The sequence below is a fragment of the Sorex araneus genome, chromosome 2, assembly GCF_027595985.1.
Source record: "Sorex araneus isolate mSorAra2 chromosome 2, mSorAra2.pri, whole genome shotgun sequence".
Taxonomy (NCBI): domain Eukaryota; kingdom Metazoa; phylum Chordata; class Mammalia; order Eulipotyphla; family Soricidae; genus Sorex; species Sorex araneus.
In genome coordinates, this window is record NC_073303.1 from 250385666 (window position 1) to 250526862 (window position 141197).

General features: G+C 49.0%; 5 protein-coding genes across 8 annotated transcripts in view; 3 read left to right on the top strand and 2 right to left on the bottom strand.

Moving 5' to 3' along the window:
- Nucleotides 1-5542: 5542 nt before the first annotated feature.
- SOX30 (SRY-box transcription factor 30) lies at nucleotides 5543-36923 on the bottom strand. The gene is made up of 5 exons (XM_004611542.2): nucleotides 35972-36923; nucleotides 33738-33977; nucleotides 31757-31936; nucleotides 24852-25344; nucleotides 5543-6572 (listed from the first exon to the last, which is right to left on the bottom strand). The coding sequence occupies exons 1-5, from the start codon at nucleotides 36921-36923 to the stop codon at nucleotides 6188-6190; spliced, it is 2250 nt and encodes a 749-aa protein (XP_004611599.2). The 3' UTR covers nucleotides 5543-6187.
- Nucleotides 36924-40224: 3301 nt separating this feature from the next.
- LOC129402068 (uncharacterized) lies at nucleotides 40225-44884 on the top strand. Its single transcript, XM_055126743.1, has 3 exons — nucleotides 40225-40683; nucleotides 41379-41479; nucleotides 44636-44884. Exons 1-3 carry the CDS (start codon nucleotides 40255-40257, stop codon nucleotides 44739-44741), a joined length of 636 nt encoding a protein of 211 aa, XP_054982718.1. The 5' UTR covers nucleotides 40225-40254; the 3' UTR covers nucleotides 44742-44884.
- Nucleotides 44885-48470: 3586 nt separating this feature from the next.
- On the top strand, nucleotides 48471-57016 carry THG1L (tRNA-histidine guanylyltransferase 1 like). The gene is made up of 6 exons (XM_004611447.2): nucleotides 48471-48693; nucleotides 49441-49617; nucleotides 50514-50683; nucleotides 52648-52736; nucleotides 53988-54095; nucleotides 56570-57016. The coding sequence occupies exons 1-6, from the start codon at nucleotides 48503-48505 to the stop codon at nucleotides 56729-56731; spliced, it is 897 nt and encodes a 298-aa protein (XP_004611504.1). The 5' UTR covers nucleotides 48471-48502; the 3' UTR covers nucleotides 56732-57016.
- Nucleotides 57017-62331: 5315 nt separating this feature from the next.
- On the top strand, nucleotides 62332-76440 carry LSM11 (LSM11, U7 small nuclear RNA associated). The gene is made up of 4 exons (XM_055126742.1): nucleotides 62332-62797; nucleotides 67122-67261; nucleotides 69252-69335; nucleotides 70599-76440. The coding sequence occupies exons 1-4, from the start codon at nucleotides 62338-62340 to the stop codon at nucleotides 71007-71009; spliced, it is 1095 nt and encodes a 364-aa protein (XP_054982717.1). The 5' UTR covers nucleotides 62332-62337; the 3' UTR covers nucleotides 71010-76440.
- A 33693-nt stretch (nucleotides 76441-110133) lies between these two features.
- CLINT1 (clathrin interactor 1) overlaps nucleotides 110134-141197 on the bottom strand; it is a 57642-nt gene continuing 26578 nt past the window's right edge. The window contains exons 2-12 of one of the 4 annotated variants that reach the window (XM_055126642.1): nucleotides 137313-137417; nucleotides 136508-136604; nucleotides 134434-134542; nucleotides 133362-133526; nucleotides 130522-130699; nucleotides 126736-126976; nucleotides 124649-124718; nucleotides 119009-119083; nucleotides 114640-114935; nucleotides 112827-112920; nucleotides 110134-111912 (exon numbers count right to left, since the gene is read on the bottom strand). In XM_055126642.1, coding sequence (XP_054982617.1) covers nucleotides 111566-111912; nucleotides 112827-112920; nucleotides 114640-114935; nucleotides 119009-119083; nucleotides 124649-124718; nucleotides 126736-126976; nucleotides 130522-130699; nucleotides 133362-133526; nucleotides 134434-134542; nucleotides 136508-136604; nucleotides 137313-137417 — 1777 coding nt within the window. In that variant the 3' untranslated portion in view covers nucleotides 110134-111565. Of the gene's footprint in view, nucleotides 111913-112772; nucleotides 112975-114639; nucleotides 114936-119008; nucleotides 119084-124648; nucleotides 124719-126735; nucleotides 126977-130521; nucleotides 130700-133361; nucleotides 133527-134433; nucleotides 134543-136507; nucleotides 136605-137312; nucleotides 137418-141197 lie in introns of all 4 variants that reach the window. The other 3 variants (XM_055126639.1, XM_055126641.1, XM_055126638.1) reach the window with 3 other exon arrangements.

Here is a 141197-nt window from a genome sequence, read left to right on the forward strand (position 1 = left end):
GGGCATGGAAGCAGAGATGGACACTTTCCCGAGGGCTGTCCACCTTCCCCATCGGTGTCACCGCAGAGGCGCACTCAGAAGCTCCCTAGCGTGAGATCGGCCTTTGAAAACTGACTTCTGGGCTGGAGCGATAGTACAGCAGGGAGGACGTTTGCTTTGCACGCGGCCGACCTGGGTTCGATTCCCAGCATCCCATATGGTCCCCTGAGCACCGCCAGGAGTGATTCCTAAGTGCAGAGCAGGAGTAACCTCTGTGCATCTCCAGGTGTGACCCAAAAAGCAAAAAAAGAGAAAAAAAAAAAGAAAACTGACTTCAGGGCAATGGTCACACGCTATCATTAGGGGGAAAAAAAATTTTTTTTTTCATTTGTAAAAACACGTTGAGAAGGAGCCAGAGATGTTAAAGGTAAAGCAAATAGCCCCCATCTTCCTCAGCCGGCTGCAAAGCACCTCCCCTGATGGAGCCGAGTGATAGCACAGCGGGGAGGGCGTTTGCCTTGCATGCGGCCAACCTGGGTTCGATTCCCTGGCACCCCATAGCGTCCCCCGAGCAGTGCCAGGAGTGACTCCAGACCACAGAACCAAGAGAAACCCTTGAGTATCGTCAGATGTGATCTAAAACAAATAAAAATAATTAAAAAAAAAACATCCCTGCCCTGGTAAAAATGTTCACGAAGATTCACGTGTCAGTCAGCCCAAGGGAGGGGGGTGGGGAGGGGGGGAAGCAGGGCCAGGCAGTTAGAATGCAGATGGCAGAGATAAAGGGTAATTCAGATTAGAGGACATGGGATTTGTCACGAGGTAGAATTCGGTAGAAGGCATCTCCCTCCTACACGTGGTGGGTGAGGCCTTTTGGAATTTTCGGCTCCTCAAGCCCTGAAACGTTTATTTGATGCGGAAAGCTAAAAGAGGAGTTGCCTTAGCAGATTCCCTTCCCACCAGGATGGCAGATTCTGCAGAATTACACAAGCAAAGGAAGCAACTTGCAAATATCACGAGGTTCACAGCCGTCTCAGAATTTCAGGTGAAAATCAGTCCCAACGGCCTCTTTGCAGAATAGACTTTGGCCTTCCACTTTACTTTTAGACTGAAATAATATAATAATAATAATAATAATAATAATAATAATAATAATAATAATAATAATAATTCAGGAATGATCCTCCTGACAACCGGGTTTTACCCTATGAAAAATACTTGTTAGGACACCTCTCACAATGGAATTGTTATTTTATTTTAGGTCTTTGGGCCTCACCTGGGCAGTGCGCAGGGCTTATTCCTGGTGAACCTGGGGGCCCAGGTGGAGTGCTGAGGACCGAATCTGTGTCGCCATGTGCCAGCTAGCACCCTACCCGCTGTATTATCTCTCCAGTCGCATACTGGACTTCTTGAGTACGAGATCAACTTCCATTTAAAAATAGTTTAAGGGGCCAGAGAGGTAGTACAGGAGACAACATGCTTCCCTTCTCAAGGATCCCAGTTCAAATAAATCCCTGGCACCACCTTTGGCCCCAACTCCTGAACACAGAGTCAGGAGTAACCCCGGAACATTGCTGGGTATGACCCAAAAAAAAAGACCCAATAAATAAATAAATAAATAAGGCAATCAATACAGAAAATTGTATTCAGCTGACAAATGAAAACAGCACCTGCCAGATATAACTGGGTCAGCATTTTCCAAAATGTTTTCTCTGAGAGGTTCGTAGATATTAGGTTAAAAATTAAAAGCGGTAGCACAGCAGGTAGGGCGTTTGCTTTGCGTGCAGCCGACCCGGGTTCGATCCCCAGCATCCTATAGGGTCCCCCCGAGCACAGCCAGGAGTGATTCCTGAGTGCAGAGCCAGGAGTAACCTCTGTGCATCAACTGTGTGACCCAAAAAGAATAGAAAAAAGAAAAAAAATTAAAGTGGGGTCTAAATGAGTTTGGGTGGTCCTGAGACAAACATGGCTCTTCCTTGCTTAGCAGGACACAGAGGAGGGCCGGGGTACAACATGTGCTCCCCAAACTTGTCTGACCAAATATCATCAGAGCATCTAAAACACATACACAGCTGTGGGTCCCATACACAGCTGTGCGACACATCCTAATTTCTCGATCCTAAAATTCCCGGCAGAGCACACCAGATGGGAAAGTAACAGAGACACCAACCAAACTCAACAAAAACAGTACCACAGAAGATGCAACTAGGAACAGCTTAGTAGATTCTTAGACAAGGACACAACCACCCTGTGGTCAGATATAACAATTTTCACACAGAAAAAGATTTTATTTCTTCTACTTGACTTTAATGTTGTTAGAGCTTCTCAAGCTAATCAATTTCAACTCAAGAATTGTATCAAAGCTGTGACTTTTGTCCACATTAAAATTTCTAAAAGGGGGGCTGGAGCAATAGCAGGTAGAGCGTTTGCCTTGCACCGGCCGACCCGGGTTCGAGTCCCAGCATCCTATAGGGTCCCCTGAGCACTGCCAGGGGTAATTCCTGAGTGCAGAGCCAGGAGTAACCCCGGTGCATCACCGGGTGTGATACAAAAAGAAAAAAAAATTCTAAAAGGGACTGAAGCGGTAGTCTTGCGGGGAGGGCATTTGCCTTGCACGTGGCTGACTTGGGTTCGATCCCCGGCACCCCATAGGGTCCCCCTGAGCCCCACCGGGAGTCACTCCTGAGTGCACAGTAACTCCTGAGCATCACAGAGTGTGACTCCAAAATGGTAAAAAAAAAAAATTTAAAGTGTTAAAAAAAAAAAAGTCTGGGTACCAACAGACACACTTAAGAAAAATACACTTAGGAACTAAATGTATTTTCTATTTGCAGGGATGGCATTTTCTGTTTGCAAATAACCAGAACTGCTTTTCCCACCGTGCAGAACAGCCCGAGTGACATTCTCAATATGCTGACATTTCAACGCGCTCCAGAACGAGGCCACGCTTTGGGCAAATATCAAACCCTCGCCTCCCACTGCCCCCCCCTCTCCATTTTATAACAAGGGCAATCAAGGCAACAAGAACAGCTAGAAAGCGCTTGTGGTTTCGGGGTTAAGAATTTCACCGTGAGGACTTGGGAGAGGCAGGTGAGGCTGTGCCAAAGGGGCAGGACTTGTCTTCTTCCCTCCCGCCCGGGTCAGAGCGGGCAGAGATTCTAAGGTGGCACGTCGGCAGGTGCACGCGAAGCTGGGCGCGCCAGGCATGCCTCTCTGTGGCTCGCCCCTTGGCCATGCTTAGGGAGGGCTGCCCCGATGGTACTGAGGATGCACCAGGGATCTGGAGAGGAGAGGGGAGGGGACACCATCCATGGTGCAGGGGCCATCGAAGAGATGGTCAAGGGGAAAAACCAGTGTGCGCTGCAGGGCTGAGCTGAAGACCAGACGTGAGGACACACTTGGTGAGACACCGTCCCCCCACGTCCTGACCCAAGGCTTCCCCCAAACAGCATGCCTAGGAGACTGAGGCCTGTGACCCCCATCAGGCTGTGTCGAGGGGGCAGGGAGACGAGGGTAACGTGTACACACACATGCCCTTCGTGGTACACAAACACCAATCGTGCTAATAGACGGTCAAATGCTGCTCTAGTTCCCAGGGGAAGCAACCTGCTCGCATTCTGTCCGTTGAGAAATTCGGATCTTTGGGGCTAGAGCAATAGCACAGCAGGTAGGGCATTTGCCTTGCACGCAGCTGGACCCGGGTTCAAGCCCCAGCATCCCATATGGTCCTCCAAGCACCGCCAGGAGTAATTCCTGAGTGCAAAACCAGGAATAACCCCTGAGCACTGCCGGGTGTGACCCAAAAAGAAGAAAAAAAAGAAAAGAAAAGAAATCCAGATCTTTGGTGCTGGAGCAATAGCACAGCAGGTGGGGCGTTTGCCTTGCACGCGGCCGACCCGGGTTCGATTCCCAGCATCCCATAGGGTTCCCTGAACACCGCCAGGAGTCATTCCTGAGTGCAGAGCCAGGAGTAGCCCCTGTGCATCGCCAGGTGTGACCCAAAAAGCAAAAAAAAAAAAAAAAAAAAATTCGAGGGGCTGGAGCAATAGCACAGCGGGTAGGGCGTTTGCCTTGCACGTGGCCAACCCGGGTTCGATTCCCAGCATCCCATATGGTCCCCTGAGTACCACCAGGAGTGATTCCTGAGTGCAGAGCCAGGAGTAACCCCTGTGCAGAGCCAGGTGTGACCTAAAAAGCAAAAAAAAAAAAAATCGATTTTTTTTTCCCTTTAACCAATGCCCAGGGTCCTAAAGGATAGAAAATAGAAAAAACTTAAGATATTTATCATTGAGTATAGGTTTGATGACATGTTCCATTAAACACCTTGGCTTAAGGAACCAAGAGGACTATGTGGTAAAGGAAGAAGGTAGCAGCTCAGAAGGTTTCCACGCAGTTTGCAAGCAATGTTAAGTTGCAAGAGCTCAAGTGGCAGAAGGATACACATCACTGAGGGGAACGTGGATTTGTTGGTGATTTTGTCTGATCGTGGGCTCTCTCTGAGCCTGGTGGAGATACCGTGGCAACTTCAGCGGACTCAATCCTGATCTAAAAGGGGTTCTCAGGGCCAGAGCGATAGTCTGGCAGGTAGGGCATTTGCCTTGCACACAGATGACCCAGGTTCAATCCCCAGCATCCCATAGGGTCCCCCGAGCACCACCAGGAGTAATTCCTGAGTGCAGAATCAGAAGTAACCCCTGAGCATTGCCGGGTGTGACCCTGAAAGCCAAAAAAAAAAGGGGGGGGAGTTCTCTCCAGTCCTGAGTGGGTACTTACCAAAAGGTCACAAAGTCACAAGCAGATTTTCAGGGCTCATTCTGATTGAAACGTCATGTACCAGGGGCCAGAGAATGCTGCTAGAGTGGGTGGAGCACTTGACTGGCAAGCGGCTGGCCAGGGTTCAATCCCCAACATCCCGCAGGGTCCCACAAGCCCGCCAGAAGTGATTCCTGACCCCTCAGCCCAGAGCCAGGAGCAAGCCCTGAGCACCCCAGGTGTAGCCCCAAGCCATGTTATTTATATATCTAAAACCCATGTGCTCCTAAATGAACTTTTATTGGCTTGAAACACATCTGCTTCCTCAAACAAATCTGGAAAAAAATCTTCTTCCGTTTTGGGAGCGGGCCTAAGCCACATGTATGTGGTTTGGAAATAGCATCCAAACATGCACACAGCCTCTCTCTGCTGATAGTTTTGTTTGTCTTTGGGCCACACCTGGCAGTGCTCAGGGTTTATTCCTCCTGACTCTGCACTCAGGAATCACTCCTGGCTGGTCTTGGGCAACCGGGTGTGTGTGGGGGGGGTGCCGGCTCAATTGTGGGGAAGGCGGGCGCCCTCAACACCGTCCTATGGCTCTGACCCCTCTCTGCGGATTTCTAAATCTTGTGTAAGCGCAGTTCTGAAGCAGAAATCAACGTCTGTGTGTGGTAGAAAATCATGCTCCCTCGAGCAACACCTGTCTGTTGCCTCCTTCTATCCCCAAAGAGAAAACACCCAACAAGAGCACTTTTATCTATGTTTATTTAATTATAACAAAAGTAGAACAAGGCATGCCAAATGGAAAAAGTTACGCAAAAAAAAAAGGTGATTAAAAATATTTAGGAACAGAATAATTGAGCTGAGGGAATCAGCCACCAGGTGCCATGAAAACATATTTGCAAGAGAATTGGTTATTCATGTAAATGAAATTTAGTCACTGAGTCCCAATCTCACTACTAAAAATTTATCAAAATATTTTCAAAATGTTACAGAGGAACTGACAATATCCATAGTATTACATAAACACACCAGAAAAAAAAATGTATCCTGGGATAAAATACAAATCAGACTTGTCATGCCAGAGACATATCCCCGCCCCGGCCCCACGCGTGCAGCTGTGAGGATTCAGGACTTTTGCACGTTCCAAGATAAGTAAGGTGGATGCAAATTTCAGCCAGAAGAATAAACCATTTCATATCTTACATACTCCTACGATGACACATCAGGACTCCAGTTTCACTAATCAAAACTTTATGAAGACACAAATTGGGTTTGGCTTTTTTGGCTCTGGACTCCTCAAACTGGGGCTGAAAACTCCCAGAAAAAAGCATTCAGAGCTTTTTTGTTTTGTTTTGTTTTGTTTTGTTTTTTCTCCTTTCTCTCTCACACCAACTGACCCAGCAGATATTTTAAGAAATGTTTATTTTCTGTGCATATTTTGTTTTTTTTTAAATTATAAATTCCTGAGCACTTTTTCTTCATCCTCCTCATCACTGTCGGTCACGTTGACTTTCTGGATGCTGGAAGGAGCCGCCGCCGCCGGGGCCGTGAAGACGTGCTCCAGGGCGCCCATGTCCAGCTGTGGCATGGGGCCCAGGTACTCTTCCCCACCGTGGCTGTTACTGTTGTAGTAAGGGGTCCCGTCCAGGCTCTCACAACTCCGAGAGTCCTCGCTGTGCGTGCGTTCCTCTGGGTAGTCTCTAAAGGGATAGTCTCTGTTTAAGGCGGAAAACATGGCCTCGTGCTTTTGGTATCTGTCTTCGTAATAACCGAGGCATTCTGGCATGGAGCTTGGGAAATTCCCGTAGCCAAAGGGAGGGCGACTATAAGGGCAGGTGCTGCAGAGGAAAGACAAGACAGGCGTTAGAGCGGCCACCCCCTGCCCCCCCACGTTGGCCTGGCACACAGCCCGCCGAGCGCCGTGCACTGCGTCCTAGCTGGGGCCCCGGCGAGCCCCCGGGATCCTCTCCAGGCCGCCTTCTGTGCTCCTCTCCTCTCCCCTCCCCGCCCCGGGCCGACTCCCAGCCGTGGCCCGGCTGAGCCTGCCCCAGCGATACCCCAGCGGCACTGTGAACTATTTAATCAGCCTCGGGCCTCTTACCTCTTGGCAGCCTTTGGGAAGGGGGGGTCAGAAAATAGCTTATCTGAGCCTTGCTCTCGAGATGTCCTACATCCAGCCTGTAAGGTTCTGGAAATGCAAGGCATGAGCCTGGATGCTAAAAATGGGCACTTAGTAATCGGTTAGCAATTGCTCCTCCTGGGGTTTCGAAATGGGGCTGGAGGCTATGCTAATTTAGGCTTGAGATCAAGAGCTGACGGAAATCGGAAGGGGCACTGGAAGAGGGGGCTTAAAAAGGTTTTTTTTTTTATATATTATTTTGTTTTGTTGCAAGTGATAGCACAGCAGGGTAGGGCGTTTGCCTTGCATGCGGCTGACCCGGGTTCGATTCCCAGCATCCCATATGATTCCCCGAGCACCGCCAGGAGTAATTCCTGAGTGCATGAGCCAGGAGTGACCCCTGTGCATTGCCGGGAGTGACCCAAAAATAGGTTAAAAAAAAAAAAAAGAGGAGCAACTTCCTTTATTCACCTGAAAAACAAGTGTGAGTAGGGGCCGGAGAGATAGGATAGTGGGGAGGGCGCTTGCTTGCACACAGCTGACCCAGGTTCGATTCCCAGCACCCCCTAAGGAACCTGGAGCCCTTCAGGAGAGATGCCTGAGCACAGAGTCAGGAGTCTGCCCTGAGCACTCCTCCTCACGGCTCATACCCAGGACACACAGGAGCCTTCCTGCTCCTCCACCTTCTCGTCTCTCCACCCTCTGAGACCAGGTATACTTCACGGGGTGCGCCACGCTGCCCCAAGACATCCCTGCAGCTGTAAATAAGCCACCCATAACCCTTTACTGGATCCCACATGGGAGGGAAACTAAGGCGGGCTAGAGAATTTTTTTTTGTTTTTTTGCTTTTTGGGTCACACCCAGCGATGCACAGGGGTTACTCCTGGCTCTGCACTCATGAATTACTCCTGGCAGTGCTCAGGGGACCCTATGGGATGCTGGGAATTGAACCCAGGTCGGCTGCATGCAAGGCAAATGCCCTCCCTGCTGTGCTATTGCTCCAGCCCAGGGCTAGATAATTTCTTTAAAAAATCTAAACTTGGAGCTGGAGCAATAGCACAGCGGGTAGGGCATTTGCCTTGTACGCGGCCAACCTGGGTTCGATTCCCAGCATCCCATATGGTCCCCTGAGCACCGCCAGGGGTAATTCCTGAGTGCAGAGCCAGGAGTGACCTCTAAGCATCACTGGGTGTGACCCAAAAAGAAAAAAAAAAGATCTAAACTTGGCATGTTCTGGACATGCCCTGATGGCCAGCAGTGTGGAACATCTCCCCTCAAGCTTACCGTTTCTAAGCGTCACTTCTTTAGAGAAATGGTCATTCAGAATTTCTGTCCCTAACTGGGGACACTGGTGGAGGGAAGGTCACACGGATGGTTGTTGGAACACTGAATGCTTGAAACAACTGTATAATGAACAACGTCGTAAAACACGGTGTTTTGAATAAAAACTAATTTAAAATAAATTTCTGTCTCTATTTTAATTGGGGCAAGCACCAAGAGCATCCTGCCCGCATGGCAGAGTCTGGCAATCTCCCTGTGGCACATTCGATATGCCAAAAACAGTAACAATGATGGTCTCATTCCCCTGACCCTGAAAGATCCTCCAATACGGCACCCTTGGGAAAGATGAGTAAGGAGAGGCTGCTAAAATCTCAGGGCTAGGAAGAATGGAGACGTTACTGGAACTCACTCGAGCAAATAGATGAACAATGGGATGACAGAGACAGTGACAGTGATTTTAAAAACAGTAACAAGTCTCACAATGGAGACGTTACTGGTGCCCACTCGAGCAAATCGATTAACAACGGGAGGACAGTGCTACGGTGCTACTTGTCTTTACACGGTTGAGTTGCTTATACATTCTGCATATAAGGCCCCTTACCAGATACAGGATCGCAAATATTTTTTTCCTACTCAATGGGTTACTTTGCATTTCCTTGACTATGTCCCTTCGCACACACAAAGACTTAATTTTGATGGAAAATTTTTCATTTTAATTAAGTTTTTCTTTGTGTTCCTTTTTACCTACACTGTAACATCGAAGAAACCATCGTCCAATGCTGGGCTAGCGGGACCTTTCTCCTAGGCTTCGAAGAGCTTAAGTAGTGAGCGGACCTTTGGCTCCGTCTCGAGTCCCTCCACAGCGCAAGGCGAGAGTCCAGCTTCGCCTCAACACACAAACGTGCGGCTGTCTCAGCACTCTTTGCCGCGGAGGCTGACCTGTCCTCCACGGAGCGGTCTTGCCGTCTTGTTAAGACCCAATCACATGCGATCATTATTTCTCTGACTTTAAACTTTCTGTAGGAGTTGGAATATGTGTGTGATTACATACCCATGTCCTTAGAGATCCTTATGCCAGGGCGACATTAAAAAAATTATATATATATATATATATATATATATATATATATATAGGGGCCAGAGCAATAGCACAGCGGGTAGGGCATTTGCCTTGCATGTGGCTGACCCGGGTTCGATCCCTGGCATCCCATATAGTCCCCCAAGCATTGCCAGGAGCAATTCCTGAGTGCAAAGCCAGGAGTAATCCCTGAGCATCGCTGGGTGTGACCCAAAAAGCAAAATATATATATATATATATATATATACACACACACATATATATATATATATCACTGCATGAGAACTGGGTTCTGAGAGGAGGGAAAGTGACGTGGATGACCCCTTCTCCATAACAATATCATAAACCCCAGGGCCTACGAGGTGGGGGAGGGGAGAAGAAAAAAATGTCGCCAGAGGGGCTGGGGTGGTAGCACAGCGGGTAGGGCGTTTGCTGGGGTTTGATCCCCAGCATCCCATATGGTCCCCCGAGCACTGTCAGGAGTAATTCCTGAGTGCAGAGCCAGGAGGAAACCCTGAGCATCGCTGGATGTGACCCCAAAAATGCAAAAAAAAAATGTAGCCAGAGAGGCAGGGGTGGGGCGGGGGAGACTGGGCAGAGGTGGAGGGCAGTGAGCACTCTGAAGGGACGGGTGCTAGCACACTGGACCTCTAGCACTCCGTCATGGATAAATTTGTAAGTCTGTAAGGCATGGTGGTTCAATAAACAACTTTTTTTTCTTTTTGGGTCACACCCGGCGTTGCACCAGGGGTTACTCCTGGCTCATGCACTCAGGAATTACTCCTGGCGGTGCTCGGGGGGACCCTATGGGATGCTGGGAATCGAACCTGGGTTGGCCGCGTGCAAGGCAAACGCCCTCCCCGTTGTGCTATCGCTCCGGCCCCACAATAAGCAATTTTTAAAAACCGGAGTTACTGTGTTTTAGAGAAGTTTTCGGTTGCTGGCAGCCCACACTCTCCTTCCACAGCACGGCCTCTCTTACCATCGGCCTATCGGCGCCATGGTGTGGACTTCCGGTTTGATCCCTAAACAGGTGCTGGCACTCTGCAATCCCACGAACCCCACTGCCTACGTTGTTTAGGGTGTTGGTGCTGTGGTACATTCTGTGGGTTCTGGTAGAATATAATGACTCAGCCACCGTTCAACCCGCCGTGATCACAGAGAATTTATTCCACTCCCCCGAGAGGCCCTCTGCCACTGTCCTTCCTCTGCCCACAGCTGCGGCAGCCACTGACCTGTTCACAGGACCTGTTCACAGCTTCCGAAGCTTTGCCTGTTGCAGAAGTCACAGCCACAACCAACTGTTGAGAGTTAAGACTTTCCAGATCGGCTTCTTTCAGTAACACAACCAGGGTTGGTTCCATGGTGCGATAAGTCACTTTTTCCTTTCTTTCTCTCTCTCTTTCTCTCTCCCGTTTTCTTTTCTTTCTTTCTTTCTTTCTTTCTTTCTTTCTTTCTTTCTTTCTTTCTTTCTTTCTTTCTTTCTTTCTTTCTTTCTTTCTTTCTTTCTTTCTTTCTTTCTTTCTTTCTTTCTTTCTTTCTTTCTTTCTTTCTTTCTTTCTTTCTTTCTTTCTTTCTCTCTTCTTTCTTTCTTTCCTTTCTTTTTCCTTCCCTACCTTCCTCTTTCTTTCTTTCTTTCTTTCTTTTCTTTCTTTCTTTCTTTCTTTCTTTCTTTCTTTCTTTCTTTCTTTCTTCTTTCTTTCTTTCTTTCTTTCTTTCTTTCTTTCTTTCTTTCTTTCTTTCTTTCTTTCTTTCTTTTTCTTTCCTTTCTTTTTCTTTCTTTCTTTCTTTCTTTCTTTCTTTCTTTCTTTCTTTCTTCTTTTCTTTCTCTCTTCTTTCTTTCTTTCTTTCTCTCTTTCTTTCTTTCTTCTTTTCTTTCTCTCTTCTTTCTTTCTTTCTTTCTCTCTTCTTTCTTTCTTTCTTCTTTTCTTTCTCTTTCTTTCTCTCTTCTTTCTTTCTTTCTTTCTTTCTCTCTTCTTTCTTTCTTTCTTTTTCTTTTCTTTCTTTCTTTCTTTCTTTCTTTCTTTCTTTCTTTCTTTCTTTCTTTCTTTCTTTCTTTTTCTTTCTTTCTTTCTTTCTCTTTCCTTTCTTTCTCCTTTCTTTCTTTCTTTCTTTCTTTCTTTCTTTCTTTCTTTCTTTCTTTCTTTCTTTCTTTCTTTCTTTCTTTCTTTCTTTCTCTTTCTCCTTCCTTCCTTCCTTCCTTCCTTCCTTCCTTCCTTCCTTCCTTCCTTTCTTTCTTTCTTTTTCTTTCTTTCTTTCTTTTTCTTTCTTTCTCCTCCCTCCCTCCCTCCCTCCCTCCCTCCCTCCCTCCCTCCCTCCCTCCCTCCCTCCCTCCCTCCCTCCCTCCCTCCCTCCCTTCCTTCCTTTCACATTTTTGTTGTTTGGGTCCCACCAGGTGATTCTCAGGGCTTACTCCTAGCTCCGCACTCAGGAGGCAGACTTGGGGGAACCATATGGGGTGCCGGGGATTGAAACCAGTTTGGCCAGGCCCCAAGAGGTCTCTTCTTTCTAATGCTGAGGGATTTGCCACTATCCAAAGGTACCACAATATATCGTCGCCCCCATGAAGAGTCATCCCGATCGTGAGATCTCGGAAACTGTGATCAATCCAGGTATGTGCAGGTTTCTGCACAAACACCAGCTTCTCGTTTTCTTGGGCAAACGCCAAGGAGAAAGGGTGCTGCCCACAGAGCAAGGGTATCTTCAGCCTTCTGAGGAAGCATCAGGCTGTGTCCAAAACGGTCACTACCCTTGTGTCCATACTCCCAGCAGTGAGCTTCTTTGGAGAGTTCTCAGGCCTTTAGTCCCTTGTGACTCAGATCGTTAATTTCCTTCTGGTTGAGTTTTAACAGGTAACAGTCCTTTTGCAAATATTCTCTCATGATCGTGCCTTTTTGTTCTCTCACTATCACATGGATATTATAGCCACGTAGAAAGTTTGAAATCTTGGTGTGTGACTCCTCCAACGTTATTCTCCTTTTTTCCAAGATTGCTTTAGTTATTCCAGTAACTAGTCCCACCGGAATTTTAGGATTAGTGATTCCATTTTTTGTAAGAAGGACACAGGGATTCGAGAGGGGCTTAATTCACCCTCTAATTACTCAGGGAAGTATCACTGTGTTAACACAGTCTTCAAATGTGCAAACACAGATACCTTTCTATTTATTGGGGACTTTAAAAAATTTCTCAGGAAAAAGTTTATAGTCTTCCATTTACAAGTATCTCCTTAGTTGATGTCTGAATATTTCACTCCTTTTGTTCCTATTGAAAATGAATATTTTTCACAATTCCCTCTTTGCATTTCTCACTGTTAGTGGATAGACATATGAGTTCTATTTGTGTGTTGATCTTACAGTCTGCAACTGTGTTGAATTTATTCATTACTTTGAATTATTTTTGTACATTCCTTAGATTTTTCTCTAATATTTTCTCGATGTAGGAGCTTCCCTTTACAGGATCGGGGGCAAATAGAGGTAGTTTTCTTTCTTTTTCCTTGCCTAGATGCTCCAACTATGAGTAGGGCTAAAGGCAGCCATTCTTGTTCCCAATTTTAAGAAAAGTTTTAAGAAACTTCAATGAGTTAATGGTGGATTTTTGACATATGTCCTTCATGAATCTAAGGAAATTCCCTTCTATTCCTATATTTCTGAGTTTAGAAATAATAAGTTTTATTCTTATCATGAAAAAGGATTTAATTTTAGGGGCTGGTGAGATAGTACAGCAGGTAGGGTTCTCGCCTTGCATGCTCGTCCAACCTGGGTTCAATTCCTAGTACCCTAGGGGCTGGAGCAACAGCACAGCAGGGAGGGCGTTTGCCTTGCACGAGGCCAACCCGGGTTCGATTCCCAGCATCCCATATGGTCCCCGCCAGGGGTAACTTCTGAGTGCAGAGCCAGGAGTAACCTTGTGTATCGCCGGGTGTGACCCAAAAAGCAAAAAAATAAATAAAATAAAATCCTAGTACCCCAAAGAATCCCCCTTCCCCAGCCCTTCCAGGAATGATCCCTGAGCACAGAGCCAGGAGTAATCCCCAAGTGAGCCCTGCTGGGTAAGGCCCCAAAACCAAATAAAGAAAACTAAAAGTACTGGATTACTACACATTTTCATGGGGCTTGAATTGAAATGATCATGGGGCTTTGTTCCTTTGCCTTTTTAATGAGATGTGTTATACCAACTGGTTTTCAATATTTCCATAAGGTGAAAAGGGAGGGGCCAATTTGAGATGTTTTCTTCTTAGGTCACTACCGTTAACAAATAGCCAAGTCAGGGCTGCTTTTTTGATCAATTCCTGGAGTTTGGGTCTGCTGTGGCTGCATTCATTCATCTCAAGATAGTTTGTGATTTCCTTTGGTATGTCTTATTGACCCATTGTTTAAAAGTGTGATGTTTACTTTTCATATTATTTGGAAATTAATTTTTTAATATTCAAGTTTTCTTTGCTATTAATAACTGATTTTCAATAACACTATGGGGAAGAAATGTTATTAATTTCAAACTTCTTTTTTTCTTTTTGAGTCACACCGGGCGATGCACAGGGGTTCCTCCTGGCTTTGCACTCAGGAATTACCCCTGGTGGTGCTCAGGGGACCATATGGGATGCTGAGAATCAAACCCAGGTCGGCCGCGTGCAAGGCAAACGCCCTACCCGCTGTGCTATTGCTCTAGCCCCCTTAATTTCAAACTTTAAAAAAAAACCCTGAGGCCTATCTTGTAATCTAACATATGGTTTATTCTATAGAATGTAATGTGTGCACTTGAAAAAAAATCTATATTCTGTTGTTGGGAGGAGTACTGTGTGGTTGCATGTGCGCACGTGTCTGAGTGTGTATGCACGCAAGCACACGCACGCATGTTTATTACATGAGTAGTATACAATGTATGTATTAAACCTAACTTATTCTAACAGTCTTCTTCAAATATTCATTACTGGATTTTTTTGAATGATCCATCAGTTATTTAAAGTCAAATACTCATAGTAATGAACTTAATTGGGTACATATATATATATATACACACATATATTTTTAAAATTTTCTTTTGGGGGGTGGTTTGGGCCACACTGAATTGTATTCAGAAGCTACTCCTGGCGGGATGCTCAGAGATGACCCCTGGTGGTGCGTGGGGGAAACTGTGTGGGGATTGGGGACAGTCGCGACCTGCAGAGCCAGCGCTTTTCCGCCTGTACTATCATCTCAGGCCTTGCACATGCTGATTTTCAATAATACACAACTGAAAACTACATGAGACAGTGTTACTTACAATTAAAAATAAAGTACTCACAGATAGCATGAGATTAAAAGTTAAAATGTTTTTATCTCATGATAAAAAACTAAAATTTTTACTTCTAAAATTGTGAAAAAAGACAGATGCCAACAGAAGCAACTCTTGCCTCTTTTATCGAATATATTACTGATTATCCTATCCAGAGGAACCAGGCGAAAAAAGAAAAAGACATTTCTGGGGGCTGGAGAGATAGCATAGCGGGTAGGGCGTTTGCCTTGCACGCGGCCGACCCGGGTTCGAATCCCAGCATCCCATATGGTCCCCTGAGCGCGGCCAGGGGAAATTCCTGAGTGCAAAACCAGGAGTAACCCCTGTGCATCGCCAGGTGTGACCCAAAAAGCAAAAAAAAAAAAAAAAAAAAAGAAAAAGACATTTAAAGTGGAAAGGGAGAAGAAGGGAGAAGCGGTGAAATTGTCTCTATAAATATTTGAAATGATCACATATACACCGATGTATATGTGATGTAAACATAAACCCCTAAACACTCCATCAAAAATGACCAGAACTTATAAATCCATAAAGCTGCAATCAATAGATAAAAGTTAATACACAAAAATAAGTTTTAGCACAGCAGGTAGGGCGTTTGCCTTGCACACAGCCAACCCGGGTTCGATTCCTCCGTCCCTCTTGGAGAGCCCGGCAAGCTACTGAGAGTATCCTGCCCACATGGCAGAGCCTGGCAAGCTACCCATGGCATATTCAATATGCCAGAAACAGTAACAACAAGTCTCACAATGGAGACGTTACTGGTGCCCGCTCAAGCAAATTGATGAACAACGGGACGACAGTGTTACAGTGCTAAGTTTTACTTTTACTTTTTTTGTTTTGTTTTGTTTGGGGGCCACGCCTGGAAATGCTCAGGAGTTACTCCTGGCTTTGAACTCAGATGTACTCCTGGTGGTGCTCAAGGAACCAAATGGGATGCTGGGGATTGAAACCCAGGTCGGCTGCATGCAAGGAAAACATCCTACCTGTTGTACGATCACTCCAGCTCCAAGTTTCATTACTACACTAACAAACTATAGAAAGGAGAGCAACTGCGCAAACAGAAAACGCTTAGAAATAAAATAAACCATGGAGATGAAAGACCTTTACACTTAACACTGAGATGAAGGGCCTGAGAGAACAGGTAAGGCACTGGTGTGGTCCCCAAACAAACACACACTGTGATAAAAGAAAGTTGGAGAGAAGCAAATAAAAATATTGGGTTCACGCATCTTATTACAATGTCCCTACGACCCCAGCAATCGACAGATTCAATGAAATCCTTATCAAGATTCCAATGCCTTTTTATTCTCCCCCCCCACCTCCCCTGCCCACAGGAATAGGATACACAATCCCCAAGTTTGTACGAAATCACAAGGAATCTAAATGGGAAAAACTAACAACAAACCAAAATGACTCTAGAGAGAACAAAGTCGGAGGCCTTATGCTCTCAGCTTTCAAACTATATTCCAAAGTGACAATAATCAGAACAGTAGCTGTTCTGCACAAAAACAGAAGCAATGATCGATGGAAGAAAGAGAGCCCATAAATAAACCCATACCTGTATGGTTAACTACTGAACCACAAATGATATACAATTGGGGAAGGAAAAGGATTCCGTCAATGCTGTTGGGAAAATTGGACAGGCACATGCAAAAGACTAAAACCACCTTTTCCTTATGCCATGCAGAAATCCATTCAAAATGGGTTAAAGACAAATGCACAGTTTTGGCGATTATAATTTGGAGCTGGGAATAAAAAACAGAGGTAGAAAGTGCAACAGAAGCAAAATCAACCAAACTAGAAAACCAAAATAATCTGGGAACATCAAAACTCAAACGCCTTATACGGTAAAGGAATTCATCCACAAAATACAAAGTGTGGGGGAGAATACCTGCAAGTGGTTGATGTTCAAAACATATACAGAACCATTACAACAATCCCCAGTAATAACAACTCCCCCCTACACACACACAAAAAACCCTCTCAAACCTAATTAGAAAGTGGCAAAGCATACGAATAGACATCTTCCCAAAGACAACATAAATATACTAAACATTGGGGACTGGAGCACAACAGGTAGGGCATTTGCCTTGCACGCGGCCGACCCAGGTTCAATTCCCAGCATCCCACAGGGTCTCCCAAGGACTGCCAAGAGTAATTCCTGAGTGCAGAGCCGGGAGTAACCCCTGAGCATCACCGGGTGTGACCCAAAAAGCAAAAAAAAAACCTCAAAAACTAAACATGTACATAAAAAGGGGTTCAGCAGCACTGGGAAGGGGAAATCTAAACCACACTAAATGTCCCCATGATGCATGTTAAAATGGCTACTACCAAGAAGGCAAGGCAGAGCAAGTGTTGGTGAGGATAGGGAGCCATGTGTGTGCTGTTCATGGACACGGACACTGGGGTAGCCACAATGAAGAACAGTAGGGGAGAGTCCTCCAAAACTCAGACTAGAGTGTGTGGTACAGTAGGGGCGTTTCTGGGTGTTTAACTGAAGGAAGGAAAACAGTTAACTCAGAACTGTTCCTGCAACCCATGTTCCCTACAGCTTTATGAACAATGACCAAGATTTGATAGCCACACACACACACACACACACACACACACACACACACACACACACACACACACACACACACACACACACACACACACACACACCCCAGAGATGGCTCTGAGGGTTCTGATGCTAAGTGAGATTAGTCAGACAGAAGACAAAAAATCTTTGATTTATACATGGAATCTAAAACTCATATGCCCCAAACACACACATCTTAAATTAAAAACTCATAAATTTTGTTCTTCTCACAAGAAAGAGTACTGTTTACTCCTGAAATGAATATGGCTTATCTATCATATTCAAAAGCATAAATGATAAAATATTTTAAAGCTTCAACTATTATTCTAGAACTGTCAATGCTCCCCTTTGATTCTTTGAGTCTTGCCCAATATATTTTTGGACCCTGTGTTTGCATCTATGTAGATAATGTATACACAGGTATGTGTCTAGTTACTGTATCTTTTTATTGTATCATCTCTTATTAGTATGCAATACCCTTCCTCTGTGTCTGGAGACAAGCTTTCACATCAAGTCCTTTTCTAACAGGATTGTGGTGAACTCAAGTCTCTGTGACTATTTGCATGGAATATCTTTCTAGTTTTCCTTTCTGTTTTGGCAAGAAGGCTTCACGGGTGGTGGCTCTCAGCCAACTGGGCCCAGGGTTTGAGGACGCGCTGATATCCAGGCCCTGTGGTGCCACCAGGAGATCGGGACCAGTGTGGCAGAGCGGTGGCCCCCAAGGGGTCAAATGGTGCCAGGATCCAACCTGAGTCAGGGACATCCTGGCTGTGACTCTCCCTCGGCCTCTGGGCATCTCTGTCCCTTAAAGTAAGTTCCTTGGAGGCAGGAAACGCTTTGATGTTCCTCCTGTGTTTTTCCCAGTGCTGCCTTGTAACTGCAGATTTCTGTGCATTTCCTCGTAAAGTCAGCCTGGAAGAAGGACTCACTCAGGCCGGCTCCGGTCTGTCCTCCACTTGCAGCACCTCCAACCCTCTGCAGCGCCTCCAACCCTCTGGGAACTTCCTTTCTGTGGGTTTCCCATTTTTCCAGTAACACTGTAGCACTGTCATCCTGTTGTTCATCGATTTGCTCGAGCAGGCACCAGTAATGTCTCCCTTGTGAGACTTGTTGTTACTGTTTTTGGCATATCGAATATGCCACAGGGCGCTTGCCAGGCTCTGCCGTGCGGGCGGGATACTCTCGGTAGCTTGCCGGGCTCTCCGAGAGGGACGGAGGAATCGAACCCGGGTTGGCCGCGTGCAAGGCAAACGTCCTACCTGCTGTGTTATTACTCCTCCAGTATAGCTTTTTAAAATTTTTCTTCTTAACTCCCTCACATTCCTTTCGGATACTTTTAAGTTTTCTTAAATGATTATACCATTAAATTACAATTAACAGCCTCAGTTGATAACAATCTGGTTTGTCCTGATACCAGTTTGCCTTCACTTACGTAAAAGTACATTATTTTACTTTCACAAGTATAAAAACTCTACTTTAGTGCTGTCCTCTTCTCTTTGTCATAGAATACAAAGAGAAACAGATGAACATTTATACATTTTGAATATTGTAAGAGATTTCTAATGCATTTCCCTTTAACTCATATAAAAAATAAGATAAGTTGCTATCCTAAGATACAATAAAATTGGCTTTCACATCTACCTATGTAGCAGCCTTTACTAGTATGATTTCTTTGTGTAGCCTTTTTTTATTATTATTTTTGATCTTTGGGTCACACCCAGCGATGCTCAGGGCTTACTCTTGGCTCTGCACTCAGGAATGAGTCCTGGAGATGCTCAGGGGACCCTATGGGATGCTGGGAATCGAACCCAGGTTGGCCATGTGCAAGGCAAATGCCCTCCCCGCTGTGCTATCACTCCAGCCCCTCGTGCAACTTTGAGTTACTGTCTACCCCCCTTTTATTTCGTTACCAGGACTTCCTTTAGCATGTGGGATAAGATTATGTGTCATGAACATTCTCAATTCTTTTTTTGATGGGGGCTGCACACCAGGCAGTGTTCAGAGAGGGCTCCTGGCTCTGTGCTCAGGAGTCACCCCTGGAAGTACATGGGGGACCCGATGTGGTGGCAACAATTCGAGTCAGGGTCAGTCACCTGCAAGGCCAGCAACTTACTCCGGGACTATTCTCTGTGGCCCAATGCTTAAATCTAGGAATCGCAAAGACAGTCTATAACTCACAAGTATACCATATCACATGATGCATGTGAAACACATTTATATCATACACATGATGCATGGTGTGTGTGTGTCTGTGTGTGTGTGTACTTGACCTTACATGCCCCTGAATCATATCCCTGGCACTGCTATTTACTTGAGCTGGAGCTCTTTGCTCTTTGCTTCTGAGTTTGGATTCCCAATACCATTAGCCTAAAAACATCCTCTATTATTTCTCACAATGCCAATGTGCTAACAAGCTCAGTGTGGGATCAGCTGAGAATCTACTTTTTTTCCAAAATAGGTTCACTAGATATACGATTCTTATTTGGCAGGCTTTTTTCATGTTATCTTCAATGCAAACCAGTTCATTTTAGTGAGGTTCCTTTGCATATTATGATGCCTTTTCATTTGTTATTTTGACCACACCTGGCTCTGCTCAGGGCTTACTCCTGGTTCTGTGCTCAAGGATTACTCCTGGTGGGGCTCAAGAGAACACAGGAGGGGCCGGGATCGAACCCGGGTCAGCTGCACATAAGTCAAGTACCCTACCCACTTTACTATCTCTCTGGCCGCCTGATTAGTCTTCAAAAAATTTATTTATTACCGTGAGGATTTTCTCTCTAGCTTACCCTTTCAGTGTTTACTACAGTGTATTTGGTTCTGGATCTCTTTCTGCTTTTCCTACTCAAAATCAATTTGATTTCTTAGGCAAGCAATGTTTTTCACAACATTCGTGAAACTTTCTGCTGTTTCTTCGAATATTATCTTCTGCTCCTTTCCACCTCCTCTCTCCTGAGGTCCTACTATGTGCACACCTTTAATGGGGCTCTGTCTTGATTTCTGCTCATTTTTCTACATTCTTTTTTTTAGTTCCTGTTATTTGGTTTATAAACATTAATAAGGGCTAAGGATACCTGACTTCAACCCTTGATCTGTTTCTCTAAATGTTTACAAGGAAGATGTTAGATGCTCCTCCTCTGGATACAAGGATTCTGTGAACTTACTTTCCCCACTCACCTATGTCACTGTCATCCCGTTGCTCATCGATTTGTTCGAGTGGGCACCAGTAATGTCTCTCATTGAGAGACTTATTGTTACTGTTTTTGGCATATTCAATACGCACGGGTAGCTTGCCAGGCTCTGCCACTCGGGCTCGATACTCTCGCTCGGTAGCTTGCCGGGCTCTCCGAGAGGGGCGGAGAAATCGAACTCGGGTCGGCCGCATGAAAGAGCATGGTCTCAAGATAGCCCAACCGCTGTGCTATCGCTCCAACCCTATAATATGCTGACTGCATATTCCTATGTATTTCAACCTACTAAACCCATTTGTCTTTCATATCCTTTCTATATTCCTCATTAAAATAACTTTTAAACCATCTTTATTTAATCCATCATCAACAGAATGCAATTCCTTGCATGTGAAAATATACTACTACAAGGGGCCGGAGCGATAGCACAGAGGGTAGGGTGTTTGCCTTGCACGCGGCCGACCTGGGTTCGATCCCCGGCATCCCATATGGTCCCCCAAGCACTGCCAGGAGTAATTCCTGAGTGCAAAGCCAGGAGTAACCCCTGAGCATCGCTGGGTGTGACCCAAAAAGCAAAAAAAAAAAAAAAATACTACTACAAGAAGGAGAAGAAGAAAGGGTATAGAAAAGAGAAGAAATCTGAGAAATTCATCTAGAATAGAAAGAGCGTGGTCTTTCAACAGCATGGTCTCAAGATAGCGAAGAACTGAAAGCAGGAAGATACTAGCATGAGGAGCTAAAGACCAGCACTTCTGAATGTCCGTTTATAGAAAATGACTCTAAAAAACAAACCACTTAGCCTGTGATGTTTACTTGAGACACACAAGACAAATCTGTTTGGCACACATGTATATGTATGTTTAACCTCACATTTTAAAAATAATATTAACATGAATACATTTGAGAATATATAGTCACTATAATTATTGTATTAAGCTGAATTTTTAAATAATTCCATCCATGTAATTATCAATTAGGTAAGAAATATTCATTATAGAAGAGTCTACCATGATTCAGGAGAATATAGTAGAAATATTGAAAGGAAAAATATTTTGTCATTAGTCACGCTGGATTTTACTGCAATAGTATACTAAGATGATATATTTCCTTAGGAAATCATTCTAATAGGAAGAAGTCAGAAAAGCAATTGGATAATACGATAAATAATAAGTTTGGTCTGTTTCACAAACTATATATAGGCAACTTAATGTTTACAGGTGACATGCTACTTGATTTTCTTAAGTTTATTTATTTCTTTGGCATCACACCCAGCGATGCACAGGGGCTACTTCTGGTTTTTGCACTCAGGAATTACTCCTGGCAGTGCTCAGAGGACCATATGGGATGCTGGGAACTGAACCCAGGTTGGCCTCATGCAAGGAAAACGCCCTACCCGCTGTGCTATTGTTCCAATCCCCGATTTTCTTAAGTCTCAATATTTCTATATAATACTATAAATTCACTTTATACCTCAAATAACATTCCTTTTATGTTATTAAAGAAATAGGTATAAATTCCATTTTTTAAGGACTTACTTTCCAGAGTTTTCTTTTAAAATGTTTTTTAAAGGGGCTGGAGGAATAGCACAGCGGGTAGGGCGTTTGCCTTCCACGCAGCCGACCCGGGTTCGAATCCCAGCATCCCATATGGTCCCCTGAGCACCGCCAGGGGTAATTCCTGAGTGCAGAGCCAGGAGTAACCCCTGTGCATCGCCGGGTGTGACCCAAAAAGCAAAAAAAAAAAAAAAAAAAGATGTAAAATGTTTTTTAAAGGAGCAGATAATTTGTATATTAGCAATCCTATAAGCTGCCGTGTATTGACAAAGTACAAATGTATGGATGTATTTCAGAAGGAAACATCACCCATTCAAAGAGTCCACTTAACTACCCAAGTTTTCATTCAAATGTTTTCCATATGAGTCTCTGTTAACTAATATTTGTCAGTCAGCAGAAGTCATAATACAGGGGAGACTTCTATAATGGGGAAAAAAAAACAGACATCAAAATTGGAGAGGAACACCTGTATTTACTACCCTAAAACCACTGACGCCAACATTTCCTGGTTGCGATGCCGTAACAAATCTGACCCGTGCCTTCCTCTGAAAAAGCAGCCGAGTTTTATACCCAGCACAGTAATCCTGAGATTTTGCATGTGATAATGCCCCGCTCTCAAAATGCTAAAGAGAAAAATAGAACAAAAAGCAGCTAAGAGCTAGGAGGGGGCTGGAACAATAGCACAGCGGGAAGGGCGTTTGCCTTGCACACGGCCAACCTGGGTTCGATTCCCAGCATCCCATATGGTCCCCCAAGCACCACCAGGAATAATTCCTGAGTGAAGAGCCAGGAGTAAACCCTGTGCATCGCCGGGTGTGACCCAAAAGGCAAAAAAAAAAAAAAGAGAGAGAGAGAGAGAGAAGAGCTAGAGTGAGACAGTGGTGCATAGCCTACATGCCTCTCTCTCCTTGCCTACGAGTAAACACAGCCAGAGCCTTCCCCAGGCTACAGAATGCATATGTAGTACGTGTCAAAGCTATAATTCCAGGGGCCGGAGCGATAGCACAGCAGGTAGAGTGTTTGCCTTGCACGTGGCCGACCCGGGTTCGATCCCCGGCATCCCATATGGTCCCCCAAGCACTGCCAGGAGCAATTCCTGAGTGCAAAGCCAGGAGTAACCCCTGAGCATCGCTGGGTGTGACCCAAAAAGCAAAAAAAAAAAAAAAATTAAAAAAAAAAAAAGCTATAATTCCAGCGGACAGACCTCAACGTTGCAAATAATGCTGATTTTCTCAAATCTACCAGTATTTATTAAATCACAACGACGTCCTTAGCTTAGAGCTTGGAGAAACAGTCTAAAACGCTCCACCATCCCCATAAAAACCGAGATCCCATATGACTGCGACGAGAAGAGATTATCCGTTCTACTTTACACTGAGACAGGGAAAGCGCCCTCTTTTCCCGATCTGACTCTCTTCCCGTCCTGAACTGAAGCGCCGGGAGACTTTGTTTCTCTGAGGGGCTGGTGGGCCCACATAGGGGCACATTCACTAAGGAACACCAGGAGCTATTGACAGTCGCTCTCCAGACTCCACTCGACTCTACCGTAACCGCATAACGCGCATGGCAAATCTGTCTCCCACGGAGACTTCCCCGTGAAAACCAACCCCTCAGTGTTCATTTCTTCAGGAAAGCGCTCCCTTGGTTAAGTGGAGCACGGAGAGGGAGCAGAAGAGAAAAATAGAACAAAAAGCAGCTAAGAAGCTAGAGTGAGGGGGCTGGAGCAATTGCACAGCGGGTAGGGTGTTTGCCTTGCACACGGCCAACCCGGGTTCGATTCCCAGCATCCCATATGGTCCCCCAAGCTCCGCCAGAAATAATACCTGAGTGAAGAGCCAGGAGTAACCCCTGGGCATCGCCGGGTGTGACCCAAAAAGCAAAAAAAAAAAAAAAAAGGACAGGGTTGGTCCTTCTGACCAACGCTGTCCTCCTCACGGGCTCTTCAAACTTGGGGCCTCTCAGAATGGCCTTGACCCTCCCCGGCGGCCGGCGGCCAAAAATTGCCCCCAATCAAAGCAGCAACAGGGGCGCCTACTGAGCCCGCCCGCCTCATCGTCCATAAATAAAACACTCTCCACATGGGTTTGGGTTTTAGTCTCAGCCCCCCCCCTACAAAACATGTCGCGTACTTTCCCGGGGGGCCCACGGGTCTGAGAAGGTCGAAGGACACGGCTCAGGACTCGTGCTATTCAGAACTGCCCTTGCTTGGATGTCGGCAGAGCATGGGGGCTACGACGCCCCCCACAGCTACTGGTGCAGAATCCGCCCTTGGGCGCAAGACCACTCAAGATGCACGCGCGTCCCAGCGCCTGAATGGCCCGATCCTTGGCCAGAAGGGGGCTGACGTGAAGTGACCTGCAGCTCGGTCCCCTCCGACCTCTCTCGTGAGAAATCAGGTCTGCCCACCCTGGCATCAGTACTCTCAGATGGGGCACACGGGCTCAGGGCACCCTGCGGGCGTGCAGGCTGACCACGGGGGCCCTGGTCAGCCGCCAATCGAAGTTAGATGCCAGTCGGAATGAAGGAAGTTCCTTTGCAGCTCAAAACAAGACAAGGGGCCGGAGCGAGAGTCCAGCGGGGAGGGCGTTTGCCTTGCACGTGGCCAACCTGGGTTCGATTCCCAGCATCCCATTGGGTCCCCAAGCACCGCCAGGAGTGATTCCTGAGTGCAGAGCCTGGAGTAACCTCTGAGTATCACTGGGTGTGATGCAAAAGCAAACAAACAACAAGATGACACCCCTCCCACCCCACCACACACACACACACATACACACACACACACACACACACACACCACCACCACCACCACCACCACCAACTTTTCCAAGCCAGGAGTAACCCCTGATTATCGCTGGGTGTGATGCAAAAACAAACAGCAAGACGACCACCTCCCCACCCCGCCACACGTACACAACACACACACACACACACACACACACACACACACACACACACACACACACACACACACACACACACACACATGCACCCCACCAACTGTCCCAAGCTCTGCGTGTCTAAGGGCAAAGGAGAAAACTTGTCCTCTTACCTTGACGGGAAGTAGTGAGGTCCAGGGAGGAAGTAGGGGTGATGGAAAGAGAACCGCGGCGGTGTCCCAAACAGCGTGGCCGGGTGGCCCAGGGGAGGGGGCTGGTAGACGTGCGAGTGCGGCAGGGGCGGAGCCGGGGGCACGGGCGCGCTCCGGGGACACGTGGAGACGCTGGGGTACTCCTTCGGGGGCGTGACGGTGGAGGCGGCGAATCTGGCGTGGCCGGTGCTGGCGCTGGCCGGGATCCTGCTGCCGCTGTCCAGGGAGACGGGGGTGGGTCGCTTCACCGGGCGGCTGGCCCCGGAGTGCGGCCGGGGAGGGTCCGTCGGGGAGGGCCCCGCGAAGCGCTGGGGCGGGGGCGCCGGGCGCAGGGGCAGGCTGGGAGGCGGGACGGCCACCGGGGCAGCACTGGAGACGCTGGGCTGGAAGAGCGTGATGGGGCGGGGCCGCTGGACCGCGGGTGTGGGCAGCTGGATGGCCGGGGGCGCGTCACCTTCGGAGAGAGAAGGGCACAGGTCAGGCGCTGGGGCGCTCCCTGGGCAGCGTGTCCAGAGGGCACGGCCGGAGGCCTCTGCTCGCCACCCCCTACCCCCCCTAGCAGCCGCCCCCCCCCCCTGCAGATTTCTAGACACTCAAGTCACTCCCTCGTTCCACACGACTCCAGCACTTTCCCACCTGGATGCAAGTGCCCTTTCCATCTGGTTCACTGCAGGACACAGAACTCTGCCTGGCACACAACAGACGCTCACCACCGGAGAGACAGTGAGAGTGCACCAGAAATCACCCCTGAAGACTTGGGCCACACCCGGTGATGTTCAGGGTTTACTCCTGGCTCGACACTTAAGAATCACGCCTGGCTGGGGCTGGAGCAATAGCACAGCGGGGAGGGCGTTTGCTCTGTATGCGGCTGGTCTGGGTTCGATTCCCAGCATCCCATAGGGTCCCCCGAGCATCAGCCAGGAATAACTCCTGAATGCAGAGCCAGGAGTAAGTAATCCCTGAGCATCGCTGGGTGTGACTCAAAAAGAAAAAAAAAAAAAGAATCACACCTGATAGTGCTCAGTCAACCCAACCCTATAGGACGCTGGGATCAAACCCAGTGAGCCGTATGCAAAGCAAGTGCCCTACCCTTTGCACTAGTGCTCTGACCCCTCAATAAATATTTTTTGATGAATAAATGAACTAAATTTAAAAGCTATTGGGGCAGGCTGGAGCGATAGTACAGCAGGCATGGTGCTTGCCTTTCAATTGGCTGACCTGGGTTCGATGCCTGCAATCCCCTAGGGTCCCCGGAGCACCACCAGGAGTAATCCGAGTGCAGAGCCAGGAGGAAGCCCTGAGCATCACCACATGTGGCCCCAAAACCAAAAGTTAAAGAGTCAGAGTGATTCTATGGCTGTACCATCCTGAATGCACCGGCATTCACCTGGTCTTGTAAATGTATGAATTCAGAAGTCCAAGACGGCTACAGAGTGAAGATATGCAACAAGAAAAACGAATGTCAAGTTTGAGGAATAAACTGGAAAGAAAATAAAATCTTACCAGGAAATTCATTTCCATAAAGGGACACTGAAAAACCAGCTAAGGGGCCGGAGCGATAGTACAGTGGTAGGGCGTTTGCCTTGCACGCGTCCGACCCGGGTTCGATCCCCGGCATCCCATAGGGTTCCCTGAACACAGCCAGGAGTCATTCCTGAGTGCAGAGCCAGGAGTAGCCCCTGAGCATGGCTGGGTGTGACCCAAAAAGGAAAAGGAAAAAAAAAAAGAATGAAAAGCCAGCTAAGGCGTGGGGGAGCTTGCTCAAAAGGCTAATGCGTGCTCAGCTGGGTCCCAGGCACTGCACAGCCCCCTCCACCCTGTGCTGCAGGGAGAGCCTCTGAGCACCAAGCCAGGAACAGACCCCCAGCATAGGGTGTGGCTCCCCAGACCAAACATTTGTAAAAGCCAGGTCAAATGAAAACTGACCTGGAGATTCTGCTACCCAGGCAGTCTGCCCAAACTAGAGCGGGGGCAGAGAAGTGACCTGGAGAAGGGTCACAGCATCCAGGTGCCCCAAACAGGAATGCTGACTCTCAGGTGAAACGTGACACCACAAAATAGATCACCGGCACGGTGACACACGTTCAAGTAAATAAAAGTCAGGCTAAAATAAAGATGGCTTCTACCGGAATTCCAGAACTTAAATGAGAGAGAGAGTATATATAGCGGGTAGGGTGTGGGCCTTGCACGCAAACCACCAGGGTTCGATTCCCGGAACCCCAAATGCTCCCCAGCACCCCAAATGCTCCCTGGAGACCTGCCAGGAGTGATCCCTGAATGCAGAGTCAGGAGGAAGCCCTGAACACAGCCCAGTGTGGCCCCAACACAAAATTAACAAAAAGTAAACAAAAAAACCCACATCTGAAACTAACTCTGAAACAAAAATGCAGGCAGAACTGGCATCAGAAACAGTGTGTATATCTGGGATGTGTGTGTGTGTGTTATTTATAGAGAAATCGAGGCTGTCAGCCATCAGCACATTCAGAAAACAAGAGGAGCAGAACTCAGGAGCTGACAGGCAAGGGTCAGACAAGAAAGGATTACTGAGTCTATCAAGGAAGACGGATGATCAACGGTACCAGCATCAATCCTTTCTACAAAGACCTTAGGAACTCTGACAACAGCGTGAAAATACAGATATTAGCCAGGGAAGCGGGGGGAAGGCTGGTAGTTGTCATTAAAATTTTGTGAAAAAGTAGATTTTTTTTAACATGATAAAACAAAACCCCTGGAAAAATATACCTTAAAAAGTAGAGAGTTGGAGCCAGAGAGACAGCACAGCAGGTGGGGCATTTGCTCTGCACGTGGCTGACCCGTGATCGATCCCTGGCATCCCCTGAGCACCACCGGGAGCAGAGTGGTGCTGAGTGCAGAGCCAGGAGTAACCCTGAACCCTGGTTAAATAAAATAAAAACCAAAAACCATCTTGGTGATGGAATATGTGCACTGGTGAAGGGATGGGTGTTTGAGCATTATATAACTGAGACTTAAACCTGAAAGCTTTGTAATTTTCCACATGGTGATTCAATAAAAGAATTAAAAAAAAAAAGAAAAAACCAAAAACCAAAACAATAGTCAGAAAGTTGAGTCTGGGGAGATGGGTCAGAGGTGCGGGGGTGCATGTCTGCATGCACGGGCCCCGGTTTCCTTGACAACACTTGGTCCCCTGGGCACCACTTTGCCAGGGGCTTGTGACTCGCCATCCCCGGCAAGCACCAGGGTCAGGTGTGACCCCATTATCCCCACCCAGCCCCTCGCCTCCCCGAAGCAGCAGGTGCTACAGTTACCGAGCCAAGGGAGAGACCCACCAGGAGGACGCCAGACGGGAGAGGCGGGTTCTGGCATGAGAAGCTCGAGTCCCCAAGAAGTGGACTCCATGGCTAGGGGTGAGGCCACGCGGGTGATTCCTGGGGGACGCCGACAGACATGAAGGGTAGCTCCAGGGCTCCAGTGCCTCAGTGGACCCCGTGAGCCCCAGCAAAGAGCTGCGTCTGTGTGTGCGCCGCAGGTATAGCTGTGTGAGGTTTGCAGGCAGGAATGTGACCCAGTGAGGGCGCTAGTGAGCACTGCAGTGGCCCCTGGCCAGCACGACAAAAGCACAACAAGAGTGCGTGTATGTGTGTGTGGGGTGTTCGTGTGTGTGTGTGTGCATGCACACGCGCAACTCACCATCCCCGACAAGCACCAGGTGAAACAACAGAGGGAAGAGAGGGGGAAATTCCAAAGAGAAGCCCCCATGTGAGCACCCAGATGCAAATGAAAGGGTAGACAACCCAGGAAACTCGGATGGGAAGAATCCCGTCCCCGTCACCTCAAGACTCAACACCCTTTTGAAATACTTTCACAGAAGGATGAGAAACAGTGGCACAAACAATCAAAGACGCCAGGAGAAGGGAGGACAAGGACTTAGCAACTCTGCCCTCCGCCCCCCTCACGAACCCTCAGCTCTAGGCTGGCCCGTTAAATCAACGGGACCACAGAGATCACCTGGGGTACAGTGGCGCTCAGGGCTGCTTTCATCCACATTTACAAGCTATAAATCTGGGTCTGAGGGTGCATTCACCTGAGAACCGCATTAAGAACAAAATAAATCCAAATACAGACCTCAGGGGGCATCCACCTTAGGGCTGCAGAGAAACTCTGAATTAGAGCAAAGAAAATGCCCCCAAAGGTGGAAACAGACGTTTTCTTTGCCCTAATGGCGTTGGCCAGCCAACAGGAACTTGCAGCTCCCGGGAGGGGAGACCTCGGGAAGGCAACAAGGTGAGTCCATTTTCCGTCCTGTGAGGCTGGGGGTGTCTGTGCTTCGTGCGGCACACAAAGCTGGTGAGAAACCAGAGAGCAGATGGCTTCCCCGAGAGATAATAAAGCAAAAACCCCTAGCCTGGCATTCTCGCCTTGGGGGAAAGGCACAGCAGTCTGAAGAACAAATTTCTAGAACATAAGATGTTTTAAAAGGGAAGATAGAGAAATTCACCGCTGCAGCTACGTAAGAGAGTTAAGGAGCAGTTTCCTAGGGATGTCGGCTAGAACTGCTTCTTAGCAGTTTTCTATACGACGGAGAATATGAAATCGTGAAGAGGTCTGTAAGTAACATGGTGCCACTCTGGCAAGCACAAATGCAAAGAAAGTACTGGGGGGCTAGAGAGACAGCTCAGTGGGCCGAGCTCAGTCTTTGCACTTAGAAACTCTGGGTTTGATCCCCGGTACCAGACAGACTCCCGGGAACCCTGAGATCAGCCCCAAGCACAACATCTAGAGTAAGCCCAAGGCTAAGTGTGGACCAAAAACCAAAAAGAAGGGAAGGGAGGGAGGGAGGGAGAGAAAGAGAGAAGGGAGGGAAACAGGGAGGGAGGGAGGGAGGGAGGGAGGGACGGAGGGCAGGAAGGAAGGAAGGGAGGGAGGGAGGGAGGAAATGCAGGAAGGCAGGAAGGAAGGAAGGGAGGGAGGGAGGAAGGGAGGGAAGGAAGGAAGGAAGGAAGGAAGGAAGGAAGGAAGGAAGGAAGGAAGGAAGGAAGGAAGGAAGGGAGGGAGGGAAGGAAGGAAGGAAGGAAGGAAGGAAGGAAGGAAGGAAGGAAGGAAGGAAAGAAGGAAGGAAGGGAGGGAGGAAGGAAGGAAAGAAGGGAGGGAGGGAGGGAGGAAGGAAGGAAGGGAGGGAGGAAGGAAGGAAAGAAGGAAGGAAGGGAGGGAGGGAGGAAGGAAGGGAGGGAGGAATAAGTAGGGAAGGAAGAAGGGAGGGAAGGAAGGAGGGAAGAAGGAAGAGAGGAAGGAGGAAGGAAGGAAGGAAGGAAGGAAGGAAGGAAGGAAAGAAGGAAGGGAGAGAGAAAGGGAGGAAGGAAAGAAGGAAGGGAAGAGAGTTTCAAAGCTGTAGGACCAGACAGTATAACAGCAGATTAATCATCTCATCATTAACAAGATATATCTAGAAAAACAATTCCTAAGCAATGTAAGATAAGGATCTCTGTGATCTTAGATCCAAGAGAAGAATTTTTAATGGCACAAAATGAGATACTTTTCTTTTCTTTCTTTGAAAAGCAAACAACCCCCCCCCCACTATCCTGCTTTCAATTTATTTCCAGTTGTATATGGCTCTGACATGGTTCCTGTCATCCTGACAGGCCTGGAGATCATATCTTGCCCCCATGGAGGCAGAAACTCGAACATTATTAAGAGGAAAATATTTCACTTTCTACTTCTCCCATAAATGCGCTCAGAATTTCATACAATGCGTGGTACAAAATGCCAGTGGACTCAAAGAAGAACACGGATAGCTCGGGTCCTCAAGAGCAGAAACATGCACCATCCCCCAGTGGGGAGAGGCAGGAGGAGGAGAGACTGGGATCAGGGTAATTAGAAGCAGCAGACTCTGAAAGCAGAACCCTCGAGTAACACACAGCAGACAAAACATGCAGGGTAACAGCAGCTGCATTAAGCCAGGGGTGGAGGCCCAGAGCAGAGGGGACACGGGCAGACAGCCAAGGGCAGAGCCGGCTGAGCTGGGAGAGGAGCGTCTGCAGCTCTGTCCTGGGCCCAAACGACTCGGCCGGGGGTGTGGAGTGGGTGCGGGAAGGTGGGGGTTGTGAGCGGGAGAGGATGCAGCAGAGGCTTTAAAAAAAAAAAGGAGTCATTTGGGGTCTTGTGACAGCTAGACAGCTAATGGCAAATGAATAAACTACTCCTGAGAGATGATTAAGCGAAAGGGGAAAAAAAAACCCATAAAATGTGTTCTGGGAGAATTAGCCAGTGACAGTCCTGAAATAAGTTCGGAGGCTAGGAGATTCTCAGTTTGGGGTTCTTGAAGGCAACGGACACACTTACGAATAACCATAATGAAGGGAAAAAGTTGGGGCTCTCTGATCCAATCAACCAGGATTTGGCAGAAAAGAGCCCATAGCACCCTCCTCCCAGATCAGACAGAGATTGGTCTTCCTTCACGCATCAGCCTTCCTCGCTACATTCCAGGACACAGTGCCATCCCCCCATTAGCAAGACATTATTTTCTGCTGACAGTCAGAAAGCAGCACTCTGGTTTCCTATTGAATTATCGCAGCCATTTCCTGCGTTCGCCCCCTCCTGTCACGGGCTCATCCTGACCTGCCGCAAGGAGCTGGGGTGTGATGCATGGAAGACTGACTTGCTGCTCGGGCAAATCAAGTGCTCGGACATGCTCCCATCCAATTTCCATCTGCAGGGCAATGTCTTGCCGTTACTCTTCTTGAATTATCCTTAGTGTTATGATTATGAAAACTCCGTAAGCTAACACACACAATCAACTTAAGAGAGGTGCAAATTTTCAAACACATCATCATCGTCATCATCATCCATCCAAAAAGAAAACCAAGTCATCTACGATCCAATGAACTCACCAACAGGATGAGTGATGGTGTTCTGTAGGCTGGGAATTACCACAGAGTAGGTGGGTGAGCGGTAAGGGTAGACTGTTGTAGGATTTGTAGAGATGATATTCTGTGTGGTACCAGAAAACACATTGGAAACACTTAGAGGGAAGCGTTTTCGCTTCCCTGGGCGAGGCTGGTAAACCCATCCTATAGAAGAAGATACGCTATTTTAAATTGGCACGTACAGACCCCTAGGTAAGCTTTAGCTCTTATTGCCTTAAAATCCTGCGTGATTGTAAGTTAAACAAAACAAAACAAGTGCGGTCTAGAGAAAGTACAGTAAATAGGGCACTTGCCTTGGGCATGGCCAAGCTAGGCTTGATGCCCCAGAACCCTATTCTGTTCCCTTGAACCCTGCTCAGAGTTATCCTTGAGTGCAGAAGCAGGAGAGCATAGTCGGGGGTGGCCCCTCTGCCCCCAGCAAAAAAAAAAAAAAAAAAAAAAAAAAAAGATGGTTTAAAGCAGTGTATCTCAATCTGGGGCCAAATGGTTTTCTGTACACCCCAAAAGATTGTGGGGTGGGGAGTGGTGCAGGCGGAAAGGGAAGGTGCAAATCCTTAAATGGGGGTGGGGGGCTGGAGTGATAGCACAGCGGGTAGGGCGTTTGCCTTGCATGCGGCCGACCTGGGTTCAAATCCCAGCATCCCATAGGGTCCCCTGAGCACCGCCAGGGGTGGTTCCTGAGTGCAGAGCCAGGAGTAACCCCTGTGTATCGCCCGGGTGTGACCCAAAAAGCAAAAAAAAAAAAATGGGGGTGGGGCCACTGCACAGACTAAGGGGGCAAATAGGTAGGACAAGGGAGGGTCACAGGAAGGAAACAAGATCAGAAGAGTGTTAAAAAAGGGAGGAAAGCTGAAGTTTCTCAACTCTCTACCAGTTTCTATATGTTAGCTATATATCCACAGCGTTCCCTAGCTCCTGCCCGGGTTGTAATCCATGATTCAGAGGATGCACAGGTGAGGTGTCTTACATCCAGAGAGAACCATGGAATCTGCCAGAGAATCAACCTTAGGGGTCTTCCATTGGAAATTCCCAACTTTTCCTTTGGCTACAAATCGATGACCCAACAATCAACGATCTGTCTCTCTCCCTCTTACAACACTTATTTCACAGTGGAATGGTCAAGGATGACCAGACACTATTTTAATGTCTAAATCAGGATTACAGACTCCATGTCCACCATCCAATCCCATTTCCGCCCAAACCCGGGAGAGTGGAGTGACGGCAGGTGTCCAGAATACTTGGAAGAGTGGCTCCCTCTACTCTCTGCCTTTGACCACCCCAGTCCCCAGTACCTTCCCACTCACACAGCAGAGAAGAATGGGGGGGGGGAGGAAACATCTCTTCCCATTCTGCATAGTCAAGTTGGCCATTGGCTGCACATTTATCCAAAATTCATCTCAATGTCTCATTTCTGGGGATTCTCCCCAACTAGATCATGAGAACTGACCGGCCAGCTGCAGGACTGTGTCCTGACATCCACAAGCAAATAAGAAGGGAGACTGGTGCTAATTCCAGAACTCTCACTGTCCTGAAATGTGCAAGTATATACTTTTTTTTTGGGGGGGGGTGTTTTCTTCTTGTTTTTTGGCTGCTGTTATGATTTTAAACACTTCAGTGGTGAGCTTATTGGCAAAATTATAGCCTACAAGTCTGGATTTTTACTTTTTTTAGCTACACATTTAATCACAACCACATTCAGAATTCTCGGGTCCCTAATCTCAGTTAGTTGGTCTGAGGCCAGAGAGCCCTCTGCTTGGTTCTACTCAAGGGAACGAATGTCCAGTATCAAACCATTCCTCTAATATTAGCCATTATTCTCTCTGTTGTTCACATCGGATGGGGTGGGGGAAATCAGCAATTTTCTGACTCTCAATCTCAACCTAACTTAATCTTTATCTTAGAAAACTTAAATTAGGAAGAGGCTTTGTCCGTTTCATTTGATTACCAGGAAACTCCTCTCTGTGTTTTTCTTTAATCTTTTGTGCTTCATCATAATAGGGTTTCTTTTGCTCTTCACTAAGTTTGTTCCACTCTAGCCCGAGCTGGACACTGATTTCTGCATTGTTGGCGGCTGGGTTAGCTTTGGCTAGTGCTGGCCGGTGGATCCTTGCCCAAACCATAAACGCGTTCATGGGTCGCTTCACATGACCATTTCTGTCCTTACTGAAGGGAGTGTCTGGTATTCCTATGTAACAAAAACGAAGAAACTAAATTAACATGCCACATACACAACCACACACACACAGAGGCATGTACACATGAAATACCTTGATAATGAAATGCATCTCCATGTCTATTTATTTTTAAAATATCTGGAGAAAATACACACCTCAAAGAACTGCCAGTATCCCAGAATTCCTTATAAACCTTGATCTTGATATTTTAACCTTAATTTAGAACGACCCTTCTTACCCCCAAAAAATAAAACTGCGTGGGGCTGGAGCGATAGTACAGCGGGTAGGGCGTTTGCCTTGCATGTGGCCGACCAGGGTTCGATTCCCAGCATCCCACATGGTCCCCTGAACACCACCAGGAGTTAATTCCTGAGTGCATGAGCCAGGACTAACTTCTGTGCATTGCTGGGTGTGACCCAAAGAGCCAAAAAATATTGCAGAAATACTAAATTGGATATAATGTTGAAATCCAGCAAACTGCTGGCTTACTGCAGCTTTGAGCATTTGGTAATATTTTAATGGTTTCTTTTTCATTAAACTTATTTCATTACTAGGGGACAGAAATGAAAACTTAATGCTCAGATCCTGATGTCGTGCAGGTGTTTCATAATGTTTAAAGGAACTCATTTACAAACCTGTCATTTCTATTCAAGTACAGATATCCATATTTTAATACGCCTTCAGCCCTGTATCATTATGAAAGCAGACAGAACTGCAAACTATAGGTCATCAACACAGAGTCCCAGATCCTGGGGTCACTGTCACTGTCATCCAGTTGCTCACTGATTTGTTCGAGCGGGCACCAGTAACGTCTCCATTGTGAGACTTGTTGTTACTGTTTTTGGCATATCAGATATGCCATGGGTAGCTTGCCAGGCTCTGCCGTGTGGGCAAGATACTCTTGGTAGCTTGCCGGGCTCTCCAAGAGGGACAGAGAAATAGAACCTGGGTCAGGCGCATACAAGGCAAACGCCCGACCCGCTGTGCTAACGCTCCAGTATGGAAATGGGCTAAGGTCCCATAATTCATCAAAGACAATGCTCTTATATTGTCTGATACCATGTCTTATTTTAGGGTTACTAGATCTAAAAAAAATTTTTTTTTTTACATGAAAGGATGAAGTCGGTTGAATAAAGCTTTCCTTCCTAAAAAAAAAAAGGGTGTGTGGGGGAAAAAAGCAAGCCTCAGAGTTACAAAAAGCACAAGTAAATGATGAGGTAGAGACACATAATTGGTAAATGAAAGAAAATATAAAAAAGTATAAACTGTAGATTGATTTAAAAATGTATAAACGGTTGCTTGATTATTTCTACACAGCATTCATTTGTGTAGGGTGCTATCTGAATTAAATCTTAAATCTCTGGGGCTGGAGCGATAGAGCTGGTAGGGCATCTGCCTTGGACGTGGTCGATCCCCAGCATCGCATAAGGTCCCCTTGAGCAATTCCTGATTGCAGGGCCAGGAGTAACCCCTGTGCGCCGTCGGGTGTGACTCAAAAAGCAAAAAATAAAATAAAATAAATCTTAAATCTCGGGGCTAGAGCAATAGCACAGCGGGTAGGGCGTTTGCCTTGCACAGGGCCGACAGGGTTCGATTCCCAGCATCCCATATGGTCCCCTGAGCACCGCCAGGGGATGATCAGCATCACTCATTCCCGAGTGCAGAGCCAGGACTAACCCCTGTGCATCGCCGGGTGTGACCCAAAAAGGAAAAAAAAAACATATCTTAAATCTCTTTTGGTGGTGGTGGGGGTGGTGGAAATAAAAGATAAAATGTTTGTGGTTACTTTTGCTGTAAACGAAGCGTTATTTGGAAACGACTGTTCTCGCTTGCAGTATCCCTGCAAGTTCTCTACGGGTGGAAAGGTGTCAAGACTCAGGGGCCCGGCGCGATGGCCCAGCGGGGAGGTGTCTGCGGGGCCCCCACCCCAGAGCTGGCCGGGGGCGTGCGGCGGGCTCCGGGGGCCGCGGGCTGGTCCCCCGCCGTTCGTGCCGTGCCGGGATACCTGCGTCTGAGGGCAGCACGGTGAGCGGCACGTCTTTGGTCTCGATCTTGACCGACGGCTCCAGCAAGGACTGCATCTTGATGGGCACCGGGGCCAGGGGGACCTTGGTCAGCCGGATCAGCTCGGGGGGCGGCGGCCCCTGGAACTGGATGCGGGCCCCGGGCGGGACTGGATGGAGCGTGAGTGGGAGGCGCAGGTCCGGCGGCGGCGGCGGCGGGGGCGGCGGGGGCGGCGGCCCGAAGGCGCCGGGCGGCGGGGCCAGCAGCAGCTCCTTGGCGCCGGGCGCCAGCCCATTGGCCGCGGGGGGCTCGGCGGGGCCCGGGCGCCCGTCCTCGCGGCCCCGCTCGGGCTCCTCCGTCTTGATGCCGCCGCCGCCGCCGCCTTCCGCCGCGTCGCTCGGGCCGTCGGCCGCCTCCCAGCGACCCGGCTTCTCGTCCCCGCCGCGGCGGCCGTCGGGGGCCCCCCTGCAGGCCCGCGCCGCCCCCGCCGGCTGCGGCCCGGGCCCCGGCTCGGGCTGCTCGGCCTTGACGGGCGGCGCCCGGGCCGCGGGCGGGTGGGCGTCGGGCCTGCAGGGGGCGCCGTCGGGGGGCGCCGGCGGCGGCGGCGGCGGCAGCAGCAGCAGCTCGGGCCTCAGCGGCAGCAGCCGCGCCTGCGCGGGGGCCCCGGCGGGCCCGTCGTCCCGGGCCGACGGCGGCGGCAGCAGCAGCACCTGCTCCGTCTTCACCTGCAGCAGGCGCCGAGCCGCGGGCTGCACGCCCGGCGCCGCGGCGTCCCCGCACGGCGAGGCCACGGCCGCAAGGGCGGCGGCGCACGGCGCGGGCGGCGACCGGGGGGGCTCGGCCGCGGCCCCCCGAAAGGCGGCGCCGTCGAGCGGCGGCGGAGCGGGGCGCAGCGGGCGCGGAGGGGCTGCCCGCGGCAGTTGGCGCGGCGGCTCCGGCCGGGCTCTCTCCATCGGGGGGCGTGGGGGGAGGGGGCGCCGCGGCCCGGTCGAGGCCCGGATTGTGAGCTCAGCCGTTTGTTGGCCACCGTCTCCCCCTCCCCCCTTTCGGTTAAGCCCCCTTCCCCCACTGGGCTGCGCTTCCCAGAACCCTACGCGGGCCCAAGAGTGGCGCTCACGGCGCGGCCCCGTCCAATCACCGGCGTCGCGGCCTCGCCGGCCCGCCAATCACAGGCGCGTCCGCCTGCCCCGCCCGCCCTCCACTCCCGGCTCGAGCCCGCGCCCTCGAATCGCCGGCGACGGCGGGGCGGCGGCCCGTGTAGCCCATGTTCCCCCGCACGCACTCTGCCCTCTCTTCCGGAATTCTCTTCCAGCCGTTGCCCCAGCACCCGACAATGGCATCGCCTAGGAGACGCCGTGGTTCCACGCCCTCCGCCCTCCTGGAGATGGAGCCGTAGGTAGCCTCGTCCCGGCCAGGGGCCCCCAGAAGTCAATGACGTGCGATTTGCCGCACCCGCGGGCAAGCTAGGCCGGGAGCGTTGAAGGGGGCGGAGGGTGGGGGAGGCTCTGGATCCGAGACAAGGGGAAAAGGAGGGAAATCTGCCATTTTATAATCCCCCTAAAATGGATCTGGTTGGAAGTGGTTCCACTTTTTGCTATTGCCGGGGAAATTGACATTTTGATCAAACACCGATCCTGTTGCCCCCGCCCCAACACACACCTTTTACAAAACAGCTCGAATCCTTTTCTGGTTCCCCCACGTTCCTAGTGTCCATCTTTCACTGGGATCCTACCATCACTAATAAGTCTCTTGGCTTTGGTTTGTTTCGGGGTCACACCAGCGGTGCTCAGGCCTTACTCCTGGCTCTATGCTCAGGGATCAGCCCTGGAGGTGCTCAGAGGACCCTATGGGGATGCCAGGGTTTGAACCCAGATTGACCGCATGCAAGGCAAACCCCGTAAGACTTGTACTATAGCTCCGGCTCTTAGAACATTTAAAGCGAGGACTCAAATATTTGCTTGGTAGTCACTGAAGTTATAGTCCCCTGATGTAATGTGGAAGGAAGGATCTATAAACTCAGGGATGTAGTAATGTTAAAAAGAATCTTATTATATTTGCATCTAATTGTCTCTTTTCTCTTTTTAGGGATTCTATGGAATATTTTCTTTTTTTTCCTTTTTGGGTCACACCTGGCGATGCACAGGGGTTACTCCTGGCTTATGCATTCAGGATTTACCCCATGGTGTTGCTTGGGGGACCATATGGGATGCTGGGAATCGAACCCGGGTCGGCTGCGTGCAAGGCAAACGCCCTACCCACTGTGCTATTGCTCCAGCCCCCTATGGAACATTTTTAAAGACATTGATAAATGCCTGAATGAGGCAGCAGGTGCATACTTCACAAGCTTTCTGATAACTGTCTCTTCTAGGTCTGAGATGCCGGTGGAAGGGGACACACTTAAATTAGATTCCCTTGACTTCACCCCAGAATAGTAATCCAAGGGTTGGGAATAATATCGGGAGATAAGGCAAAAATCATAGTATTGGGCAGCAAGAAATGACAGTATTGGGCCAGTAGGATTGTTACTATGTTTAATAGTCATGCCTTTAGAAGTAAAAACTGATGGGAAGTTTATTATTGTACTGGGCTAACCCAAAGTCAAAAAGAAAACTCTTGTCCTGGTAAGCAGAACTCTGCCTTCAAATCTACTTGGAAAGTCACACTCTCATGCCCAATTCTTACATCTATGTCAGTCTGTGGTCTGAAGCCCCAGACCTCTTGACTACAGGCAGTGTCCCCTTCCAGCATGACCACAGAGAAGTACAATGCCAGAAGGACAGTGAAGAAAGCCCCGTGCCCATTTACTTGCATGAATGGATTCTTGACGTGAAGTCAGGTGATGAATGGAACTTTGGTCTGAGTCTCTCACCTGGAGTCCAGGGATCAGAAAACCAAGTCTATGAGTACTTTTCTCAGCTCTTGAACACTTAGGCCGAAACAGACGTACTCAGGGCCGGGCAGAACTGCCTACTGACAACTTGACACATGAGGTGCAGCAAAGACCTTATGGGACCTCTAAGAACCTCTAACGTGCTCCCCCAAATCATCAACCTGAGCGGCATCACCCCCCCCTTAAAGACTAGAGCCTCCACTGAAGACTTGAACTATTACCACAGTAACTACTAAATCGACTCCGTTGCACGCACCTTTTAGCAAGAAACTGGCTGGATCTCAAGAGAATAATGGAATGATTCAGCTATCAAGTGATGACTCCAAATGCAGCCATTATAGGGGATGTGGCCAGGGTACGGATCTAGAGTAAGTCAGAGTAGCAGCTGGCATCTTTTACACTCTTTCTGATCTCACCCATCTTTGTCCCCATTCGCCATCAGCAGTGATCATCAAAAGCTGTTTGCTTTTGTCTGGGAGGGAAAGGAAAACTTCTTCAGTTTTCCTTCGGGGTTCCACTACTCCCCTGTTCTCTGTCATAATACAGCCTGCAAAGAACTTTTGCCATGTGGACATTCCACCTAATAAAATGCCAGTTCATGACCCTGACCAGACCTGGTCGAAGAGGAAGCAGCAAGTGCCCTAATGCTGTAATAAAATGCATGTGTGTGGGGGAGAGGAGTGGGCACCCGCAGAAATGAACCCACGAAATGTTCATAACCCCTGAGGATTCATCAACTCAGGGGAACAGGGCATCTCCCCACCCTATGGCATAAACCATCCAACGGTCCACTGGAAGAACACTGTCAGGAAGTGCCCAGGCAGGCTGCCCAGGGAATGGTCCAGCCCCGCTCCCCAAAACTAGCCGTCACTCTGCACCTCTTCAAGGGATTCCCCACACTCCAGAAGCTCTGCAGGTTGCCCAGGGGTGGTCTGGGCTGCCAACGCCCGTTAAGAGGGGAGTGGAGGGCTAGTTCTGGGAGGTCCACAGCCTGGAGCCGGGCCAGAGTCGGAGAGATCTGCACAGAGGCGTTCTCTGTGCAGACGAGGCCCCCCCTACCCCCCGGCCCTAGCCCACCGAGCGACGGGGGTCCCCTGAAGACGGCGCTGCAAGGGGCTCACCTGCTCACTGAGGTCCCGGCTGCCAAGGTCTCCTCCACGCAGCCCCACGGGGATGAACCTCGAGGGCCTCACAGCCCAGAGGCGATACCAGCGGCCCCGCAGGCTCCATGCAATGGAAGTTCCAGGCTCCTGAAAGCTGAAAATCGCAGCCTCCCCTCAAAGTTGAGCATCCCCGGGTCTCTGAGAGCCGGAAGTCCCAGGCCGCCGGAAGTCCCAAGTCCCCGAGGCCGGACCGTGGCGCATGCGCACACCGGCATAGTCCTGACGCCAGCAATGTCGGGTGAGGGGGACCCCAGGGGTTCGCAGTCCATCTTGTGGCCTCGGGGTCAGACACCTGTTAAAGCGAGGCCTCCTAACCTCCGCAGAGGCCAGTATCATGCCCCAGGCGGCCCGGGAGGAACCTCACGGCTCTCTCCTGGCCGTCCTGGGCGCGATGCCCTGGTCCAGAGACAACGAGGCCGGCAGCCCAGGGCGCTGCAGAGGCCCCCGGGCCCCACCGAGTCCAGTAAGAAGGGCATCGGCCCGCTGGTGCCACCTAGTGAGAGGGTCCTGCTGGAGATGCACGCTCACATGCCAGAGTCGGCCGATGGCGTTGGATGGCGTCGACGGATGGACACTCGGGCCTGGCTTCGGGCCCTGGCTGCAGCCCAGCAGGGAGGATTCACTGCGCATGCGCAGGATCTCAGCCCAGCGCCACTGAGGGTGAGACGTGCCACCGACTGGCCAGGTGCCCCGGGGAGACCCCTGGAAACACCCACTGATCCCAAGACAGAGGTCCAGGCTGGCCAGCTGCCCCCAGGAGGCCTCCGGGCACCTGGCCAGCCAGAGAAGCCCCATCCCGAAAGCCAACAGGGATGGGGTGTCATGTGCCCTTCTAGTTGCCACGAAGGTGACCAGTGTGGCAGGGAACACGGGCTGGGGTGCTGCGGGGGGGGGGGGGGGCGGTGGAGATGCAATACCAGCTGCTCGTCAGGTCCAAAAGCAAAAAAAACTTTGTCTTGGGATGTTCGAATGGATTCTTTGCCATTTTTTCCATTGCACATGCCCTGCTAGCTTTTTGTATATTGCTTATAGTTTTGAAGTGTTTAAAAAATTTTTATTTGGTTTTGGGTCTACACCAGGTAATGTACAGGGGTTACTCTTGGCTCTGCGCTAAGAAATTACTCCCAGTGGTGTGTGGCAGACCATATGGGATGCTGAGAGTTGAACCCAGATTGGCAGCATGCAAGGCAAGCACCTTACCCATTGCAGTATCACTCTGGTTAGCACTTCAAGAGTCCAGATACCAGTGTGTGTGTGTGTGTGTGTGTGTGTGTGTGTGTGTGTGTGTGTGGTGTTTTTCCCATACACATATTGACTTGATGAGTATTCAAACTTTCCAAAACCTTGTTTTGTAGGACCAGGTCCAGAGTGCTTACTGCTCATTGGAGGGGGTGGTCAGGAGACCATATGAGGTGCAGGCCCTCCAGAGCCAGAAGTCCCAGGGACCCTCAAAACTGTAAGTTCCAGTCCTCCCCAAAAATGGAAGGCTCAGGGCCCCCATGGAGCCAGACAACATGGGAATGTTTCTAGATCATCTCCTTGTCAGGTCTGGAAGCAAATACACTTTGTCTCAGGTGTCTAAATTTAGACAATTAGGTGTCCTTTTTTTTTTTTTTCTCAGCACACGCCCTTCTAGCTTTTGTGTATAGTGGTGCTTAGTTCTAAATCTTTTTTTTTTTTTTTTGCAGGGGGGAAGGGCACACCACACGATGCTCAGGGGTTTTTCCTAGCTCTGGGCTCCTGGTGGTTCTCAGGTGACCATATGGGATGCCAGTGACTGATTCAAGGTTAGCAGCTTGCAAGGCAAGCACGTTACCCACGATACCATCACTTTGCCACCGTGTTTTAGCATCTCAAGCATCCAGACACCAGTTTGTATTTTTTTTTAATTCCCATATTAACTTCATGAGACTCAGACTTGGTGGGGTTTCAGTCCTGGCAGTGATCAGGAAACCAAATGAGGTGCAGTGATTTGAACGGGAATCAGCCACATGCAATGCAAGGTCCCCTAAGCCCTGTACTATCTCTGTGTCCCTTCAAAATAACCTTTTTTTGTTTGTTTTGGGAGCCACATCTCAAAGTGCTCAGAGCTCTGCGCCTAGGAGTCACTACTGGCAGTGTTCAACGGTGTTCAACATGGGGTGCCTGGGTAGTACTATTGCTCCAGCCCCTCAAAATTACCTTCTTTAGTCCTGAAACTAAGTGGAGTCTTTCTCCTCCCTGCCCCCACTCCTGCCTCTTTCTCTTCCTTTGTTTTGGGACCACGTGCATCAGAGCTTGGGACCATGTGGTGCCACCAAAGCTCATGGAGTTCCTTTGACCTTTACTGTCTTTCTCCTCTTTGCTGCCTCTTCCCTTTCCTCTCTCCCCTCTCTTCGCCTTCCGCCCTTCATAGCCTCACCTCTCTCCCTCCCCCTCTCTCTTCCTCTCTGCGCTGTGTGCCCTGCCCCCTCCTCTCTCTCCCTGCTGTGTGACTATGGGGCTACACAGAGCCTGGGAAAGGCTCTAATCCCTCAGTGCATCTGTGGGCAGGAGATGCGGCCCATTGCTAAAGTGCAGGCCTTGCACGCAAGACATCCGCGTTCTAGCTCCTGATGCTAAAACCCAAGCAAAAGCACCTTTGATGGACACAAGAACGTTGCATTGATGGGCAAGGGAAGGGCAATTTAAGGGCGGCCGAGCAGTTCTGTATGGATTTAGTCTCTAACTGGTCATGTGACCTTGGGCAAGATAATCTCTGCTACTTGGTTTCTTTACCTGTCCAATGATGGTGGTGATATGTATTTCTCAGATTCTGAGAATATAATGAAAATGAAATGAAACTATTTTTTATTGATTTTGGGTTGGGGGGGCCGTGCCTGGTGGTGCTCAGGGCCTGCTTCTGGCTGTGCGCTCAGGGATCCCTCCCGATGAAGCTGCGGGGATGGTATGGGATGCTGGGGATCGAATCCTGCTTGGTCCACTTGCAAGGCAAGCGCCTTGCCCTCTGTACTATCCCACCCATGACATGCAGCCTCTGCATATAGCAGTATAAACCTCTACTCTGTTCCACGGATCGCCTTTCTACTTTTGTCTTTCAGATGGCCTTATCTGTGACACTTGGTCCCTTGCCTGTCTCTGTCACTCTGATGGTCTGGGGCCATGTACTTTCCCTGGAGCATAGATGAGTCAGGGTCATCGCCACCCAAACCTTGTGATCTGGATGTGGGGAAAGGAGGTGGGACAGGCAAAAGGCGCCACCTGTCTGCTTGAACACCTGGAAAGGCGAGGCCGCAATGAGAGAGAGAGAGAGAGAAAGAGAGAGAGAGAGAGAGAGAGAGAGAGAGAGAGCAAGAGAGAGAGAGAGAGAGAGAGAGCTCTACACTTGGCAGCGAAGCATGGGGATTGGCCCAAAGAGACAGTGCCTGGAAGAGTTTCAAGTTTGATCCCTGGAACTGCACTGAGGCCCCTCCGAACCCTACCTGGGTACAGGGCCAGGAGTCCGTCCTGCGCACTGCTGAGTGTGGGCCCAAAGTGAAAAGCGTGGGGGTTAATCTTATACCCGATGGTGCAGGCAACAAGCTTTGAACCAGTGTTCATTCAGACTGAAAGTCAGTGATTCCAGGGGGCTGGAGCGATAGCACAGCGGGTAGGGCGTTTGCCTTGCACGCGGCCGACCCGGGTTCGAATCCCAGCGTCCCATATGGTCCCCTGAGCACCGCCAGGAGTAATTCCTGAGTGTAGAACCAGGAGTAACCCCTGTGCATCGCCGGGTGTGACCCAAAAAGCAAAAAAAAAAAAAAAAAAAAAGAAAGTCAGTGATTCCAGACCTGCGGCAGCAAAGCCGTCTTCTTCTGATCTTTTCTTTTTCTTTTCTTTATTTTTTTTTTGCTTTTTGGGTCACACCCGGCGATGCTCAGGGGTTACTCCTGGTTCTACACTCAGGAATTACTCCTGGTGGTGCTCAGGGGACCCTATGGGATGCTGGGATTCAAACCCAGGTCGGCCGCGTGCATGGTAAACGCCCTCCCTACTGTGCTATCGCTCCAGCCCCTCTTCTGATCTTTTCATCCAGGCTGGAGTTTAAACACTGCTTCCCAGGGGGACAACTAGAGGAACCATCCCTAATGCATCCCCAATCAGGACAGGTCTTCCCAGCTGCTTTCCAACACGTGCTGAGGCACAACTGTGGGCCAACATGTACTTATAATATGTCCTCCTTCACTTGACTGCAGGCATCCAGATGGCTTTTGGCCACTGGGTCTTACCCTGCAGGATGCTCAGAGCAGATGAAGAAATATGTGTTCCGTGAAAGAGCCCATCATGGGCTCCCGAGCTACAGGGGCTTAGGAAACATGTAGCTCATTTCCCCTTTCTGTTCTCCTGAAGTCTTGTCCATGACCTTTAGTGACCACATCCTTCTGCCTTCCTTCCGGAACCTCTGCTAAGTCCAGACTGAATCACAAGCTGGCCCTTGTTTCGAGACACACAGTGATCATTTAGAAATAAAATCTGTTCACTGTGACCTACGCATGCATCATCTCAAGGCTGCAGAATAAATACATTTAGAAATTCCAAGGCCCCTTAAACCATTGATTGAGTCTAGATTAATAGCCTTCCATTTTCTACACAGACACATCCTGGACTTTCTGAAGGCTTCTGTGCCTCGGAGCCACGAGAGAACCAGACAGCTCTTTCCTGGAAGCATACCCATCCTTGCCAGCCAGAAATTTGATTAGAGAGGCTCCCTGGGAGACTTGAGAGACAAATTATTCCTCCTCCTTACCCGCCTCATCCGGAATTTCATCTCCATAATGCAGCTCTGAGTGCACATGTGAGTCAGCATCAGGGAAGCCAGACAGGAACCAGACCCCAAGGCCGTTTGACTTCCCGTCAGCCCCACTAGGTAAGGGAGCTTCTAGTAGAAGCTTATCTTAAGAGACAGGAAAAAAATAAAATGAGGTCACTGTTCAGTCAGGTCACAAATCGTGTGCCACATTTGTAATTTTTTTTATCTATGGCAGAATTCACAAGAAATAAAAGTTTTTCATTTGGCCCATTTTTGAGTGTGTGGAGTAGTGAGTCCCTTCGTGTTGCCGTGCAACCAATCTTCAGAAGACTTTTCATCTTGCAGAAAATTCATCTCAAATGGAATTTTTTCCAAAAAATTGACAATCTGGGCCGGAGAGATAGTACAGCGGGTAAGGTGTTTGCCTTGCACATGGGCAACCTGGGTTCAATCCCCAGAATCCCATATGATCCCCCAAGCACCGCCAGGAATAATTCCTGAGTGCAGAGCCAGGAGTAACACCTGAGTATTGCTGGGTATGACCCAAAAAGAAAAAAGAAATTTGAAAATCAGAGGAACTTGATGAAGGGTCTGGTGTTGGAACATATGCATGAAACCCATGTCATGGACAGTTTCGTAGATCATGGTGCCTAAAATAAAAAATATATATAAAATTTAAAAATGCCCTGAAAATCATGTAAAACCTCTGAAGCAATACCCAAGTCCCTAGTGACATTCATTATACCCTCTGTCTCTTTGAATAGGATTGCTCCAGCCTTATTTGTTGAGTTTCCAGAATCATGTAGTGTTTGTCTCTCCCGACATGAACGTGCTACCATCCCTGTCCAATCCCTTCTTAGACTGTTCTATAAGTCATGGGGCACAGAGGCTGGTTCTTCACCTTCATGCTGTGCTCACCCAGTAACCTGAAATGGACATGGGAACTTGCTACTGAGAGATGCATCATTTTACTTTCAGAGCAAAAGCCGAATACATCCCCTCCTTGCACATAAACTGTCCTCTCCTTTCCCTTATAGCTAACCCTAGTTCTGTCCCAACTTACTTTGTAATTTTCAGCCATGTGAATTCTGCAGATGCATGTTATTAAGTGCTGTTTTTTTTCCTCCTCCTATTTTGACTGATGTTCACTTTTATTTGTCCAGACTCAGAAAAGTTCAAATTTCCCCCTGTATCCAAATAATGTTTATAATGGGGGCAGAGTTTTCTGCCCCCGTGCCTGGCTGTCTTCACCGGGGCCCCTCGGAGGGGGTGTGGGTTGAGTTTCCCTCCCCACCCCAAGCAGAGCTGCAGCAGCCGAAGACCTTCAGAAGCCAGCCACAGCCATGGTCAAGGCCACTTTCCATATGCTCAAATGATCCTCACACATAAAGGAACTGGCAGAGGAACCCAGGTGTGCAGGACTCGGGGCTGAGATCTCCAAGCCTGCTCAGATCGGGACTGGGCCTCCTCCACCCAGATCCTCCTTCTCCCAGTAGCTTGGCAGTCAAACCCACAAACTGCCCCTAGCACCGTGTAATCCCATCAATGGCCAAGATTCAGAGACCATAAAACAAAGCTCCTGGAAGCGCGCAGCCACATTTGCAGCTGTAGAAGAAGTCTAGACCTCTTATCGTCTAGTTCTCCTTCTCGGAGAACCCAGCAAGCTACTGAGAGTATCCTGCCCGCATGGCAGAGCCTGGCAAGCTCCCTGTGATATATTTGATATGCCAAAAACAATAACAACGGTGGGTCTCATTCCCCTGACCCTGAAAGAGCCTCCAATGCGACACTGATGGGAAGGACGAGTAGAGAGAGGCTGCTAAAATCTCAGGGCTAGGACTAATGGAGATGTTACTGGGCCCGCTCAAGCAAATCGATGAATAACTGGATGAAAGTGATATAGTGATCCAAATAATGGACACAAAGTGGTAATAGTGATTATATGAAGTACACTGGAGTCAGCCAGAGATGTAATTTTCACTCTATATTGTTATACTATTTAATTTCTCACTATCACTGTCATCCCGTTGCTCATCGATTTGTTCAAGTGGGCACCAGTAATGTCTCTCATTGTGAGACTTATTGTTACTGCTTTTGGCACATCCAATACGCCATGGGTAGCTTGCCAGGCTCTGCCGTGCGGGCGCGATACTCTTGGTAGCTTGCCTGGCTCTCCAAGAGGGGCAGAGGAATCAAACCTGGGTCGGCCACGTGCAAGGCAAACGCCCTACTGCTGTGCTATCACTCCAGCCCCTAATTTTCTCAAGGAAAAAAATATGTTAGTATGTAATAAAGTCAAGAGTGTTTTAAATCTTGAAGTAACACATAAACATTAAGGTTTTGTTGTTATTACTATCTACTAGCAATGAGAAATAAAAGGTTTTATTGTTTGGTGGTGAAAAAGTTGAACATAGTCATTTTGTGTGATAATATGTGGAAGTAAAATGACGCATTTAAAAAAATGTTCTGTATAATGATTTTGGAAAATACTCCATGTTGAGTGGGAAAAAAATAAAAATTGTAGAGGTATAATTCCAGTTTTGTGTGTTCCTGATATAAACATCACTGTATCACTGTCATCCCGTAGCTCATTGTTGCTTGAGCGGGCACCAGTAATGTCTCCATTGTGGGACTTGTTACTGGTTTTGGCATATCAGACACACCACGGGTAGCTTGCCAGGCTTTGCCGTGTGGGCGGGATACTGTCCGTAGTTTGCTAGGCTCTCCAAGAGAGATATAAACATAGGAGACAAAAAAATAGAAGATACTGGAAGGAACCATCTATGATGATTTGTTGAAGGAATGATAATGTTAAATTGTCTTTTTGTTTTGTTTTGTTTTGCCTTTTCTTGTCTACACCCAAAGGAGGTCAGGGGTTACTCCTGGCTCTGTGCTTAGGAACTGTTCTTGGCGGTGCTTGGGGAACCCTATGGGATGCCGAGAATGGAACCCAGATGGGCCATATGCAAGGTAAATGCTTTATCCATGGTAGCCTAGTTAACTCTAGCCCCCAAAGTTAGTTTTTTTTTAAAAAAAAATTCTCCCCAATAGTTTCTGCACATTTAACTTTTTCTTTCTTTTCTTTCCTTGGGCCACACCGGGTGGTGCTCAGGGATTACTCCTAGAGGATTAGGAAACCCTATGGGATGCCGAGAATCGCTCCTTGCAAGCGCCCAGGCCGCCGTCCTATCTCACTCAAACCTCCATCCTTAGTATTTCTATAACCAACCCATAGATGTTATTTGGAAAGGGGCAAAACACCACCAGTCAACTTTTTACAAAAAATTTTGTTTTTCCTTTTTGGGTCACACCCGGCGATGTAGAGGAGTTCCTCCTGGCTCATGTACTCAGGAATTACTCCTGGCGATGCTCGTGGGACCCTATGGGATGCTGGGAATCAAACCCGGGTCAGCCACGTGCAAGGCAAACGCCCTACCCGCTGTGCTATCGCTCCAGCTCCGCAGTCAACTTTCAACTTTGGCCGGAAAAGGATCTGTGAAGAGCCGTGGGAACGGTCTGCAGCAAGAAAGAAGCAGCTGCAAAGGAAACATCCCCACCTCCTCCCAGGTCAGGACGTGGACCCGAGGGCAGCCGGGGTAGGCGACCGAGACGTCGGCCTCCACGGCGGCTAGAGAGGCCGGCCGCGACAGGAGACAGGAACTTCCGGGGCGGCGCTCCTCCCATCTTTTCCCTTCCGCGGGGAGGGAGGGGATGTGGATCGCTGGCAACGTGAGGATTCGCGATTGCCTGGCGGCCACTTCCCCTGCCCTGCGCCGGTGCCTGAAGCTAGGGGCGACCATGGCCAAGAGTAAGTTCGAGTATGTGCGGGACTTCGAGGCCGACGACACCTGCTTGGCCCACTGCTGGGTGGTAGTGCGGCTGGACGGCAGGAACTTCCATAGGTGAGATCGGTGCGCGCGCTTCCGGGGTAGCACCCCCCCCCCGCATCGTCCGGTTACCGGGGCAACACGGTAGCCAATGAGAGCGCCGCTCTGCGCATCCCTTCACTTGCTGGATGCGCTGGGCACGGAGTCAATGGGCGGCTGATGAGCTAACCGCGGGAGCCTATAGACACACACTTATTGGCACGGACCTGATGGGAAAAACGTTGCACCCCCTCCATCAGGTCCCAATTGCTCGGCTAGTTTGTTAGCTATCCTCCAGGGCTCTTCAGTGGCCCTCTCACAGCTTGGGGTGAGCAGCCTTTAGTAATTACGTTCTTCTGTTTATCAGTATCAAGACAGGTGGATTGGGGTACAGGAGAGAAAGAGGGAAGGGAGAGTGTTACAGAAAGTCGAGAATTTACAAAAAGTGGGGATCCTAATGATTATTGTAACTTAATATTCCTTTGCAAGGAGCCAGGCAGAGTGGATTCCTTATATTCTAATTTTCCAGTCCTCTGAAGTAAATCACTTGCTCTCACAGAGAAGGGAAAGGGGACAACGTGAGTTGGCACTCTTCTTCGATTGACTCCAGGCAAGAAAATGATTAGAGTTCCTGAAGAAACTAGGTGTGGCGGGTGGAGGAGTTTTGGGTTCTTGGCTCTGTACCAGAGTCTTCCTCTGTGAACATCCCCCGCCAATCAGGGTTTTGATGATGAATGCACGTGGACATCTCAGTTCTTTTCCATCTTGGCTTCCCCACTGAAGGTTTGCGGAGAAGCACAATTTTGCGAAACCTAATGACAGCCGTGCTCTCTACCTGATGACCAAGTGTGCTCAGACTGTCATGGAAGAACTGGAGGATATTGTGATTGCGTACGGACAGAGCGACGAGTACAGCTTTGTGTTCAAGCGCAAGAGCAATTGGTTTAAAAGAAGAGCGAGGTAATTCCCCGGCCTTGTTCCCTGAGGATATTTCCAACCGCCCCTGGATTCTACTTTTCTTAATGGCAGACTTTGCAGTTGATGGTGTTCTGTATGGAATTTGTGATGGCGAGTTTCCGTTCAGATTGTTTGACTGCCATTTGGATCCTGAGCATTTTGTGAGCTGCTTATTCCCCTCCAGTCTCCTTCACCTGGCATTGAACTAGAAACAGAAATCTAAGAATATGGGCCAGAGAGATAGTACAGCAGGTCGAGTGCTTGCCTTGCACATAGCTGACTCAGGTTCAATCCCCAGCACCCCATAGGATCCCCGAAGCTCCCCAAGAATGATCCCTAAGTGCAGAGCCAGGATTAAGCTCTGAGCGTTGCTAGGTGTGATCCAAAGATAAAATAGAAAAAATAAATCTAGGAATATGACTCATGGGTTGGCTTTGGCCACTGACAGTCTATATATTGCAACATTGCTAAACTTTTTAATTAAGGGGAAATCTCATTCTGAACAGACACATTTGATTTGGCAGTATTTTGAAACGCCTACGAAACAGATCTCTTATTGGGCTGGCATGTTTTAAAAATAATCATTCCCTTCCCAAGATTTAAAACGAAAAGCAAAAATAAATAAGTTAATGAATAAATGAATAAATAAATAAATAAATAAAAGCCCTCTCTTGAACCATAGATTTACATCATATCCTAGAGTGTAAAATTCGGTGCTAGTGAGTTGCTGGTCGGAAGGAGAGGCAGGCTGTATAATCTATCACATCCAAACACACATTCTCTCTTGGCTTCCTGGGTGATTTGTGTAATCTCTTTGTTGCACCTATAGTCATGGTCCTGAACTAATGTCATGTGTTTTCTTTTCTCTTGCTCCACCCACTGTACCTTATCTTTGCTAGTAAGTTCATGACTCACGTGGCCTCCCAGTTTGCCTCCAGCTATGTGTTTTATTGGCGGGATTTCTTTGAGGACCAGCCTCTTCTGTATCCCCCAGGCTTTGATGGAAGAGTCGTGGTGTATCCTAGCAACCAGACTTTAAAGGACTACCTCAGCTGGCGGCAAGCAGATTGTAAGTAAAACCAAATAAATCACCGATTTTGTTCTTAAAGGTCTTTGCCTTATGTGTATTTTGTTTGGAATGCAATATCCCAGAGGTGGATTTCATTTATTTATTTATTTTTATTGTTTTGGTTTGTTTTGGAGTCATCCAGTCCTGCTCAGGGCTTACTTCTGGCTCTGCACTCAGGAATATCACCTTCCTGTGCTTAGGGGACCATATCAGGTGCCAGGAATAGAACCCCTGAGCAAGGCAAGTGCTTTTCTCACTGTATTATGGCTCTGACCCTTCTGAGATTTTTTTTTTTTCTTTTTTGGGCCATATCCAGCTGTGCTTAGGGGTAACTTCTAGCTCTGCACTCAGGAATCACTCCTAGCAGCACTTGGGGGACCATATGGGATGCCGGAGATTGAACCCGGGTCGGCCGCATGAAAGGCAAATGCCCTACCCTCTGTATTATTGCTCCGGCCCAGGATTTTTTATTAGTTGGGAGAAAGGTCATTGAATATTAGAATACCATCTGTAAATACTCTCTGATTCTAGCTCTAAAAAGCCCAGAAATTTCGTCTACGTTTGTGCTGAGTGTTGGACGGAGTCTGTGTAACTGGTGCTACCTTTATCTCACATGTGTGTGCACATATGCTCTTGCATGCAAAGACACTTGTGCAAATGCAAACATATATGCTCCTGCTTGCACATACGTATACACAAGTACACATGCTTCCGATGCACTTACATAGATGCAAAATACATAGACGCAAAACATCACATACATAGAAATAATATGCTCCTACATGCACATACACAAGCATACAAATACACGTGCTCCTGTATGCATGTACATTGACATATGAATACACATGTTCTTTCATGCATTTATACAGAAAAATACAAATAGGCTTTTGCATCATGTACATAAACATATACAAATACACATGCTGCTGCATGCATGTACATAGGCACACACAAATACATGTGATCCTTTCATGCATTTTCACAGGAGTATACAAATACATGTGTTCCTGCATCACATATATAGACACATACGGATACATATGCTTCTGCATGCCCGTACACACACGCAAATACATATGCTCCGGCATGCATGTACTCAGACACGCAATTCTACATATTCCTGCGTCATGTACATACAGACACATAAAAATACACATGCTCCTGTTCACATACATAGACACACAAATACACATGCTCCTGCATGCATGAACATTGACATGCACGTATACACACACATAAATATGCACGTTCCTGCATGCATAGACGCAGTCTCCTGCTTGCTCACAGGAGCCCGCACACACTTATGCACCCCTCTTCTCCCCTGGGAACAGCCCCTCTGTGTCTGTGGTTTCTGTTCGTGTTGGCCTCGGTGGATATTGGAGTTGTGCCTCCTGACTCACAGGACTGTGAAATAAACAGGACACACTCTGATGTGCTGCTTCTTGATTTTGCAGGAAGAATTTGAGGAAAGGGCTGGCCTGCTATAAAGCAAGTTACTTTGAAAGTACCCCTAAGCTTAATGGGTACACACGAACAGGTGTGGGAAACGTGTGGCGAATCAGCAGGGAAAGCACTCGGGAAGTGGCTTGTTTCTTCTGCCTGTCCTCCTGCCCGTGTGTCCCCTGCGGGGGCCGGGGCCAGTCACCCCAGGCCTCGCTGAGGAAGAGAGCAGTGTGACTCCTGTGTTCTCGGCAGCACCCGTGTCGGGGGAAGGCTGGGACTCAACAGCTCTGTTGAGCGTATGCCGGAGCCATAGCACAGTGGAGAGAGCATTTACCTGGCACGTGACTGACCCAGGTCCGATCCCCTGCACCCCCATAGGGTCTCATGAGCACCGCCAGGAGTAATTCTGAGTAATTCCTGAGTGCAGAGGCAGGAGTAGCCCCGAGCATCGCTGGGTATGACTCAAAAAGGAAAAACAAACCAAAACAAAAACCAGTGCTGCTCTGCTGTCCCCACAGGCCACATCAATAACCTCTACAACACGGTGTTCTGGGCGCTCGTGCAGCAGTCTGGACTCACCCCCGTGCAAGCCCAAGGAAGACTGCAGGTACAGAGCTCTGCCTGGGACGTCTGTCTGTCTGTCTGCTCCCCCCGGGGTGCTGCCCTGCTTGCTTCTGAAATAGTGACAGAAATCCCACTCATAGCAGCCCTGCTGCCTGTTTCCTCCCCCTCTGTCTCACCGGCTCTGCATTCCCACATGTGGTCGCTGGGCCGGAGTACAGTCCCCTTGGCCCTTTAGTGACAGGGCACGAGCTCTTTCATTCGGTCAGGCCCGGCTGGCCCGGCCTCCCCAGGCTTCCGCTGCCCTGGCCTCATCCCGCGTTGCCTGTAGTTCACTTGGGGCTCCTCCAGCTTCTTGAATTTATGGCCTTGGTGTGGTTGAGTCAAGACACACATCAGGCTCAAGTGTTCACAGCTTGGTCATGCTTCTGTCTAATGCTGTCTTTCCTACCTTAGGTCCCTGTAGGTAAAGTGGGGGATTCTTAGCTCCTCATAGGTTTATGGTGAGAATTAAATGGCATGTTAGATAGGAAGCGTGGTCTAGGGGGAAAAAAAAAAAAGAACACGTTGTAAGTACTTGGTGAACACTTGCTTTTATTATTAGAGCGACAGGCCTGTCTGGGATGCCACGTGTGGCCGACAGCTCTTCATGTACCGCCGGAGACATGCAGTAGCGCTCACCAGGAGACGGGGCACTTTATCCAGAATTTGGAAGATCAGAATTGAGGCTTTCGTTTTAGTTTTTGTTTGGCTTTGGGCCACAGCCCGTGCTGATCAGGGCTTACTCGTGTGCTCAGGGATCACTCCTGATGGGATCCTGGGGGACCCTATAGGCTGTGGGGATCCAACCTGCATTGGCTGTGTGCCAGGCAAGCACCCTACCGCTGTCAGCTATTATTGCACCAGCCCTTGGGCAATTCATGTCATCTTCCTAAGCACCAGAGTTCTCCTTCCTGGTGTAGAAACGGGTATGAGGGAGAAGACCCACCCATAGTGTGTGGAGGTTACTAAGCCCTCCACTTTTTTTTGCTTTTTGGGTCACACCTGGCAATGCACAGGGGTTACTCCTGGCTCTGCACTCAGGAATTACTCCTGGCGGTGCTCAGGGGACCATATGGGATGCTGGGAATCGAACCCGGGTCGGCCACGTGCAAGGCAAACGCCCTACCCGCTGTGCTATTGCTCCAGCCCCTGCTTCTTGATTTGTTGGGTGTTTGGGTAGAGGAGGGAACAGAGAGAGCCGGGGCAGGGGGCAGACGACCTTCTCAACCACTGACGCCCGCTTTCGCTTTCTTAGGGGACTCTGGCTGCAGACAAGAATGAGATTTTGTTTTCTGAATTTAACATCAACTATAACAACGAGCCGCTGATGTACAGGAAAGGGACGGTGTTGATATGGCAGAAGGTAATGGATGCTCGCGCCCCCCAAAGGGCCTGCACCCCACCCGGTGCACCCCTGGCTGCAGCTGCCAGCTTACAGGAGAGCCTTGGACAGGGAGATACTGCCTGTCTTTTTTTTTAAATTTTAATTTTGGGTCATACCCGGCGATGCACAGGGGTTACTCCTGGCTCTGTACTCAGGAATTACTCCTCGGTGCTCTGGGGACCCTATGGGATGCTGGGAATTGAACCCGGGTCGGCTACGTGCAAGGCAAACGCCCTGCCCACTGTGCTACTGCTCCAGCCCCCTGCCTGTCATTTTGGCTGCTCCTGTCACCTCTTTGTCAGTGACCATTATGATCGGAACTCTTCCCACTTCCGTAATAAGAATCACAGAAGGTGCAATAGTACAGTACAGCCAGTAGGGCACTCACCTTGCACGTGACTGATCCGGGTTCGAGCCCTGGAACCCCAAAAGGTCTCCCAGAAGTGAGTACTGAGTGCAGAGCCAGGAGTAAGCCCCAAGCACTGCTGAATGTGGCACAAAACTAGGGGGGAGATATAGTGGCAAATGTTAGAAGCAGCACACATGACTTTCCTCTCCCTGGCTCAGAACCAAACCACTTTAAGCTGCTAGAGAGAGTCCTGCGGGCTGACCTGGATTCAGTCCCCGGTATTGCATCTGGTCCCTGACCACAGCCCTGAGTAAGCCCCGAGCTCCGCCAGGTGTAACCCAAAAACCAAATAAACAAATGGTCTCTGAATGCAGAAATCCTCCTGTGTACGCTGTCCCCTTTTCAAAGTTTTCTTTTAGTTTTTTGGCTTAGGGGTTACACCCAGCTATGCACAGGGCTTACCCCTGGCTCTGTGCTCGGGGGATCATTCCTGGCAGGGCTCCAGGGAACTCAGGTCAGCCAAGTGCCAAATGCCAAATGCAAGCCAAGTGCCGTCTCTCCATCTCCTTAAATAGACCATTTAAGAGACACTTTTGTCCCCATCGCATCACTGTTGAATGTGGAGACACATGTGCTTATGCGCACAGATATGCACAGACTCACACAGACACACAGATACACACACAGACAGACAGACAGACACCACACAGACACACACAGACACACATACAGAAACAGACACACACACACACACACACACACACACACACACACACACACACACACACACACACACACACACACACACACACACACACACACACACATAGACACAGACACACACCCCGTCTTAGCAGTGCTAGCTGCTGGAAATGAGGGTTCCATCATTCAGGACGTTGGGGAAATTCTCCAGCCGTCCATGCTGATGACTGAAGTGTGTGCTGTGATGAGTCTCTGCACTTCCCTGCATCCTTCATCCTACCGATGTTTCCTCGGCATCAGCTCCTGGGCATAACATTCTTCCTGCATTCATTTCCTCCGTGTGAAGTTTCTTCCTGTTGTTAAGTATTAAAGTGGTACTTGGAGACCTATTTGTTCTTCGAGCCACTTCAGCTCTTGGATGGGGATTTTTTTTTTTTTTAATGGGGAAGGTTTGGGCTATGTCCTGTGGGGCTCAGGGCTTATTCCTGGCTCTGAGTGACCCCCTGGTGGGGCTCAGGGGACCATAGGCACTGCCAAGCGATTCCATTTGGGGTTTGCCGTGTGCTAGGCAAGCGCTTTACCTTCGTTATTATCTCTCCATTTCCTTTTATGGAGATTTTTTAAGGCATCTATTGCCTCAGCTACTCCCTACTGTGTGCACTGCGTGGGTGGAAGGGCAGAAGTGCTCTTCATTCTGTAGTTATTGCTAATATGGAGCAATTGCTCCTTTGCTCCTAAGCTTCCCTGTCGGAGATTTGCACCATGGAGTGTTTTTTTTTTTAGTTTGTTTCTTAGTTTTTTTTTTTTTTCTTTTTGTAGTTAGAAAGAAATTCATGCAGGTGGCTGGAGAGATAGTGCAGTGGGTAAGGCCTTACGTGCGGCAGACCCAGCTTTGATCTCTGCCATCCCATATGGCCCCCTGAGCACCACCAGGAGTAATTCCTGAGTGCAGGCCCAGGAATAAGCCCTCAGCATTGCTGGTTGTGACCCAAAAACCAAAAAATAAAAAATTTTTAAAAAATAGGAAAGAGGGACTGAAGCAATAGTACAGCGGGTAGGGCATTTGCCTTGCATGCCGCCGACCTGGGTTCTATCCCCAGCATCCCATCTGGTCCCCCTGTGCACCACCAGGAGTAACTCCTGAGTGCATGAGCTAGGAGTAATCGCTGGGCGTGTGCATTGCTGGTGTAACTCAAAAAAGCAAAAAAAAAAAAAAAATAGCAAAAAAAGAAATTCATGCATATATATCAGGCAGTAGGGAATTAAAAAGTATATTTTTCATTCATCTCCATCTCCTCTTCCTCCTCCTCCTCCTCCTCGTCCTCCTCTTCCTCTTCCCTTCGCCCTTCTCCCCCCAACCCCCTCCCCTTCCTAGTTGACGCTGTCAATATTTGGCCCTTAGGTGGATGAAGTCACGACGAAAGAAATCAAGCTGCCGGCGGAAATGGAAGGCACCAAGATGGCAGTCACCCGGACCCGGTCGAAGCCGGTGGCCTTGCACTGTGACATCATTGGGGATGCTTTCTGGAAAGAACACCCAGAGATTCTGGATGACGACAGCTGACCCTGTGCCCGCTCACCCTGGCGTGTGAAACATGCCAGCACCGCCCCCCCCACCCCAGCCCCCCAGCCCCGGGCAGGTCTCCTGGGCCTCTGCCAGCCAGGACTGTGATTGGCAGCGGCACGGCTGTCGGGGGAGGAGACGGCGAGGACGGGGCCTGGTTCGGGCAAGTGTGTCTGGCCACGTGGCATGGAGGCCGCCATTCCTGCCCTGTTAGAACATGGGCCCCGCCGTGGAAGTGCATTTTAAAGAATCCGTGCTATTCTTTTTATAAAGCAAGAAACTATATTATGCCTTGAGAAATGAGTCATTTTTAGATTGTGGCAGAAAATCTTATTTAAAAAAGATTTTTTTTTTTTAAAGTGCCAAGTTCTTTTTCACTTGGAATAGAAGATGAGTCAAGACCTGTGTAGTCCCCTTTGGGGGTTTTGGTTTTGGGGGCCACACCCGGTAGTGCTCAGGGCTTACTCCTGGCTCTGCGCTCAGGGGTCACCCTAGGGGGCACGGGGATCCAGTAGGGTCCAGGGATTGAAACCGGGATAGCTGCTTAAAAGCCACGTGTCCTACCCGCTGTTTTATCACTCTGGTCCCCGTGCCCAGGTCTTTTTCTTGAAATTTTTTATTAAATCACCGCGACATAAACGGTTACAAAGTCACCCATGATTGCGTTTCAGTCATACAGTGTTCCAACACCTGTCCATTCACCGGTGTACATTTCCCACCACCAATGTCCCCAATTGCCCTCCTTCCATCCCCCCCACCCCCGGTCTGCCTCTTCAGCAGACACTTTCCTTCTCTGTCTCTTTTCTTTTGGTCATGACTGTTTGCAATACACCTTCTAGTTCTTAACTAAAGAATCCCGTGACCTTGGGAATGGCCTTGCCTGCCCCTCATGCACTCTTGTCTTTGGCAGGCCTGGAGGTAAATGGCAAAGCGCCTGCTCAGTGCCTCTGAATTCAGGCTCTGCAGGGAGCTCTCGGGGCCTCGTGCCAGTCTCCACTGTGCCATCTCACGTGAAAAGCGGGTCATCGTTTGGATGCTCACGTGTAAACATTCCACTGGTAGGTTTTGTGATTTGTCAGCATCAGTACCATCATCATCATCATCTCACCGGGGGTACCGTTTCCAGGCTCACTTACCTCCTCGTAAGGAGGAAGAGAATTTGATATTCAAATAAGGGAAATAAAACATGGCCGGGTGAATGGGGAGGGAGAGGCATTTACTCCGTGGTACCCCTGATACCCATTTTCAAGCCCCCTTTCTTATCAGGACATCCTGAGGAAGCTAAAACTGCTCTCCCAAACAGAATGAGGACACTTGCATAGGAGAGCAGAGGGGTCGCGGGTGACAGTTGTTTTATTTTTTGTTTGTTTGTTTGCTTTTTGGGTCACACCCGGTGATGCACAGGGGTCACTCCTGGCAGTGCTCAGGGGACCCTATGGGATGCTGGGATTCGAACCTGGGTCGGCCGCGTGCAAGGCAAACACCCTACCTGCTGTGCTATTGCTCCAGCCCCATCGGGTGACAGTTGTTAAAGGAGTCCTGTCCCTCTGCTGCTGTTGGGCTAGTGGGTTGGGTGAGTGGCCCCAAAGCTGGTCTCGGGGAGAGCGAGAGCAGAGAGGGAGCAGGAATTAAAGGTCGCTGCCAAGAGCTCACAACACCAGGCCGGAGTGATAGTACAGCGAGTAGGGCGTTTGCTTTGCACATGGCCGACCTGGGTTCAATCCCCAGCATCCCATAGGGTCCCCTGAGCACTGCCAGGAGTAATTCCTGAGTGCAGAGCCAGGAGTAACCCCTGTGCATCGCTGGGTGTGACCCAAAAAAAGCAAAAAAAAAAAAAAAAAAGAAAGAAACAACAATGCTTTTCATCCTTATTTCATGTTTCAGTGGGAAAAAAAGAGAACAGTTTGGCTCTATTAAGAATTAATTAGGAGGGGCTGGAGCGATAACACAGCAGGTAGGGTGTTTGCCTTGCACGTGGCCAACAAGGGTTCGAATCCCAGCATCCCATATGGTCCCCCGAGCACCGCCAGTAGTAATTCCTGAGTGAAGAGCCAGGAGTAACCTCTGTGCATTGTCTGGTGTGACCCAAAAAGCAAAAAAAAAAAAAAAAAAGAATTAATTAGGAGGGGCTGGAGCGATAACACAGCAGGTAGGGCGTTTGCCTTGCACGCGGCCCACCCAGATTCGATTCCCAGCACTGCCAGGAGTAATTCCTGAGTGTATGAGACAGGAGTAACCCCTGTGCATCGCTGGGTGTAACCCAAAAAGCAAAAAAATAAAAATAAAATAAAGAATTAATTAAGAGACAGCCCACATTCCAGTGCCCAGCCTCGCACTGCAGAATTCACAGCCAAGGAGAAAATGTATTTTTGAAAGGGTGACGGCTGGTCTCCTCCCTCACTAGCTGACATCCCATCTGTTGCTGCCTGTCCCCGCCTTCCTGTCCATGGGAAGAGGAAATAGGATTCAGGTTCCGTAATTGATAAAAAACAAACAAACAAAAGAACAACTCTTTGAGAAATAAAAAGGGCCCCGCTCGCTTGGCCTGCCTTTTCTGTGGGTTATCACGGAATTCAGTGGAGACCAGCTCCGTGCCCACGAGAGTGAGACACATGGCAGCAATAGTGCTTAGGCTTGAAGTGCCAACAGGTGCTGGGGCGCTTGTTTCAGGTGCTGACCTCATGTTCTCTCCCACGCCTGTGAAGATGCGGAGCACACGGATGCGATTTTTAGCCTCCTGAAAGTGAAGTCTTCGGTAATAGCTGCACTCAGGGGGATCCTCAACCATGATAGACCGGGAGAGGCAGTAAGATGTCACTCTTGTTGGCGAATTAACTCGCCAGGTAAATGTACTGCATCAAAATGGAGCTAAGTAGGTGTGATTCTAATAGTTGGACCATAGCTGGTGGTGCCCAGGAGCTGTTTCTAGCTGGACCTCTCGCACATGTAAGTAGAGCTATAGCTCTAGATTTTCTTTTTTTTCTAAGTATGATTTTGGGGACTGGAGGGATAGCACAGGTAAGGTGCTTGCTTTGCACACGGTCAATCCCCAGCATTCCATATGGTCCCCTGAGCACCACCAGGAGTAATTCTTGAGTGCAGAGCCAGGAGTAACCCCTGAGCATTGTCGGTGTGCTCCCCTCCCCCAAAACTTACAAAGCACACTTGGGGGTGGCACTTCCAAGGGTGCTCTGGACCCGGGGCCCCCTTCTGGTAGGTCTTGCCCATTGGGCTCGTGATTCAGTGTGAGCAGTCTGCTGTGTTGGGGGTCATCCTGGCAGCGTTCGGGGGCCTCCAGGACTATTTAGCAATGCTGACTGGGAAGTGAATAAAATAATGCAAATTGTAAAGATAAAACTACCCACGGGTATTTTGTGCCTTCCGGGGGTGTTGTGTGATGTACTGAAAACGCTACTCTCAGGGGCTGGATAGTACAGTGGGGAGGGCTCTTGCCCAGGATGGACCCATTTAAGTGTGTAGTTCACAGCTGTATAGTGATGTTCATCCCTTTCTCCACCGTAGAGAAAGGTATTCTCAGGCCTTTCCAAATAATGTTTTTGAGAGGGTGTGGGACATTACACTCTGCAGTATTCTGGGGCTGTCTCCAGCTCAGTGCTTGAGGATGGGTTGCTCCAGAAGGTGCTGGAGGGGGGGTGTAGGGAGGAGGGAAGGCCATGCAGTGTCTGGGATCAAACCCAGAACTCTTGCCTCCAAAGCATATGCTCAGGCCTGTTTAGTGATGTCCTTGGGCCCCCTTCCAAATTTTGCAAAGCTTTAAGAACCTTCATAAAAACAGCACATACAGTAGCCAACACTGTGGGACAGGGGGGCAGTTAGGAATGAGGTTTGTGTGGCCTTGTGGGGGATAGGAAATGTATTAGTTCTTGTAATGACTGGGCCTTCGTTGAAGCAGAGACTGATTTGAAGGTAGAAAGTGGTCTGCTGGGGCTGGAGCGATAGCACCGCGGGTAGGGCATTTGCCTTGCATGCGGCTGACCCAGGTTCGATTCCCAGCATCCCATAGGGTCCCCCAAGCGCCGCCAGGAGTAATTCTTGAGCAGAGCCAGGAGTACCCTGAGCATTAGCGGGTGTGACCCCAAAAGCAAAAAAAATTTAAAAAAGAAAAAGAACGAGGGGCCGGAGCGATAGCACAGCGGGTAGGGCGTTTGCCTTGCACGAGGCCGACCCGGGTTCGATCCCCGGCATCCCATATGGTCCCCCAAGCACTGCCAGGAGTAATTCCTGAGTGCAAAGCCAGGAGTAACCCCTGAGCATAGCTGGGTGTGACCCAAAAAGCAAAAAAGAAAAAAGAAAAAGAAAAAGAACGTGATCTGTCTACCTGATAATTCAGGCTTTCTTGGGTAAACCCTCTTTTCCCCTGTCCTTGGAAAGCCGGCTCTTCCTCTGGTTGCTCAGTAATGCAGTGAACTGATAGGATGCATTTTCATTACAGCCACTGGCAAAGACTGCATATTGCAGCACGTAAAGGAAGGAACTTCATCCTTCATAGCTTCATTGCACACAACGATCTAACGTTCAAAAAGCATTAGTCAGGTGCTCAATAAGTATGTTCTAGCTGCATTCTCAGTTGTGGTAAGGCACTATTTCAGAGGAGCCTGCAAATGACTAGAGCTAAACCATTGAGCTTAGGTCCGAGGGCAAACACCCACAGACTGTCTTAGACCCGACTGACCAACCCGGAGAAGGAGGGTGGTCTGGGAGATCAGAGTGGCCACCCAGGGTTACACCTCCAGTTACCTTTTTTGTGTGTTTTTGGGCCACACCTGGCAATGCTCTGCACTCAGGAATCACTGCAGGCGGTGTTTGGGGATCCTATGGAATGCTGGGGATCGAACCCAGACGGACCGGGTACAAGACAAGCGCCTTCCGCGCAGTATTATGAGAAAAGGTAGCGTTCACCCCACCCCTCCCTGCCCCCCTCCCGTGTTCCATGCCCAGTAGTGTCAGACAACCACCTTGCAGCTAGCCGTGCATCTTGAACCTAAGCACCTAGCAGTGAGCTCTGGTCCCCCATCCCCTAGAGCAGAGGTCAACCCCCCCAACCCCCGCGAGTACCAGGCACCTCGCCAGAGAGCAGATACCACTCTGCAAGGGGTCACGCCCCTGGGAGCAGAAACCACGCCTCCGAGAAGGAAAGGCCTTGTCCTCGGCCGGCAGAGACCACGCCCCGTAGAGCAGCGGCCACGCCTCTGAGAAACTTAGGCCACGCCCTCGAAAAAACAGGCCATGACCCTAAGAAGCAAAGACCGCGCTCCTGAGAAACAGAAACCACGCCCCTGAGAAACAGAGGCCACGCCCCCGAGAAGCAGATGCCACGCCTCAGAGAAGCAGAGGCCGCGCCCCTGAGAACCAGGCCACGCCTCCGAGAAGCACAGGCCGCGCCCCCGAGAGCAGAGGCCACGCCCCCTAGAGCAGAGGCCACGCCTCCCGAGAATCAGAGCCCACTCCCCAGCGAGCAGAGACCGCGCCCCGGCGAGCAGAGGCCACGCCCCCGGCGGCGCGGCGCACGGGCCGCTGCTGCCCCCCGGCGGCCGCGCCTGCGCGGTGCCGCGTTCCCATCGGCCTCGGCTGCGGGCCTTTCAAACATGGAGGAGCGCGAGCGGGGGGCGAGGCCGGCGCGCGCCGGGAGCCCCGCGCGCCCGCCCAGCCCGCGGCTGGACGTGAGCTCCGACAGCTTCGACCCGCTGCTGGCGCTGTACGCGCCGCGCCTGCCGCCCATCCCGTACCCCAACGCGCCGTGCTTCAACAACCTGGCGGAGTACGAGAACTTCCTCAAGACCGGGGTGCGCGGCGGCGGGCGCGGCCGGGCGCGGGGCGCGGGCTCCCGGGGCGCCGCCGCCGCCGGCCCCGCCGGCTCCGGCCCCGCCGGCCCCTCGGCCCGGCCCCGGCGCCGCCACGACGCGCCCGCGCCGGACCCCGAGCGCATCCAGCGCCTCCGCCGCCTCATGGTGACCAAGGAGGAAGGGGACGGCGGGGACGGCGCGCGGCGCGGGGCACCGGCCCGGACCAAGAAGGCGCCGCGCAACGTGCTCACGAGGATGCCCCGTGAGTGCCCGGCCGGGGGTCGCGGGTCGCGGGGCTGGGAGGGGCGGGGGGCAGTGCAGGGCGGGTCTGTCTGCAGAGGGTCCGGCGGAGCGGGCCGCAGGGGCGTGGTGGGGAGGAGCGCCGGGGTGCCCCGGGGAGCAGGTGGGCGCGGAACCTCCGGGTGGCCAGAGGCGGGGGCTTCCGAGCCCGAGCCCGGGGATTGGGGGTTGCTCAGAAGCCCCCGCGTGTTGCAGTGGCGGCACAGCCGCAGGGAGCCTGCGGCACCCGAGTTCCCACCTGCAGCAGCACAAACGCCCCTGGACCCTACCCACCCCCCAAAAAGGGCCGTTTTGCAGCCCCCTCCGGCACCCAGGGGTGGGGGCGCGCGGTCCCGGTGTGCGCAGGCGGGTGTCATCCCTGGAGGTGTCCCGAGGAGCTCCCCCCCACTCCTCTAGATGCTTCCAGCAGTCGTGCTGTCCAAAGGCAGAGGGGAGGTTGCCCTGGGGGTGATCGAAGGCTTCGGGGACAAACGCAGCCCCCCAACCCCGGGGCCGAGAATTGGCACATGTGTCCCCGCCAACAGTGACCTACTTTGCATCTTGGGCCAAATGGTGACATGCGTCTGTCGCTGCCTTCGGCGTGTAGGGTGGTGCTTGGGACTATTGGGGTGGTTTTGGGGGCTCCCTCCTAGAACCAGCGTGCGCTGGAAGGGACCTTCCCGAAGAAAGCCGGGTGTCAGGCTCGCTTGTGTAAGAGAGAATCTCCCCGCAGATGTCGCTCAGAAATAAACCGTGTTTCTAAAATGAGAGCAGTCTGGGGCCCGCATGTGCCCCAGTCCCCCTCTCTGATGGTGTCTCACGGTTGTCGGTTGGAGCTTGTGGCTCTTATCACTTTCACACTCATTAACAGCCTTAGGTCAGGGCATGCATAACTTCCCTCTCTTTGCCCAGAGCCCAGCAGTTTACTAAATATAGCAAGTTTTTATTTAATTTTTTTTTTGTATTAAGTGGAGCACATTAAGTAAAAACCCGCCCGAGCCCCAGTTTCTACAAAATTGGGGGGTGAAACAGGCGCCAGAGAGATAGTACAGCGGGTAGGGACGCTTTTGCCCTGCATGTGGCAAACCCAGGTTCCATCCCTGGCATCCCATGTGGTCCCCCAAGCCCTCCAGGTGTAAGCCCTGAGCACAGCCTTGTGCTGTCTAAAAACAAACCAAAGAGGATGAAACAGTTAAGCCCACCGGCTGCAGCTGCGTGAGGATTAAATAAGCACCAGGTGCTCTGGGCTGACTCTGGCCCCGGAGGGCGAGAATTGGTGCTGCTGATGGGAGGGGCAGGAGTCTGAGGAGGCTCCTGATTGGCTGGTGGTTGTGGGAAAGGTGGGTCTTAGTCCCTGAGCATCTGATGTTTGTGCTCAGTGGCGTCCCCAGGGCAGGGTCCCAGCCAGGGCGCCAGAGGGCCCCGACTTTGGGCAGTTGAGGCGCCTAGAACTGGGTTGAAGGAGAATGGGGTGTGGAAGATTAGCTTTCTTCAAAGACAAGGTCAATTTCTTGTGTCAGACCAAGCCTTTGGACACCTGGATTGTGCCCTTTTTTGTTTGCTTGTTTGTTTCGGGGCCACACCTGGTGGTGCTGGGAGATTACTCCTGGCTCTGCACTCAGCTTGGCCTGCTCTGAAGTGCTAATGTTGTGTTTTTGGATGAATCCAGGAAAGGAGTACCTTCTGGAATTATACCTTAGTAAGTCTTTGGGAGGAAAACGGCCAAAATCTTGGGAGAGGATCAGATGGGAGAGTGGACCTGGATTTCTTCTTTGATGTTAAGAATACATGCTTTTGATTGGATTTGTGGGTGAGGAGCAGTGTCCCCAGTAAAAAGAAAAATCTAAGAAAAATCGGTTTTTCTATGTGTGTGTGTTGAGAGTGAGTGAAGGTTATGCAAAGAGAGTAACCCAGGCTTTGACGCGTAGAGACTTATTCCGAAATGAACCTGGACGTTAACCACTTCGAACTTAATTTTACTTTAAAAGCTCGGGCTCGTAGGAAAATGAATTCACCATGGCCACGCCAGCAGTTCAGATGGCCTGACCGTTGTTCCCAGTGTGGATTTAACCTGCACCCAGTACACACAGCTCTCGTGTATCAGATCAGAGGCTCAGGCCCATCCGGCTTGAAGCTGTAAAACCGTTGCCGGAGGGAGGCTAGATGGTGGTGAGACTGAGGCTCCCCCCCTCCCCACCAAGGCCGCTGTTCCTGTCTGCCTCTGCCTCCCACTGTGTCGTGTGCTTCACTTTCATTCTGCGAGAACGCCTCTTCATCTGCACGGTGCATGCTTCCGAGAGGATTCTTAAGATTTATCACTGTCAGCAGTTATAAGCCAACACATGAATGAGGTGTAACGAGGTCAAGCGTAGCCAACTTAGTTACCCAGACTTACAGGAACAAAGTGGGGGAGAGGGAAGGAGAGTTCGCTTAAAACAGCGTCCTACATTTACTTGGCGTCTTGCTTCCCCCTTAGGGAAAAACATTTCTGCCCCCCCCCCCCCCCCCCCCCGCATTCTCAGAAGGCCAGGCTAACCTGAAATAGCGAAAGGGGCCAGAGCGATAGTCCAGCGGGGAGGGCGTTTGCCTCGCATGTGGCAGACTGGGTTCCATCCCCGGCCCCCTGTAGGGTCTCCTGAAACCCACCCGAAGCGATTTCCTGAGCGCAGGAAAGAGTTCAGGAAGATTTCCTGAACTTCGCTGGGTGTGGCCCCCAAACAAAGCAGCAACCCCAAACTGCCCCCTCCCGAGCTTTGAAAATGGTCCAGTTAGGCTAACAGGAGAGATGTTCAGTCGCATCATCCTTCCAGGAAGTGCCGTATAAATAGTCCCCAGAAACTGCCGTGCGCTGTCTGTGGGGGTGTGCGTGGGGGGGCTCCCACCTGGCTAGGCTCACTCGTGTTGGCACGGCTTGGTCTTCTGATCATCCCGTATGGTCTTCTGAGCACTGCCAAGACTGATTCCTGAGCAGAGCCAGGAGTCAGCCCTGAGCATCACTGGGTGTGGCTCCAAAACATACCCGGCGGCGGGGTGGCGTGGGGGAGACTGTTTGTGGTCTGCCTGCAAGACCAGTACTGTCTCTCCCGCCTTCATATTGCCCTTTACCTGACCTTTACCAGCGGGTGTCACTGGGGCCTGTGGCACAGCATCCCTTTCCACCTTCTTTTTATTTATTTATTTTTTATTTATTTGTATTTTTTTTTTGCTTTTGGGGTCACACCCGGCGATGCATAGGGGTCACTCCTGGCTCATGCACTCAGGAATCACCCCTGGCGGTGCTCAGGGGACCATATGGGATGCTGGGATTTGAACCCGGGTCGGCCGCGTGCAAGGCAAACGCCCTACCCGCTGTGCTATCGCTCCAGCCCCCCTTTCCACCTTCTGAGGTGGCCAGGTCCCTTCCTCCTCCCCAGAGTGCTGGTGTGTGTGCGTGTGGGCTAGCTCAGCACAGGGCCACACTACCTTCCCGGTGCGCGCGCGCGCGTGCGTGTGCGTGTGTGTGTGTGCGCGCGCGCGCGCGCGCCAGGGTGTGTGTGTGCGCGCGCGCCAGGATCTGTTTCCTTTAGACACGGGAACAGTCTTTGGTTCCTTGGAAGGCTCAGGCTATATATATGGTTTGTGAGAATTACCATGAAAAAAAAAACACGTTGTAAGGCACAGAGCTCAGAATCCTGCTGCTAACGTGGACATTTCTTGAAAATTTTTGTTTTTGGGTGGCGAGGAGGGGGTGGCTCCAGAGTTTTTAAATGAGGCTGGTTGCAAGTCAGCGCCAGGGCTGAGAGATGGTCCAGCGGGGAGCACACTTGCCTGGCGCCTGGCTCAGCCCGGGCTCGCTCCCTGGCATCCCCCATGGACTCCTGAGCCCTGCCAGGAGTGATCCCTGAGCACAGAGCCAGGGGTCAGCCCTGAGCATCGCCGGGTGTGGCCCCAAAACATACCCCCCCAAAAAGCATTTAGAGGCTGGAGCAGTAGTCCAGCAGGGAGGGCATTTGTCTTGCATGCGTCCACCCCGGGTTCGATCCTCGTCATCCCATAGGGTCCCCTGAGCACCGCCAGGGAGTTAATTCCTAAGCACAGAGCCAGGAGGCATGGCTGAGCAGCTCCTGGTGTGGCCCAGAAACCAAAAAAAGCAAAAAAGAAAGTCGGCGCCACCCCAGAACATCGGCCGCTGTGGAGAGAGTGTGTGTCCGGTGTGTCCACGGCCTGGTGGGCGCCAGCCGGGGTCCCGCCCGCCTTCCCGGCCCCGCCCTGTTTCTCTCTGCTGCCAGCAGAAGCTGATGCTCTGCCCTGCGTCTTCTCTCTTGCAGTGCATGAGGGCAGCCCCCTGGGGGAGCTGCACCGCTGCATCCGGGAGGGCGTCAAGGTGAACGTCCACATCCGCACCTTCAAGGGGCTGCGCGGAGTCTGCACCGGCTTCCTCGTCGCTTTCGACAAGTTCTGGAACATGGTAATCGATGACACCTGGGGGGAGGGGCATGGTGGGGAGGGGGGGTGCACAGGGACCCTCTCTGTGTGAAAAGCCCAAATAACCGTATTCAGCAGAGCCTTGCAGAGAAACTGCCCACAGTCTCCCTATTCTTTTGGCCAAAGGAAAAAAAAAATCTCTTTATTGCTTTCTTTTCCTTCAGGCCAGTGGCTTTCTGCCAGAGTGATTCTGGCCCCTCCCAGGGGCAGCTGGTAATTTCTGCTGTTCTGTTCCCCCCCCCCCCCTGATTGTCACGACTTTGGGATAAGCACCACTGGCACTCAGTGGGCGGGGGACAGAAATGCTTCTGCTTGTCCCTCAACACCCAGGACAGTTGCCCAGCAAGGAATTATCCCTTCAGAAGTCACATCAGCCGGGCTGGAGTGATAGCACAGTGGGGAGGGCGTTTGCCTTGCACTCGGCCGACCCAGGTTCGATTCCCAGCATCCCGTATGGTCCCCTGAGCACTGCCAGGAGTAACTCCTGAGTGCAGAGCCAGGAGTAACCACTGTGCATCGCCGGGTGAGACCCAAAAAGCAAAAAAAAAAAAAAAAAAAAAGTCACATTAGCCTTGCAGGAGGGCAACCCAGGTTCCATCCCTGGCACTCCATATGATCCCCAAAGCACCTCCAGGGGTGATTCCTGACCACAGAACCAGGAGTCAGCCCTGAGCATCACTGGGTGTGGACAAAGCAACAACGAAACACATCTGTTCCAAAGTTGAGAAAACCAGCCTTCAAGAATAATTAGTTCATCTGTTTCACTGTGTCACTGTCATCCCATTGCTCATGGATTTGCCCAAGTGGGCAACAGTAACATCTCCATTGTGAGACTTTTTTGTTACTGTTTTTGGCATATCAAACATGCCTGTTTAAAAAAGATTAATTAAAATTTTATCCATATGAGGTGATAAATGATATCTGAACTTAGCAGGGTCATCATTTCACAATCTGTGTCAGTCAAACCTTCAGTCTATAGTCTTTTTTTTTTTCTTTTTGGGTCACACCCGGCGATGCACAGGGGTTCTTCCAAGCTCATGCACTCAGGAATTACTCTGGCGGTGCTCGGGGAACCCTATGGGATGCTGGGAATTGAACCCAGGTTGGCCATGTGCAAGGCAAAGCCCTACCCACTGTGCTGTCAATTCAGCCCTAGTCTGTATAGTCTTAATGTTCTTTTTCTTTTTTTCTTTGATGGCTATGTGGGCAGTCATATCCCAATAAAACTATTGGAAAGAATATTTATTGCCTTGCCCCTTAAACCAGACATAGTGCTCAGTCCAGAAATTTCAGAACGGAACTTAAGCTTTATCGTGTCTGGGAAGACAGCTGAGGAGAGAAGGCGATCAGCTGACACTTGACATGGTGTCTTCCTGGAAGGCACTTGTCACACGCCCCAGCCTTTGAGAGGGTGTTGGCTAGACGTCCAGGGGAGAGAAGGGCCGAGGCCCCGTCTCACACGTGATCCCTGATCCTAGTGGCTGCCTTGTCCGGTGCACCTCCCATGACAAGGGTCCGCTCACAAGCCTGTGTCCCACCCTGGCTGATGAATGTTCATTACGGCCCGTGGGCACCAAACAGGAAGGAAAAACGGAAGTAGAGAGTGGTGGCGCTTCTCAAAGCGGGGCCCGGGTCGACCTGTTTCCTCGCCGCATCGTCAGGATTTCTGCTCCGCAGAGAAGGTTCTGGGGCTTTATCCCAGGCCCACCGAGTTAGCCCCCCCCCCCCCGGGGAAGGGGCTCTCAGAGCCCCACTTCCTTACCTTCCCTGGTGGCCGTGGCCGCCACTGCTAGGGCAGCCCCCCTGCTGTTTGCTCGCCCGAGAGCTGCGTCTGCAAGGGGGTGTTGGGCGTCGCTCCACTCCCGTGAGATGTTCCTCTGCCTTTAAAGTCTTCTCCTTGAAACGGCAAAGGAAAAATCAGTTTTACATTCTTCTTTATTTCCCCCTCCGCCTCCCCCCGCCCCCGTCTCTAGGCGCTGACCGATGTCGACGAGACCTACCGGAAGCCAGTTCTGGGCAAAGCGTACGAACGGGATTCTTCCTTGACGCTCACTCGGGTAGGTGGGACCCCCCCCCGCCCCCACCCTGCCCAGGGCTCCCCTGCCCGGCCTCTTTCAGGCCTGGACGTCACTGAGCCCCGTGACCTGCGTCTCCTGGGGGTGTCTGTGGTGGGGGGCGGGGGAGGAGCCCTGCCTGTTCCCGTCCCTCGGGGCCCAGACAGAGGTCTTCCTCAGTGTCACTGCGCTCAGGCATGCAGACAAGTCTCATGGGGGCTCGTGCTTCTGGCCTGTGTAACCAGGGATCTCGTGCAGGGGTTCACGTTTTACACCTTAGGCATGAACAGGAGCCATGGGCTCGAGGTGTAGCACAACAGGAAGGGCGTTTGCCTCCCATGTGGCCCATCCGGGTTTGATCCCCGGCATGCCATAGGGTCCCCCGAGCGCCACCAGGAGTAAGCCCCGAGCGTTGCCGTCTGTGACCCCAAAATCAAAAAATCAAATATAAATGCAGGTTCCTCTTGTTCTACCATACTTTTTGATTTATCTGAGTAATGACTAAAACTGGAAAGTCTTTTACTTTTCATGTAAAAATCACAGAGACGGTAATGTAGAAATATGGTGGTTTTGGGGTTTTTTTGTTTGTTTGTTTTTTGGTTTTTGGGTCACACCTGGTGATGCACAGGGGTTACTCCTGGCTCATGCACTCAGGAATTGAACCTGGCGGTGGCTTGGGGGGACCATATGGGATGCTGGGAATCGAATCCGGATCGGCCGAGGGTGCTATTGCCCTACCTGCTGTGCTATTGCTCCAGCCCTGAAATATATATATATATATATATATATATATATATATATATATATTTTTTTTTAAATTTAACGTTTTTGTTGTTTTTCATTTTTGGGCCACACCCAGCGATGCTCAGGGGTTACTCCAGGCTCTGCACTCAGGAATTACTCCTCGCATTGCTCAGGGGACCATGTGGGATGCTGGAGATCGAACCTGGGTCAGCTGCATGCAGGGCAAGCACGCTACCCACTGTACTATCATTCTGGCCCCACAATTTTAAAAAAATGTTTGGTTTTGGGGTCCCACCCAGCGGTGCTCAGGGCCTACTCCTGGCTCTGCCCTTAGGGATCACTCCTGGTGGTGCTCAGGAGGCCCCTATGGGATGCCAGGGATCGAACGCGGGTCACCCACACGCCAGGCCAGTGCCCTCAGCGCTGTCCTGTCGCTGCTCCCGCCCCTGGGAGGCCGGCGCTTGCTTTCTGGCCGTGGCAGGCTGCCGTGAGGGCTGACGGCCGCCGCGCTCTCGCTCACAGCTGTTCGACCGCCTGCGGCTCCAGGACTCGGCCAAGAAGGAGGCCGACTCGAAGTCGGCCGTGGAAGACTCCACGCTGTCCAGATACTCGCAGACGTCCACGTGGAAGGTGGCATCCGTGTGGGGCCACGGAGACACGGGCCGGGGCTCCCGCCGGCGCTCGCGCTCCGTCCCCTCTTCCCTGCAGGCGTCTGCGAGGGAGGAGTCCAGGTCAGAGCTGTCGGGGAGAACTGCCCAGACCGAGGGCTCGAGCGCTGGGGGCACCCTGTCCGGGGCCACCACGCTTTCTCGGGGCCAGCCCCGCAAGAAAAAGCGCAAGGCCAAAGTGGACTACCAGCAGGTGTTCACGCGCCACATCAACCAGATTTTCATCCGGGGCGAGAACGTCCTGCTCGTCCACCTGGCGCAGTGACCGGCCCGAGCCGCGGGGTGTAGAAATAAGAGTGCATGCCTCCTCCTCGCCCCCACGAGAGCCCGAGTTGCGGGGGCGGGGGGTCATTCTCCTTTTTTCTCCCCTCTCCCTCCCCACCCCTGCTTTCCTTCACACCCAGAGTAACAGCCAGGCCCCGACGTCCCCTGGAGACGGGCGTCCCCCAAGGGTGGGCGGCGGGGGGCGGGGCAGGTGCGTCCTGGTCTCCGTGCGCGCGCGCGCGCTGGAGTCTGCCAGGGTCGCACCAACCCAGTGCAAAACCGTCTTCCGTTTGCATTACGCTCACGGTTCTTCGGAATCGAATCCGCTCGGTCCAGAGTGAGGCGGGCCAGGCAGGCCGCACCTCGGAGCGCGTGGGACCGGCGGGGGCGAAGGGGAGGGGGGTGCACCTCCCGGCTCAGAGCCGGCCTCTGAGTCTCGCCCTCCGCGGCTTCTTTCCCCCTTCGGCACCCAGGAAGTGGGGGTCGCTTGTGGGGGGGGGCGGGGTGGAGAGCTCCCCGCTGAGTGAAAGGGCAGCATGGGGGGGGGTACCTGGGTCTGCCCCGCGCCGCGCACGCATGGGGGCACTGCTTATGCCCCGTGGTGGTCCCTCCGCCTGCTTCGGGGCTCTGTCCCCCCAGCGAAATCGTGCCTGTGACAGGAAGGGCAAAGGCAGCGGGGCTCGCGGGCTCCAGCAGGCGGGGGAGGGTGTGTGCGTGTGCTGTGGCTTCTCCCCCTTCCCTCCCGCGCTCCCCGTGGCATGGCTTGCTGTCTCCGTGGCATGACACTAATGCATGTGACCCCGTGCCCTGCTCCCCTGTCCAGAGTGTGGCCTGTCCCGTGAGCCCTGGCAGGAGACAGACCCCCCGCCTCGTGTGTGGCTGCCGTGGCTTTCTGCACGAATTTGGTGCCATGCGTCCATCCCTGCCCCCCCCAGTTGGGAATCCCGCCCCCCCCTTACCCCATCCGGGCAGCTGACCTCATAGCCCATCTCTCGGGGTGGGGAGGGGGTTTGCCAGGGCCACTGATCTCATCCTCTGTGTCACACTGGCACCTGGGGGTTCCCCCTGGGGTGTGTGTGGGGGGGGCTCCCCATTCCTGGTACCCCCTTTCTTACCCTTGGCACTCAGCCGCGCTACACAGCTCCCCCCCCCCCCCCCCGCCGCTGCAGGCTCGGCTGCAAACCTCGACACAGACTGTTAGGGGAATATTTAGGCGGTTTCGGTTTTGTCAGTTTATATTTGGAATTTTATTTTAGATAGCTGTGTTCAAAGCGAAGACACGTAAGAAATGGCCGGCTAGATGCATAAAGAGAACTAACCCCCCCCCCCACTCCCCGTCCCCGTTCCCGTAGTCATTGGGTGAATTAGACAAGCCGGCTGAGGATCGGGGGCAGATCTAGTTCAGGGTGCCCAGGCCCTCTGCCACCCCCCCTGTAACCAAGCGGAGCAGCCTTCACCCTCCGTGCCTCAGTTTCCCCAGCGGACACCTACCTCAGAGGCACCGAGACCAACAGTTCTCTCAGAAGGCCTTCCCGTGTCGCCAGTGCCATAAGCAGTGCTTGGGATTGATTCGGACCTGGTAAGACCGTCCATTTTACGGGCAAGGCAGGTGCTGAGTAGAGGGACCGAGAGATCTCTGGGGAAGCCGCAGAGACGATCTCTTGGGGCCCGCAGGGCGCAGTGAGTGGCTTCCAGCACTGCTTCCGTAGCCCGTTCCTTCTCTGAGAGATGGTGGAAGTTCTCAGAAGACTCTTCTGAAGAGAAAAATCACTTTTTTTTTTTTTTTGCTGCTCTCCCCAATACCCCACCCCCCACGTTTTCTGATTATTATCAGGGAAAATAAAAAATCCCCTGACGTTTTCAAGGGGTGTGTATATGATGCTACCAAAAGGAAAACGCACATTCGAAAAAAATGATAACATTTCCCCCAAGGGGAGTAATTTTTCTATTTTATTTGGTCTTTTTTTTTTTTTTAATGTTTTCTGTAGAGTCAGATCACATGCACTAAACTCTGTCGAGAAATTCCAGGTCACACACCTGGATTTAGAAATCTTGGGGGTGTGGAAGAGGATTTAAAAATCTAATTTAGAAGAAAATTTTAAGTTTTCTTCTAAATATCGTTCCTGCGTGAACTCCGGTTTCCCAGGGCGTAAGCTCTGGGTGTCTCCTTGTTCCCATGGCTCCTGGCCTCTTCCCTCCTCACCCCTCTCTCCTGCCTGGCTGTCCCCGTCTGTCCCTGTGTCCTGCAGCTAGTAGCTGTAAAGGAGACTAGGTCGCTCCGATAAAGCAGAATTTTGGAATCCAGAGGGATAGGATACATCTCCATCCGTCTCTAGTGCCGATTAAACGTGTAACCTGATTGACTTTAAGCGCGTGTTGATTTTCATGTTTGCCTCTCATTTTCTTCTTTCCATACGACGATGGATTTGCTACTTTCCTGCCCAGCTGAACTGTTTCCTGGCTCTGAAAATTATTCTAAAGCCTTGTGTCACCTCCCTTATGTATCCCCACACACCCTATTTATTTGTTTGGAAAGTGATTCTGGAATGAGTACCTGTAGGCTAGTAAATGTGGTGTTTTTGCGTTAAGCGTTTTCGTTATGTTTCAGATAAGTCAATTCATTTTTAATTGGTGGCGGGGTGTGTGGGGTGGGGATTTGTGTGTGTGTGTGTGTGTGTGTGTGTGTGTGTGTGTGTTACTGGTTTTTTTCTTAGACAAAATTTGTGAAAGGAGGGGCTGGAGCAATAGCACAGTGGGTAGGGCGTTTGCCTTGCACGCGGCCGACCCGGGTTCGATTCCCAGCATCCCATATGGTCCCCCGAGCACCACCAGGAGTCATTCCTGTGTGCATGAGCCAGGAGTAACCCCTGTGCATTGCCGGGTGTGACCCAAAAAGCAAAAAAAAAAAAAAAAAAAAAAAAAAATTTGCAAAAGGAAGTAAAAAAGCAATCCACATAATTTATATGCTGCTCAAAAAATATCACTGAGGACACTGAGGACTGGGGGCAGCTCCCACAGGCGCCCCTGCAGACCTCCCCCCAGAGCAGGGGAGAGGAAGAGGCCTGGAAGGACAGATTCCTGCGGTCCCGAGAGGGAGCCAGGGCGGCAGAGGTGTGCAGAGACCGGCCCCCGGCACCCTCCCGCCGGGCCTTGGGGCTTTAGAGACTCCGGAGGCAGCTTCCTCTTTCCGAACCTCTGGCTTTGCCTGGTGTCAAGGGACGGGGAGGTGGCCGGTGTGGCTTTCCAGGGAGAGGGATTTCCTTGTCGGCCCTTTGCAGCCTCGAGGCTGCTGCCAGACCCGTTAGTGGAACTCCCTCCAGAAGGCGGTTCCCCGCCGTGGGGGGCGTGGTGGGGGCAGGGGAGGGCTGTGCTCCCCACGGACAGGGGTGGCCCTGTTCCCCTGTTGGTGAGATGGCCCAGGCGACCCCCTTCCAGACCAGTCCGTGCCTTACTCTTGGCGCGAAACCATCAGCCCCGCCTTGGCACGCCCACGGGCTCCTTCCTGGAAACTGCGGGTGCTCAGCCCCCCCCCACCCCCCACCTCATCTTTGTGCACTAGGCCAGGAGCATCCAGCCATGAGCTGTGAGTTGCCCTTAGGGCTCAGCCTTCCAGAAGTCCAGGCCTACTGTTCTACCCCCCCACCCCCCCAGAGAAAGAGAAACACCCAATTGGGTGGCTAGGTTTTTATTTTTTTTGGGGGGGGGCTTTTGGGGTCCACCCCTCTATGCTCAGGGGTTACTCCTGGCTCAGGCACTCAGGAATGACTCCTGGCAGGACTTGGGGAACCCTATGGGATGCTGGGAATCGAACCCAGCTCAGCCGCCTGCAAGGCAAACGCCCTCCCCACGGTGCTATCCTATCGCTCCAGCCCGGCTTTCTCTATTTCTTTGGGCGCTGTTGTCCTAGCGACCAACATGGTGAAAATCCCCAGTAAGGGGTAAGTTCTGTAAATCCTGTAGGTTTTCCCAAAGATTTTATTACATGGACCAAAAAAAAAAAAAAAAAAAAACAACTGGTGCTGTCCTCAGCTTTCCAGTCCTTGTTGTATTTTTTTTTTTAAAGACTGAGGTGGTTGCCACGGGCAGGTCAGGGTGCACGAAAGAGGACCCTGGCCCCCAAATAATAACTTTGCAGCTCTTGTGTGACTTTCGGAGTCAGATTGAGTCTGCGGCCGGTCCAGTGTTTGGGTCGCTGGTGTTCATCAGCCCGTTTTCCCCCCACCTGCTGACTCCCGGGAGGCGTCTCGTAGCGATTGTCACGCAGGAGTGTCTTCCCTGGGGGTGGGCTTGTCATTACTTTCTGGAGTCCACGGACGACGCCGGCGAGTGTCAGAGACGCCACGGGGCTCCTGTCTTAGTTTTCCTGAGCTCTGAGCAAGGGCCCCTTTGGCTTCCTGTGTTGGGAGGCATTTTTCAAACGCCTGTTGCGTTCTCCGCACTTCTGTAATAAAAATGAGAGCTCCCCACCAAGAGGGGGTTTGGGACGGTTCAGAGATGCAGGGGGGGCGGTGGTGGGGTGGGGGGAGGCGAAGGAGGACGCCTGAGACTTGCCAGGCAGCCTTTTATTTATTTAGAACAAAAAGACATTTGATAAGCGACCAGAGTTAGTGCTGCTTTCAAAACATCCCCTCTCTGAGAAGACAGGAGCCGTCCCTCAGGAATGCTGCGAAAGTGATTCCCCACGCTCCGCCATCGCTTTTGATCTCTTCCTCCTTAAAAAAAAAAAAGAGCAAAAAAGAACCCCCTCCCCCCCCCGAAAATGTCTGATGTTGTGTCTGAGTGATGGTTCTAGAAAGTCGAAAAAAATGTTCAGGGCTGTTGTTCAGCTGTTGCCTGCGCTGTGTGTGCGCCAAGCGGTTCTCTGCCTGTCACTCCGATGCTCAGGTGGGTTGTAAGCAGTAACTCGGAGTCTCAAAAAGCAGTGGGCTTGCTGTGTGCTGTGTCCGTGGCCAGGAACCTTCCGGAATCTCCGGAATTCGTAGACAAGGCTCCTGAATCGATAGACGAAACTCTGAACGTTTCCAGTTTCACTGCGGGCGGGGGGGGGGGGTGTGGTGTGTGTGTGTCTGTGTCTGTCTGTCTGTCTGTCTGTCTCCGGAATTTGTAGACAAGACTCCTGAATCTATAGATGAGACTCTTAACGTTTCCAGTTTCACTGCGGGTGTGTGTATGTGTGTGTGTTGGGGGGAGAGGATGCATTCTCATCAGCTGCTCAGAGAAACAGTTTTCTTACTTGTAATCGCGTCTTGAACCGGCTCCTAATTGTTAAGCTCATCTTAACAGTAACATCTTAAAATTCCTGTTTCGGAAGCGTTGCTGCTAGTAACTTCCATCCCTTGGCAACTTTCTGCTTTTGATCTGTGTCATGCGGGGGTGTGTGTGTGTCGGGGGAGGGGGAAGTCTGGAAACCATAATAAATACGACTGTATTCATGCCCGGCTGTTTCGTCTCTGCTGATTTGGGGGCGAGGGACAGCGGGGTGGTGATGGGCAACACAGCCACCCGGAACGTGGCACGAGAAAATCTCCTCCAGCCGACATCTGCCGACATCACGCAGTCACAACCTCTTGATGCGCGTGCACACCCCCCTTGCTGCCCTGGGGAGTAGCTGGTCCTTCCAGGTGACCTGGAGTTCAGGCTTAGAAAAGGAATCGGGCCTGTTTTGCTGCGTCCCTGCCCGCCCACCCCAGCAGCTCACTCGCCACCGGCTGCCCCCCCGCCCTCCTTCTCCGCTCCAGTTCCACCCGGGTCTCCCTCCCTCCTTCCTCCCTCCCTCCCTCCCTCCCTCCCTCCCTCCCTCCCTCCCTCCCTTCCTTCCTCCCTCCCTCCCTCCCTCCCTCCCTCCCTCCCTCCCTCCCTTCCTTCCTTCCTCCCTCCCTCCCTCCCTCCCTCCCTCCCTCCCTCCCTTCCTTCTTTCCTTCCTTCCTTCCTTCCTTCCTTCCTTCCTTCCTTCCTTCCTTCCTTCCTTCCTTCCTTCCTTCCTTTTGTTTTGCGTTAATCGACTCTCATATGTATCTCATGACTCTCTGCCTCTCATTCTCCGCTGCAGTTCCACCCAGGTCTTCCTTCCTTCCTTCCTTCCTTCCTTCCTTCCTTCCTTCCTTCCTTCCTTCCTTCCTTCCTTCCTTCCTTCCTTTTGTTTTGCGTTAATCGACTCTCATATGTATCTCATGACTCTCTGCCTCTCATTCTCCGCTGCAGTTCCACCCAGGTCTTCCTTCCTTCCTTCCTTCCTTCCTTCCTTCCTTCCTTCCTTCCTTCCTTCCTTCCTTCCTTCCTTCCTTCCTTCCTTCCTTCCTTCCTTCCTTCCTTCCTTCCTTCCTTCCTTCCTTCCGTTTTGCACTAATCGACCCTCACACATGTATCTCATGACTCTCCTCCTCTGCCCTGCACATGTTTCCTACTGCCCCGAGATTTCCCCTCTGGGCACCGGCTCCCCTGAGCGCTTCCCAGAACCACGTCACCCGGGAAAGGGGGCCGGACACTGCCTTGGTTCTTAGACTTCAAGTTCCCCGGGGGGCGGGCCCCGTTCGCTACTTCCCAGGACTGGGCTGTGCTTTCCGTCGTCTGCACAGACACGTGGACACGTGTTCCTCCCCCCGAGGTGGGGGCCAGCGTCCAGGTCCACCCTGTCCTCCGGCCTCTTTGCTCTCTCGTTTTCTCAAAGGTGCGATTCGGTGAGGCTGTTCCCATGGGTCGAGACCCAAGCACGTCCCTGCTGATTTGGGGGTGGAGGACAGCGGGTGTCCAGGGACCAAGAGGCCAGCGGTGAAGTGCGACCTGCCACTTCCACCCTTCCCGTGCTTCTTTTAGAAGGCAAGAAAAGAATGTCCCCCTCCCCCTCCACCCATCCACCCACCCACCCACCAGGCCCTCTCCTGGGCCATAGGCCGAGCGTTGCCAACCTCTCAGTGGCCACTAGGTGGCAGTGGGTTCAAGAGAACAGCTGAGCTGGAGGAAGAGGCATTTCCTACGAGAGCGAATCTGTGCCTTTGGGGGGGGCTGCAAAGAGGGAGTCTTGGCTGGCCTCACCCGATAGGGTCCTCGTTTCTTCCAATGGGGTCGTCTCGCCCCTCCCGGCCGCTGGCTGAGCATGACCCCGGAACCCTGTCTCGGGCTGGGATTTCCCAGCAGCTGGCCCACGGTAGGAGCTGACCTCCCCCTGCGCAGGGCGGAGGCCTGAGAGCCTGGCACGGAGCACTCTTGGGGAGTCTCCCCCAGAGAAGCCAGTCTCCGCCCCAGAGTCCACAGGCACGGCTTTGAACCAAGACTCTCTTGTTTGAGACGGAGCAGGAGGGCTCGGTGGGCGGGGTCCTGCCCGGAAGAGCTGCCAGGGACCCGCAAACACCTTGGCGTCAAGAAGTGAGCGAGGAGAGAGGTGCTGTGTGCGTTCGCCCGCGGGTGCTGGTCTTGAGGGGCTCGGTGAGAGCGAGAGCTTTGGCTCGTGGCTGTGTTTTCCGTTGTGCTGGTTTGGTTTGGAGTTTTGTTTGGTTGTTTCTTGTTTCGGGGCCACACGCAGCAGATGCTCAGGGCTGACTCCTGGCTCTGCATTCAGGAATCCCTTCTGGCGGTGCTTACGGGACCACACGGGATGCCGGGGATCGAACCCACGTCAGTTACGTGAAAGGCACACACCCTTCCCGCTGTACTGTCACTCCGGCCCCAGTCTCAAATGCTGTTCGGGACCTTAGCCTAGGCCACCCCGTTTCATTCCCTCACACTGCAGGGCCAGAGAAATCCTCAGTTTAGTTCCCGGAGTAGTCCAGCTGGATGCCGAGAATAGTCCGCAGGTTGCCGGGTTTAACGACAGCCACCCTTGCTGGCCTTTGGTGCCAGAACTGCACATTTTTGCCAAAAGGAATCCTAGGAAAGAAGAAAATGAATGTGACCTTCCTGAGAGGTGTAATGGGAAAAGGTCTCAGGGTTCAGATGATGTGTATGGACAGAGTGGAATTTCCTGTGAGGCTGGTGGATACTCTCATGGGAAGAAGTGCAACAGGCGTGAAGACCAGTGTAAAAGACTTTCTGGTGACCAGACTAAGAGAGCGAGTCTCACATGTTATACCGATGTCAATACTCAGGGTGATCGGTTTGGTAACTGTGGCTTCAAATGCACTTCAGATACAATGTTCCCTCTAGTACTTAAGGAATCCATAAAAAATTACCAGGGGGAGGGGAAAGACAGCCACCCTAGGGCTGTCCTGTGACACCCAAGGGAGTTGGTAGGGACCCCCTGCCTGTGTGGACGTGTCAGGGAATGGAAGCAGAGAGGTTAAGTGAGTTGCCAGCTTCTCCCCGTGAGAAGGTGGCTAACTTGTTTTTTTTTTAAATTTTTTTGGGGTCATACCTGGCGATGCACAGGGGTCACTCCTGGCTCATGCACTCAGGAATTACTCCTGGCAGTGCTTGGGGGACCCTATGGGATGCTGGGAATTGAACCCTGGTCGGCCGAGTGCAAGGTAAACGCCCTACCCGCTGTGCTATTGCTCCAGCCCCGCTAACTTGGGTTCTTTCTAGAACTTTCCAACTCCTCGGTGTTTTAGTTTGGGGAAACTGTCCTCAGGCCTCAGCCCGAAATGCCAGGCACACGTTGAGTCATTGCCTCGGATGTCTCAGAAGCAAGAGGCTGAATTCAAATGCAGAGGCATGTTTTCTCCAAGATAAAATGAGCTGGGGCTTCGAGGCACTAGTATTCTTTTTTTTGGGGGGGGGCATGGGGGTCGAACCCAGCAATGCTCAGGGGTTACCCCTGGCTCTGCACTCAAGAATTACTCCTGGTGGTGCTCGGGGGCCCTTATAGGATGCTGGGGATTGAACCCTGGTTGGCTCAAATGCCCAATCTGCTCCTGTCCTTCGATCCTGTCTTTTTTTTTTTTTTTTTTGGCCTTTTGGGTCATACCTGGAGATGCTCAGGGGTCACTCCTGGCTCTGCACTCAGGAATTACTCCTGGCGGCGCTTGGGGGACCCTGTGGGATGCTGGGAATCGAACCCGGGTTGGCCCCACTGTGCTATCACTCTAGCCTCGATTCCATCCTTTCTTGATTATTAAAATAGGCTCTTTGCTTTCATTCACTTCCGCTAGAAATGCCATTTAAATCAACGAGGAAGTGAACTGAGCCAAAAGGCTGCCGGCCAGACCCAGGCAGCTCCGGCTTCCCTGCACACTCCAGTGTGCGTCCTATGTTGCACTGCACTTGTCCTGCGGATGTCTAAGTCGGGTCTTTGTTTGCTTATTTGTTTGCCTGAATCTAGTATCTCTGGTCACTTGGACACAAGGGACTTCACAGCTTCCAGGATCTGGGCACCCCAGGGACAGTATGCAGCCATCCAGTATGCTCTGGAGAGAGTGGGTGCCCCCGGGTGTCCCGAGACATTTCACTGACCTGTTCGTGTGGCCTGGGGAAGGGTTATTAAGTCGGCATCTCATAAAAGGATTCTGAAATCTTACTATTCCTTTCTCCCCTATATTCCCCAGCGCTTCGATGGAACATGCATGAATGCTTTCTCGTTTGTTTATTTATTTATTTATTTAGGGCTGGAGCGATAGCACAGCGGGTAGGGCATTTGCCTTGCACTCAGCCTACCTGGGTTCAATTCCTCCATCTCTGTCAGAGAGCCTGGCAAGCTACAGAGAGTATCCTGCCCGCATGGCAGAGCCTGGCAAGCTCCTCCTGATGTATTCAATATACCAAAAACAGTAACAAGTCTCACAATGGAGATGTTACTGGTGCCCATGCGAGCAAATCGATGAACAACGGGACGACAGTGCTACAGTGCTATTTATTTATTTGACTTTTTTGGTCACACCCATCGATGCTCAGGAATTACTCCTGGCGGTGCTCAGGGGACCATATGGGATGCTGGGAATCGAACCCGGGTCGGCCGCGTGCAAGGCAAGTGCCCTCCCCGCTGTGCTATTGCTCCAGCCCCTTATTTATTTTTATTGAATCACCGTGAGGTGCAGAGTTTCAAAGTTGTTCATGGTTGGGTTTCAGGCATACAATGTTCCAAAACCCATCCCTCCACCAGTGTACGTTTTCCACCACCAATGTCCCCCGTTTCCCTCCCGCGACCCCCCACCTCCTCAGCCTGACTCTATGGCAGACACTTTTCTCTTTCTCTCCCTCTGTTTGGGCATTATGCTTTGCAGTACAGGTACTGAGAGGTTATCATATTTGTTCCTTTACCTACTTCCAGCCCAGCAGGTAGGGCGTTTGTCTTGCACGCAGCCTACCCAGGTTCGATTCCTCCGCCCCTCTTGGAGAGCCAGGCAAGCTACCGAGAGTATCCCGCCCGCACAGCAGAGCCTGGCAAGCTCCCCGTGGTGTATTCAATATGCCAAAAACAGTACCAACAAGTCTCACAATGGAGACGTTCCTGGTGCCCGCTCGAGCAAATCGATGAGCAGCGGGATGACAGTGATACAGTGATACCTACTTCCAGGATGCAGTTCTTATCCAGAGGGATTTTTGGGATAGAAAAGGAAGCACTCTGCCAGTGAGAGTTGGACGTGAATGCTGTCTCTTACCCTTGACAATGTGTCTTATTCACTGAGTCTCTTTCCCACGCCGGACTGTGGATGTGCTAATGCTATGGAAAACAGGATTTCTTTCTTTTTGGTTTTGGGCCATCCCTGGTGTGCAGGGGTTACTCCTGGCTCTGCACTCAGGAATTATTCCTGGCAGTGCTTGGGGAACCCCATGGGATGCTGGGGATCAAATCTGGGTCAGCTGTGTGCAAGGCAAGTGCCTCCCTACTGCACGATCTCGGGGGCTCCACGGAAGCAGGATTTGTTAAAGGCCTGCTGTCTGTCCCTGAGGCCTGGGAGGGGCCGGAAGTAGAGGGGTGCAGCCTGGGGTCTGTGTGGCTGAATAGTTTCCCTCCATAAGATACTATGTTTGCTCCCAGAACATGGCAATCCTGGGACCCCGACTATGAGCCTCAGTGTCTGGCCTCAAACGAGGAACACCTCTCCCTCTCCCTCTCTCTCTCCCTCCCTTTCTCCCTCTCTCTTCCTCTCTCTTGCTTGCTCTTTCTCTCTCTCCCTTGCTCTCTCTCCCTCTTTCTCTCTTTCTCCCTCCTTCTCCCTTTCCCCCCTCTCTCCCTCTTTCCCTACCTTCCTGTCTCCCTCTCTCTCTCTCCCTCTTTCCCTCCCTCTCTACCTCCATCTCCCTCTTTCTTCCTCCCTCTCTCTCCCTCTCCCTCTCTCTCCCTATCTCTCTCCCTCTCTCTCACTTGCTCTTTCTCTCTCTCCCTTGCTCTCTCCCTCTTTCTCCCTTTCTCCCTCTCTTGCTCGCTCTTTCTACCTCCTTCTCCCTCTCCCTCTCTCCCTCTCTCCCTGTCTCTCTCTCCCTCTCGCTCTCCCTGTCTCTCTCCCTCTCTCCACCTCCCTCTCTCTTCCTCCTTTTCTCTCTCCCTCTCTCTTCCTCCCTCTCCCTCTCTCTCCCTCTTGCTCTCTCTCCCTCCCTCTCCCTCCTTCTCTCCTTCCTTCTCTTCCTCTCTCTACCTCCTTCCCTCTCTCTCTCTTCCTCCTCCTCTCTCCCTCTCTCTCTCTCCCTCTCTCTGCCTCCTCCTCTCTCCCTCTTGCTCTCTCCCTCTCTCCCTCTCCCTCTCTCCCCCTCTCTCTGCCTCCTTCTCTCTCCCTCTTGCTCTCTCTCCCTCCCTCTCCCTCCTTCTCTCCTTCCTTCTCTTCCTCTCTACCTCCTTCCCTCTCTCTCTTCCTCCTCCTCTCTCCCTCTTGCTCTCTCCCTCTCTCTTTCTCCCTTTCTCTTTCTGCCTCCTCCTCTCTCCCTCTTGTTCTCTCCTTCTCTCCCTCTCCCTCTCTCCCTCTCTCTCTCTTCCTCCTTCTCTCTCCCTCTTGCTCTCTCTCTCCCTCCCTCGCTCTCCCCCTGGTGGGCTGGTGGCAGCCAGCATTTGCCCGTCAGCCAGGGCTCCGTGCCATCACACAGTGTTCTCGCCCTGGGCTTGCGGTCTGTGTCCCAGCACCGGGCCTGGCAGACACGCCAAGCACTGCTCTCTGCCGGCTCCCAGAGGAAGGTTAGAAGGGAGTACAGCCAGGAGGGCGCCGGCCTTGCCCATGGCTGGCCCAGGTTCGATCCCCGGCATCCCATCGAGTCCCCCAAGCACCGCCAGGAATGATTCCTGCCTGCGGAGTCAGGAATCAGCCCTGAGCATTGCTGGGTGTGGCCCCATCACAGAACAAAGGAGCAGTGCCCCCCACGCTTCCCAAGCTCCCCATACTTCCTCACTTGGCTCTTCCTGGGTTAAAACGCCCCACGGTCATCCACCTCTCTGCCGCGGGGAGAGCCGTGCGGTTCCCCTAGGAGCGACCCGGGGCTCCCCGGGACATTCATTAGTTGGGGTTATGCGGGGACCACGGGGCACTGGAATGGGTAATTTCCTACATGGGACCCCAGTGACCCCGCACGAGCCAGCTCAGCTGGTCTGAGCCAGTGGCTAATGAGGGAAGGGCCGGGGTCTCACTCCTGTGCAGGCCAATTAGTGTCACGTGGAAAAATTATGCTCTGGGGGCAGCCGCGGCGCGCGTGTGCATGGCCCGGTCACCGGGCTGGCCCAATGTGGCCATGTCACTTTCAGAGACCCGACCCACAGCCGTGTGCTGTGCAGTGTCCCACAGCCAGAGTCATCAGTGGATCCTTTCCAGATCTTCGCCTTGTGCAAGCATACATACTGCTTTGTGTGTTTTTGTTTTTGGGGTCACACCCGGCGATGCACAGAGGTTACTCCTGGCTCTGCACTCAGGAATTACTCCTGGCAGTGCTTGGGGGACCCTATGGGATGCTGGGACTCGAACCCGGGTCAGCCGCAGGCAAGTCAAACGCCCTACCCGCTGTACTATTGCTCCAGCCCTACGGCTTTTATTTTTTTATGCAGTGTTTTTCCCGTAAACCACCTTTTTTTTGGGGGGGGGGTAGGGGTGGAGGCGGGGGCTTCTACTTCAAAGGAAGAGGCACTCAGGGGCCAGAGCGATAGTGCAGCGGGGAGGCATTTGCCTTGCACGCAGGCAACCTGGGTTCGATTCCCAGCATCCCATATGGTCCCCACAGCATTGCCAGGAGTAACCCCTAAGCATTGCTGGGTCACTGTCACTGTCACTGTCATCTCGTTGCTCATCGATTTGTTTGAGCGGGCACCAGTAACATTTCTCATTGTGAGATTTATTGTTACTGTGTTTGGCATATCCAATACGCCACGGGTAGCTTGCCAGGCTCTGCCATGCAGACTAGATACTCTTGGTAGCTTGCTGGGCTCTCCGAGAGGGACGGGGGAATCGAACATGGGTTGGCTGCGTGAAAGGTGAACGCCCTACCACTGTGCTATCGCTCTAGCCAGGTGTGACCCCAAAATCTGCCCCTCCCCCCAAAAAAAGAGGAAGTTTCACCTCTCAGTGGCACATCAGGAAGTTTGCCCTAATCGGAAACACACATCCAGGCGTTTCCTTCACGATGGGATCATCTCTGCGTTCAGACTCCCCGCCGACCCCTTCCGAAACACAAGCCGTCCACCAGCGAAGTGGTTGCGATTGTCGAAAGCAGGTAAAGAGACTGTGGTGTGGAACTTATTGCTCTGTTGTAACACAGGCACAGCAGCAAAAAGGAAGAAGAAAAAGCCCTAAAAACCCAACCTAGAATCAGTTGCTCCAGGGCAAGGATTGGAATCTCTGAGTGTGAACTTCCAGCTGGGAAGAGATGAAATTCTTCCCACAGGCGGCTCATTTCCGAAGGTCTTCTTTTCTCTCTCTCTCTTTCTTTCTTTCTTTCTTTCTTTCTTTCTTTCTTTCTTTCTTTCTTTCTTTCTTTCTTTCTTTCTTTCTTTCTTTCTTTCTTTTTCTCTCTCCTTCCTTCTCCTTCCTTCCTTCCTTCTTCTTTCTTTCTTTCTTTCTTTCTTTCTTTCTTTCTTTCTTTCTTTCTTTCTTTCTTTCTTTCTTTCTTTCTTTCTTTCTTTCTTTTTCTCTCTTTCTTTCTTTCTTTCTTTCTTTCTTTCTTTCTTTCTTTCTTTCTTTCTTTCTTTCTTTCTTTCTTTCTTTCTTTCTTTCTTTCTTTCTTTCTTTCTTTGTCACGGGCTGGCGCAATAGCACAGCGGGTAAGGCCTTTGCCTTGCACGTGGCAGACCTGGGCTCTATTCCTCCGCCCCTCTTGGAGAGCCCAGCAAGCTGCTGAGAGAATCCCACCCGCACGGCAGAGCCTGGCAAGCTCCCTGGGGCATATTCGCTATGCCAAAAACAGTATCAACAAGCCTCACAATGGAGACATTACTGATGCTGCTCAAGCAAATCGATGAACAACAGGATGACAGTGCTACAGTGCTTTTGGGTCACACCCGGCGATGCTCAGGGGTTACTCCTGGCTCTGCACTCAGGAATTACTCCTGGCATGCTCGGGGGACCATATGGGATGCTGGGAATCGAACCCAGGTTGCCTGCATGCAAGGCAAGTTCTGTCCCTGTTGTGCTATTGCTCCTGCCCCTGCTAAGGTCTTCTCTAGTGGCTCTGACTGTTCACCGCCATGATAGCCCAACCAGACCAGAGCTGGGGTTTCATTTCTATTGAGCGTCTGCCCAGGGCGCATGGCTTGTACCGGTGCCCTGGGCTCGGCCAGCGCCCGCTGAACACTGCTCCCCTGGTCTTCTCAGCCTCCGCCGGCCAGTGATGAGCAGAGAAAGAGCAGACAGCAGAGGCAGGGTGGGGGAGCACTGGCCGGAGGGTGTGAGGCCCTGCGTTTGACCCCTGGGGGCACCAGGTATGGTCCTGATGGCCCCTGAGTGTCACCATTGGGAGCACCAAAACATCAGGACCTCTAGAGGGAGCATCCCTGGGAGTGGGTCTGGGCCCCCAAGCACCGTGAAAGGGAGGGGCTCTTTATTTTTTTTTATTATTTTGCTTTTTGGGTCACACCCGGCGATGCACAGGGGTTACTCCTGGCTCTGCACTCAGGAATCACTGCTGGTGGTGCTCGGGGAACCATATGGGATGCTGGGGATCGAACCCGGGTCGGCCACGTGCAAGGCAAACGCTCTACCCACTGTGCTATCTCTCCAGCCACATATTTTTAAAAAAATTTACTTAAAAGGGTTTTTCTTTTTTTCTTTTCTTTTCTCTCTCTCTCTCACTCTCTCTCTCTCTTTTTTTTTACTGAATCAGGATGAGATACACAGTTACAAAGTCGTTCATGATTGGGTCTCAGTCATGCAATGTTCCAGCACCTGGCCCTTCACCAGTGCACATGTCCCACCACCACGTCCCCAGTTTCCCTCCTGCCACCAATCCCCCCAGTCCCCAGCCCAGCCTACCTCTATGGCAGATGCTTTCCTTCTTTCTGGTGGGGGCCCTCAGTAACCATCTTTGTCCCCTCTAGTCCTGTGCCAGTACTTGCTCATCTTCCCACTTGGCGGCTTTACAAGGCAGTCACAATAGAGTGAATGAGGTTGGTTAGAGAAGTGAATTCCCTCATTGAGCATGTTGCCGTTACTGAAACGTGTGCTGCAGGACCAATGCACAGGGACCAGAGATAGACATACACGCGCATACACATACACGCATATACATGCACGACATACACACACACACAAACACACACCCATGTTTGCGGTAAAGAGCAGGGAAGGCTTCTGGCCCCGGACATCTAGAGAGTTCTCATCACTTACTAGGACAGAAGACTGTGTAACCAGGGAGTATCGTGCACACACCCTATAAAATAGTCTGAAAGCCAATACGTTCTAAGGAGTCTTCTATTTGAACTCTGGGACCTTGGTCTGTGATCGTTGCATCCATGCGATCACACACGGAAGGTGGAAAGCTTTGAGTTCATTGGTGACGGGGCGGGCGGTCCATGTGAGGACTCCGAGTTCTGGAGTCAGCCTGTCCCTGTCCCGGGCGGGGTCGTCATCCCTTGCTGAGTCCTCATCCTTCTCCCCATCCCAGGTCCTCTGAGCACACCTATTGTTTCAGGAAAACCCATCAGAGCAAAAGGCACCCACTCTGACCTCAAACGGCTTCACTCCTTCTAAACAGCGCTTTTATTTATTTATCGTCACTCGAAAGCACATCCTCCATCCTTCTGTGTTATTCCATGTGTGTTATCTGAGGAGAGGAACCACCGGCAGGCCATCGAGAGTGATGGGGGGAAACTTCTAATTTTAACAAGTATGTTGTTATTTATTTCCTTAGTTTGGTTCGAGCATCACAGCCAGCGGTGCTCAGGGAGCACTCCTGACTCTGTGCTCAGGGCTCACTCTTGGCATGCTTGGGGCAGGGGGTGGGGACCCTGTTTGGTGCTGGGGATTCGAGCTGGAGTTGGCTGAGTGCAAACTGAGCACCTTACCTCCTATATCCCCAGCCCTGTTTTTTTTTTTTTCATTAGTTATTCTTATTGAATCAGCATGAGATACACAGTTGCAAAGCTGCTCATGATTGGGTTTCAGTGATACAATGTTTCGACACCCAGCCCTCCATCAGTGGTGTTTCCCACCATCACTGTTGCCGCTTTCCCTACCGCCCCCAGCCTGCCTCTAGAGCAGACACTTTTCTTCCTCTCCTTTTGGGCATATGGTTTGCAATACAGGTCCTGAGAGGTTATCCTGTTTGTTCCTTTACCTACTTTCAGCAAGAAGTTCTTATCCAGAGTGAATTTTTTTTTTTTTTTTTTTGCTTTTTGGGTCACACCTGGCGAGGCACAGGGGTTACTCCTGGCTCATGCACTCAGGAATTACACCTGGCGGTGCTCAGGGGACCCTATGGGATGCTGGGAATCGAACCCGGGTGGGCCACGTGCAAGGCAAATGCCCTCCCCGCTGTTCTATTGCTCCAACCCTAAAAGTTACGAAGTCGATCATGATTGGGTTTCAGTCGTACAATCTTCCAATACCCATCTCTTCACCAGTGTACATTTCCCACCACCAGTGTCCTCAGTTTCCCTCCCCTCCCCTCCCCCAAGCTTGACCCTCTGGCAGATACTTCTTTCTCGCTTTCTCCTTTTGGGCATTATGGCTTGCAATAGAGGTATGAAAGATTATCATGTTTGTCCCTTTGCCTCCTTCCAGCCCTCAGTTCTTGTGCAGAGCGATCCTTTCCAGCTCTCGTTGTCAGAGTGGTCCCTTCTCTGTCCTAGCTGCCCTCCCCCCACCACCACTTCTGGCAAGCTTCCGGCCGTGGCCATTCCTCCTGGCCCTCATTTCTACTGTCCTCGGATATTAGTCTTGTAATGTGTTTTTTTTTTCCATATCCCACAAATGAGTGCCATCATTCTTTGCCCCTGTCCCTCTGACTCTTTCACTCGCCATGAGTCGGAGAGAGAGAGAAAGAGAGAGAGAGAGAGAGAGAGAGAGAGAGAGAGAGAGAGAGAGACATAGACAGAGACAGAGACACAGAGACACAGAGACATAGTTCATTCAGTTCATCCATTTATAAGCAAATTTCATAACTTCATTTTTCTTTTTTTTTTTTTTTGGTTTTTGGGTCACACCTGGCGATGCACAGGGACTACTCCTGGCTCTGCACTCAGGAATTACTCCTGGTGGTGCTCAGGGGACCATATGGGATGGATTTGAACCCGGGTCGGCCGCATGCAAGGCAAACGCCCTCCCGCTGTGCTATCACTCCAGCCCCATAACTTCATTTTTCCTGGTGGCTGCGTAGTATTCCGTTGTATCTCTGGTTTTAAATCTCATGTCACGTGACTTTTTTAGGCCTGTGTCCCAAGGGTGCAGGTTGACTGTCCTTCAAAGGTATATCTGCCTCAAGGGGGCTGGAGCGATAGCACAGAGGGTAGGGGGTTTGCCTTGCACGCAGCTGACCCGGGTTCGAATCCCAGCATCCCATATGGTCCCCTGAGCACCGCCAGGGGTGATTCCTGAGTGCATGAGCCAGGAGTGACCCCTGTGCATCGCCGGGTGTGACCCAAAAAGCAAAAAAAAAAAAAAAAAAAAAAAAAACAAAGGTATATCTGCCTCCGAAGGACCAAGATGGTCTTCCCCACAGCCCCTCCCCCCCTCCCCGGAACTCTCCCCACCATTTGCTCCGGCAAACTCAGCATTGCAGTCAGAATTCAAAATTCGGTTCCAGACTGGCTTTGTCTGTTGCCTGGTTTTGTTTCTTTGTACCTCCTCCATGAGTGCGATCAGCTGGTATCTGCCTCTCTGGCTTATTTCACTGGGCATCGCCCACGCCAGTCCCATCAGTGTGGGGGTGAATGGCAAGGTTTCGTCTCCACGCGTAACTGAGTAGCACTCCGTGGCAAGTTTGGGCCTTATGTCCTGTGATCCGCTCGTCCGTGCCAGGGTTGTTTCCAGGTTTGGCTGCGGTCAGCAGTGCTGCAGGGAGCGGAGGGCTGCAAGCATTTGTAAGGTTTTTATTTATTTCTGTCTTGGGGCCTCACCCGGCGATGCTCAGGGATTCCTCCTAACTCTGTGCTCAGAAATTACTTCTGGCAGTGCTTGGGGACTAGACGGGATGCTGGGGATTGAGCCTGTGTTGGCTGCGTGCAAGGCACTCTATCGCTGTACTATCACGGTGGCCTTACATGCATTTTTTTTTGGGGGGGGTCATACCCGGTGATGCACAGGGATTACTCCTGGCTCTGCACTCAGGAATTACTCCTGCTCGGGGGACCATATGGGATGCTGGGAATTGAACCCGGGTCGGCCGCATGCAAGGCAAACACCCTACCCGCTATGCTGTCACTCCAGCCCCCATGCATTTTTTTTTTTATTTTAAAAAATTTTTTTTTATTAGTTTATTTTTAATTAGAGAGTCATCGTGAGGGTACAGTTACTGATCCATACATCTTTGTGCTCATGTTTGCCCCATACAAAGTTCAATAACCCATCCCTTCACCAGTGCCCATTCTCCACCACCAATAAACCCAACATCCCTCCCCCCCTCCCCAGTCCCGTCTCCCCCCACCCCACCCTGCCACTATGGCAAGGAATTCCCCTTTGTTCTCTCTCTCTGATTAGGTGTTGTGGCTTGCAATAAAGGTGTTGAGTGGCCATTGTGTTCAGTCTCTAGTCTGTATTCGGCCTGCATCACCCTTCCCCCACATGACCTCCAACCACATCAAAATAACTTTTTAAGGTTGTGCCGGTGCTGGCTCTCTGAGGTTACACAGGGCTGGCTCTCTGAGGTTACTCAGGTGCTGGCTCTCTGAGGATACACAGGGCTGGCTCTCTGAGGTTGCACAGGTGCTGGCTCTCTGAGGTTACACAGGGCTGGCTCTCTGAGGTTACTCAGGTGCTGGCTCTCGGAGGTTGCACAGGTGCTGGCTCTTGGAGTTTGCACAGGGTTGGCTCTCTGAGGTTACTCAGGTGCTGGCTCTCTGAGGTTACTCAGGTGCTGGCTCTCTGAGGTTACACAGGGCTGGCTCTCTGAGGTTACACAGGGCTGGCTCTCTGAGGTTACACAGGGTTGGCTCTCTGAGGTTACTCAGGTGCTGGCTCTCGGAGGTTACACAGGGCTGGCTCTCTGAGGTTACACAGGGCTGGCTCTCGGAGGTTGCACAGGTGCTGGCTCTCTGAGGTTACTCTGGTGCTGGCTCTCTGAGGTTACTCTGGTGCTGGCTCTCGGAGGTTGCACAGGGCTGGCTCTCTGAGGTTACTCAGGTGCTGGCTCTCGGAGGTTACACAGGGCTGGCTCTCTGAGGTTACACAGGGCTGGCTCTCGGAGGTTACACAGGGCTGGCTCTCTGAGGTTACACAGGGCTGGCTCTCTGAGGTTACACAGGGCTGGCTCTCTGAGGTTACACAGGGCTGGCTCTCTGAGGTTACTCAGGTGCTGGCTCTCTGAGGTTACTCAGGTGCTGGCTCTCTGAGGTTACACAGGGCTGGCTCTCTGAGGTTACTCAGGTGCTGGCTCTCTGAGGTTACACAGGGCTGGCTCTCTGAGGTTACTCTGGTGCTGGCTCTCTGAGGTTACACAGGGCTGGCTCTCTGAGGTTGCACAGGGTTGGCTCTCTGAGGTTACACAGGGCTGGCTCTCTGAGGTTACACAGGTGCTGGCTTTCTGAGGTTACACAGGGCTGGCTCTCTGAGGTTACGCAGGTGCTGGCTCTCTGAGGTTACTCAGGTGCTGGCTCTCTGAGGTTACGCAGGTGCTGGCTCTCTGAGGTTACTCAGGTGCTGGCTCTCGGAGGTTGCACAGGTGCTGGCTTTCGGAGGTTGCACAGGGTTGGCTCTCTGAGGTTACACAGGGCTGGCTCTCTGAGGTTACACAGGGCTGGCTCTCGGAGGTTACACAGGGTTGGCTCTCTGAGGTTACACAGGGCTGGCTCTCTGAGGTTGCACAGGTGCTGGCTCTCTGAGGTTACACAGGGCTGGCTCTCTGAGGTTACACAGGGCTGGCTCTCGGAGGTTACACAGTGCTGGCTCTCGGAGGTTGCACAGGGTTGGCTCTCTGAGGTTACACAGTGCTGGCTCTCTGAGGTTACACAGGGCTGGCTCTCTGAGGTTACTCTGGTGCTGGCTCTCTGAGGTTACTCTGGTGCTGGCTCTCTGAGGTTACACAGGGCTGGCTCTCTGAGGTTACACAGGGCTGGCTCTCTGAGGTTACACAGTGCTGGCTCTCTGAGGTTACATAGGTGCTGGCTCTCGGAGGTTGCACAGGGTTGGCTCTCTGAGGTTACACAGGGCTGGCTCTCTGAGGTTACACAGGGCTGGCTCTCTGAGGTTACACAGTGCTGGCTCTCTGAGGTTACTCAGGTGCTGGCTCTCGGAGGTTGCACAGGTGCTGGCTCTCGGAGGTTGCACAGGGTTGGCTCTCTGAGGTTACACAGGGCTGGCTCTCTGAGAGAAAAGGTCTAGCTCGGCCGCGCGGCTCGGATCTGTCCCAGTCCTGAATCCTGGAGCCGTGTTAGTTGCTGCTCAGTGTCTCCGGGGTTCCATCCGGAGAAGGTGTGCAGGCGGCACCTCCTCCCTCCGGCCCCCCGGTGTTGCTGGCCCCGATTCGGGTCCGGAGCATTGTCCAGGCCGCGTTGCTCACCAGAATGCCTGCCGCTTCTCTGTGGATTGTGGCATCAAGATCGTATTTTTTTTTTTAAAGAATAGTTTTTGATGCTTTTTCTTCTTTTGGGGAAATCATACCCAGTGGTGTTCAGGGGATTCTCCATGTGCAATGCTCATATATATTTCTTTTTTTTTTTTTTTTTTTGCGTCATACCCAGCGATGCATAGGGGTTACTCCTGGCTCATGCACTCAGGAATTACCCCTGGCAGTGCTCAGGGGACCATATGGGATGCTGGAAATCGAACCTGGGTCGGCTGCGTGCAAGGCAAACACCCTACCCGATGTGCTATTGCTCCAGCCCCGTCATATACTATTTCTTGTAGTATCCAGGGGACCGTGCAGTGCTGGGGATGGATCCCAGGGCTCCTGCATGCAAAATGCATATACTCCTTTGCATCCTCCCTCTGGTCCAGTGTTTGTTCCTGTTCTTCAGACAGAGACACACGTGGGTGGAATTGCCCGACCGGAAGGACGAGAGATTGGTCATTAATATTTTGAGAAACCTAATTGGAAGAAACTTGCAAACGCAAAAGAATTCTGAACATTTCCTTCCTGTTCTGTCTCGTTGCCTTGGGCCATCTGCGATTCTCTTTTTGTTCCTTTTTTATCGTGCATGTGAGGGTGATCACTCTGTATTTGTCCCTCCCCTTCCAACTCAGCAGGACCCACCCAGGTAGCATGGCCAGGGGCAGGGTCTCATCTTTTCTTCCGTCGTGGTCCTTTGGGTATCTGGGCCATAGCTTCTTTCTTGGCTCTTTCCAGATTGCGACTACGGCAACTTGATCATTTTCTCCTGCCTGTGCTGAGAAGGGAGAAAGTCAGGAGCATCCCCTGGGCCGCACGGCCCTCGGGGAGCTGGGGGCTTCCTGCTTTCTCCTGTGGGGGGATGGCAGTGGCTCCTGAGGCTTGACGTGGACAACAAGGCCAGGCTGAATGGACTCAGACAGGGCCACCATGAGCAATGCTGCACGGGGCCATAAGAATGATTATTTCGACCGTGGTATGCTCTGCATGTGTGTGTGTGTGTGTGTGTGTGTGTGTGTCTGTGTGTGTGGGTGCCTCAACGTGCGTGGGCTAAGGGACAGATCCTTGAGGTGTTGTTAGTGTCTTAATTAATTTTTGCTCACACCCAGCGCTACTCAGGGCTGACTCCTGGCTCTGTGCTCAGGAATCACTCCTGGTGGTGCTGGGGAAACCCTGTGGGAAGCCAGAACTTGAACTTGGATTGTGCAAGATGAGCGCCCTCCCCGTCCTCCTTTGCTCTGCCCAGGAGCAGTCAGTGTTCTCTGGCCTCCAGGAGGTCTGGGGAGTCTGTCCCCAGTGTCTGAGCTTCCTTCTGGCCCTGATTTTTCCATTCCCCCCATTTACCCCACTATATTTGGCTTTTTGGGTCACACCCGGCGATGCTCAGGGGTTACTCCTGGCTCTGCACTCAGGAATTATTCCTGGCAGTGCTCGGGGGACCCTGTGGGATGCTGGGAATCGAACCTGGGTTGGCCGCGTGCAAGGCAAATGCCCTCCCAGCTGTACTATCGCTCCAGACCTGATCTGAGGTTTCTTCTTCTGTTTTTTTTTTTTTCTTTTTTGGGGTCACACCCGGTGATGCTCAGGAGTTACTCCTGGCTCTACACTCAGGAATTACTCCTGGTGGTGCTCGGGGGACTCTTATGGGATGTTGGGAATCGAGTCCAGGTCTGCCGCGTGCAAGGCAGACGCCCTCCCCACTGTACAATTGCTGCAGCCCCGATCTGAGGTTTCTTGCTTAAACAAGAACTCACAGTCTGGGCTGTACAGCCCCAGCCCCTCCCTATGGAATTGTTTGATCCTGAATCCAGCAGAGGGAGTTCACATCGTCTCCCCCAAATCATCTTGGGGGCACCCTAAAGGTTTCCGCTCTCACTCCTCATCCCTTTTCCAAATTCAAACAAGGATTTCGGGGACGTGCACGGTCCCCGTCTCTGTGAGCGCGTCCCAGAATGTAAACTCCATCAGTACCAGGTCCAGCACGCCCCTTTCTTACTCAACCCCTCACCCTGTCTCTACCTGTCGGCGAATGCAAACGGCAGTTTCGACCGCCAGAGCTCCGGTCTGAGAAATGCATGCTTTCTCTGCTGCTTCTCAGAAGAGGCCGAAAGAATTTGGTAACCGCACCATCACCAACATTTTGCAACAGAACTAATTGCCAAGCCCCCGTGCACACGTGGGACCATTAGTAATTCTGTAGCTATGCAAATTAAAACAGTGATGTATGATTTATAGCTTTAATAACATTCTGAAAGCTCTTAAATTTTAATCACTTGCAACATCCTTTTTAATATTCAATTACTTTATTAACTAATTAGGTCACTTGCTGAAAAAGCACATAAGGCTGGTGCTATTTTAATATCAGCTGAGCCTCACAAAATACCTTTGAAATGGTGCAAATGGTTTATTTATTTTAAACAGATCATTAAGATGCTATAATTAATAAACCAATTATGGAAAAAAAGGGGGCCCAATAGTGATAGATGTACAAGTACAATAGCCCTGTCCGATGGATTAGTCATTTTTATACACATACATCAAGGGGCCAAACTTAAATGAACACCCACCGTAAGAGCGCTTTCCTAAATAATTAATTTGTGAATGACGGATCACCTGATCGCGGCCAACCTAACTTGAGACTTGTTCATTACACAGACCCGAGGTGTGGACTTTCCGTTTCGTCTAATGACACGCGGGATGGAAAGGAAAATCCATGGTACGCCCGACTTGGCGTTCCCTGATGAACGCCAGGGCCTGCCTGCCTTCCCGGGCAGAGCCTGGCATGGGCCGACTCCACGTGACTGCGCGTGGGAGGGTGCCGGGTCCGTCTCTGCTTATTGACCTCTCTGTGTCCGCCCCCCCTCTATTGAGGTCTTCAAAACAAACAGCACGAACAAAGGGAGCCGGGCCCCCTCTGTGGGTCTGGGCCAGCACTCAGCCTGAACTGCCAGCGGCCGAGGCCGAGCAGGGTGTGACTTGCAGGCCCAGCGTGGACCATTCTGCTGGCAGAGTCGGGCTAATCAGATGCGCCGTTGGCACCTTTGTGGGCGGCGTGGGTGCCAGGGAACAGTCAGCCGCCCAGGGACTTGTCTCTCGAGGCAGAGGTCACGTGCCTCAATGATTGAGGCGTTTTATCCCCTGGGGGAGCTGAGGGAGGGAGTGTTCTTTTTTTAAAATCTGTTTATTAATATATATATTTTTTACAGACTTGCAAACTTTCGTGATTATGTTTCTGTCACACAATGATTGAGTACCCGTCCCTCCACCAGTGCCCCTTCTCCACCACCGGTGTTCCCAGCATCCCGCCACCCCCTCACCCCTCCCACCTCTGTGGCAGGCACGTTCTCTCTCTCTCCTCTCTCTCTCTCTCTCTCTCTCTCTCTCTCCTCTCTCTCTCTCTCTCTCTCTCTCTCTCTCTCTCTCTCTCCCTCCTCTCCCTCTCTCCTCCCTCTCTCTCTCTCCTTCCCCCCCCCTTGGGGTGTTACGGTTTGCACTACAGGTAGTAAGTGGCCACATGTTTGCATAGAAGGACTGCACTCATTTGTGGCATATAAAGTAACAGAATGGGAGACGAACACCCAAGGATAGTAGAGATAAGGGCCAGGAGGATGGCTCCACGGCTTGCCGGCCTCACATGTGGGGGGGGGGGACAGGAAAGGCAGCTGGCATAGAGAAGGGACCACTAAGGGAGTGTTCTTAATGTGGTATGTTCTAAAGAGGGGCTGGAGCAATAGCACAGCGGGGAAGGCGTTTGCCTTGCATGCAGCCGGCCTGGGTTCGATTCCCAGCATCCCATAAGGTACCCAGACACAAAAAACAATAACAACAAATAGATCCTGTTTCACAGTTAGAGTGCTAAGTATTGGAGAATTTATTTTTATATTCTCCATAAGGACTCAATCCTGTTTTTCTCTTATCTCCTTTAATAAAGATATACAGGGTCTCAGTTTTTCCTTCTGGAAAATTATTTTGACACATGTGCTTCTTAGCGTAGAGGAGCTGAAACATAGTGGGACAGAAGAGATCGCCTCCTTCCTTCCTTCCTTCCTTCCTTCCTTCCTTCCTTCCTTCCTTCCTTCCTTCCTTCCTTCCTTCCTTCCTTCCTTCCTTCCTTCCATTCTCTCTCCCTCCCTCATTTCCTTCCTCCCTCCCTACCTCCCTCCCTCCTTTCCTTTTTTCCTTCCTTCCTTCCTTCCTTCCTTCCATTCTCTCTCCCTCCCTCATTTCCTTCCTCCCTCCCTACCTCCCTCCCTCCTTTCCTTTTTTCCTTCCTTCCTTCCTTCCTTCCTTCCTTCCTTCCTTCCTTCCTTCCTTCCTTCCTTCCTTCCTTCCTTCCCTTTTTTCCTTCCTTCCTTCCCTGCTTCCTTCCTTCCTCCCTCCCTCCCTCCCTCCCTCCCTCCCTCCCTCATTTCCTCCCTCCTTCCCTTCTTTCCTTCCTTCCTCCCTCCCTCCTTCCCTTTTTTCCTTCCTTCCTTCCTTCCTTCCTTCCTTCCTTCCTTCCTTCCTTCCTTCCTTCCTTCCTTCCTTCCTCCCTCCCTCCCTCCCTCCCTCATTTCCTCCCTCCCTCCCTCATTTCCTCCCTCCCTCCCTCCCTCCCTTCCTTCCTTCCTTCCTTCCTTCCTCTCTCCTCCCTCATTTCCTTCCTCCCTCCCTCCCTCATTTCCTCCCTCCCTCCCTTCCTTCCTTCCTTCCTTCCTTCCTTCCTTCCTTCCTTCCTCCCTCCCTTCCTCCGTCCCTCCCTCTCTCCCTTCCTCCGTCCCTCCCTCCCTCCCTTCCTTCCTTCCTTCCTTCCTTCCTTCCTTCCTTCCTTCCTTCCTTCCTTCCTTCCTTCCTTCCTTTCTCTCTCCTCCCTCATTTCCTTCCTTCCTCCCTCCCTCATTTCCTCCCTCCCTCCCTCCCTCCCTCCCTCCCTTCCTTCCTTCCTTCCTTCCTTCCTTCCTTCCTTCCTTCCTTCCTTCCTTCCTTCCTCCCTCCCTCATTTCCTCCCTCCCTCCCTTCCTTCCTTCCTTCCTTCCTTCCTTCCTTCCTTCCTTCCTTCCTTCCTTCCTTCCTTCCTTCCTTCCTTCCTTCCTTCCTTCCTCTCTCCTCCCTCATTTCCTTCCTCCCTCCCTCCCTCATTTCCTCCCTTCCTCCCTCCCTCCCTTCCTTCCTTCCTTCCTTCCTTCCTTCCTTCCTTCCTTCCTTCCTTCCTTCCTTCCTTCCTTCCTTCCTCCGTCCCTCCCTCTCTCCCTTCCTTCCTCCCTCCCTCCCTCCCTCCCTCCCTTCCTTCCTTCCTTCCTTCCTTCCTTCCTTCCTTCCTTCCTTCCTTCCTTCCTTCCTTCCTTCCTTCCTTCCTTCCTCTCTCCTCCCTCATTTCCTTTCTCCCTCCCTCCCTCATTTCCTCCCTCCCTCCCTCCCTCCCTCCCTCATTTCCTCCCTCCCTCCCTCCCTCCCTCCCTCCCTCCCTCCCTCCCTCCCTTCCTTCCTTCCTTCCTTCCTTCCTTCCTTCCTTCCTTCCTTCCTTCCTTCCTTCCTTCCTTCCTTCTTTCCTCCCTCCCTCCCTCCCTTCCTTCCTCCTTCCCTCCTCCCTCCCTCGTCCTTCTCCCTTCCCCCCTCCCCCTGCCCCGCCCCTTAGCATGCAGTCGGGCCCACTCACGCATGCAGGGTGGTGTGTCCCGTGTGGGCTGCACGAGTCTGCTCGAGGGCCCCTGCAGGCCTGGTGCCCTCCCTGGGTGAGGTCAGCGTGTGGGAGACACTGTGGCCGCGGACGGAAGGGCTGTTGGTGCTGGGGAGCCCCGAGGGCTAGTGCAGCCGCGGGGGCTCAGGGCCTCCAGCCGCTTCTCCCACACAGGCCCTGGCAGCGTCTCTCTGGACCCCGGGGCTCCCCTGGGGACGCACCTTCAGTTCATCTTCCCAGTGGGAACAGGACTGGCTCTTCCTTCTCCCAGCCCCTTCTCCATTCACGTCACTCAGGGGCGCGGGGGGTGGGGAGCCTGCTACATCCCCCGGGGGTGCAGCTCGGCTTCCTGCTGGTCTCCCTGGAGTCGGAACACTCCGTGTGACTAAGGGGTAACCCCTATCCGGAGGTTTTGTTGTCAGCCGAACCAAACCCTGCGTGTTCATCTGTGCCTACCGCAAACTCGGCTGCCACCTGCCCGCCTTACACCTCGAGCACGGCGTGCGTACACCCTGCACCTCACTCCCGCCCGGCAAGCGCACCCCTGCCGAGCTTCCAGAAGGAACATCTATGCGAGTCCCCGTTAACACCGACGGTCACCGTTTTACCTCAGTCAGAGCAGAAAATCAGAGTCATTCCATCAGGTTATGTATGGACGTTACTGTGACCCCTGGCACTAGCGGCCAAGTCCAGAGGCTGTAACTGTTCTGGGGACACCAAACAAAGCCCAAACACCCAGCTCAGGCCAGGGGTACCCCCACTTTCCCAAAAGTGAAACGTCAGACTGAAAGGAAAACGTCTGACCCTGAAAGAGAAAGGTCCTCGTATTTTTTCCCTCATGACCCCTGCCATTGACCCCAGATGGTTTTGGACCGTGGGAGTCACCGTGGGAGTGGGGGGTGTGAAGAAAATCATTGAATATTAAAAGCAAAGTCGCCTAGCAAATATGTTACCTGGGTGTATGAATATTAATAATTCACCCCAAGTTTCAGATGGTTATCTGCCAAGATGTGGGTGTAAACATAAGATGTATCACAATCTTTTTTTTTTTAATTGAATCACCGTGAGATAGTTACAAAGCTTTCATGTTTGAGTTTCAGTTATACAATGATCGAACACCCCTCCCTCCACCAGTGCACATTTTCCACCACCAGTGTCCCCAGTATTCCCCCCCTTTCCAATCCTCCCCCTGCCTCTATAATTTCCCCCATACTCTCTCTCTCCTTTTGGGCATCATGGTTTTGCAGTACAGATACAGAGAGGCTCTCACGTTTGGTCTTTTACTTTCAGCACACATCTCCCATCCTGACCCCTCCCTCAAACCGTCACTGACTTAGTGATCCCTTCTCTATTCCAGCTGCCTTCTCCCCCAGCTCATGAGGCAGGCTGCCAACTATAGGTCTACTGTCCTTGGGTGTCGGTCTCATATTATGTTATTTTATATTCCACAAATGAGTGCCCTCCTATGTCTGTCCCTCTCTTTCGGACTCATTTCACTTAGCAATATCAGAATCTTTTAAAGGGAATCCCCCCTCCCCACCTTAAAACAGACCTGTGTTTCTTCATCATACTTGTATTAAAGCGACGCCTGAGCATCTCGGCCTGAGCGGGGCATTGGAATTTCAGATCAGCGCGCGGGAATATGATGGCATATCCAAATGGGTGATTTCTTACTGTTTTGGAGTTTAGAATATTGTCCTGCTTCCGTGGAGGAACTACTCCCCTCTGTCACCGAGCCAATGCATCATGGGTACTTGGGGTATTTGACTTTTCATCTGTAATCCGGGCATCTCCGATGGGCCGGCGGTAATGTTTATATGTATTTTGAGGGGAAATGGATCTTACATTCTTATAAAAAATAATAATCGCGCGGTAAGAACCCAAGGTAATGTTTTATTTAACAAAGCAGCCACACCACGGTGGCGACGGCAGGCTTTTACATATGTATTCGATGCAATGGGCTCTTTCCAAAGAACTATATTTCTAAGCTCCCGATAGAACACATCTGTAATAAATCACTTTCTGTGGTGGGGAGAGGGGAGGCCTTAATTCTCTGGGAGAAACAAACAAACAGCAACTTGTTTCTACAACGTGCATTTTTATTTTCCGGACTTGGGGGGGAAAAAGAAAAGTCACAATGAAATGAGCAGCCCAGGGTGGCAGAGGAGTGCCTCCTTGAAAGGCCACTTGGAGAAAATCGAGTGTGATTCATCAGAGCCCCCTGTCAGGTAAGAGCAGAAATCCCTGGCCAGAGTGATAGTACGGTGGGTAGCGGGCGCTTGCCTTGCACATGGCTGACCCAGGTTTGAGCCTTGGAATCTCACAGGGTCCCCTGAGTCCCCCCTGCCCTGGATGGAGCCCTGAGTTCAGAGCCAGCAGCAAACCCTGAGCATCACCAGGTGTGGCCCCCGAACAGAAACAAAAGATCAAGAATCTTAGTGAGGGCTGGAGTGATAGCATGGCGGGTGGGGCGTTTGCCTTGCACGCAGCCGACCCAGGTTCAATTCCCAGCATCCCATAGGGTCCCCTGAGCACCACCAGGGGTAATTCCTGAGTGCAGAGCCAGGAGTGACCCCTGTGCATTGCCGGGTGTGACCCAAAAAGCAAAACAAAAAAAAAAAATCTCAGTGAGTGAGCCACAGGGCGCTTCCTCAGAGATGAAACAGAATGAGCTAGCCATTCCGGCCCCAGGGATACACCCCGAAGGACCAAACTCAGAGACTTGAGCAGAGATGCATTTGTTCCCTGCATCCTTAGCAACATCCCTGAGTTCACAGCCAGAAGGACTCGCCAGCACACGTCCAAAGATAAACAGGATCCACCAGATATGGTCTGTGCACGGCGTGAAACATTCCTCGGCCTGAGGGGACGGGGGTGGGGGGCACGGGGAGCCCAGAGACACTTTAGGGGAAGAACCACTGTGAAAGGGCAGATCCTGCGTGATGCCGTTGACACGCTCAGAGGAGTCCTGTTTGGAGACTGTCGGGTGGCGGCGGTGGTGGGGAGAGCCAAGAAGTCCCCCGGATGGACGCAGGCGGCGGTCCTCCAATAGCCCTCCGGAGACCCTTGGCCGTGCACTTTCAAGACAGGGTTTGTGGCTGGAGTGATGATAGTCCAGCAGGGAGGGCGTTGGCCTTGCACGTGGCCGACCCAGGTTCGATTCCCAGCATCCCATAGGGTCCCTCGAGCACCGCCAGGAGTCATTCCTGAGGGCAGAGCCAGGAGTAACCCCTGAGCATCGCCGGGTGTGACCCAAAAAGCCCAAATAAATAAATAAAATTAAAAACAGGTTAACACGGAAATTATATGCCATGAATGTGCCATGCATATAAGAGAAACTGTTTGGGGGCCGGAGCAATAGGCCAGCGGGGAGGGCTTTTGCTTTGCATGTGGCTGACCTGGGTTCGATCCCTCATCCCGGCATCCCATCGGGTCCCCTGAGCACCGCCAGGAGTGATTCCTGAGTGCACAGGCAGGAGGAACCCCTGAGCGTCGCCAGGTGTGGCCCAAAAAGCCAAAAAAAAAAAAAAAAAACCCAACCAAAAAACACCGAAGCAGGTGGGGTCAATGAGGAAATGGAAAATCAGGGCAAGAAGGAAGCTCAGACATTGGGGACAGACTCCCCAGACCTCCTGGAGGCCAGAGAACACGGACAGCTCCTGGGCAGAGTGACAGGAGGACGGGGAGGGCGCTTACCTTGTGCGACCCAAGTTCAATTCCCGGCATCCCATAGGGTGCCCCCAGGACCGTCAGGAGTGATTCCTGAGTGCAGAGCTAGGAGGAACCCCTGAGCATCGCCGGGTGTGACCCCAAAAGTGGGGAAAACAAAAAGATAGAAAAATAAGAATCTGTTTTTACCCCAACTCAGAGGGCAGGCGAGCCACACAAAACCACAGAGGCGGGTGTTGGGTGGAACTCTCTGGCAGTTGCTGAGGTTTGAGAGTCGAAGCGTTGGCTCTCTGCCTTCCCCTTGCTCCTGGTCCCCACAGGCTGCATGTGAGAACGTGATGGGGGATGTTTGGTCGTGGAGGTGCAGTTTCCCTTAGCTCTACACCCCCCAACCCTGCAGGCACATTGCCCCCCAAGATCTGCACCAAGGACTGGGCACGTGGGCCTTTCATCGTGGCCAAGTACAGGGTGTGCCAGGGGTCCCTGGAGGTCATGGCAGCATGGGGCTGGGGGAGGGGGCAGTCCCCTCGGCAGGCCGCAGCAGGCCCCGCCTTACCTGCAGACACAGGTTATACCCTAAATATTTCCCAACCAATCCCCCTTGCACCCATGCCAGCCTTTTTTTTTTCCCCCTGTCTCGTCCACCTGGAGACGGTTCCTTTGTTCTCATCTGAGCCTCTGTGACCCGGTGGCTTTGGGGGGTGGAAGGGCAGGTCTCGTGGCCGCACACATCAGTGGTCTCCGGAAGGAGAAGATGGCCCGTCCGAATTGTGTTAGCACAAGTGCGGCGCCACGGAGATGGGGTGGCGGTCGGGGGCCTGCGGGGGGAGGCAGCGAACAGTTGATTGTTAACCTCCCAGACGCGATTCAATGTGACAGTGACGCTTCACAGCACATTGCGCCCAATCTCGTTTGAAGCTGACAAAGACGGTTTCTGCTTTACATCTATTGGTTTATTAATGGTCTGCAGCCTCTTAAACAGATGCATATTCATTAGGTAGCCAGCTGTTAGGGGCTTCCCAGATGTCGAATGGAAGTCTGTCTTGGAACATATTTTTTTTTTTCCTTATCATGAAACAAAGTAATTGAAGCTTTATTAAAGAACCAGTTAATTACTAAAGCGGTACCTTCTGGCACCCTTTTTATCATTCAAATCTGATAACTCTTGGGACATCTAAACTTTTGGTGAAGAGGCACCATTTAAGAGCTAACCTTTATTTTATATTTACTTAGAGAGCCAGATATTATGTGCGTGGGGACCGATGGACACATACTTCCATGAGGGAGTGATTAAAAATGTGGGCGGAAAAAAAGAGAGGGAAAGAAGAGGGAGAAAAAAAAAGAGAGAGCATGTGGAGAGTTCTTAGCAGTTGGAAAATTTTCAGCTGGAAAAATTGTTGGTTCACTAGGAAAATGAATTCCAAAGAACAACACTGGTAATATGCTGCATTAAAGATTCCGGAACATTTCTTTTATCCAGTCTTAATTTCCTAGGAGATGCCTTTAAAAGAGATCCGTGTGTCTTTTGGACCTTGAGCTTCCACTTATGTTTTTCATAAAGGAAGGTGCTTTCCCCCATCAGAAGTAAGACAGATAAACCATGGGTAATCAAACCAAGGCTTTCAAAAATGCTTTTCTAAATGGCCACTTAAAACCCCGAATTTAGAAATGTCAATTCAGATATTCTCTTAAGAACACCTTCAATCTAGAGATTCTACTTCTGGGGCCAGAGCCATAGTCCCAGTGGGGAGGGTGTGTGCCTTGCACACAGCCAACCCAGGTTCAATCCCTGGCATCCCATATTGTTCTCCCCGAGCAATGCCAGGAGTAATTCCTGAGTGTAGAGGCAGGAGTAACTCCTGAGCATCGCCAGGTGTGACCCCAAAAGCCAGAACAGAAAAGAATTTCCACTTCTGCTTTAATTGGGGGGGGGGGGTCAGCCGTCTATCTCAGTTCTGTTTCTTAGAGGCGAACATTGCAGGGGCAGGCAGAAGGTTGCCACAGAAACAGTCTTTAGGCAGACACTGCAGTTGGTCGATTTTGAACTGGATTCCTTAAGTAAGAAGCCCGTGGCCGTCTTTTTTGTGGCTTCTCTTAAAATTTAACCTTTAGCAGGGCTGGAGCGATAGCACAGTGGTAGAGCGTTTGCCTTGTACGCTGCTGATCTGGGTTCGATTCCCAGCATTCCATATGGTCCCCCCGAGCACCGCCAGGAGTCATTCCTGAGTGCATGAGCCAGGAGTCACCCCTGTGCATCACCGGGTGTGACCCAAAAAGCAAAAAAACAAAAAACAAAAAAATAAACTTAACTTTTTGGTACCTTGAGGAGCCTTTATTATCCAACTCCAAATCTGCGAGATGCGTTGGCTTTCGAGATTGGGCCAATGCAATTCTATCACCATTTTTTTTTTTTTTTTACAAAACGAACAAGAAGAGCTTTCCTCTTGGAGCGATGTTTCTATTTGCTCTGTGGCTCACCGTGGCTTTGAGGAAAGGCCTGGGAGGAATGTTCCAGAAGCATTCCGTGCTGGCTTAGGAAACCCAGGTGCTCGCAGCCACCGGTGCTCTCGGTATCTAGGAAAGTGTCGTCAGCAGTCAGGGCAATACGAGGAGAAGCTTACCCGGAGGGCAGGTCTGCAGTATTGCTGGGGGAGTAATGAGGGCCTGTGGCGTGCCCCTGGGCCTGGGGTACAAATAAGTGCAGAGACCTACTTCCCTAACTGCTCAAGTCTCCCGGACCCTGCTTCCTCCAGATCGATACCCAGGAGAGGAACTGTCCAGTGTTCCTGATTTAGAGCTAGTTTGAAAATCAAGGAGGGTTGGGGGTTGGGGGTGGTGGTGTTGAGAGCTAGGACAGTAGGCTGGGAACTTGCCTTGCATGCAGCGGACTCGGGTTCGATTCCTGAGCTTTCCAGGAGTGACTCCCGAGCACAGAGCCAGGAGTAACCCCTGAGCATCATCAGGCGTGACCAAAACCAAACAAATCAAGGAGGAAATGAGTATGACTCCACTATTAGAAATGACACAACTTAGATACAAAATGGACTGGAGCGATAGCACAATGGGTAGGGGTTTGTTTTGCATGCGGCCAACCCGGGTTCGATTCCTCCATCCCTCTCGGAGAGCCCAGCAAGCTACCGAGAGTATTCCACCTGCATGGCAGAGCCCACCAACTCCCCCACCAGAAACAGAATGGGCAGGTTAAAAACTAGTCCAGAGACAGTAAGTATCAGAGGAAATCCCTTCAGAAACTGACTAAAGCTGTGTCAGGACCCACTTTTTTTTTTTAATCTTTTTGGGTCATATCCATTGATGCACAGGGGTTACTCCTGACTCTACACTCAGGAATTACTCCTGGTGATGCTCAAGGGACCATATGGGATGCCAGGGATTGAATTCAGGTAAGCTGCGTGCAGGACAAACGCCCTCCCCACTGTGCTATCGCTCTGGCCCAGGACCCACTTTTAATACTCAGGATACAGAGTCTGGGTGCAGAGTTCTGGAACCTGTACTTGGCTTGTGGCTGAAGTGAAAGGCAAATTAGAGTCTCTGTCCTTCATGCCGATCGCCTTAGAAACAGTGAATCACACACATAGATATAGTGTCCCTGGGAAATAAGAACCTTACCTGTTGATTCTCAAAAGGGCAGTGAGACCAGAGGACCACACTGGGTATGGTCGGGCTCCGTCCTTCGTAACTGCACATCCTACAGACTGAACCTCATACGGATCGCAGACCAAAGCAGCCTCGAAGAGGGCCCATCTGTATTTGAGAAAGCTCGGTAAGAGATTTTTTTAATTAATGTAAAATATTTTATTCCCTTTTATTTTTTATTTTTGAAATTTTTATACATTTAATTTTCATTAAGTAGTTTGCAATAGTTCATTACAGATAATATTCAAGCCCCTACCCAAACAGCAAGCATCTTCCTACCACAATAAGAAGGAAGTGTGAAAAGGGTGTTGATTTTATTCTGGGGCCCTTTAAGCCTGTATATAAGAGAATACAAGCAAGTATGTTAAAACCAAACACATGTGTGCTGCTTTAGGTACATCCGTGGGCTAGAGTGTAAGAGGTCACGCGGCCGCACCAGGAAAAACTGCATTGCTCTCTTCCGAGAGCTTTGTTTTATAGTCTCTAGACCTTGGCTATTGGTGAGATTATATGGTACCAGAGGCAGTTTGTGGGGGTGACTGCCAAGCTACTGGAAAAATGGGGATCTGGGTGGAGGAGGCCCAGTCCTGATCCGAGTAGGCTTGGAGATCTCAGCCACGGGTCCCGCATACCTGGGTTCCTCTGTTGGTTCCCTCATGGGTGAGGCTTGTCCGAGCTTGTGGAGAGTGGCCTTGCATATGGCTGTGGTTGGGTTCTGGAGGTTTTTGGCTGCCGGGGCTCTGCTTGGGGTGGGGAGGGAGACTCAACTCACCCCCCTCCGAGGAGCCCCAGTGAAGACAGCCTGGCACAGGGGCAGGAGATTCTGCATAACTCTCATGCAGAGTTATGCAGAATCTCATGGTAAGAGATTTTTTTTTTAAAAAAAAATGCACAATACGGGCTGGAGTGCGTAGGGCGTTTGCCTTGCACGCGGCCATCCGGGTTCGAATCCCAGCATCCCATATGGTCCCCTGAGCACTGCCAGGGGTGATTCCTGAGTGCTTGAGCCAGGAGTGACCCCTGTGCATTGCCGGGTATGACCCAAAAAGCAAAAAAAAAAAAAAAAAAAAAAAACAAAAACACAATACCTCTCATACATTTTTATGTAGGGAAAAAAATCGTTCTTTATAAAAATTGTATTTTGATAGGTAATGAGTTTACATTGTCCTTTTTCATTTTTATTTTTCAGTTTCTATATTTAGAGGTGATATATATGAAAAGATGTGACCCATGTACATAAAAATGCAGAAATTTAAAAATTTTTTTTGAAAATTTCCACTGTAACCTAGGCAATGTGTTGACAGTGATAGTGTTTATTATTATTTTTTTCTTTAAAATCTTTAGATATATTTGAAGATACTGTTGGCTTCAATGTTGTGGAGGGTTTTGCCGACCTTGTCTTCAATATACCTTAGGGATTCTGGTCTGATATTGAGATTTTTAATCCATTTTGATCTGACTTTTGTACATGGTGATAGGTGGAGATCTGAGCCCATTTTTTTTTGCATGTAGCTTCCAGTTTTGCCAGCACAATTTGTTAAAAATGCTTTCCTTCCTCCACTTTACATTTCTTGCTCCCTTATTGAGGGTTGGGGTGGGGGTGGTGGAAGGGATACTGGGAACATTGGTGGAGGAGAATGGGCACTGGTGGAGGGATGTAAATGAAATGCAAACATGAAAGTTCATAAGTTTGTAACTGTACCTCACGGTGATCCACTAATAAAAATTAAAAAATATCTTTCAATATATTCTGGAGCCATTTAAGCCTGAATATAAGAGAATAGAAGCAAGTTTGTTAAAACCAAACAAATGTGTGCTACTTTTGGTATGTAAGTGGGTTAGAGTATAAGAAGAGGTCTTGGCCGTTGATGAGATCATATGGCACAGTGAGCAGTTTGTGGGTGTGACTGCCAAGCTACTGGAAAACTGGGGAGCTGGGGGGAGGAGGCCCAGTCCCACTCCGAGCAGGCTTGGAGATCTCAGTCACAGGTCCCCACATATCTGGGTTTTTCTGCTGGCTCCCTCTTGGGTGAGGCTCATCCGAGCATGTGGAGAGTGGCTTTGAGCATGGCGGCAGTTGGGTTCTGGAGGTTTTTGGCAGCCAGGGTTCTGCTTGAAGTGGGGAGGGAAACAACCCAAACCCCCTCCGAGGTTCCCTGGTGAAGACAGCCTGGTGAGGGGTCAGGACATAATGCCTAGTGTTTATTATTATTGATGCACAAAAACCACTGCAGCTTCCCCACTGCAAACAAGCACCAGACCTTGCCCCACTGTCCTGTTGTTGTGGTGCATTTGTTCCTCTGGCCCTCGCCACCTTAGTCCACTGCTTGGTTACTCATGCAGACTCCAAGGTTAGGGACCAGTTGCTGTCCGATACTGTCTGTTCTCCTGTTCTGGAGAAAGATCATCTGGTATTCCCCACCTTCCCTCTCTGACTTCCTTTACTTAGCAGGATGCCCTCTGATGCTATTCACAGCCAACTGACAAGCTTTTCCTTTTTCTTAGAGCTACGTAGTATTCCCTGTGTATTTTATTTTGGTTTGGGGGATATACTTGGCAGGGCTCAGGGTTTACTCCTGGCTCTGTGCTCACTCCTGGCAGGCTCAGGGGATCCTGTGCAAGGCAACTGCAAGGCAAGCAGTATCTCTCCAGTCCCTCTGTTGTGTCTTTACACCAAAACTTCTTTATTCTGTCTGTCCTGGGACACGTAGGCTGTTTCTGTAGCCTGGCTGTTGTACTTGGTGCTGTAATGAACACAGGTGAGCGTCTTTCCAAATGGATGTTTTTGTGTTTGGCGGGTACACGCTGAACAGTAGACACGCTGGTTATTTGCAAGTTATGTTGTACCTTTTTTTTTTTAAAGAAGTTGCCATAGTGCTTTTGATACTGTCCTTTCTCTTGTTCTGTCTGAACAGATGACGCTCTCACCAACCAAGAGTAGGGTCCCATTTTCACCACAACCTTGCCAACTCAGGTTGCTTTCAGTCTTTTATTTGGGGTCCTAGCTCTATGCCACAGGCTCCTCTGTGGGGGTGCTCAGGGGACCACACACAGTGCCAAGGCTCCAACTGAGGTCAGCTGGGTGCAAAGCGAGGGCCGTAACCTTGTACTCTCTCTCTCTCTGGCTGTTTCCAGTTTGCTTTTTACTGGATGGGGATGTACCTCCTGGCTGTGCTCAGGCATCACTCCTGGCAATCTGCAGGGGACCACGTATGGTGCTGGGGTGTGAACCCTGGTTGGCCATGTTACCCACAAGCGCCTTACCCACTGTTATCTCCTTTGCTATTTCCAGTTGTTTTTGAGAGATGTCATTCTCACAGGTGGGAGGCGGTACCTCATTGGTTTGATTGACATTTCCCTGATCAGGGATGATGATTTGTTCTCTTATGCCTACTAGGGCCTGTCACTTGTTTTCTTGGGTCTCCCTTCAGGTGTTCAGATCTGGGGGGGGGGGGGTGAGGCAAGAGCCCGAGCTCCTCCAGTCTCTCCCCAGCCCTGGGGCTGAAGTTTTAAGGATGTAACAGGAATGCTGAGACCAAACTGCTCCGCAGTCCAACTCCTAAGCCCTCTTATTTCGTCACGAATAGACAAAGAATGGGATGATTAGGCACATTTGATTATAGAAAACATACTTGTTAAATGCAGAATTATAATCGCAGGAGTTAAAGAAACATAATTAAATATAAAAAAATCAAATAGCAAAGAAATGTCGGGTTTTCAAGCTCAGGGCCCAGGCAGAAGAGTAGAACAGCAACAAATGAACCCAGGTGAGTCCATCAGGACTCGGGACTCACTCCCGAATCCCCAAGCTCTCGGCAGCATCTAACTTGCTACGTGTACACTACCGGAGAGTGGGGGGAAGACAGTGTCCAGGGCCCAAGGGGCGAGTTATGTCTGTCGGAACAAGGCTTACTCGACTGCCATTGTTAATGAAGACATGTAAGAATTAAAGGTGGGCTGCTGGGGGCCGGAGCGATAGCAGAGCGGGTAGGGCGTTTGCCTTGCACACGGCCGACCTGGGTTTGGTCCCCCAAGCACTGCCAGGAGTAATTCTTGAGTGCAAAGCCAGCAGTACAGCAAAGGAACGGTGGGTAAAAAGAACCAATATTTTCTTCCAACTTCAAACGTTTTCATAAGCATTTGTAGCAAATTTCATCGGACAGCTCCCCAGGGACACAATTCCGGTTTCCCTCATGGCACCAAAAAACATACTGATAAGACAAAAAAATAAAATCCTGGGGGTACAGGAATTGTGCTGGGGTTCCCTTTTGTTCCTGGAGATATAACATAGGAAGAAGGCAAGTACAGAAAATCGTGGAGATTAGGGGCTGGAGCGATAGCACAGCGGGTAGGGCGTTTGCCTTGCACGCGGCCGACCCGGGTTCTAATCCCAGCATCCCATATGGTCCCCTGAGCACCGCCAGGGGTGATTCCTGAGTGCAGAGCCAGGAGTAACCCCTGTGCATCGCCGGGTGTGACCCAAAAACCAAAAAAAAAAAAAAAAAAAAGAAAATCGTGGAGATTAAATCCTCATTTTATTAAAAAAAAAAAAAATTAAACACAGACCAGAAACATTTCCTTTCGCCAAGAATCCCGTATGTTGGAAAAGGTGATGCTAAAATGAAATCTCCATTGTCGAGGCCACATCCAGTTAGTTTCTGGGCTTTGAAGATCAGTGAAGATGTTCTTCATGTTGCCAGCAGGGCCGGGCGTGATTGCTCTGAAGTAACAACACTTGAAAGGTCCTATTCTTTGAAACTAATTTAAACACATTGAATTGTTGAAAGATTAAAAACCGCAGTCAGCTAATTACACTCTCTCATCTCTTATTCAGCAAATGAATCACTTTTCATTACCACTTAGCTGAAGTACATGAATTTCTGCCTAATTAGAAACGTTGTAGATGGAACATTAGCAAGAATGGGGCAGGTCAGGATATCTGTGCTGCTTCATTTTTAATTTCTAACAGTAGCGCCTAATAAGAAAGAATAGAGAAGTCATTAAATAACTTTAAATTATTTATAAAAATTACTTTGCCCAAATTATAATTATTTTTCCCCAAACGGTCTCAAATGTCTAACAGAATGAAAGAAAAAGCAGTTCAACATTGATTTTAATGAACATTTTAATGTTATGTATAACAGAACATTATGAATACAATGCAAACAAAGTTTTTATCAATTTAATAAAAAAATTTTCAACACAAAGTGGGAAGGTAATAATTTGATACCTATATTATAGTATTTATTTTTAAAAATATCCCCAACTTGAGGGCAAAACAATTTATTTTTGCATTCCAGACTCTAGAATCATGATTCTCATGTGAGCTTAATGCAGAATTACAGCAGGAAAAAAAAAATTTTTTTTTAATTAACTTCCTTTATTTGCCATTAAATCAATAAAATCTTTGACTGCTACAGGTCTCCTTTAATAATATATATTTAACTCCTTTCTACTGTAACCATATTGCTAATGCTGTGTTATATACATTCAAAACCAAACCGCACACTGTATAAAAATCTAAAAGCCAACATTGTGGAGTTCTAACATTTATATTTAACTTAAGGGTTTAGTGGATTTTTTACCTTTTCAGTTTCTGGAAAAGACACCAAAAGCATAAAAATAAATATTTTTCTCTTTGACTGTTCCTGACTGTTAATGGTGACCCCTGGCATAAACACGAAAGGAACCCTTGCCAAGTTACTCACTGCAAATTGTGAATCATGACTGCTAAAAACAAAAATACTGGAGGATTTTTTAATTTTTTCCTTTTACATTTAAAGGAAACCATAGAGCAGTCCTGAAAAAAAAAAAATCCCATTTTTCCCTACTTCTTCGGAGGATAATTATAGCAGAAGATAGGTGAAAAGTTCCGTTGCGCTGTCACCAATTGCTTAAAGAGTGTTTGTTACAATAAAAATTTGGATAGTATTATAATAGCAGTGTTGCTGGAACATTAGCAAAAGTATATACATTCCAGTTACCTTTGATTTAGCCATAATCACATATGTATGCCTTTTTTTTTTTTGGACAAAAATATATATTTTTATAAAAAACTGGTCATCCAACTTTAATGATTTCATCTATGGACTCAAGTGGTAGTAAAAGGAACAGACCCAATTATGACAAGGAGATTCAGGGACAGAAAAATCAAGTTCCTCAGGAAAAGGAAAAAGTATAAAATTAGAGATTCAAACATTTATTCAGCCCTATTCCAGTCTTCCCACAAATTATGATGTCAAGATGGGCTCTGCAGTTGGTGTATATAAAGGCTTCCTCTGGTCCCGCTACCTCATCTGCTCTGGTCTCGCTGGGGAAGAGATGCTCCCTGTCTCGTCTGAAGTGCTCCTGTCTGGCCATCGGAAATGACAGATAGATCACTTTTAGAAAACAGCCTTTTTTTTGGTTCTTTATGCAGGTTTATTTGAATTAATTGATAAATCAAGAAAGGGGAGTTGATTAGCATTTTCCACCCCCAACCTCACCCTATCTGCACGGCTAGTAATCTTTCATCGCTCTGCTCCTTTTCGTCCCGTCTCTTATTTGCTAAAGTTGGCGAAATTCGCAAAGGCGTCTTGCTTGGGCGGCAGAGTCCCCGCGGTCATCGCCAAGTTGGGCATGCCCATGCCCATCGTGCCCGGCAGGCCCATCCCTGCCGCCGACATCCCCAGGTTCACGTTCATGCCCATCATGCTCTGGTTCATCACCGCAGCGTTGCCGAGCGGGGCCATGCCCATGGTGCCGGCCATCACACCGGGCATGCTCATAGGCACGGGGGCCCCCATCAGAGGGCTAGTCTGAGGCCGGACAGGAAGCATGTTCGATGGAGAACTGAGGCTCACGGCGCCAAAGCTTTGGGTCATCACATTCATAGGCTGTTGCATATCTACCAGGAGAAAACAGACAGAAGGAAGTTACCCCACACTGGACTCTGAGAATTCCAAGGGCAGGAAAAGCCACAACCAAAACCGTAATCCTCCTGCCCACCGTTCGCCTAAAGGGCCCCTCTAATGACTCTGATCAGCTTGACAAGTTTTTCCTGGCTGTCTACGGCCTTGATTTCCCAAAGATGTGAACAGTAGGCCCAGGAAAATACGAGCCAATGTAAAATAATTCCTGTAAAATCTATTGTTGAATTTTACTCGGTGAGTTGTCAAGAGCTGTGTGTTATCAAACGTTTATTTTCTTTGACTCATTCTGTATTTCGTACGTAAGTTATGTTAAGGGGAAATCACAAGCATGAGTAATTATACAAAAATCGTGAAGTTACTAACAGCAAAAAAGGTGGGAATAAAGGAAATTACCAACAATGGTATGCTGACAAGATGGCAAATTATAAAGATCCCTAAATTACTTCTCTGGAAAAATATTTAACACAAGAGAAACGATTATAATTCCACACTGAATGAAAAATGCAAACACAATGTAGAATGATCTTAAGTATTGAAAATTTGGCTTGGCTGATTATCCCATCCCCAGCGGAACTGAGGAAACTTTTGTTTGCTTGCCATGTTTGCCTAGACTTTCAAGTTTCCTCCGACTAACATTTGAATTTTATTGTCAGGCCCTTAAAATTCGCCACCACACAATAAATGTCGTCGTGTCTGAGTCCGAGTGAACGCACAGGCCCACCCAGGGCGGTGTGTGTTCAGTGTTGGCATTTCACCGCCTGAAGGAGTCCTGGTAGCGGGGCAAAAGAAGATCAGCACCCAGAGAAACGGGCTGTCTGGCCGTGGCGTGACTTACTCTGCTGAATCATTGTATTCAGCGATGGCTGCTGGGGTTTGGAAGGCTGCATACCAGGTAGTAAGTTGTCTAGGCTGATGTTGACGCTGGGGTCAGACCACGTCGAGGGCAGGGTTTTGCTGACCGATTTCTGGACCATATCTGCATTCTGATTATAGAGAGGATTAGGCTTCTGCAGCATTGTGCTAATATTTTGCAAAGGCTGGAAAAGAGAGAAATGTTCTAAAAGTTAAGTATCTGTTCTAGGAAGATTATCAGATCTACTCATCATAATGCTAGTTACTCGAGTCTACGATCAACTTCCCGAGACAGAGCAGTGTTTGCTAACAGACCCTGAACTCCACAGCTCCCCAAAACATGAATTAAGGATAAAACATATTTATAGGAGCATTTATCTTTCCAACACCCGGAGTCTAGAGCCAGGGGAATGACCCCCAGACTGGTCTGGTGTGGAGCAAATGCACGCACGGGGTAGGGGGAACAGAGGAAATTTAGCATCTGACTTCTCATGTTATGAAAACTATCAAACAAGTGTATCATATTTCAGACGTCCTGATTGACATTTCCCTGCTGTATGGAACTTTCATCACCTCAAGTAAGCGACACTGATGGAACTGAGATTACATAGAGTTAGGAGGAAGGAGACGTTCAGGAGAAAGAAGCAGAGGCTACTGAAGAAAACCATGAAAGGGGAGAAAAAGGCTAGAAGGGGAAGTCAGAGTAGTAAATTGCAAAGGATCCACAGTAGTGTTAGAATTAAGTCTACAAATAAGCAGGTATGATTTATTCTTAAACCACAGGAAAGCAAACAGAGCACGCACTAGCCGCCCAGGTGGTGCGGGGTTTGACTTTACGGCGTCTCTGTGGTGCTCACATTCTTTTTCCTCACCGGCAGGTCTAATTTGTTACTGAGAAATTACCTTTCTGCTTCTTTCTTCTCTTCCTTCATCCTAACACTCGAAAGAGGAGACTCTACGTATTAACATAAGTTATTAGTATCGTGAACAAATACCCTCTCTAGTTTTGACTCAAAGGTAGCAAATTACTACTCAAGACACATAAATCTTCACCCCCCTGCAAGTATGTCACTGGATTCTAAGCCAATAAAATTAGACTCAACAGTCGAAGAACTCAAAGTTCCCATTTCAGGGTTTGTCTTGAATTCCACAGAGGTAAAGGATCAGCCAGTGGGCCTGGGTGGGGCAGAGCGCCATGCCCGAGGGCAGCCGGGTCACAGAGACGCCACCCCTCTCTGGTGGGACGGGGCCTGGTGCTGGCTGTTCCTGGGCGAGGCAGCCATGGCCTCTGGAACCCAGATGCCTCTACCGGCCTGAGGACCGGGGCTGGATGGGGCCGGAGCCACAGTGCACTGGCCGTGCACGTCACCAGCCAGGGTTTGATCGCCGGCATCCCCATATGGGGCCCTGTGCCCCACCAGGAGTGATTTGAGTGCAGAGCCTGGAGTCAGCCCTGAGCCTCACCGGGAGTGGCCAAAAAAACAACAGTAAAAACAAATAAATGCCCGTGGCTGACCCAGGTTTGAGCCCCAGCACTCCATAAGGTCTCCTGAGCACTGCTGGGGATGGCTCAAAAACAAAGTAATTTGGGAGGCCACAGTGAGAGTGCAGCGGGTAGGGCTCTTGCCGTGCTTGCCGCTTCGGTCCCTGGCATCCCAGAGGGTCCCGTGAGCCCGCCAGGAGGGTTCCCCTAAGCACCACTGGGTGTGGCTCCCCCTACAGGGGTGAAAACAAGAACAGCCTCTGTGTCGCCCGCCTCCTTTCTTGCTCTGCGCCCTGCCACCGTTATCGTCCTCAGAACATTTCAAACATCAGCAATCAAGAGCTCCCAAGGGAGGCAAAAGACTGACCTGTGACCTCGACATGGGCAGACCCAGCCCGACGGTGTTCGTGCTCATCATGGAGAAATTCATGCTCTGGGACGACGTCATGGTGGCCTGGGAAGAGCCCATCAGGTCAAAGAGGTCTGCGGAGTTGGAGGCGGCGGCCGCTGGGCCCAGGGCTGGCTGGGAACTGCTGACGAGCTCGGCCGCCGGCTGCGGGGCGGCCCCCGCAAAGAGCTCAGCACTGGGGGCAGCGGGGCCCGCGGGCGCTTGGTTGAAGGCACTCCAGTCACCGAAGTCTCCGTTCCCACTGGTCGCCGTCACTGAGGAAGAGCAAGTGAAGAAGGGGAAGGAGCCTTTCGAACTCCATGGAACAGACAGAACAGTCTCTGAACTGAAACCACCTCCACCTGGGCATACTCCCCTTCCTCATGAATATCCACGAGTGTTAACAAGGTGGCAAAGTGGGGAAAATAATCTTCCTTTTCTTTTTTCTTTTTGGGTCACACCTGGCGATGCACAGGGGTTACTCCTGGCTTTGCACTCAGGAATTACCCCTGGCGGTGCTCAGGGGACCCTATGGGATGCTGGGGATTGAACCTGGGTCGGCTGTGTGCAAGGCAAACGCCCTCCCCGCTGTGCTATCGCTCCAGCCCCCTAATCTTCCTACCTTTAAGGACAATCCATCTCCTGGCAGGCCTAAAGCAGGACGCTGAAACTAGGAGGACTTCCCCTCCCCAGAGGCCAGAGACAGTCCAGTGGGGGAGGGCGCTTGCCTTGCACCTGTCTGATGGGGGTTCAATCCCCAGCACTCCAAGGGTCCCCTGAGCAAGGCCAGAAATAATCCCTGAACACAGAGCTGAGAGGAAGCCCCGAGCAACACCTAGTGTGGCCTAAAAAGTGAAAAAAAATAAAACAGACCAAACTTCCCCTCCATTCAAGTTCGAGAATGATAAACACTCCGTCCACACTGATGGAGTATTTAAACTAGCCTGCGCCTGGCTCGGAGGAGGTGACTTGCTCCTTCAGAAAAGGATAAACAGATAAACATGAATTAACAGAAGTTGAGAAAGCAAAGGTTCATACAAACTGTCACCTGAGAGCGAAAAGTGTGTATTTCCAAGCCAATTAGCACCATTCTCTCTGCACTGCGTGCTCACATGCAACTTGGAAATACATTCTGTCTTGCCTACAAGGCAGCCTACGCTGCAATACTGTCTCATTATGCTACATATTAGAGAGAGCAGTAACACTGTCCCTACAATATTTTTCTATTACCATATTGCAAATAAACACCCTATAAAAGAGAAAAATAATTCACAAATCACCTGAAGCTCCACCAACAATCTAATACTAGAACTGGGCTAATACTTGAAACTTTTTTTTTTTTTAACTGAAACACGTCCTTAATCTTGACAAGAGACCTCATCAAGAGTTTTACATCGTAAGCAATTTAAGAAAGACTGCTGTTAAAATGGGAACTTTCTGCTGGTTTTATATTCACTCTAACAACAGAGGTATAAGAGTCACCTGACCTGAACACTTTCCCTGAAACGATTAGTCACAGGCAAAAGGGCAGGACTGTTCAGAAATGATGGATCACTGTTTCAACAGTCCCACCCAGCCCCATTCGTAACGGTGACAGTGGCCAGCCTGTCACATGCCCAGAGATAAAGGGAAAGCTCACTTAGGAGCATCAACATATGCAGATTATTTGCGTAGCAGGCAACTTCATATACTTAAGAACTCTGAGAAGTACACGGGGCAGCCGACAGAATTGAAGGCACCCTTGCCTTATACTCTGACTTCCCTAAAGTCACATAGTGACCCTTTGGGGCCATTGCAATAGTATAGCGGGGAGGGCGTTTGCCTCGAATGCAGCCGGCCTGAGTCTGACCCCTGGCATCCCAGATGGTCCCCTAGTACCACCAGGAGTAATTCCTGAATGCAGAGCCAGGAGTAACCCCCCCGTCCAGCACTGCCAGGTGTGACTCAAAAAACAAAAAATGAACAAACAAAAAAAGATATTGACACTTTGAAGGCCTAACTACACTTCCAAAACAAAGCAGTTAATCACTCCACAATTTTGGTTTCTGGGAAATACTTAGGGTGTACTGTGAGCTGGAGGCTCTCAAAAATCACTTTAAAGCACACTGAAATTCCACATCTTTCTTCCTAAATCCTTATAAGCCTAAAACAAACATTACTAAATAAACATACTTGCCCAAGAAATATAAACGCGACTGTGACAGACAACTAGAATCGAAATGAATAGACTAATTGCATTAAACTGCCATCTTTCCTGTTACACGCTATTTATGTTCTTCATAGTTACATTTTTTTTTGGGGGGGAGGGGGTCTCCAAGCAGTGCTGGGGACCACCAGTGCCACGGTGGCAGTGCTCTGCGGCTGTGTGGTGCATGTTGGGAACCAAACTTGGGGCGTCTGCGTGCAAGCATACGCCTGAGCTCTCTGCACTATCTCCCTGGTTCCTAGCGCTACATAAAATAAATAAATAATCATCACATAGGACAGTGAGAGGAAAAAACCCACTACTCCTAACTCACTTAAAAAACTTGGGGGGCCGGAGCGATAGCACAGCGGGTAAGGCGTTTGCCTTGCACTCGGCTGACCCGGGTTCAATCCCCGGCATCCCATATGGTCCCCCAAGCACCGCCAGGAGTAATTCCTGAGTGCAAAGCCAGGAGTAACCCCTGAGCATCGCTGGGTGTGACCCAAAAAGCAAAACAAAACAAAAAAACAAAACAAACTTGGAAGTATGTTCCTTATTCTACACTTTTCTACAGGCACTACTTTATCCTTATAAAGTACATGACAAACAGCATTTTTCCCAACCTAGGAGTTGGAAGTGCAGAGAATTTCCTAGTTAAATAGATTCCACAGAACATGGTGGGTAGGGATAGTAAGATAAAGTTAGTAAAGCCAGAGGAAATAGATAAATTTTTCACTTCCATCACTGTTGCTTAAACCTGTAAATATTCTGCTTGGATACTGGCATTAAACTTTTTTTTGATTTTTGGGTCACACCCGGCGATGCACAGGGGTTACTCCTGGCTCTGCACTCAGGAATTAGTCCTGGCAGTGCTCAGGGGACCATATGGGATGCTGGGAATTGAAGCCGGGTTGGCCACGTGTAAGGCAAACGCCCTACCCGCTCTGCTATTGCTCCAGCCCCTGGCATTAAATATTTTTTGAGGCAGAATCAAGATAAAAAATTATTGGTTTTAGACATGCAACCAAATTCAATCATTTTATATTAAAAAACATCATAATTGATAAGTCTAGGGCATTTTAAAATTTCTAATCTAACATGTAGTGAGGAAGTTTTGCCTGAAGTTCAACTGCTGTGAACTTAATCATGTGTTAGAATACAGTTCAGTTATTTTTCACATTAACGCTCTAAAGATGTCCACAGTGGATTTCAATAATATTTCTCAATTCAAACATTCCTGAATTTCATTCATGAAAATGACTGTCACTGTCACTATCATCCTGTTGCTCATCAATTTTCTCAAGCAGGCACCAGTAACGTCTCCATTGTGAGACTCGTTGTTACTGTTTTTGGCATGTCAAATATGCCATGAGTAGCTTGCCAGGCTACCCATGGCATATTTGCCGTGAGGGCGGGATAGTCTCGGTAGCTTGCCGGGCTGTCCGGCAGGGGTGGAGGAATTGAACCCAGGCTGGCTGAGTGCCAGGCAAATGCCCTACCTGCTAAAAAAACAAAAACACAAAAAAAAAACCCAAACCCAAATTCATGAAAATCATCTAATTTATACTTCATTAATATTATGCTTGCTGCTAAATAAGACTGTACTCATATTCCCTCCTCTGCCTGCTCCCTGCAAAAGAAAACCAATTGAGGGTCTAGATAGTACAGGTCTTGTATTCGGCCGACCTGGGTTCGATCCCCAGCATCCCATATGGTCCCCTAAGCACTGCCAGGAGTGATTCCTGAGCGCAGAGCCAGGAGTCAGCCCTGAGAATCACTGGGTATGACCCAAAAATAAAGAAGAAAAACCCCAGTTGAACAGTGTTAGGGTGGAGAGCATGCAGGGACCAGGCCCTGGGCACTGCTGGGTGTGGACCCAACACCAGAAAACTACTACCACCACACAATACACAACAGCATCAATAAGGGCAATTTTGTTGAGGCGGAGTTAATGGTTTGCGATCCAAGTAATTCATTTAGTATATACTAGACACTGGCCCAATAAAATAACTATGAATAAATTATTAATTAGGCATTATAAATACAAGGAGAAAAATGCCAGAAAGCAGCAGATTTGAGGGAGCGGAAGTTATTTCATTTAGATCATCTTTTTTTTTTTTTTTTTTTGCCTTTACATTTCTGGCCAATCAAGTCATATCATACCTTGGGAAGGGAGATTGCCTAATGCAGCAGCTGAACTGAAGTCAGCAAATCCTCCAAATAAATCAGCGGATCCTCCTAGGAATGAAGCACACAGAAAACAGTTAAATGGTTCGAATCACAGAACAACTGGTTCCAATTGTAAAAGCTGTTTTAGCACACATCTTAAAAATAAGCAGTAGGATGGGTTGGAGAGAGAGTACAGTGGGAGGGGGCTTGCCTTGAATGGGGCTGATCCTGGTTCGATCCCCAGCATCTCCTAGGTCCCCCTGAACCCTGCGAGGAGTGACCTCTGGGTACAGAGCCAGGAGTAACCCCTGAGCCCCTCTGGGTGTGTGGGGGGTTCTGCCCCGGCCCCCAAAAGATGACTTAATAAAGACAATGGGACGTAACTACTTTGACATGGAAAAGTCAGATGGGTACCACCTTAAGCCTGTGAGCCAATGTAATGCTATGAGTAGTCAGACCAAACAGTATTCCTGGGCCTTGCAAAGGAATTGCAACATCATCACCCATGTAGAAAATGCCCGTAGCCCTGAAGCTAGTCGTGAGGAAGGAATCAGATACAGATTTGGGGGCATTCTGCAAAACAACTCAAGTTCCTTCCAAGATTAATGTTCGTGTCATAAATTCAGCAGAGGCTGGGTGTTTTCTGAGTTAGAGGGACCGAGGGAAACAGCCCCAGTCAGGGAAATGGACGCGCCCTGGTGGGGCTCCTGGTCTCTGAAGCCGCCCTCCTGGAATGAGACCATCCAGGCAACAGGGAAACCGGGAGTCCTTACAAAACAGCTTTTTTGCTTCAGGGCCACACCCGGCAGTGTCAGGCACCCCTCCCAGCGTGGTGCTTGAGGGGGACCGAATCTGGGATCAAACCCGAGCCAGGGATTGAACGTGGGGCTCCTGCACGCAGAGCGCTGCTCCAGCGGATTCTCTCTCCAGCTTTGCAACACATTTTTATTTAGGCGCCAGCAAAGTGTGTGCTCTACTACTGAGCTACATGCCTGGCCCTGTCATGTTGTTTTAAAGTCCAATTTCCAAGACAGAATAATTACTCTGTGATGACCAAGGCACATGCTATTCATCCTGAGGAGACCATGTGGAAGTGGATTTCAGGGGCAAAATGCCATCGTGCTTGCTGTCTTCTTTCAGGTGGCACACAGTCAGCAGAAACACCCGCGAAACCAGGTAAGGAAAAACGTGGCGATTTGAATTGTTTCTTAAAAAGGGAAAACTTGAAATTTATTTGCATTTAAAATTAGCTTCAGCAGCTATAGGAAGCGTGGTCAACGCAATGATTGCTTCACAAAGCAGAATAACAACAACAAAAAAACCAAAAAAACAAAATCCACTTGCATATTTAATGCAGAAGTAGAACAGCTTCCTGTTACTTCTTAAGCTGGTGGTAGTGAAGGGCATGAGATTCAGATCATCAAGCGGTAACCAAGTTGAGTGTGCAACATCACACTCCTATACCAATTTTTACCTGCACACGCTAGACAGTTAGGACCATTTCCTTTCGGGGGCCAGAGGGTAGAGGGGTAAGGGCACTGGTCTGGCATGTGGCCGACCCTGGTCTGAGCCCCAGCGTTACACATGGTCAGTGATCAGTGTGACAGCAATCGCCAAAGGATCTGAACTCTTAAAAATATGTCCTTGGTTCTATTTGTCCTTCAAAAGATTTCACCTCTCGAGAGTCACAACTTCAGAAGTTTAGAGCAGCAGTTCAATGATGGCGCTTTTAGTGTTATGTGAACATTATGGAGGTGACATCACAGCTGCTTAGCCTGCAGTGCTGAGGAGCCAGCCAGGTGGGACTGGAACATCTGGGCCCCTCGCACACACCACCAGGGACAGCTCCCAACATCTGGTGCCATTTCTGAGTCGTCTGAAATGCTGCAAGACATTCGGTCCCATCTGCTACACTCAACTGGGTTAATTAAACTAGAACCATCTCCCCTTCTTAATAAATGGCCAGCGGTAATAAAGGGACTCAATCAGCGTCTGATCCATGGGTATTTGGTATTTCTTTTTAATGCACATTGACTGGAGTCAACTATCAGCTGGCATAATTAATTTCTCATTCTCACCCCGGTACAGATGCGCGTGTTCACGTGTCTCCTCATTCACCATGGACTACTGACTCTCGCCCCGGACTAATACCACAGTTCCTATTCTACTTTTTGTTTTATTTAGAAGGGCAGTATCAGTGATTTTGTTTTTCTCTTCTTCCGTGGTATATACGTCCCGAGTAAAATGCCATGGGGGACACAAATGATCAATGGGCTTTACTTTTCAGCTGTTAAAAATACTAATATGAAGTAGCAGGGAAGATGTAGGTTGTACCCTGCTGCTGGTTCATATTCTTAAGTTTGTCATCTGTACTATTCCTCCCTGTTAGAAATATTGGCCAGAGCATACTGTTAGGTAATCGAAGGCTAAGTCTAATGTCACAGGAGGGATTATTTTAATGTGCTTTACCCAAGCAGAGAAGAAACTTCAAAATGTAATCTGTTCTGCCAGACAAGTTAAGACATCTTTCAAATCTTGTCCCATCTAGGCTACGAAAAGGAAAACTCCATATTGAGAATGCAAGCATGGTGCCCTGTCGATCACAACTTCAAACGGGTAAGATTATTTTATTTTTGCCGTCTACCAGGTTTAACATCATATAATTACCTACGCTTCATTCATTCTGCGATTCTAACACCGAAAGTGAAGTTAGACTGTGCATAATTTATCTGTTGCAAACGCTCTTCTCCTTCCCCACATACTCGCCGTGGGCTGATGGAAAATAAGGCTGGGGGTGCAGGCTTTCTCACCGAGGCTTCCTCGCCTCCCCGGAAAGGACTCGGTTTTTGTCGTTGAAGTGCCACCGAGTAACTGTCTACTCCTGCTTAAGATCTGACTATTTTCTCTTCAAATGTGACAACTCCCTCCAAAATTAAAAAAAAGGTAAAGCTTCTCCCAGGAAGGCCCATCCATCCCTGTATGTCTGGCGTGAGGTTTTTCATCCCTGTGCCTTCAAATGAACAGAGACTTTCTGTACTTGGGCATTTTACCAGAGAACGCCCCTAAGGGGATCCGAATAGAGCCTGCCCCCAGCTGCTGCCTGGGGAGACGGCTAACTTTCACCACGAGGGTGACCCTTCACGTGTCCCCCCAGAGAGCTGTCGTTATTTATTGGGCCGTTTCCATCTGCCTTCTCAGGGCGGTGGGAGGTTACTGGTGAGCACCAGCCGGGAGCAGGTACTTTCCAGGGCAGCGCCGGGTACAGGGGCAGACAACGAACCGGACAGTGCCGGAACCACAACTGGGTTCAGATGGACATGTGTGGAGTTCTGGATCTGACAAACCTCAATTTGAAGTACTATTTCCTAATGAACCCCAGGACTGACTGCAGAGTTAAGGCTAATGGGGGGCGGAGGGGGGCTTCTGGAAAGGGCCCAGTGGCCAGTGATGAGGGGATTCAGGCCCTCTGCTAGGAGGCGCAGAATTCTTAGCTGTCAGCGTTATTTCAGAAACACATTAAAAACACATCTTTATTACCTAAGAAAGTCCCAAAACACTGCCAAGTCATGCCACGTGCCTTTGTACTAAGGTGTCTTTTCTCTCTAACCTCATTTATTATACTAGGAATAACTTAAGGCGAATCCCTTAATTACAAAGGCTCAATTGGCACCTTTCAAAGAATTAAGACTGAAAATCAGGATGGCTGTGGCATCCCATTTCTTATTTGCTTATTTAAAAAAGATTTCGTATCATTGGCCCCACTAAGTGTTTCCTTAGTGTGCCGTGTACAGGGTGGCCCTTGGGCAGACCCCCGGGCACGGAGCAGGAGGAAGCGCTGAGCTTGGTGTGACCCCAACACTCACCCCTCTCTGAAATGTGGTATCTGTATCTGTAAACCACTAACATATCCGCCAATACAGACTTTAAAAGAATATTACCACCATGGGATATTTACCAAGGCAGTTTTAAACACAGTGTGGTGATGGGTTTCTCACCTTTTGAAATTTGGTAGATCTTACAGAATTTTATCTACCATGTACACTTTTGAAGGTATTAACAAGATGCATTTAATAACCTACACCCCCCGCCCGAGAATTGGAGCCTTTTCTCCAAGGAGGTATTTATCTGGCAAGCAGGCCAGATGCTTCTCCGCTTCACTTTCCAGTTCATGCCATCTTACCTGCCTGGTGGCACTAGGGCAGATCCAAGCACATCTGGTAAATGACACCCAAACGGCCCAAAGAGGAAAGCTAATAAAGGAGCTTCTCAGACTTTCTCATGTGTAGGTGTGAATGATTTAATGTCCAATTTGTTTTCCACTGCTGAATTCAAGTTAGAATGCGTTACTAAAAATATTTAAATAGGGATTGGAGGTAACAGACTGGCGAACACATACTGCTTCGAAGAGGGGGTAACTTTAAAAGTAATTCTGATAACGCAGTTTTGTTTTAGAGAACTTGAGAGCAACTGTAAAGCAAGAAACCTTCAGAATCTGCCTCAATTACTATGCTGATATTAACTGCTACCTCTATTTAATCCATCTATTTGCACTGAAGAAGGAAAAACTACTCAAAGGAAGCATGTTAGTGTTTAATAATTCTCTCTGTTCAGTGCAATCGGGATGTCACAGAAGGAAAAAAGTTATATCCACCCATCTGACCTTTCTAGTTAATTCTCTGATTGCTCCATTAAAACTTAGCTCAGATGTATGAAAGGGACTCTTTAATCTTTCATGCCTGAAAGTCCAAAACAGTTGCTATTCTGTGACACTATGCCTTAATTCTACATACTACATGCTGCCAGTTAATACTAGTTAAAATCTTAAACGTACAAGAAGATAGCAAATAAATTGTTAAGCAGCTCATGTCGCCCTTTGTAGCTCTAAGCTGAACAGTTAGAGGGTTTAAAGAACAACTGTAGGAATGGCCGTAATGACAGTTAAAAAAGGGACTCGGAACCTCAGAAACTAGGTTCATTCAACTAGACCCCAGGAAATTTGCTACTGAGCCAAGCGTTTTATGAGAGCAGGAGATAATCTTGGTAAATGGACTTGGTATTTTGCCCCTCAAGGTTCTAGAACATGGCAGCACCAGGTACAGGGGCAGATAACGAACGGATCAGCGTATCTCTCTCTGCTTGGTGGCCGGTGGTTGTGGCCACCAGGAACCCAACACCCTACATTCCGACTCCCAGCCTTTATCAAATGAAACTAGAGGGCCACGTCTACTTTCCTAGAATGCCCTTCCTTCCTAAATGTTATACACATGCGTGTAACTAGGCAACCCTTGGAACAGTTTTTGATAAAAGGAATGAAAGGTTTAAGTGAACTCTACGCAGGCTGGTGGTGAGAAACAGAATTAAGGTAAGATAGTAAAAGAGCAGAGTAGCATCCTATGCACAGAAAGAAAGGGAAAGAACCCAAACCCATACAGTGCTAAAGGAATTAAAGAGAAACCGGAAACTGAGCTATCAAATATTTAGAGCACTCTTTTTGAGACAAGACAGAATCCAACGCAAAAAAAAAAACCAAAAAAACCCACTTTTTTTTTTTTTTTTTGCATATTTTATCTGACATTTTGAAGAGGGATGTCAAACAAAGGTCACCAAAAAGGAAGAGCCAATGTGGAAGTTTACCTGTTGGCTGGCTGGTGCCATCAAAGAGATCAACAAGGTCACCAGACGATTTGCTGCTAGGCACTGAAGTCTGAAAGAAGCACACACATTGCTGATAAGCTTAGCACACGGACCCCCACGCTGCTGAGTCTGCCCTGCTCCTGGCAGATTCCCAGCTTACACACTCTCTCTCTCGAGAGTGTTAGGGCGGATGAAGTTCTCTGAAAAATACGAAGTGACCCAGAAATCCTGACAGAGGCGTAGTATTTCTAAAGTGATTCTGTTCCCAGAATCACTGTAAAAATTTCTCACAGTCACACCTCTCTCTTTTTCCTATTTCTTTCCCTGTTGTATTTTCTCTCTAAAGATGCCTTCTGACCACACTGTCCTGCTGTGTAACGCAATCATCTAAGAACTGTGTGAAGAACACAAATGCCCAGCCCTGGCCCTTGGCCTGCTTGGCCTCAGGAAGCTCCCTCAAAAATTCCAGTGTGACAAGGTCTTGTGATAGGCCACATCCTATCCAGGACTAACACTTGACGAATCTGCAAAATTCAATAACACTGACACATACCCCACATCTTCTATGTCTAAATATTTCTATTGTTTGATTTACTTTGGTGCTGGGCACATCTGGCAGTACTCAGGGGTCACTCCTGGCTCTGCACTCCTGAAGACCCTATAGGATACCGGGATCAAACCTGGGTTGGCCGTGTGCAAGGCAAAGTGTCTACGTGCTGCACTATTGCCGCAGCTCCCATACCCTGTTATTTTATATTCAGAACATAACTCCTAGGCAATAATGAAATGCTGTCTAGAAAAGTTTAACTTGAGCCTTGAAGATACTATACCGTGGCCCAAAATGCTAAAGAGATCCACAGTAGTTGAGAATCTTAGCCTCTTAAGACTTCTGTGGTAAGAGACAAAAAGAAAAGTCGAGATTTTGTTTTGTTGTCTTTGGGCCACTCCTGGCATCACTGTTGGCGATAACTCAGGAGACCACTTGTGGTGCTGGGGATTTAACGGGAGTTGGCCACATACAAGGCGAGCGCTTTAATCCCTGCACTATCTGGCCCCCCAAATCAAAAAAAAAAAATCTTACACTGCGACTATAAAAAAATCCTTAATGGTAATGTCATATATGTATTCTGATTTTACTATAGGTGTTTACCATCCTGCAAGATCTTTGCATCTTAATTTATTCTGCTAAGAATCCGCGGGGATGGTGTTCTGCATCCCGGCTTACATGAGTTTAATTAGGCTCTACTGGGTCCCGTCATGTGAGTGATTAGCTGCCCTTCAGAGGAGGGGAAAGTTAGGACAGTCCAGACATACCAGAGGCCCTGAGTCAGGCGGAGTTACAATTAGAAGGGCTTTGTCAAAGCTAGAAGGAGCACCATATGGTGGCATCTACCCCATGCCAGCAGAGACCTGGCAAAAGCTGACATGCTCTTGTCAAGTGGCTCTCCTTTCGAGTCGTGCGGGATCTGCAGGACACAGCGGAAGTGTCTCTCCCCGAGCTTTCCACCGTTCCCAACCTGACCACAATAAGGTGGGCCAAGGCGAGCAGGAGGACAGCGGCCCACAGTGACACTTGGACCTTCCTCGCTAAACACCCCTTTCGGCGTTATTTGTTTCAAGACAGATTCGTGGCCAGTCCTGCAGTGGGCGGCTCTCCCTGACGTACGGGAGGCAGTGAGGGCACCGGGCCAATCAGGCTCCGGTCACGGCCACCGGCTTTGAGCCAGTAAGAGCCCAGGCCCCACGGAGTCCTTCGGCTAAGTCCCTTTTCCTCAGCGGATCTCTCTCTGCTTGGTGGCCGGTGGTCGTGGGCACCAGGAACCCAACACCCTACATTCCGACTCCCGGCCTTTATCAAATGAAACCAGGGGGCCACGTCTACTTTCCTAAAAGGCACAAGCGCCCGGAAACCAGACAGGCTTCTTCCCCCAGAGACTGCTCACTGGGACTGACTCCGGCTGGGACAGGCCGAAGGAGCTAGCCTTCCTGTGAGTGCTTGGCCATGCCCATGGCTTCTCCCGCGGCAATTCTAAGCGGGGCTTGGGAGGGCAGAGGCGTGTGGGAGGAGGCCCTTGTGCGTCCCCCACCTTGGCTGAAGACTGAGGGGTGTGGGCGTTCTGGTCTGGACTCGCTCTGTCCCCGGTGTAATGTGCTGCGGCGCCGAGGTCGATGGTCTTGGAGGGGTGCGCCGTGCGCTTGTGCCTGGTGGTGGTGGTCTCCGTGGCCTGTGTGATGTGGATGTGCTTGGTCGTCACCGTCTCCTCCTCATCTTTGAATTCGCCTTTGGGAGACCGGCCTCTTCTTGCTTTCTTCTCCTCGTCACTGTCACTGCAAGAGATGAAGAACGAAGCAAAACAGTAAGCCTGGGGGTTGCTTTTTGAATGGCGTTCTGCCCGACGTGAGCTAAGGAACTTCAAGCACAGTCGCTCCAAAATCCGAGTTTTGACGATTCAGTAGGGATCGGCAAAGCTTAAAAGCTGGCTGAGTATGTGCAGTGCAGAGGAGAAAGGGGAAAAGCCTAAATCATTGCTACCCCAAAGCACACACATGCGAATTATAGTCCAAATGTTTATTACAGATTTATAGTTTAGAAAAATAAGTTTAAAAAAAAGTATTTAATCTCAAAAAGCAAAAAGCAAAAAAAAAAATAAATAAAAATAAAAAAAAGTATTTAATCAAAACTCTAGGAGCTCATACAATTGCAGCTGATGACCATTCTCTGGAGCTGGATGTGTGCCCAGACTACAGTTCCATTCACATGGCGATTCTGTTATCAGCACTAGTGCCACTACATAGTAATAAAGTATTACATTCAGGGCGTACCTGAATTACGTAGAATTAGACATTATTCTAGCTCTACTCAAACTATTAAATTCTCAACTGTACATGCAGAAAACCATGAGAAATGTACTACACATCTCTAATCACTTTGATAACATCAGGAGAGAAAACCTTTATATAACTGAAAATTAGTCTAGAGAAAACTCAGATACCATGAGTGAAACAATTTGAAAAATAAACCACTAATTTAAAAGAGCAGGACTAGCCTACTCTCCAGTAAGATGGCCGTGTTTTTTCTATTTCTTTCTTGCTTTTTGGGTCACGCCTGGTGACGCACAGGGGTTACTCCTGGCTTTGCACTCAGGAATTACTCCTGGCAGTGCTCAGGCGACCCTATGGGATGCTGGGAATCGAACCCGGGTCGGCTGCGTGTAAGGCAAATGCCCTTCCCACTGTGTTATCGATCCAGCCTCGGCCTTTTCTTTTCTGATGCACAGAAATGTCTCCTATGACCTGTGCTACTTATTATAAACATTTATGTTTTAAGTCCCCTTAAAATCATGACTAATATTACCAGTGTGATTTAACTCAGAGTAATATAAAGCCATTTCTACTATAAGTCATCTTAGAATCTGTATAAATCAAGATCAAGAATGGCTTCACACACCAAAGGGGTTAAATGTATTCTCTATACATTTTTCTCAAAGCATAAAGGGTAATCTATAAACTCTTACCCAGATTCTTAATTACAAATGAATTAAAAATTCCCCTCATCTATCCTATGAGAAAAACAGATATTTCTGACCTTTCTGATACCAATTTGGTTTCAGTATAAGATCATTTCTTTACAAGCTGAGAATATATACCTGACTAGAACACTGTGAAACTAAAGCTTCACATCTCATCATATTCAAGAATTCTTGAATCTACTAATGAACTTATTAATCTAAAATTCTGTTATCATGCCAGGAAGCTCACAGACAATTTTCTTCCCACTCTTCTACACGTTAGAATGTGAAGTCCTGGTGTGTTCTTTAGTTACTGTGATAAATAAGAATACATTTTATTTTCACTCCTTTAAACCTGAATATTCCACCGGGAAGATGTGGAAATTCTAACATAGTCTAAGAGGCAATGTCATAACAAAACAAGACAGAAAACGTAAGGGAGGAAAATAAAAAAGAAAAAGGGAAAAGTGTAAAAAGAGAACAACCAAGGAATGCAGTTAGATTTCTAACCAACCTACCTCCCTGATGCCCACATTTCAGAAAACAAAAAAAGAATACTGACAAAAACTAATATAACTAGATACAGTGACTGTGTTTTCTAAGTCAGACTGAACATGTTAATCCACAGGCCACAAAATCATTAGGGAAAAATAATAAGGATGCTTTAAAGTAGACCCCCTATTCCTGAAACTTAGTATTTGCAATTATCATATGCACACTTTTTTTTTTTCCAGTGTAAAAAAAGCTACTAGTATATCGGTAAATTAGATATATTTGGAGTATTAAAAATAAATTTAGGATCTTTCAGGATCATATTCCAAGTGTGGTCTTGGAAAGATAGTTAAGTCTAGGATTTTGATCATGGAAACAGATTTACATACAGTCTTTTGAAGCTGAAGAGTTTCAGTTTTGCATTTTCACTTCTGAACTATTAAGATGGTTAGATGGGGGGTGGAGGGGATGGGAAGAGATGAAAAGTTTTAAGGATTCACTTAAAGACTCGGTTCCATCACCCTTACTTTAGGCAAATTCTTTAGGCACAGACTCACTGGACCCCAGGTTTTACTTATAAAAAGGAAAAAACAAAAAAAAGAATAAGGGAAACAACCCTGTTGGTGTGTATCTAACAGACACCAGGGGACTCTGAGAACCTGCAGTGCAGCTAAGTTCTGTGCTAAATGTCCTGCGTGCAGGCAGAGACACTCGTTTACAGTTGTAAGAGGAGGGAGAAATGAAAGGTGAATGCTGCAAAGTTCCAGGAACTGTTCTGAGTAAAACTAAGTACTGGGACTGAGGATCTATCTCAGTGAAACAGTACATGCACTATAAAACAAAACGAAGTACCAATGCCCTACCCATTAGAAAAGGTAGTTTACTAGGACTGTCAAACACAGTTCGGTTCAAAATTTCATTGGGATTTTCCCCACGGTACATTCTGGCACAGAATCACAATGAAATGTGATAATAAGAGTTGAACTTAAAATCTATTAAACTTTATTATCTCTCAGCAATACTGACCTTAGATTCCTGGGTCAACTGATGCCCAAATGTAAAATAAACTATGGATGTTTTATTGGTTTAAAAAAAAAAAAAAGAACCATTTTCAATGAACAGTCTGAATAAAACCAGAAAATATCATCAATTTTAGAAATAAGTGGACACTGAAAACACAGACTATTAATTGAAAGAAATTTTGACCTGTCATCCTGGAAGCGGCAGCACAGTGCTTGTATTTGCAGCAAAGATACTGAGAACATACAGATTAGTATCCCCCAGAGAAGGCTGGCACCCCCCCCTCACAAGGATGGCATGCAAATTATGGATTCTTTGTAGTTCCACAGAGCTTTTTAGGGCAGTGAAACTATTCTGTATGATTGTCTAATGATGACATTTAACTGTACAAAAACCAGACTTCAGTTAATAGTGTGACAGTATTGGCACTTGGTTGTCAGGGGTTCAAAAATGGACCAGGGCAAGATAGAGAAACCGTGTTAACTATGTGCCAACTCCCTGTATTTGATTCACAATGATCTCTGTAGACCTGAAACAGCTCTAAAAACTGAACACATTGTTTTTGTGTTTTTTTTTGCTTTTTGGGTCACACCCGGCAATGCACAGAGGTTACTCCTGGCTCTGCACTCAGGAATCACCCCTGGCAGTGCTCAGGGGACCATATGGGATGCTGGGAATCAAACCCGGGTTGGCCGTGTGCAAGGCAAACGCCCTCCCCGCTGTGCTATTGCTCCAGCCACATTGTTTTTAAGCTAAATTCTAGATAATGTTAATCCCCCATACGCAAACCAGAGTCCCCAATTGCCTTAATCTAGCACCTTCCAAGAGGCCCCGGCAACCAAGTGTTAATACCTGCATCTTTCTGGAGATTCTTCTCTGTCTTTCCTCCGGAACTTGCTGATGGTGTCATCAATTGTGCTTCCAATTTTATCACTCAGTTCACCTAATTTATCACTGAATGGAAAAGCACTCTTGTTCTTATCCCACTCCTCATCCCATTTTGATTTGGGTTCAGGATCGTATCTTTCACCTACATAAAGCATTAAAAAGAAGCAACTTTAAGGACATTAAATTCAAAAGGTGTCTTGAGTCCTTCAGTCTAAAGCTTTTCCTGATAATAAAATAGTTTGCAGAGGGAAACGGGGCGCTCCCACAGTGCTGAATCGACACAATGCCAGCAAGGCACAGCACATGGTCATTAAGTGGCAGAAATGCAGATTCGAAAGCTTTTGTTTATGAAAACTTCCACCACCTCAGCGTCCAGCGTGGCACAGCCAGCAGGGCCAAAGAGCTGCTGGAAGGCAAGAGGACAACATGCAAACCAACACAGGCAAAAGTGTGACGGAGAGTTGTTTTTTAAAAAAAAACAAAACACTGAATGCATTCTATGTCATTCTTGGCACTTAATGATTTTCGGTTACTGCGCTGGAGAACAGTACTCTCTTGAAAATGTAACTAGGGCCAGAGAGACTGGACAGTGTTCACTCTGTATGTGAACAACCTTGGTTTGAACCCTGGTGCCACATCCAGGCCCCTGAGGACTGCCAGGAGTGATCCCTGAGCACCACGGGGTGTGGCCCAAACACCCGAAGCGTCTCCCCAGCTCCTCTCAAGCCCACAAACTAAAGGAAACGCCACTCTGAATGCTGCAAGTTCCAAAACGCTCCTAAGACTCCCCTGTGGTCCGTGGCCCGGGGGGGCTAAGGGAGAGCCGGGACGCACAGCTGCCAGCGGGCTCTACTTGGAGCTCAAACAAGACCGTTTTGCTGAATTATCTGCGAGAACCACAAAGTTAAAATCTTTCCTATCCGCTTAAGTATTTTAAAATCTGTCTAACTGAACCTGCAAGGAAGGGGACAGGCAATGAGGTCCAACTGAGGTTCCTAAGAGCAGCATTAGGGAAGCGAACAGGTCCGCACGCAGTGGGCTAGGTGAGAATTTTTATCAACGTGAAGTTACCATGACGCAATAAAGTTTACTAGACAAAACTTGATTTCATAAAAATGAAATGTTTTTTTCATCATATGTATGTATATTTCAATGACAACGTGATAAACTAGACTCTGGAAAGAAACTAGTTCACAGGAAAAATGAAAGAAATCGTCCTAGGAAGTAGCAAAGATGCTGAATATCGAAAAACATCTGATGTCAAAAGGAAAAACATGAAATCCTCAAAGTTGGTTAGGGGACCAAATAACATCTATGAAGCATGCGGTGAGGCAACACATAGAGGACATTCAACTCTCTCCAATGCAGATGGTTCAATTAGCGCATTTTGTGAATGAGTCTGAAAATTGTTTTCTAAATTCATCTGATAAAATTGCTCAGTGTGCTAGTAATGAGGGATACAAGTAGGAAGAGGAAATGAGTTACAAGTAACAATTTCTACTCAATGTGTCTTTTGAGTAAAACTAGTATAGCAACTTTGAAAAAGCTACATAATATGTAACTTCCTGGGGAAACAATCTAAAAACAACACACTCCCTACTTTAACCAAAAAAATAATAATAATAATAATAAAAAAATAAAAAAGAAAAACCAAAACCAAAACAGCATTCAAAACATATTTACATGCTTTACTTAAAAAATTCTTGCCCATTTAAGAACTTATATGTAATGCTGACACAAATAAGAAAAAAGGAGATCTGCTGTTACAAACATCCTTCAACTGCTAATTTAGTGCAGTATTTTTTTCTGGGATGTCAGAAAGCAGAGAGCACAGGAGGGAAGGTATTATTTTACAGAAAATCACAAAATAAGAAATTGAAGGTCTTTATACAAAACATTCGATGTAAGAAATTTATCAACTTACGTTTACTAGCCAAAACTTAAGCCAAGATGATTCTATAAAAATGAGAGGCTCGAAAGGGCTGGAAGGACTCAGGATAACAAAAATAAACTATGAACAGGTGAAGGGTGCAGAGGGCCCTCTGTGCAGTTGCTAAGAGCCACAGCGCTGACCCGTCTTCAGCTGACCGGGGCCCCGTGTTCAAGAGCTCACGCGTAGTCCGAAGGGAGTGAGGAGAGAGAGGAGGGGTCTCCCTCCCGCTACTCCAGACATCCCAGCACTGTCTCAAGGAAACGTTTCATGACATTAAAAATAAACGTGAGAAATCAATGTTCTACCTGTTCTTGCAGGGAAAACAAGCGACAGTCGTAGATGAAAACCTTCTGATACTGTCATTCATTATTTTCCTAAGGCACTGCTTAATTAAGGGGAAGGGCAGCCCAGGCTGATCTCTAAGTAGCTTATGTTTTTGGCCAAAAATAGAGCCGGAATTGGTTTCAAATTAGAAAAGTTCCTTCTCTTGTTCAAGCTTTGTATTTTTATGCTCTGAAGAAAAAGTGAAGAAAAATCACCCAACCCCTTCTTAAAACTAACACCGAGAGAGAAGGGTACTGACCTGTTTTAGTCTGCGAGTTAACTTGAAGTTTGCACTCATTTAATTAGCTACTAATGGTTAAAATCATATTCTTGGACCCATTAAAGGAAAAATTAGACAAGATTCCAAGATGCACAAAATTGGGAGCCAAAAATGAGGATTACAGATTTTTCAGTACCTTCAGTATTTCGGAAGCAAAAAAACTGGATCTTGGTCATACATCTCAGTTTTTCTTACCAAAACCCACTCCCCCCGCACCCCACCAAAGGCCTGTTAATTCCTCGATGCCAGCCTGTCTCTGCTACTCACTGTATCTGAATCCTCCAACACTGTCCGAGGAAACCCCCACGTATTTGTCTTTGTTCTTCTTTGCTTTCTTTCGTTCTTCACGAAGCCTGTCGTCATCTTGGGCAAATTCAACCAATTCTTTCACCTTCTGGCGAATGTTTATACCTTGATCCTTCCCATGCTCATCTGTCAGGATAAGGGAGAAAAAAAAAAAGCTTATATAGAGCTTTTCACATGAAATTTTAACAATAAAAAACTAAAGAGCTTCATTATTTTTAAATTAAAAGACAAACTGTATTACTAATTTCTCATTTTCTCATCAGCAAATTCTAAGCCTTGATTGCAAACACTGGTGTAGAAGGGTAAGTAAAGATGAATTTAAAAGGCCCTGGCAACAGAGCCCAGCACGAACAATGAAAGATCTATTCAACAGGATTACTAGTTACAAAATTAACTTATACCCATTTAAGTGTTACTCTCTTTTGCTCTAGTATTTTAACAAAACAAAGACTATTTTAACATTTTAGTGAGAGCAGCACCCAACCCCCTAGATTTCCTCCATCCAAGTTTGGGAACACTAATTACCAGGATTTAGTGTCGCTGAAAAATGGAAATTTTAAAGTGCTTTCAACTGGGGAATGCTACAAAATGAAATGTGGTTCATTCTGGAGCCTCGTTCACATTCAAAACACACTCTGGCCTTGCTGGCTTTGCACAGTAAATATTATTTGGTGGGAGGAAAAAAAACCCAGCTTCAAACAGATGTGTGTGTTTTGGAGCGCTAACCTTTTCTTCCCATATGATTAAAGCTATTCCTTTATGGACACCACAGGGGACCAGTCTCCAGTGCATATTTTAATATAAACCCGAACACTCATGTTGTGTTGGTTCTGTTGTTATTAGCCAGTCTTTTCTGCAAGTTCTTGTCTTCACTAATTAATACTCTAGGGCCCCACGTCTTGGATTCTGCACTCGTCACACAACCCGCAACAGTCACATTCTAATTAGAGCGGAGAAGCTTCTAAGCTGGTTCAGGTGACTGACAACTCCAACTACTGTTTTAATTTGCTTATAAGGTTTTTCTATTGCTCACCTACAAAGTGGTAATTTTCCAGGGATCGCAAATCATAAATGTGTTCTCTGGCACTTGTAACAACACGCTCTGATCCGTTCCTTATGAGGTAAGCTAGGAGCAGCAGCGACTGTAAAAATACAAAGCACCGAATGATTTAATGAAATAAATTCTCCTAGAGCGCTCAATAAACGTTCAAAAATATAATTTCGACATTTGCAAATGAGTAATATATGTTTAGACTCATCTGCATAGTCCAAAGCCTCTATTATCAATTTGCAGGTCCTCTTACATCAAAAATAGTACTTGAGACAGTCCACTGGATACCATATGAACTTTCACACATATATATATATATATACACACATATATATGTATACATATAATATGAAGTAAAAGGGATGCCTGTTTATTGTATGAGCAAGCAAGATTAAAACCTATTGTTTGTCATCATATATTTAAAAAACAAAAAGTAATTCTGAAGTTAAAAAAAAAACAACCAAATGCAAGCCTTTCCAGCACAGCTGGGGTGGCCCTGGTGGGCTGGAGCAATCAGTCAGGCTGATATTTCTAGCCAGGGCATCAAAGAGACTGGGGCACGGTCCCCCAAGCACCGGGCAGAGGGTGGAAATGGGGATGGGGAGGAGGGGGGAAGGGAGAGGGAGAGAGAGAGGCAGAGAGAGGCAAAGAGAGAGAGAGAGAGAGAGAGAGAGAGAGAGAGAGAGAGAGAGAGAGAGAGAGAGAGAGAGAGAGATGAAAACACACAATAAGGTTGCAGAAAGCTGGCTCACTTTTTATCTGGATAGTATGGAACTTTTTGTTAGAACCATCTGTTAAAAAAGAATTATTGGTAATTACATGAATATTTTGGGTGTTAATCATGTGGTTTTTGTTTTCAAGAAACAAATGGGGGGGGGAATGTTTCTGGGATTTCTGTTGGGGTGATGAAGATGTTCCTGAACAAGGTGGGGGTGACATCTGCACAAGTGACCATCGCTGAGTTCTGTACTCAAAACTCAACTTGCTGGGAAACATCTATCGCATAAAGATAATTGTGTCTGTGAAAATGAAGTTAGGTTGATGAAATTGAGGGAGGGAAAAATAAAAATCTCAGCCTCCTAAGAACTAATCTGTAAAAAAGTATTTTACACAAGATTTAATTTTTTAAATCTAATTTTTAAGAACACAGCTAATTCACAGAAATTCCAACTATTTCAACTGCTGCATAAGCTAAAAATAAAATGAAAAATAATTTCTTTTAAAGAACATCAAAATAATGAAAATTATATGGAGCATTTAGTTTTCAATCCTAAAGTAAGAAATATAGCTGTCAAAGTTTCAAATGAATGTTATGTACCGTTTGGAAGGCACAGAAAAACTTAACTCTCTTGTGGCACGAAAATATGTGGGGATGAAAGAACAGATGTCACATAATATATCTACATTATATGACAAGCTCAGAACTAAATGAAATGAGTCAGATAAAGAATACACATGTGCAAATAGATACTTTAGAATCTTAACGTGTCAGAGTCTATGTTTTAAGTCAGTATATATTTTGGTGCAGAATACTGTGCGATACTGTTATAAATTAGGCATATTTTTATGTACAGAAGACAGACCATAGGTCTTCATCTTAATTGCTCATACATTAAACGGGCATCCATTTTACTTCATACATTTTTAGTAGGTAAATTTTAATAAATATAGCCAGTATTTAAAAGTTTATAAATATTAATTTTAAGCACTTTACATTAATAATTGTTTATGGTAACCAGAAACCGACACACATTAGCAAGTCTATTTCTTTTACCCTTGACTTGGGGGGGCGGGGGCTGGCGACATTTAGCGGTCCTCAGGGATGACTGGCTCAGAGGTTTCTCCTGAGGTGGTACCGGGAGCCACTGTGTGGTGCTGGGGATTAAACCTGGGAATAAACCCCATTAAGCATCTATCTGGCCTCTTCTTTTTATGACTTTCGAATATTCAAGGACGCTACATACTTTAAAGGCACTATGCACCCAGTATCTTCAAAGTTCAAGCATTTGTTTTCAACTCCTTTTGACAAATTATAGAAACAATCCAAAGTTCATACCTTATAAACTCTTCTCCAATTCTTTTTATTGTCTTTTAACATTCGGGACCAAAGCATGTTCATAAGTTCTGGAAATTGTTCATACATAAATGTGGCCCTGCAAAAAAGAAATTTTTCTGAAGATTTTGCAATATATTTATTTTGACAGTAGATGGCAGCCTTGTTCTAAGATAATGTGCTTTCCTAAAGAGCATAAAAAATTTAATCAGCTTAATTTAAAAAAAAAGCAAATGATATGCTTCCTCAAATATTTTCCATATTTTAAACAATATCTAGCATATTCATAAGCCCCACTAATAGCTTATTTCACAAGTTGTTCGTTCATTCATTGGCAGTGGTCCAGCTGTTCATCAGAAGAAAATTTCCGAAACTTCATTTCAATTATACGTTATTTGTCAAAATTTTATATGGTAAGGCACATTAAGTCTCTAGGCTTCACTGGAAAAGAAAGCCTTTGTTTTACTCTTTGAGCTAATGTGGGGGCCCGGGGTGGGTTTGGGCCACACCCAGCGGTGCTCAGGGATCACTCCCGGAGGAGCTGGGGGACCACACGTAGTGGCAGGGGTGGAAGCCAGGTTAGCTGAGGGCAAGGCAAGCCCCTACTGCTGTACTACCGCCACGGCTCATGTTGAGCTAATTTTTAAGGGGCATGCCCTGTATAAAATTTCCTCCCCTATTATATGAGTGATAATATAAACATGTTTCTGGCAGCAAAACTGTTTGAAACTGAAAGCAAATTTCACTTTTGTGTGTGTGCTAAAATAGTTGGATTCTTTCTGCACTGCTGAGTCAAATTATCACTTACTTGGCAATCTCTCCCATGAGCTGCCCAGAAGGTCCCCAAGGATCGTCATTCGTTGCTTCTCGAACCTTAGACTCAATCTCTGAATAATTCATAACCACATTGGTGCTGTGGAGAGGGGGGGGAAATGCACGCACATACGCACAAAGATTAGCATCAAAACTGAGAAACACATGAAAACTTAATAATGACACTACCGGGCGCCCTAATGAGGTGCCTCGACAGGGTGGGAAAGAAAACAGCCCTTGTGCACAAGGTACCCAAGGACACAAGCGAACACACTTAACTTATCCGTAAGAAGGTTTAACTATTCCATTAGCTTTCAAGAATACAGATGAGCGATTACATCAGAGCTGGCCGAAATCCAGTGAAAAATGGCTTTGGCTCAAATTAAAGCAGAAACTGAACAGGCACTATAGTCTAAATTGTCAGTTCCCTAACCAGCCCCTGGTTCCTGGGCACTCTTGGGTTTCCTGCTCACAGAAATTCTGTAAATTAATCAGCAAAAGTATATAATAGCTGGCATAAATCACTTAAAAAAATCGAATGTTTTTGATTTTATGTTTAGAACTACTATGAATTTGAACTTGACTAATCCTATGACTTTCTGCCACTTGGCTCATGCATACTTTCCGTGCCATTAAGCGGGTATGTTTGATCATGAAATTACAAAGCGAATGTAACTTTTACTTAAGGTCAGTAGTCAAGAACATGAACTTGAGATGTCAGAAAGAGCTGACTGCAATTCGTTTCTTTCTGCTCTTTGACAAAATTAACTGAATTCTCTCATTCTTAGTTTCTTCAAGTGTAAACTGCAAAGAAGAATACTACCCTAAAGCGAAGTTATCGTGAGTACATTAAAACACAGCATCTCACATACAGGAAATACCCAATAAATGCTAATATTTATTGTTAGAACTAATAATCATCCATTATAATTAAAATTAGCATTATTTTAGTAAGGATTAGCTTAAAAGAACACCTGAAAATTAAGAGGAGATGGTAAAGTGATTATTAAGCAGAATTTTTCATGCTTATCTAGATTTAAGAATTCAAACATTCTGAAGAATTTAAAAGTACTACGAAACTGTGACATACTACAGCTGTATTTGACATCTAAGGAGCTATTAAAACAGATGTCTGCGAATATAGTAATCAAATCTTCCACTTAAATCTTAGAAAATCATGAAAGAACATAATGTGAAAGCCTAATAGCATACAGCTTTTCAGTAATTACAAAGTTCTACTTTTTAAGAAAGATAGGTTAAAACTGACATTTGAATCCCTTTCTCAAATAGAAAGCAATATACATTTCAAATTTACTGCAAATACGTCAATTTCTTTAAATTTAAGGACACACTAATAAACAATTTTGGGCCAAATATCAAAGGATTCATTATGCATATAAATATACTTGTTAAGTCAAGACTAAATTTGGCCTCTAGACTTATGTGCAGAACCCTGTTCCCAGGGAAAAAGTGAGATCCTTTTACTTTCCTGCAAATCTTGGATGAAGCTCCCTTCTAAAATATCAACTAGGCTGATAAAATGAAAGTTACTTCCGTGGGGCTAAAATTAATCTATAATCTCCCCTGCTTCCTTCAAAACCTAGCTCTATTACTAAGCAAATTTCATAAAAATGCAGCAGTGGTTCTACTGATTAATTATTTTAGTTTAAACCTCATGACATTTTTTTCTAATTTTGTCAACATTGCAACTAAAAGCAAATCAAGGCAGTGACAGGCAAGGCAAGATGCCACAAAATGATGGATTTTAGACTGATTTTGTTTATCCTATGGCTGAAGAATGCCTGGCTTAGACACTTGAAAGTGTCAAAATGCAGCTGTGGGAAAGAGCAAGAACAATTCGGATTATAATTCACCCAAGCATTTCATTACCAAGAATGCACTTGAAATCTGTTTGCATTGTTTAATTTGTTGGAGAACAAGATGAAAGGAGTTAATCTCTAGTCCATGTACATGAAATATTTTTACAAGAGCCTTCATGAACACCACCATTCTCTGCACACTACTTTCTTGTTCAAGCTATAAAAGCCCATGGGTCAAACGGAAGGTTTCCGTAAACCTTCACAAGACCCGTAGCTGAAGGCCTGCTTGTCTGAGTGCTGTGTTTAGTCGGAGAGGTGGCAGGAAGCCAGCAGGTTTAGATCTTGGTTTTCCTTGGTTGGAAAACAATGGGAACTATGTGAAATGACAACCTGCCACTAGCATGCGTTCACAAGATCGGGAGTTTATTTACAGAAGATAAGGTAATGATAGTAACCAGAAAAACCCAGAATATTTCCATGAAGAGAATCAAGTCCTATTTTAAAGCCCTTTTCCCAATAAAAGTATCGCTTTCAAAAACTGGAAAGAATTCTTAAGATCTGAAGGCATAAAGAATGCCCAAATAGGCTTTTTAAGCTGTATCTAATTCAGAAACAAATGTCAACTAAAACAACACTGTACAGTTTAGTCTTATTCCAGGTCACTTAAAAACAACCACTTCTAAAAATGCAGAAATGGCATTCTGATCTTTCCTGTTTTCTACTGCCCTTAACCCAAACCTTGACTGTACTGCCAGTTACCTTAAGAAAAATGACTCTTTCCCCACCACACAAAAAAGAAAAGTCAAAAAAATTATGTCCAGATGTGAAAGGAAAAGCATTTTAGGAATTTATGTTAATTCCTAAAACTTCCTTTCTGATTGACACATGTTTTATGAGTGGACGTTTCAGACACTAGATGGGGCTCTTGCAACAGTTTTATGAAACGCGCAATGCAGACAAAGGTCTACCACAATTACAATGGTCTCTGCAAACAAAATTATTTTTGTCTCATTGGAAAATGAATGACCAAGAATGAAGAACACACAAAAAAGCTGCATACATTTTGCAATTTTTATGTTACAGCTGATGGTGAACCTGCTTTAACATGTTTTGCCATTTGCTTGAGACACATTAGCGAGAGGTCAGTACCAAGAGTATCCCCAGTGAGATCCCCTGGACAAACAACTATGAGAAGTGACCATCTCCAGTTCAGCACCAGTCCGTGACGGCCACATGACAGGGATGTGATGGTTCAGTTTGTAAATTATATCCCTTTGGCCATGCTCTGCACTCCTGCCTCTTTCATTGCCAAGACTGCCAACATCATTTGGGTCAAGAGTTTAGAACTAAAATAGGGTTTTTGCTTAAGAGATAGTAAAGCTTCTAATTTTCGTTAAAAATTGGTAACGTGACTGACAAAAAGCGGAATAATTTTTATAGTTTTATGGATTGTTTTTATTCTGTTAAAGATTTAAGAATCTGCTTTGCTAAAAGAAAACAATATAATATGGTCTTCTTTTTTATTTTTTATTTTTTTTTTTTTTGCTTTTTGGGTCACACCCAGCGATGCTCAGGGGTTACTCCTGGCTTTGCACTCAGGAATTACTCCTGGCGGTGCTTGGGGGACCATATGGGATGCCGGGGATCGAACCCTGGTCGGCCGCATGCAAGGCAAACGCCCTACCCGCTGTGCTATCGCTCCGGCCCCCTTTATTTTAAACTTTTTATTTTAAACTATGACTTCCTTTGTTTTGAGATCTGAAGAATATTTAGCAGTATTTTCTTCTATGCTTTAAAAGCTTGTGTTGTAAATGTATAGCCACACTTAAGAGAACTAGAAAAACAAAGACAGCAAGAGACAGGGTCCTAAGGAATGGTTTTAAATGACTGTCTTTTTCTTTATTCTTTCCCGTATTTTTCCAATTTTCCCATGAACATTACATTGTAATCACGGGAAAATTATTGAATGTCATTAGAAACATAAATCAAGTACTTTATCATCATTAGCTACATTTTAACTATTTATAGGCGAATGAGCATCATGGTAGACCACATGAGTA

Bases quoted from the DNA above. Each gene is read 5' to 3' on its own strand.
- SOX30 (XM_004611542.2), bottom strand. From the start codon at position 36,923: ATGGAGAGAGCCCGGCCGGAGCCGCCGCGCCAACTGCCGCGGGCAGCC. The intron at 31,937-33,737 runs GTAATCAAATGA...CTTCTTCTATAG, and splicing joins ACACAGAGAGGAGTTTCCTG to GATGGGTTTACCAGCCTCGC. The intron at 25,345-31,756 runs GTGAGTTCATTG...CTCTCTCCGAAG, and splicing joins CACCATCACTCATCCTGTTG to GTGACGCGCCCCCGGCCATC.
- LOC129402068 (XM_055126743.1), top strand. From the start codon at position 40,255: ATGTCGGGTGAGGGGGACCCCAGGGGTTCGCAGTCCATCTTGTGGCCT. The intron at 40,684-41,378 runs GTGAGACGTGCC...CTTGTTTTGTAG, and splicing joins TCAGCCCAGCGCCACTGAGG to GACCAGGTCCAGAGTGCTTA. The intron at 41,480-44,635 runs GTAAGTTCCAGT...TTTTCTACACAG, and splicing joins TCCCAGGGACCCTCAAAACT to ACACATCCTGGACTTTCTGA.
- THG1L (XM_004611447.2), top strand. From the start codon at position 48,503: ATGTGGATCGCTGGCAACGTGAGGATTCGCGATTGCCTGGCGGCCACT. The intron at 50,684-52,647 runs GTAAGTAAAACC...CTGTCCCCACAG, and splicing joins CAGCTGGCGGCAAGCAGATT to GCCACATCAATAACCTCTAC. The intron at 52,737-53,987 runs GTACAGAGCTCT...TCGCTTTCTTAG, and splicing joins AAGCCCAAGGAAGACTGCAG to GGGACTCTGGCTGCAGACAA.
- LSM11 (XM_055126742.1), top strand. From the start codon at position 62,338: ATGGAGGAGCGCGAGCGGGGGGCGAGGCCGGCGCGCGCCGGGAGCCCC. The intron at 62,798-67,121 runs GTGAGTGCCCGG...TCTCTCTTGCAG, and splicing joins CGTGCTCACGAGGATGCCCC to TGCATGAGGGCAGCCCCCTG. The intron at 69,336-70,598 runs GTAGGTGGGACC...TCTCGCTCACAG, and splicing joins CTTCCTTGACGCTCACTCGG to CTGTTCGACCGCCTGCGGCT.